This window comes from Pan paniscus, chromosome 11 (assembly GCF_029289425.2).
Source record: "Pan paniscus chromosome 11, NHGRI_mPanPan1-v2.0_pri, whole genome shotgun sequence".
Classification (NCBI taxonomy): domain Eukaryota; kingdom Metazoa; phylum Chordata; class Mammalia; order Primates; family Hominidae; genus Pan; species Pan paniscus.
In genome coordinates, this window is record NC_073260.2 from 101,847,415 (window position 1) to 101,991,593 (window position 144,179).

The window sequence follows — 144,179 nt, forward strand, 5'->3', positions numbered from 1 at the left end:
GTAAAGATAAACAAATGAATACAATGCTTACTCTTTTTTATATCCCCACCTTCACAGTTAGACTGAATGCTTTATAATTACTGTGGTAGACTCTCTGATGTCCTGCCAGCAACGCCTTCAATGAAAACTTATTGCCCATCCCATAAGAGTGCTTGGTAAACAGATTTCTGCATTTGCCTCTTCCAGAATTGCCTCACCTGCAGACTGCCACAGCCACATTATTTAAGTTTACACTTCTTCCTAGGGTGGCCCACAAGTAATGGCATCAATCATCAATGAAAATCGGGTCATCTCAGTGTAACTTAGACAATTCCGAGAGAACTGTCTAGCTTTAGAGCATCCCATGGCATTGCCCTAGTTTTTCACTGGGATTGTATCACAGATCAACTTCTCCCTCTGTCCAATCCTATCTACTTACCCTATCTTTTACAAGTCAGGATCCTGTTTGGCAAAGGACCAAATAAGCTAGAGACATCAGGGATGACGTCCATGCATATTTAGAGTCTCCAGATTCTCCTTGATCTTGCAAGTTTGCAGAAGTGGATGAAACATCTCTATGAAAAGGTAGTATTCCCCTCTTGCTTGAAGATGATTCAGACATTACTCAAGACAACACATGCTCCTACTACCCTTTTTGGCAAGAAAATCTATAATTAGAGTTATGACATAACATAAACCATCTAGAGATATGATGGGATGGTGCATTGCAAGTACCATGGCATAAAAACCTGGGAGACTTTATGACATTAGTGGTATGAGTGATGAGGAAAGATGCCATTTCCAGACTATGGCAAGTATCAATGAGAAAATCACAACACAGATTGCTGGTAGTCTGGAGCAAGAGCATTCCATCAGAATCATGCCTTTTAAACAACAACTGTTGGCATACTACTGGGCCTGCCATAGATGAAGTAGCTGACCACGGAGCACCAAGTGATAACTGAGCCACACCTGTCTGTCATGAGCTGGGTTCTGTCAAACTCACTAAGCTCTAAGATCAGAAGATTCTTGCAACAATTTATTGAGAGTTCTAAGTGTTACATCTAGAACTAAGCTCAAGCAGATCAGAGGGTCCATGCAAGCTGTATAAGCAAATTACCAAACCACCCATGTCATCCACCGCACCTCTCCCCCAGCTCACACCCATTACCAAAAAGAGGATCGTTACACTCAGTAAATAGTGGAAGACAAGGCACATGATTCGTTCATAAAAGGGTCAGTTAAGCATATGGGTAAAATGTGAAATTAGATAGCAGCTGCATTATAGCCCCACTCAATGAGGGCATTGAAAGAATAGTGAGAGAAAATCCTTCCAATGTACAGATTCTTGGTTTGTGGTGGGGGTAGGGGGCAGAATGTAGTCATATATTTTGTGTAAAAAAATAAAATTAACTCAAGTTCAGAGCATATGTGAATTCAAGGACAGTAGCAAATGGCTTGGCTAAGTGATTAGGAGCCTGAAGAAAGATAGGAGAAGATACTGCATAAGAACTTCTGTAGTAGATGCATGTAGAATGGGTACCTGGAAGAGAGCATGAAGTATGACAAAGTTTTTTTGTTGCACACTAATACTCACTAGAGAGCACCCACCATGGAAGAAGCACTGAACAATGAAGAAGACAAAAACTCGCCCGGTTGATATTAGTCTCTGTCATCAGCTACTCCAGCTGGCATTATGATTACATGAAATGGCCAAGGAAGGAAGGATGGAAGCTTTACATGAGTCCAATCTCTTGGAATCTAAGTAACTTAATTGATCTTGCTATTTGTGTTAGCTGATTTTGCTACTGCAAACACAAATATCCAACTGTCATCAATAAAGGCCAATGCTGAGTTGCCAATAGAGCAGCCTGCTTCAAGAAGACCATCTTTGTCTTTTCTTATTGTCTTTTTTGCTTGCAGGACATGAACCAGTACCATTGTCTGAAGACTTAGGGAATCCTAGGTACTGGATTCCACATGAAAAAATGACAAACCAGGAAACCTAGTTTATAGCAAAGGAGGTGCTAAGGCAAACCTCTGACCATGAGATGAACTAACCATTCAACATACAACACCACTCATTAACTGGAAGACTAGAAATCCCGCTTGGAGGCAATACTTTATGAGGATGCAACACAATCCATGCTGTGGTATGCTCATTGAATCAGTAACATGTATAACTGTGCCTCCCCTTCACAGTAGAAAGAATACATGGGTCTAGGAACCAAGAACAAAAAGAACAAGTAGGCTCACTTAAATCACTTCAAGTAACCCACTTGGGAATTTATTTTTCCTATTCCTTCTATTCTAGGCTTTGTAAATTTAGAGGTCTTGGTTCCCAAAGGCAGGGCACTTCTGCCAGAGGACACAGCAAAGGTCACATTGAATTGTAAGCTGTGACTGCCAACTGGGAACTTTATATCAGCAGGCAAGAAGAGCAGGGATCATCTTGGCAGGGGCAATAGACCATGATGCTTAGGAAGAGGTGGGGTTGCTGCTACACAGTGAAGATTGAAAGAATGTATGTGACACTCAGGTGGTCTACTTGGGTACCTCTGGTATTCTTTTGCCTAGTTGTGAAAATAGACAAGAGCAACAACTTTAGCCTGAGAAAGGTGTGGTGGCTAGGGACTTAGAGCCCTTAGACTCCAGTAGAAATGGTAGTAGAGAGTGAATGGAATATAGACTGGATAGTGAAAGAAATCATGAGCATCACTTGTACCCCTACACCCAGGGCAGCTGTGGTGATAGTACCTATTGCTTCCCACAAACTTGCTTATAAATTTTCTCCATGAATAGATGTCTAAAACAGTCTCTGGGAAGCTTCCAGAAATTTTATGAAGAAAAGGATCTAAGCAGGCAAGAGATGGACTGTGGGGGATCACCACATTTGACCACATGTTGGTCAAATATCCCTTCAATGAAGAAATTGTTCCCCCAGAAGCTGGGAGTGTTGACAATAGTCGGTCTTTAGCTGTCAGCCCTTTAAGGGACTATCTCAGCTGCAAAGAGCCTCCTCGCCCAAGGAAATGCCTCTTCCCTGGGTGGACTGCATCCAAAATTAATAAATGAGAAATTATAAATATCAGATCATTAGTCCAATTTAGAACAATTCTGAGGGTTATCCTAGCTCCAGAACTTCTCATGGTAACAACTATGGCTGTCAATGAGTCTACATCACAACTTGACGTTTCTCTACGGATGACTACTTCTTTCTTCCTTTCACACGTATTGATTACAAGAGTACTATTTAATAAACATCCTATATGCTAAACTCTGTTTTAGAGTTTGGTTCCTGGGGTACTCAAATTGTGCACCTGCCAAGCAAAGCAATGATTTGTGTAAGTATTCCAGTTAATGAAAATATATCTGATTCATTTAGGGAGTAAATGATTAGGATTTAGGTTAGATTCATTTAGGGAGTAAATCGTTAGGCTTTAGGTTAGAATCCCAATGTATTTCTTGAATTTGTTACAAGGTATGTAAGTAGCCAACAAATCACTGACAAATTATTCAATCTTCTAAAAGATTCCTCTTCATAACCAATATTCTCTTTAAAGTAATAATTGGTTTACATGCTTTTTGCTAAGTTTAAAATATGCTCAAAGTGGATCAAAAGTCAATTTTGATGGCTATATTTTGTGTTATTTTTTAAAGAACTTTTTACTGTACTCCACCTCAAAAAAGGCAAGGCATAAGAAGTTTTAATGATGCTAGAGGATCAAATATCATTTCCAGCTATTATAATTTTGTACCATTTAAATAATATTTTAAAAGACTATTCAGTTGGGTTTAAAAACAAAAAAAACCTTCCGTTTATAAAACCCCAAGAACTTAATAAATATGTTACTATTTTAGGTGTAGTCAAAGCCAGGTAGTTCAAGGTACAGATACTGGACTTTGTTTCAGCCTTTGAAAACCAATAACCTAGAATAATTTCCGAAATTGTATTGTTAGATAAATCTGAAACAATCAATGATTTTATCATTTTATTCCTTTTCAAAGTGTTTATTGAAATAAAACGTATAAAGAAAATAAGACATAAAATTGTGGTTAATCAATTTTCACAAAGTAAATGCAATTTTAAAATCATAACGGGCACCTCAGAAGCCCTTCTCATGCACTTTCCAAGTTGCTACTTACCTCGCCAAAGACAATTACTATTGTGACATGTCACCACGGAATTTTGCGTATTTAAAATATTATATAAAAACAGCCTTATGGTATGTGCTTTTTTGTACCTGGCTTACTTTACTGAACATTATGCTTGTGAGAGTCACCCATATTGTTGAACTTATGTATCATTTTCATTACTTTATAATATTTCATATGAATATTTCACATATTTTCCTAACTCATCATTCTGATTTTAACTTTTTTTCCAGTTTTTAGCTGTTATCAATCTTTTGTTGTAAAATGCACTCATTTTTCCTGGGTATGTATCTAAGAGTAAAGTCAGTAGCTCATAAGACAGAAAGTTTGAACTTTATTAGGTACTGAATATTGTTGTTGAATGCTTTTTACAAAATAACTGTCCATATTTACATTTATACCAGAGTTCTAGTAGCTCCACATCTTTACCACTACTTAGCCTTTTGAGGTCTTTACATTTAGCTGTCATTTCTGTGAAATGATAGTCCCTCCAACTAAACCCACAAAGTGCTTATCATATGTACCATGCAGACAATACTTATCCCATACTGACCTGTTCTTTAAATGTGTGTCAATTATGTAAGGGGAGGACCTATCACATAATAATTAACATTGACTAAGTATTTATTATTTGCATGTATTTCCCTAAGTAATGTAAAACGATAGGTAATAAAAGCAACAAAGAACAAGAACACTAACATTTATTGAGGACTTATGTGTGCCAGATACTTTTCTAAACATAAGGCATGTTTTAATTCATTTAATTTTTAGAGTAATCTACTTTATAGAAAACAAAATAGAGGCACAGAGAGGTTACATCACTTACCCAAGTTCACAGAACAAGTAAATGGCAGAGTCAAGGTTTGAACCCCAAAATCTGGGTCGTCAGCCTGAGCTTCTATTATCTTCATTTGACATTCTACGTGAAAACATTCTACACTGTACATGTTTCATTGCACATTCTAAATTAATGTTTAGATATTTCAGGTAATTTTCCCACATGGCCAGCACATAGTAAAGCTAGGGTATGACTCAAAGCAGTCTGACTACAACTTCTGACCGCCTGTTGCTCTACCACTTCCAATAGCTGTGGTGATCGTATACCATTTATTACACATTCCAAGGCACAATAAGGCAGCAGTATGTTTTTTATTGGATTGGTGAGTAATTTTTTAAATGTACATGCATAACATAGCAGAAAATACTATATAGTAGGATAGGAATAAGGAAAAAAAAATAGAAGGGGAGGGAAGAAAACAATCTTTTATACTGAGCCCACTATAATTTAGTTAAATAGTTTTCAAAGCTCCAATTGTCTCCAGAATTGGTTCCTTCCCGTGGGTTCTTGGTCTCACTGACTTCAAGAATGAAGCCGCTGACCCTCGTGGTGAGTGTTACAGTTCTTAAAGACGATGTGTCTGGAGTTTTTTCCTTCAGATATTCAGATGTGTCGCGAGTTTCTTCCTTCTGGTGGGTTCACGGTCTTGCTGACTTCAGGAGTGAAGTTGCAGACTTTCGCAAGTGAGTGTCACAGCTCTTAAAGGTGGTGTGTCCAGAGCTGTTTGTTCCTCCCGGTGGGTTCCTGGTCTTGCTGACTTCAGGAATGAAGCCGCAGACCCTCGTGTTGAGTGTTACAGCTCATAAAGGTAGTGCGGACCCAAAGAGTGAGCAGCAGCAAGATTTATCATGAAGAGCAAAAGAACAAAGCTTCCACAGAGTGGAAGGGTACCCGAGGGGATTGCTGCTGCTGGCTTGGGTGGCCAGCTTTTATTCCCTTATTTGGCCCCACCCATGTCCTGCTGATTGGTCCATTTTACAGAGCGCTGATTGGTCCATTTTACAGAGTGCTGATTGGTGCGTTTATTTTAGCTAGACACAGAGCCCTGATTGGTGCGTTTTTACAGAGTGGTGATTGGTGCATTTACAATCCTTTAGCTAGACACAGAGTGCTGATTCGTGCATTTTTACAGAGTACTGAATGGTGCCTTTACAATCCTTTAGCTAGACACAGAGTGCTGATTGGTGCATTTTTTACAGAGTGCTGATTGGTGCATTTATAATCCTCTAGCCAGACAGAAAAGTTCTCCAAGTCCCCACTTGACCCAGGAAGTCCAGCTGGCTTCACCTCTCACAATCATTTGGTGGTTACTGTCTAGAGGTCTCACTTGAAGATGTGGAAGTTCCACTAAAACTTAGGGGGAAAAGTCATTGATATATTAATAGTTTAGGGGTGCAGGGTACAAGGAATCATATTAGCACATATTCCATGTAGATGGCATATTCTTAAGGATGACATGCTAGGACTTTCACGTATGCTACTTCAAAAAGTTAGCATAATTCCCTGAAAGATAGGTTTAATTATTTCAGATAAGGAAAATAAATAAAGTCATTAAAGCTTTGGTCTCTTCTTACATACAACATAATGATTGAATAAGAAAGTAGTAGCAAACCAATTGGAAAATGCCTAATTACACTTTTAAACGGGACAAGTGAGTATGTGACTATCCTAGAAGTTCCAGAGGGTTATACTATCTAATAATAATCTCTCTCATCATCTATTTTTGTAGCTATTCCCCTTTCTGACCCTAACACATAGTCTTGGTCTCAGGAAACTGAGTCCAATATCAGGTAGATGCATTTCAGCCTCCAGGAAAGCATAGAGAAGATCAAAATGAAAGTATTTGCTGCCTTTTCCCCCTTGCAAAGGAAATACCTTTTTTTTTTTCTTGTGAGATGCTCGCTCTGCCACCCAGGTTGGAGTACAGTGGCGCAATCTCGGCTCAGTGCAACCTCCACCTCCCAAGTTCAAGGGATTATCCTGACTCAGCCTCCCAAGTAGCTGGGATTACAGGTATGTGCCACCACACCTGGGTAATTTTTGTACTTTTAGTAATGATGGGGTTTCGCCATATTGGACAGGCTGGTCTTGAACTCCTGGACTCAAGCAATCCACCCGACTTGACTTCCCACAGTGCTGAGAATACAGGTGTGAGCCACTGCGCCTGGCCACAAAGAACAAAAGAACATTTTCTAGGAGATAAATCCTGTCATCTGGCGGGAGCTGTTCTGACAAAGAACCCCTGGTGTACAGTTTTATAATAAAATAGTAGTGTTTTCCAGGTTACTAGATATCCAGAGTCAGACACTTTATAAACTTGCAAACATTTTCTGTATGTGCTCCATAGGACTTCAGACCTTAGAAGTATTACTTAGCGCCTATATAAAACACCTTCTACTTTTGGTTCAATAAATGGTCACGTATTTCAGGGTAATCATCTCCTTGCTGCCAGATACACAAATCTTAGGGAAGTAGATTTTGCCAAAATGGAACACTTTTTTTCCCACCACTATCCTTTAGTATTCAGTAATCCTGAGCACCAGGGTTATAACTGAGCAATTAACTCCTGACAGTGGTATAAATTTAGGCTTGTTAAAACAAGTATTATTAATATTCCCTCAGGTTATCACCCTGGCCTAATTTACTGAACCATAAAGTACAATAAGACACAGACCTGTAATTTTGTGGTTCACATAAAATGCCCAAGGAAAGAGACAGAGTGGGAAAAAAAAAACGAAAAAGAGAAAGAGAAAGAAACCCACAAACACAGTGTAAGAGCCCAATAAAATGAATTGTATTAATCATACATTAAATAGCTGAGACTATGCATTTTATTTTACAACCAATAACTGCAACAATAGTTAATGATTGTGATAACTCATTATAGGCCAAGATGACATATTTATAATAGACTGGTCATTAAAATTCCAGAAGCCGCAACTCTTGCCTATCTCTGGCTTTTATTTTTTTTTATTTTTTATTTTTTTTTAAGAAAAATGACCTTCTCTAGGCTTCTCTGATAGAAAAAAATCCAAAAATGTTTAATTACGTCATTGCAATTTAGTGTCCTTATCTCTCTTGGAGGTAGTGTTATGGATGAAAAACTGTGGTTCTCTTACATGAATCTTTTGAGATACCAGATAAATCTGACAAGTCCAGCAGAGTAACAGGAATGTGTTAGGAAAAACATCAACTTTAGTGTGAGAGAGACTTGAATTCAAAACTAAGTTTTGCCACTGACAAACTGTGAGACTGTAGCTAGTCTCTTCTGTGGACTTCACTTTCCTCATCTGTAAAATAACGACAGAAATGCCTACATCATAGGGCTCATATCTTTAACTTAGAGCATGACATATAGTTAGTCATTCATGGTAATACATTTAAATGATAAAATAATTATATTAGGTAATTACATGACGTATACTAGATATATTACACTTTAAATATATTAAGTACCTGGCATGTAGCATGATCTGAATAAATGGTGGCTTCTATCTTTGTTATGTGTCGATTAGTTTACTGTGTTGGATGGTCAGCAATATTTTTGTGAAGCAAGGGATAAAAAGCAAACCTTTTTTAAAAAGTGAGATCACATATAGACGCGCGCGCGCGCACACACACACACACACACACACACACAGAACAGATCAGAATACATCGTTTTGGATGTATACTGCTATAAGCTAACTATTTAACTCATGGTTTTACCCCATTTACTTTTCTTCCTGTTTTTTTTCCCCACTGCAAGATCAGACTGTTGCACTTAATGAGGCAAGGAAGCATAGCAGTATATCTGAGCAATTAAAGCCCCTTCATTCAGACAATAATAAAATCCGCAATTGTCTCCTTTTGCCTGGAAAAACAACTTTATAGTTTATTGAATAAGTAAGATTTTGATCTAATTCTAACTCTTCTCCTTAAACATCTCTGCACTTTCCTGTCCTCACCTAACTCTCCAAAAGGATTCTTTAAATGGAAAGAATCACAAATCAATATTATCAGAATATATCCAGGTTGAGTACTTTCTTCAGGCAAAGTGTTATTGTAACAACCCCAACAAAACAGACTTCTCTCACTGATGCTCAGCTTTCCGCTCTTCATCAAAGTTTGCTTTTTTTCTCCTCTCCTAAGTATGAAATAAACATGGTAGCATCCAAGGATAGCCATGTTTTTTCTCTATCCTACATGCTGTATTATTTCCTGGCAGTCAAGTCATCTCCCTTACCAGAGTCTTATACTAGCAAATCCTCACCTTTACTAAACATATTCTGCTTGGCAAATGTGACCATAAGAGTTTGAAGAACATGAATAGGGCTTTTTAAAAATTTTTGAACTTTACCATTGACTTGCCCTGGGCAAATATCTTTTGGAGACACATGTACAGTTCTACATTCTCTGACTTAAAGAGGATCTGAAAAACTGCAAAGGAGGCTCTGAAGAGTGCCATAAATTGATAAAAAGTTTAGAGATAAAGCTAATGAAGCTTTAATTCTGCTTCCAATTAAATAGGCTGAAAGAGTGATTTTGCAGTCTGAGTAAGGAATGTTTCAGAAAATGGTGACAAATTTCTTGTGCTCTCTAAGCACATTATAAAAGGAAGCAGGTTTAAATCGCAGAATAAAGGATTTTGTAAAAGTTGTTAAGTGATGGCATGGATTTCTATAAGGATGGTATCTGAAGTTACTTTTAAGTGGACTAGGTTCTTATCTGTCTGGGGGATTTGAGTAGATGTGTGTAGCCTATTACCTTCTCATGTCACTTTTTAGTCCCCTGAATCCATTATTAACCAGTGCAGAGAAGAATAAGAACAAGAAAAAGATGGAGAGAAAGAAAATGGGAAGAAAAAAAAGAAAAGATGGAGAATCAGGAAAAAGAGGAGAAACAGAACCTAGGTTTCTCTACGTTAAAAAAAAAAAAGTGCCTGCTGCTTCCTGTGACCAGATGAAAGAGATAGCACACCACATGCAGACACTGAAATCTCTCTCTGATCTACTTGCGAAAGTCATACTGTCATCAGTGAACAAGGCATCTTAGACATCCTGACTCACTCCATTTATAGTAAATGCTTCAGGTTTCTGAAAGAGCAAGCAACCTGACTCACTGTGATATAAAACCCTATACACTAACAAGAAAATAAAACTCACCATCACTCCTCAGGTGATAAGAGCTTATGGCACTGAAAATTATATGAACATTAAAAAGAAACATACAAACAGCATATTTACACACTCATTTATTAATATCAATTCTGGACAGAGGATATGCTTTTAGAAAGCAGAAGTGCCTGAAATTACCAATCAAATAGTAACATCATTGAAACCTCTCTCCCCTGCTAAAGATAAACAATTCAATACCAGCTTCATAATGACCACATATTTTCAGCCACAGCAGGTTGCTGCCTAGTCCCCGAAGGAAAATGACATATGAATGCTGTTTAATATTTTGTTTGAACAGTTTTTTCTTTCAGAGAACTATTTGCAATACGATAATGAGAAGAGCATAGCTGCAGAGCATAGCATTTTGTAAGGATGACTACCTTTCTAGGGCACATCATCTGATACACACTTTGTTTATCCAGAGTGAATTTAGTGGTTAAAATGATTAATTGAACCCATCTTGTGTTACTCATACTACCTCTTGCAAAGGAGGTGATTGCTATTTTTTCTTAGTGACTCATACGAAGATGCTAGCAGTTCACTGGCAATAACAAAATGACATTTCTAAATTTAGCAGTTCATAAATCTTAAAAGATGCCAGCCACATCCAGCCCCCTTCCCCCATGCTCCTCTCCCAATCCCTTCTCAAATGTGTAAAAGACTTAAATGTGCATGGAGACAAAACAGAGACTTCCTCAGGGCACATGTGTCTCTTCCTCCCTCAGTACCTACCAACACCACTGTGCACTCAGATAGGAGCAATGTGTATATTTCCCAAATGATAGCTTTTATTATGCCATTACGATGCTAAATGTGTCTGGTAAAAATACATGCAGAATATGTGAATGTTTCCAAAGGAGCCCAATTCGATGAATTATTTTCAAGGGGCACTGTGGAAACTAGCAAATTTCTTCCTGTCCTCCTATGTTATCTATTCCGTGACAAGAAGTATGCAATAAATCACCAGCCTTAGGAAAGAAAAAAATTGCCTCTATCATTTTCTGTGGTTTACATAAGGCACTTACCAAATGTATCATGCCCTCCGTATTTCTTTTTGCCATTGTTCTGAGACTTCAGGGCTACAATTGACCTCCAGAAATTGCACTGACATGTGACTCACACAGGTAGCCTGCAATAAAGGATACAAGAGAATTAGACTTGATGAACTAAAAATCCACATGGCTAAAAAGACATTACTGAGCAAAGTGACACGCAAGTATTGTTTTGTAAAATAGTTGCCTAATTTTAATCCCTCCCTCTCACAACTTCCTCACTATGGAGATCTTCTCATCAGTGAATGAAGGAACAAATAGAATTGCTTTCCAACTACTTAAAATGACTTTCTAAAAATGGTAACTGGGTAATAACTTTTTTGCCTCTATTCCATTTTTCTTCACATCTCCCATTAAAAATACACCCTGCTTCAGGTCAACAACAATGACAAAACTGTCATTTAAGAGTAAATGTATTCAGCAAATATGAGATTATTATATCAAAAGCCCAAAATTAATAAAGAAACTCTTTACAAAATACTAGCTTCTCAGTGGCAAAGCTGAATAGTAGAAATATGCAAATTATGGGAAGCAGGAAGTTTTATTTAAAGTAGGGGATGAATGTTTTTTGACTGTAGAGAAGTATAGACATTTCCAAAAACCCTTCCCCACTCATATTTTCTTTCTTTCTCTATATCTAGTATTATGTTTCTACTATTTTTTTCAACTTATTTACTTGTGACCCCTCCCAGAAATGCTTTTTATTGATGCAACTTTTGGAATAAACCCTGCAGGAGTAGCCATTTATGCCTAGTGTTCCATTATTGGAACATTAAGCATGTGGGAATTATTTATATCCTACTGCTCAAGGCCATCGCCAAGGTCTGATTGCAAAAATTCAAAGAATTGCAACCTCAGGCATATATGGGTTAACTTTCAGAGTTAATAATTATATTCATTTCACTGATAGACAATTTTGACAAGATTTTGTGAGCAAATAAATAAATAATTCTCTAAAGAGATCCAGCATTGTGATAGAAAAAAAAAATATGTTTGATACAAGTGACTAGGCTAAGCAAAACTTTCATCTCTCTTTAATATACCATACACCTGCGTTGATAGAATTTGTCCTAAACATAAGGGCTTCTCAATTAGTCTCTCTGTTTTGCCCGCTTTGCTTGCTATTTATGTTACACAAATAGAATGCTGTATATTTGGAAGCAATTGAGCTAAACAACTAATTCCTGACTTAGAGTATCTGTGATAACACATTTCAAAGACCCAGGGTATGACACATTATGCCTAGTAACTGACTCAGTTAAGTATCTCTCTGGAAAGCATGTAAACTTCACTGAATCTATTGAACACATTTGCCTATGCATTAGTAAGACATCTGGAAAACTAGACAAGCAATAAAATAAAGGCATCTGAGTACAGTGTACCCACTGATTTAAGAAAATAAAGTAATCAGCTTTCCAACTGGGTTCAAGATAATGGTCACTCTTTGATTGGGAAGCGATAAGGTCAGATTCTATTTCTACAAAGAATCAGGTGGTTTCCAGGCTCCCCTCTGAAGACCTAGTAAGGATAAATAGTGCTTCCAAATATGTTTGAAGATAGGATACAGAGAAGAACACGTCCAAAACACATCTTTGAGATGATAATTTTGCTGAAGTTTGCTATTGACTTTATGACAATAATTAAAATTGGCACTACTTCTTTCTACTCCCAGTTCCTTTGTCTTAAAACATGGTGGGGGGGAAAGAAATATCACTCAGAATTTTTCAGTGTTGGTCTTGCATCTCAAGATGTACACAGCTATGCTTTTCTAAAAAACGGATTTTAGCTACTATGAATCATTTATAATATACTTGGTATATTATACCAAGTATAATATATGATGGCTTGGGTTCCTTTACAATTGGTTCACCCACTCCTGGTCTCAAAGTGATTTGCAAAATGATGGGTTGGATGCTAGGAGTGCAAGGGATTGTTAAATTCTGGGTTTTTGTTTGTTTGTTTGTTTGTTTCTGTTTATGGTGGTTACTGCTGTAAAATAGTAATTTGACTTTTCGTTAACCAGTAACAAAAATCCTTCCTACTTCCCTTTCATTCTCCCTAAGGGAAAAAAGTTACTCGCTGGATGCTGAAGATATCCAGAATTGTTAGCAGAACAGCTATATGGTCTTTTTGTCAATATAGGACTTTAAAGTTAGGTTAAATTTTTATTTAAGAGATCTCTGTGTGAAGATGGTAGTCCATCAGCTATGTGTGCGTGAACTGTGGGGAGGAAGCACTGACTGACTCAGGTCTCAGGTGTTGATGAACAGCCAATGTCACAGGAAACAATGATATGACAAACTGGCCTACATTGATTAAGTTGGGCTATTTTCACAGCTAACTTTAGTAAATTCAGGGCAGCAGAAAAACTAAGCTGTCAGTCCAATTCTACCTCTCTGTCCCCAGATATCACACTTGCTCCAGAATTCTAAGAAAAGCAGATGCTCACTCTGCCCCTGATACAAAGTCACTATTTACTGGCATCAGTGCAATTTAGCTAGGCTACTTCAATCCCTTTGGACTCAAAGCTTTCAAAATAACGAGGGAAATAGACAGACATGGCTTGTCATGAACAAACTCCTCAATAAATCGACAGGCAAAATGCTTTCCACCTAAACAGATGTTGCAAAGCAAATGTGTGAAACCAATGTAATTTTGTTTTCCCTTTTTTACTGCCTATCGTGGATCCTCCTCTGTCACAGAAATTCTACACCTGCACAGTGCAAAAAATGAGGCCTTTGATCTACTATAGTTATAATGTGCATCACAGAATTTTATTCCTCTTGAATAAGTTACAGCCATTTCTTCTTTAAAAATGTGAAATCTGAGATAATTAAAAAGCAGCTCAAGGAGCTATCCAAACCCTAATCTCTTTCCTGTATAAGAAATGGGACCAACCAACCTCTCATTAAATTAACCATAAAGAAGAAAAAAAAGATGAAAGCTCACAATACTGAAAAATACGACTTTAGTCAACCTTATGCCAGTATCTGGGCAGCTGGAATGGGAATTTAGTTCATAGCATATTTCTGCTTTGCATTGTGAAAGAGATTACTTGGTAGACTTAGGAAAGCAGGGAAATAATACTGCCTTTTATTAATAAATCAAGCTGGAAGAGATTTTATAAATAATTTAGAGCAACATCTCACCCTTCTGATAAGCAAGGTGGGACAGAGGGCAGTTAGTGATCTGCCAATGGCAAACATTTACTTAGAGACAGAGCTAAGACTGGCGAGCAAAGCTTGAAAGAGCAAGGGCTCCGGAGTCAGAGGAACTCTCTTTGAATGCCACCTCTTACTTAAGAAAAGTTACTAAACTCAAGCATAAATTATCCAACTGTAAAACAGAATTATTAACACCTAGAGTTGAAACTTAAAGAGTTACAGGATAAGATGGAATAATGCAGAGCTCCATGGAAGATATTAATAAAGCAAACAAACCTGCCTTCTTCAAATTACAATCTGAAAAAAATGCATCAGAAGTGAACAATAGTGAAGTTATTTCTGTACTCAGAGAGACCCTGTGATAATTATCAATAACATCTAAAGAATGAGAACACTTCCTTGGTTTTAGGTTGGTCAGTCCAAAGACACGGAAAAATAAGAGACCTAGGCAATTTTCAGCAATGACCATTCATGCATTGCCCAGGGTAAGAGGCGCTTTGTCAGGCTGACCTGAAGATTTGATTCTCTGGACAAATAAGCAAGTGTAAAAATGGACAGGGTTGCTTGAAGCATTGAGCATTTAAGTCTTAACAACTATTTCTTTTCTAGTGTGTACCAAACAAAGCTTTGCTGATGTGACTTCCCATAGTAGTTTGAGTACTGAGAAAAATATCTCAGTAAATTAAATTATTTCTATATGATTTTCATAAGAACTTTATTAGTGTGAGATAGCATCTCTGAATCTGATCCAATTGGGAAACCTGATGAAACTTTATAAGCCTGCATGAATGAAAGGCAAGCCCTGACTATGAAGACATAAGAATCAAGGTCAACTTATGTGTCTCCATAGCCAGCTAGCTTTTCCCAGATTACTCCATTCTGCATTTTCACAGACCATATAGCTTTTCTATTTGTAACTTCTCTAATAACCACTTCACAAAACTTTTCAAATGACTTAGCGTATATTATATTTAAAGCATATAGGGCAAAATCTTAGCATATAATGTCTCAATAAATGTTCTTTTCTTTCTCATTTTGAATCCAATGCATTTTCTTCCCCAAGGAAGTAAAGCAGAGCCTAGCTGTGGGGAAGAGGAAGAGTTCCCTAGAGGAGGTGATAATTTAAATTTCATAATAAAGAGCAAGAAATATGTTTGGAGCAGAAGAAGGAAGAGGATAAGGGAGTAATAAGAGATAATATGAACAAAGAGCAGACAGCGAGAAAGAGTACAGGGCACTAAGGGAAATTAAAATTATCCAGGGTATTCTGGAAGTTGGGAATTTATCTAGAGAGAATAGTCAGCCATTACAGTGTTTTGAAGTAGGACAGTTAATACAGTGAGTTTTTATTTTAGAATGAATCCTCTGGCTGTAGCCTGGATGCTTAAATAGAGCGAAGTAGGAGAGAAGCTTGAGACAAAGGGTCTAATTAGTAATTTGTTATATAACCAAAATAGGAGATTATGAATTAAGGATATGCCAATAGGTATAGAGAAATATGGACTGATTTAAGAAATGTTTAGTTGGTAAAATTTCTAGCATTTGGTTGGTTTTTGTTTGAAACTGTAGACAAGATGACCTCCAGGATTGTGGTTCTTGCAATTGTTGGGATACTTTTGCCCTTCTCTGATGTTGGGAGCAGAACAGAAAGAGTAGAAGTAGAAAAAGAGTATAGATAATAGGCCAGCATGAAGTGTTTTGTGTTTGAGAGTCCTGTAGATCAATAGGTATTTGGATTGATAAGGAGAAATTTCTAAGCTAAAGATAAAGGTTTTTTAGTTATTGGGAAATAGTAGCATGGCAAACAAGAAAGATATTTAGTACCTGAGTCAATGAGCCCATATAGAATGATCAAACCTCTTCTTCATCTTTTTGAATTTTTCTAAAACTGCATATTTAAAAAATGACATCTCTAAGATCATAGAAAATGGTGTAAAAATGTGAGCTTTCCTCACCCCTCTTTTTTGACGTGTCATAGGCAAAATACGTAACATCATCAGTATAATAATCTAGTTCTTACAGGTAAGAAAGTCTGCTTAAATCCATGCGAGACAAGAAATAATTTAAGATTACAAATGGCACGTGTATTCGGCAGAATAATTCCCACCCCCCAAATATGTCCATTTTCTAATCCCTGGAATCTGTGAATATATTACAAGACAAAAGGGACTTTGCAGCTGTAATTAAGGTTAAGGACCTTGAAATGGGGATATTTTCCTAAACAATCCAGGTTGGCCCAGTATAATGGCGTGACTTCTTAAAAGTTGAGAACATTTCTTGCCTGTATTCAGAGAAAGAGATGTGACGGCAACTAAAGCAGGGTCAGTGGGATGGGACGTTAAATCTCAATCCACTGTTGCTGGCTTTGAAAATGGGAGAAGGGAGCCATGAACCAAGGAATGTGAATCCTCTTTGGAAGGTGGAAAAGAATAAGGACATTGAGTTTTTCCTAGTGCCTCCAAAAAGGAAGACAGCCTAGATGACATGTTGATTTTAGCCCAATGAGACAGATTTCAAATTTCTGAACTAAAGAAATGTAAGATAAAAATGTGTGTTGTTTAAGCCACTAAATTTTATAATAATAATTTTATACTACCAATAGAAAATCAATATAGTATGGTATAGAGGTGATGTTATATAGTAAAGAGTGTGTTAGATTGTAGGTTACAAAATCTACTTTGGTACATTTCTCCCTTCATTTATCTGACAAACTCATATTTACCAAACAAAATGTAATTCAGGCACCAACCACTCTGTAAAGTAGTCCCTGACCCTTGCAAAAAGTACAATTAGTTACATCTCTATACTTTTGTTGTTTGAATATATTTCACATTGTACATATTTGAGACTCTACCTGCCTGTTTGCATATTTGAGATTAATCCTGCAAGTGTAGGTACTTAAAAAATTGTTTGCAATATCCTAATGAGTTAGAAAATTATCTGTTTTATAGCATATGCTTGATAAATGCTTTAGAATTGAACTACTTATAAATTGCGTGAACTTGAGCAAGTCACTTAATCTCTTCAAACCTCCACTTTCTCACCTGTAAATAACAAAATTGATATTCATAGCTGCTCAGGAGATCAAATGAGATAATATACCTGAAGGGATTAGTGAAAAAGAAAGCACTATACACAATTCATTATTTAAAGTATCTGTAAAACCCTTAGCACTGATAAATTTGGATCAGGTATTTATATCACTACTAATAAATACCTCAGAAGGATTCTTCCTACCCTGTGTAACAGTACCAAAGAATTAAAAAATTATCTAATAGTGGGACTTTTAAAAACACAATATAAGAAAATGTTGAGAACCAATAATAATTTTCAGCGGTATATTATTTTCATGCATAAAAATCTGGACCCAGTGGAAAAAAATAATAATTCTAAAGGGCTCTGCTGTACACAGTTAATTTTCTGGAGACAACTTGAGGAGGAAAATGTCCCCAATGGCATGGAAAGAAGCTGTAAAAAGCTGTAATAAGAGTAAATGATCTGGTGCAGATAATTGCAAAGATCAGTGAAGAACAGGAAACACTTTGCTAACTATTAATTTAGACACTATTGTCAACGTTGGTTCACATAACGTTAAGTTCCATCTATTATTCAGGAAATTAGCTATTCTTTTTTAAAGTCCTCTTTTCACCATTTCATATCAATGGATGACAGAACAGAGAATTTTCAAGTGCATTATTGAGAAAAACTTTGAATGCTTTGACCATTGTACTTTTTTAGTAAAGATTATATTCTATGTATTATCCTCAAGTGCCATGGTCATCCAATCACCTAGGGTAGATTCATTTTTGTTCTTGCTTTCTATCACATATACAAAGCCACTTATCTCAAAATAACTAATCTTTCATATTCTCTTACTTTTTACTTTTTGTGAGGCATATTTCCATTGGCAGTAATGTTTTCATGTTATTGTTATCTCCTGACTATAAAAATGAAATTATGTGCCAGTGGAGCAAAGTTTTCACTCTGCACATAAAAGTTAATGGTTTTTAAAACTCCATGAACTTCAATCAGATAGTTTTGTAGCTAACATTAAGTTGGCTTTTGGATGGTTGACTTAGAAAGTCGGCTACCCAATGTGATATGCCAATTCAAGTATAAAACTAAAGTGATAATTATTATTCATCAGTAACTGCAAATGAAGAAATTATAATCATAGCAAAAAGTTTACTCTTTTTCCATCTAAATATAGAAAATAAAAACTAGAAAGTATTTTTGTTTCACAGTGGCTATTTGTTTTATAAAATATATTATTGTTTGAAAATGTTACAGGGATGAATATAAAACATGAAAAAGGGGTATTTTAAAATTTTCAGAGATACTAAAATAATGTATAGTTAAAATTTCTAAAGAGTATAATTTGGGAATTTTGTGGCTTCTGTCTATTCAGAAGCTTTTACTTTATACTGTTTTCTTTCAATGACCTTAATGATGAATATTTTCATTCTCATTAAATGAGTTTATGAAAACTGCATAGTCAGTTTCCATACCTCTTAATGTAATAATAGAAGTAGGCCATTAGAACTTTATTCCTCATAGAACTTGGAACTAACCTTTTCTTCATAACCCAAATGGCAAAATCATAGGTAGCTGTGCAAATAATGACTTGTACTAAGACAGTAAAGGATAGATATACACTCAACATTAACCTACAGGAAATCTGACTAGATGAATACAACTTTAACAAAATTGACTTAGGCAAAATGGTGAGTTCATGATTCTGATAGCGAATTAAATGATTGAAAAGTGCAGAGAAATTACAGCAGAGACTAAAAGGAAAGTAAGGATATTATATGGTGAATACAGGTTTGGTGTTTGTTTAATTTCAGCTTCTTTAATGTATAACATGAATACAAAAATACCTGTAACTTACATGTGAGTTCCCTTCTCCTCTTCTTCTTCCTCCTCCTCCTGCTCCTTCTTCTCCTTCTCCTTCTCCTCCTTCTTCTTCTTCTCCTCCTCCTCTACCACCATCTTTTTCTCCTCCTCCTCCTCCTTTTCCTTCTCTCCTCCTCCTCCTGCTTCTTCTCCTTCTCTTTCTTCTTCTTGCTTATTCTTCATAACATGCTGGTACCTAATAGAAGAAGAACATCATAAAATGGCTTGACTCCTCAGTCAAATTTCATTTTTAGTATTTTTTTTTCCATATGGGGTTGAACAAGATAGGCTTTGATATTATTAAATTCATTGGCAGTTATTCTTTAAAGTCTTTTAAAAATAAGGCAAAAGTGCTACAAGGAAATGACATTAAAATTATTTTTTCCTTTTAAATCACTTTTGTGCTGCTATGGATGCTCTAGGAATCACAATTTAATACTACTAGTAGTAATATTATTAAACAAAACATGAACATTTTCTAATTCTTATTTTGTATATTTAGATGTTTATAGTTAGATATTTGACCTATTATTAAAATACCCTTGATTTATAAACAAAAATTTAACATGATCAAACATAAAAAGAACTAAGTTTCTGTTGAAATTTGCTACTAGGATAGATGAGGACAGGACCTAGAAATAAATTACCAACAATGAAGAAAAGGGGAAGATAGGAAGGAGTCTCCACAAAAAGGAATGGATGAGCCAAACTGAAGAGTACTGTGTGAAAACTGAACTAGAGTCTCATAAAATATCCTAAAAGCAGATGAGTTGTTGAGAGTTGAGGGAGAGAAATGCAGGGGAGGACTAGAAGGTACACAGAAGATAAACCATTTTTTCATTGATTAATAAAAAATGTACTAATCAATAGTTTTACGGTTAGATGAAATAAAAATGAGTTAGAGATTCTGGTGGGCGCCAACAGCAATTGTTATATGGAGCCAAATACTTGATGCAGTGTAAACTAACTAGCCTAATTCCAAGACAGGAATGGGCCTTGATGTGTTCCCTGTTAGTAAAGGGTTCATTTTCCTGTTCTGTTTCATCTGAGCATGTTATTGTTCTGCATTTGTCACCTGGACCCTCCCAGTATAGATTAACAATAACTGAAAAGGATCTTTTCTTTCATACTTTACGGTCACATTAGAAATACTTCATTGACAGTGTTTGAAACTATATTTTGAAAGGAATGATAAGCAGCTTACCAGACAATATGCAGTAAGCTAAGGTCTTTGAAGCAAAAATTCATCACTAGCTATATAACATCCTAGAGAAAACTCTGGACATTTTTCCACAGGAGGCTGCAGGTAGATTTGGGGCACACTAAGGGTAAGGGTCTAACTTTAAGGACAAATTTCAGTTTTGTAGCCAAGTATGTGTAGACACATACATATAACCCATATGTGTAGACACACATATATATAATCAGAAGCTGAAAATATTTAATACAGTTAAATTCAGGTGTTAATTTTAATCCCTTGCCAATATAGGATAACAAAATCATCTGTCATTGCTCCATTTAAATCATTTTTCATCATCATAGTTTTGCACTATTCATGAACGTGCTTCAATGATCCGTATGGTTCCAATTTGTATTCTGATCACCACTTCCTTATTATCACAGTTTTTATACATAATTTTTGGTCTCTGTCATCATTTTGCCCATGTTTAGATTTTCACTTCATTGATCGCAGATCTGAAATATTAGCTACTGTTATTCCTAGTTTTCTACTACCCAGACCTAGGCCACACCAGTGTTCGAGAAAGTGTGTATTCTTCAAAATTATTCTCTGCAAATGCCAGCTAGTATTTCCCAGAAATGACTGTATCCTTACCTTTGGAAATCACACTCTGTTGTCTTTGAAATAATAGGGAGGAATTTGTAAATCATACTGGTCTTTGGCAAATAAAAACCAACTATCTGATTGAGTGCAATTCAAAACATTAAAAAAAAAGTTTCTCTACAGTGCAGCCATCATTAATTCCCTGTTATTTACTGTTTTGTAGTATAAAGCCTTTCCATATCTGTAGTAAAGAAGGTAGTTTTACATAACAATGATGACTATGGGCACTGGAATTAGCAAGCCCTGGATTTGAACCTTGGCTTTGCCACTTACTAGCTGTGTGGTCCCAGGTAGGTTGACAGGTTTTGTAATCTCATTAAACTCATCCTGTTAATTGAAATAATAACTTACGAACAATCACATGTAAAGCTCTTACCACAGGATTCACTATCAACTAAGTCCTGATGGCATTTGTTGTTTTCTATTGGCAGATAACCTCCATCCATTATGTAAATATCACATAAACATAGAAAGTTATTAGCAACTTATAAAATTAGTGAAGTAGTAACATTATATAACCATTGGTCTATAACCAAACTCAAATTTGAAGTAAAGTAATATCCCTGTTGGTATGCATTTACATAAAATCTGAATTGTACCCCAATGAAGAAGGCATAATAAGAGAATATCAACTGTGATAAGCCAGAGGTATCTAGAGGAATACTAATCACTATCTATGTAGTACGTTTCCTAGAGAAAACTTCAGCCTCTCTTCACAGAAACAGCAGGTACTTTTTAGCCATGTCAGTGTGTATCTATTTCTACAGCTTACAGATGTCAGTTGTATTATGATCTACATAAACTGTGAACTACTGATTTTAGACATTCTTTGGGAATTTTTAGGAACAGGAGAGTACTTAGCACACTGATCCAGACATCTCTCCTGAGAAAAGTGACAGGATCCACCATAAAATAGGGGCTGACATGCTTCTATAAGCAGTACCTTTCAAGTTGGCTTTTCCTGGTCAGTGCTATGCAGTTATACAGATTTAAGGTTAGCATGGATTTTCTTTCATTATTAGAATAGTTCACTCATATCATACAGCAAAGGCTTTTATTCTGCAAAACAGAGTCATACATCCTGAGAGATCTCAAGATATACAGACAGAGATAAATGTTAGTATTTTCATAAATAAAATTGTTCTTTTGCAATCATGAATACATCCATTCCTTTTGATTTTTTTCTGAATTTCAAAATCAAAGATTAAGTCATTATTTAAAAACTCTCAAAACTCTGTGAATTATAGCTGTTAAGATGATGGGGTAAAAAATTACAAAGCTTTAAAAGTGACAGTTTATTTTGATTTTATCATGATGTTAAGAAAGTAATTTTAAATGATAGTATACTTTGTCACTTTCCACGCAGGCGAATGAGGAAATATATACATACACAAGCGCGCGCGCACACACACACACACACGAAGTATATATATCCATAGTATACACATGGCAATATGTATGTGTTTTTGTGTGTTTGGGTGTATGTTTGAAGTGTTAAAAACACGAAAGGGTGGGTAAGGCGATGAAATTATTTACCTACTTTTTCTTTCACTGTAACCTTAAGCCAATGTCTGGGATTAAGATAAAATTTCAGGTGCAATTAAGTAAGTTCACAATAGTATTGTTTTGTTTTTGCAATACCTAGAACCTCTTAGGATATAAAAAAATTAAAAATCTTTGGTTACAAACCTTGGTTTCAGAAATATTGCAATGTTATTATCTGGTTTTATTAATTTGTTCTCTGGTTTACAAACTTTTAACGAATAGTTATTAGGTTCTCAAATTTGTGCTAGGACTAGAGATAGAGAAACGTAAGATAAAAGACCTCTATCAGGTTGGTTTCAGTCTTCTGAGGTAAACAGAAGTAAGGAAGGGTCACCACAGATTATGGTAAGTGCCCAAATAAAAGTATGTGGATACTGATGAGAGACAGAGAAATGGTTACTTCCCCATACTGGGCATTATGGAAAGCTTGAAGCTGACTTGAAGAATGAGTAGAAGTAAGTGACAAAGAGAAATATAGAAGGGCCCTTCAAGCAGAGAAAAAAGCAAGTGGGAAGTTGCAAAAAGTACCTGGCATTTAGGAAATAACCAAGAATTCAATATAGTAGAAAGAGGGAACATATGGGAAAGTCCTGAGAAATAAGACTGTGGAAATAGGAGAAATTTTTTCAAATGTTTCACAAACTTCTCTTCCTAGAACAAGAACACAGTTCTCCAGCACCGAGAAGCATTTTATGTGAGGCAGCATAGCTCAATAATTTATGAGTATGGGCTTCAGAATCAAATAACCTTGATTGCAATCTTGGTTCTGTCACCTACTAGCTAAATTTTCTCGAGTAAATGCTTTTAACTCATTGTGTCTCACAAAATCATCTATAAAGTGAAGACTAACATAGCACCTACCTCCTGGTTTGTTGAAGATTAAAAAGACCTAATACATACAAAGCATTTAAAAGAGTGTCTGACATAATAAACTGTTTTCCTACTTTTATAAAGAGAACAAAGGAGACAGAGTTCACAGGAGGCAGGCCTGTTTCATCCAACTATGTTATGAGAAACAATTTTGTAGAGTCAAAATAGAAAGTGGGGCTTCTTGACATATTGATAAGGGAATGAAAAAGAACTCTGCTCAGAGGGAGGAGAACAACTAGAGCACCATTCATTGTTTACATGTTAGTGAAAATGAGCATGTAATGTCCATTCTTTGGAAAAGGAAATTATATGGAGAAAAGGTAGGGGAAATTAATAAACCTAAGCCACAAAATGGAAGAGGACATAGGAAGGACAAAATAGAAATCATGGTTAAGCCCTTCTTATTTTCCCCAAAAATCTGTTCAAGTTTTTAACCTGTGCATGCAGTCTTTATCTAGTACTTTTATCAGACATAGGGTAGTAAAACCTCTTAAAAGCCTTCTTCAAACCCCAGAAGAATAGTTTTCCGAGGGGATTAATAGTTCTAACTGTGTATTGGTTTTGTTCTGAGATTGGGCAAGACAATAAAAGCACTTCATGGTAAAGGTGTAAATCTCTTTTCCAAACCATAAGGATTGAGAATCTTTGCTGCCACTATTAATTAGAGACTCTAAGATAGAAATATTCATATATTTTAACACACATATTTAACACAGATCATCTAACACTGCAAGTCAACTATGTCAGTAACTTCCCAGAGTTAGTGCAGATCCCACAGATCAAGGGCATAGTCCCCAACAAGACTGCTCTCATTTTAGATGCCAGAGGAAGAGGTCTAGGAGGGTCTTGAAGGCCCTCTCTCCATGGAATCAGGACCATGTCACCCTCCCGGCACATTGATGTGTCCCCAACCAAGAAGCTCATCTGAGCCCCAGTGTCCAGAGTTTTTATTGGAGTCTTGCTATGCAGTGCCATTGATTGGATCATTGGCCACAGGATTTAACTCAATCTCCAACCCATCTCTCTTGCCCAGAGGGTGAACTGATATCATCTGGTTCAAAGCACCAACCTTCTAATTACATGGTTGGTTTTTCTGGCATAGTCTGCCTTCATCCTGAGCTACCTTGTTAACATAAGCTATCTAAAAGTCCACCATAAGTGACCTTATAAGCATAAACCCAGAGACTATCATGAACAACACAAATACTCCTCTCCCGTAAGAAATGTCTGGGGTTTAGAAGTTCTATCCCAGGAATCTGGGACAAAGACCAGAAAATTTTCTATTATTATACAATACACATACACACATGTGCACATATGTAAATACATGTATACACATGTGCACATATACATATTTATTTAAGTGTCAAGTAGCTAAATAATAGATATGTTACATATACTGTTGGAGATACTGAAAGAATAATAAACAACCTCTAAACTTATGAAACTTAGAGTTTGATTAATGAGCTGGAGGTGGATAGGATGGTACCAGAATATTTAGTACTGTCAGAATCCAGGAGGAAAAGACAGCAAAATGGAAAAGATCAAGAGAAATCCATCATGTGCCCACAAATAAAAACATTTTCCCTAACACCAATCTCATCATTTTCACTCTTTCTCTGGCACACTTAGGCACAAAAGAGAATGAGATCAGAATTCCATTTACCCAGTAGGTTTGCTGTCTTTAACTTAGCTTCTTTTTATACGATCAGTAAAATTATAACCCTTTGAAACAAAAAAATTTGGTTCGCTTGGAAGCTTTTATTAAGATATAATTAATAGTTAGGAGAAATTTTACTAGGCATTTGGAATGAATTGAACTATTGCCTAATTATTATACTAAGAAATTCTTTTATAGAAAGAGACTTGGGCATCCAAATCATTTAGGAAACTAAAAAATACCATTTTAAATGAATTGTTGTGGTATTTATGTATTGAAGCTCTCCAAAAAATGTATAAACTGAAAACTATAAGCCTAAAGTGAATATTTAAAACCCATTAGCACATTGTTCCTTGCTAATTGTACAATTTTGCATACAGTGAAAATGTAAAATACCTTAAGGTTTTCATGACATAAGCCATTTTGAATTTGAAATTTTGTTGTATTTCATTGCACTCTTAATTTACTGGTTAGTACTATGTTAATACAGTCATTTAACTTTCAACTTTCTTTTTTCTAAATTTCTTTTATTTTTAACTCCCCAAGAATCTTTAAAACAAACGATAGCGCATAGGCAAGGCACTCCAGCTCTACTTGTCTAAACCTAGATGAAAAAAGACATTAAGTAAAGAAAATAATCATTAAAGCATCTTTTACAGTTGGCTGAGGGATTGTTATGATTGGAATGGGAGGGACATTAACTTGCACATTACTCAAAGCAAAGTATAATAATATATTTTACAAGTTAAAGAGGCTTTGCATTGTAAAAGATAATTTTCAACAATATAGAGAAAAGAGCTGAGAAATTTCATAATATCTTTCTATCTGAGTATGCTCAATTTAAACACATTTGATCTCTAGTAGGTCTTAGGAGTTGGGTACAAATGTTCACTGTGAATGCAGAACCAAAATGAATATGCCTCCACCATAACAGCACACTTCTGTTTATATGATCTACTTGGGTCCTTAGAGCAGAAATCTTTTTCTAATAGAGAAGTCTATTTAATATCACGACAAAGAGCTCAGTACAGCCTCATGCTGTCGTGACAATCACATTATAACTTTTTTTTTTTGGTGGGGGTAGGGTGGCAAACAAAAATTAAATTAGTATTAACATGACTTAACATTGCTAAGCTTCTCTTTGGATCCCATGTTTCTGGTTCTCCAATGCCACTAATGGAAAAAGAGTATGGCCACAATAACTAGTCTTTGGCATATAATCCTTACCAAGATAAGTGGAAAGATTCAAAACCTCACTAATCTATTTTTTTCTGTTCTAAGAATATCCACAGTTTCCCAAATGTGATTATGCATCCCCCTCACATTTTCCCTTTTCACTAATGTCACCTAAATATTCGGCTCTATCCTATTCAGGAAACCAAAGTTCAGAGACATAAACAAAAGAGAAAAAACCCACAAAACTTCCTCAAGTCATAGGTCTAGTAATAAGGTAAGCTGGGAATTTAACTCACATTTTCTGACACTAAAACTATTGTTCATTCTCCTGCACTAAGCTTCTACCCTAATTTATACACAATGGACTTTACCTAAGGTTAATATAATTTTGCAATCACTAGACAATTGGGATCATCTTCCTCTATCTCTGAAGGTTGGTTCTATTCGGATTATGTTGTGGTTGAGAGGTTTTATTACAGCTACCATGTATTTACCCTAGGCTGAAATAATGCAAGCAATTTTAATGGAGTGCCAATTATATGCAAATCTCTGTCCCAGTACTGGTGGAGAAGAAGACAAACATTTATGAATAAAATCATCATCAAAGGATCTCTTTGTTCAGATTTTTAGAGAATAATATAATATTGCAGATGCAATCTTACCTTCAGATATTGCATTGAAATATTGCCAGTGGCATGGCATCTATCCAATAACTGGCTTAACTTCCCCTAAATACAAGGTATGCTTTAGTTAAACAAATATTTATTGTGTGCCAACCATGGACTCGGCATTTGGGGCACAATAATGAACAAGGCATGCAATGAAGGTATTGTCCTCATCAAGTTTACAATGTAGAGGAAGATGGGATACAAGAAGAGCGTATACAAGAGAACAGAAAAGTGAGCAAAAGAATGATAGGAGATGTAAGGAAAATTTTAAAGAATGAAGGGATAGAGATTGAATTGGGAGGTTATTTTGAATTATATGGTAATTCAATTAGATGAAATTTTTTTTCTAATTGAATTAGATGGAGAATCTTTTCCTAATGAGGTAACACTTGGACTGAGACCTGATGAATACGGAAGGAGAGTACTAGAAAATCCCAGGCAGAGTTTTATTAGTAGCCAGAGGAATTGGGCAATTAGAGAAAGAAATAAAAGGCATCAAACTTGGAAGGGGCAAACTTAAATTGTCCCTGTTTGTGAATGACAGAAAATATATATAGAATCATATAGAGTGTGCATAGAAAACCCTAAATACTTCACTAAAATACCATTAGAACTAATAAACAACTTTAGTAAAGCTTCAGAATACAAAATTAACATACAAAATGCATAGTATTTCTATATACTACCACAGAACTATCAGAAAAAGGAATCAAGAAAATAATACCATATACAATAGCTACAAAAAAAGGAATAAATTTAATCAAAGAGTGGGGAGACTTATATTCTGACTACTATAAAATGCTGATGAAAGAATTGAAGAAGACACAAATAAATGAAAAATATTCTATGTTCATGGATTGGAAGAATTAATATTGTTAAAATATCCATATTACTCAAAGCAATTTACAGACACAGTGCAATCCCTATCAAATTACAAATGACATTCTCCACAGAATAAGAAAAAACAATTCTAAAATTTGTATGAAACACAAAAAAGACCCCTAATAGTCAAAGCAATCTTGAACAAAATAAATATACCTGGGAGCATCACATTGCCTGACTTCAAAATACGCTACAAAGCTATAGTAGCCTAAAAACAGGGTACTGGCATAAAAACAGACACATAGACCACTGGAACAGAATGCAAAGCCCAGAAATAAACCCACACATATACAGTCAACTGGTTTTTGACAACGATTCCAAGATACACAATGGGAACAGAATAGTCTGTTCTACAAATGGTGTTGGGAAAACCAGATATCCACATGCAGAAGAATGAAATTGGACCTTTGTCTCACAACATATACAAAAAATGAAGTCAAAATGGGTTTAAGACTTAAATGTAAGACCCAAAACTATAAAATTATTAGAAGAAAACATAGGACAAAACCTCCATGACATTGATCTGGGCAATAATTCTTAAATAGAACTCCAAAAGCACAAACAACAACAGGAAAAATAGATAAATGGAATTACAATGAACAAATGCTTTTGCACAGCCAAGAAAAAAAATCAACAGTGAAGAGACAATCCACACAGCATGAGAAAACATTTCCAAACTATCAATCTGATAATGTATTAATATATAAAATATATAAGAAATTTAAACAACTCAGTAGCAAGAAAACAAGACAATTTAAAAATGGATGAATAGGCATTTGTCAAAAAGAGACATATAAATGGCCAACATGTATATGAATAATTGTTCAACATCACTAAGTATCTGGGAATGGCAAATTAAAACCACAATGAAGCCGGGCATGGTGGCTCATGTCTGTAATCCCAGCACTTTGGGAGGCTGAGGCAGGCAGATCACGAGGTCAGGAGTTTTGAGACCAGCCTGGCCAAGATGGTGGAACCCCATCTCTACTAAAAATACAAAAATTAGCTGGGTGCGGTGGCATGCACCTGTAATCCCAGCTACTCAGGAAGCTGAGGTAGGAGAATTGCTTGAACCTGGGAGGCCGAAGTTGAAATAAGCCAAGATTGTACCACTGCACTCCAGCCTGGGTGACAGAGCAAGACTCCATCTCAAAAAAAAATAAATAAATAAAAATAAAAATAAAAATAAATAAAACCACAATTAGCTATCACCTCACACCTATTAAAATAGCTATTAACAATAAGACAAAAGAAAACAAGTGTTGGGAGGATGTGAAGAAAAGGGCTACTTTGCACACTGTAAGTGGGAATATAAATTCATACAGCCATAAGGCAAACAATATAAAGGTTCATCAAAAATTAAAAAAGCAGAACTACCATATGATCCAGCAGTCAGCATTACTGGGTATACATCCAAAAGAAAGGAAATCAGTATGTCCAGAAGAGAACATAGCCCTGACAGTGCCTTGATTTTAGCTCTGGGAGACCCATGCCAAATTTCTGAACTATAGACGATGAAATAATAAATGCATGCTGTTTTAAGATAATGAATTTACGGTACTTTGTTATGGCAATAATAGGAAATCAATGCAACACCTCTGAGAATTTTTTTATACATAATCTCTAGTGTAGCATCTGTATCTGCAACTTCTCTGGTCTAATGCATGAATATTCCATGTGGGTAAGATTGGCTTAATCACTTTAGCATCTTTCAACCTAAATATGTGGTATATTTGTTTGTTTGTTTGAGCCTTTTGCTTTTTAGTCTGTAGTTAATATTTTAGCTTGTGAATCTAATTTTCATACTTTTGATATCATACTTTGGTGTTTACATATTAATTCCCACTGTGAGCTTTGAAATGGCCAAGTCTATGTTTCATTCAGCTAGTGCATGGCATATGAAAGAAACTTCAAATATATGTGGAAACTGTCAGGCCTCTAAGCCCAAGCTAAGCCATCATAAACCCTGTGACCTGCACATACACATCCAGATGGCCGGTTCCTGCCTTAACTGATGACATTCCACCACAAAAGAAGTGAAAATGGCCTGTTCCTGCCTTAACTGATGACACTATCTTGTGAAATTCTTTCTCCTGGCTCTTCCTGGCTCAAAAGCTCCCCTACTGAGTACCTTGCGACCCCCACTCCTCCAACCAGAGAACAACCCCCCTTTTTCCTTTACCTACCCAAATCCTATAAAACGGCCCCACTCCTATCTCCCTTTGCTGACTCCCTTTTCAGACTAAGCCCGCCTGCACCCAGGTGAAATAAACAGCCTTGTTGCTCAAACAAAGCCTGTTTGGTGGTCTCTTCACATGGACGCGCATGAAATTTGGTGCTGTGACTCAGATGGGGGGACCTCCCTTGGGAGATCAATCCCCTGTCCTCCTGCTCTTTGCTCCATGAGAAAGATCCACCTACATCCTCAGGTCCTCAGACTGACCAGCCCAAGAAACATCTCACCAATTTCAAATCTGGTAAGTAGCCTCTTTTTACTCTTTTCTCCAACCTCCCTCAGGATCCCTCAACCTTTTTCTCCTTTCAACCTTGGCACCACACTTCAGTCTCTCCCTTCTTTTAATTTCAATTCCTTTCATTTTCTGGTAGAGGCAAAGGAGACACGTTTTATCCATGGACCCAAAACTCCGGCGCCTGTCACAGACTAGGGAAGGCAGCCTTCCCTTGGTGTTTAATCACTGCAGGGACACCTCTCTGATTATTCACCCAGGTTTCAGAGGTGTCAGACCACACAGGGACACCTGCCTTGGTCCTTCACCCTTAGCGGCAAGTCCCGCTTTTCTGGGGGAGAGGCAGGAACCCCGACCTCTTATCTCTGCACCCTGATCCCTTATTTCCACGCCCTGACCTCTTATCTCTGTGCCCCGATCCCTTATTTCCACACCCCGACCTCTCATCTCTGTGCCCTGATCCCTTATTTCCATACCCTGACCTCTTATCTCCACACCCCAACCCCTTCTCTGCTTTTCTGGAGGGCAAGAACTCCCCACCCCTTCTCCGTGTCTCTACTCTTTTTTCTCTGGCCTTGCCTCCTTCACTACGGGCAACCTTCCACCTTCCATACCTCCTTCTTCTCCCTTAGCCTGTGTTCTTAAGAACTTAAAACCTCTTCAACTCTCACCTGACCTAAACTCTAAGCATCTTATTTTCTTCTGCAATGCCGCTTGACCCCAATACCAACTCGACAGTAGTTCCAAATAGCCAGAAAACGGCACTCTCAATTATTCCATCCTACAAGATCTAAATAATTCTTGTCGTGAAATGGGCAAATGGTCTGAGATGCCTGACATCCAGGTGTTCTTTTACACATCAGTCCCTCCCTAGTCTCTGTTCCCAATGCAGCTCATCCCAAATCTTCCTTCTTTCCCTCCCACCTGTCCCCTCAGTCCCAACCCCAAGCATCACTGAGTCTTTCTAATCTTCCTTTTCTACAGACCCATCTAACCTCTCCCCTCCTCGCCAGGCTGAGCTAGGTCCCAATTCTTCCTCAGCCTCCGCTCCTCCACCCTATAATCCTTTTATCACCTCCCCTCCTCACACCTGGTCTGGCTTACAGTTTCATTCCATGACTAGCCCTCCCCCATCTGTCCAGCAATATCCTCTTAAAAAGGTGGCTGGAGCTAAAGGCCTAGTCAAGATTAATACTCCTTTTTCTTTATCCCAAATCAGATAGCTTTTAGGCTCTTTTTCATCAAATATAAAAACCTAGCCCAGTTCATGGCTCGTTTGGCAGCAACACTGAGATGCTTTACAGCCCTAGACTCTAAAAGGTCAAAAAACCGTCTTATTCTCAATACATATTTTATTACCCAATCTGCTCCCGACATTAAATAAAACTCCAAAAATTAAATTCCGGCCCTCAAATCCCACAATAGAACTTAATTAACCTCACCTTCAAGGTGTACAATTCCTTGCCTCCACTGTGAGACAAACCCCAGCCACATCTCCAGCACACAAGAACTTCCAAACGCCTAAATCACAGTGGCCAAGTGTTCCTCCAGGCCCGCCTCCCCCAGGAGCTTGCTACAAGTACCAGAAATCTGGCCACCAGGCCAAGGAATGCCTGCAGCCTGGGATTCCTCCTAAGCTGTGTCCCATCTGTGCAGGACCCCACTGAAATTCAGACTGTTCAATTTACCTGGCAGCCACTCCCAGAGCCCCTGAACTCTGGCCCAAGGCTCTCTGACTACTTCCCAGATCTTCTCGGCTTAGCAGCTGAAGACTGATGCTGCCTGATTGCCTCGGAAGCCCCTAGACGACCATCACGGATGCCGAGCTTCGGGTAACTCTCACAGTGGAGGGTAAGTCCGTCCCCTTCTTAATCAATACGGAGGCTACCCACTCCACATTACCTTCTTTTCAAGGGCCTGTTTCCCTTGCCTCCATAACTGTTGTGGGTATTGACGGCCAGGCTTCTAAACCTCTTAAAACTCCCCAACTCTGGTGCCGACTTAGAAAACACTCTTTTTTAATTATCCCCACCTGCCCAGTTCCCTTATTAGGCCGAGACACTTTAACTAAATTATCTGCTTCCCTGACTACTCCTGGGCTACAGCCACACCTCATTGCCACCTTTTCCCCCAGTTCAAAGCCTCCTTCACATCCTCCCCTTGTATCTCCCCACCTTAACCCACAAGTATAAGACACCTCTACTCCCTCCTTAGTGACTCATCATGCACCCCTTACCATCCCATTAAAACCTAATCACTCTTCCCCTGCTCAATGCCAGTATCCCATCCCACAGCACACTTTAAAAGGATTAGAGCCTGTTATCACTCACCTGTTACAGCATGGCCTTTTAAAGCCTATAAACTCCCTTACAATTTCCCCATTTTACCTGTCCTAAAACCAGACAAGACTTACAGGTTATTTCAGGATCTGCGCCTTATCAACCAAATTGTTTTGCCTATCCACCCTGTGGTGCCAAACCCATATACTCTCCTATCCTCAATACCTCCCTCTACAACCCATTATTCTGTTCTGGATCTCAAACATGTTTTCTTTACTATTCCTTTGCACCCTTCATCCCAGCCTCTCTTCTCTTTCACTTGGAGTGACCCCGACACCCACTAGGCTCAGCAAATTACCTGAGCTGTACTGCCGCAAGGCTTCACAGACTTTACTTCAGTCAAGCCCAAGTTTCATCCTCATCTGTTACCTATCTCAGCATAATTCTCATAAAAACACACGTGCTCTCCCTGCTGATCGTGTCCAGCTAATCTCCCAAACCTCAATCCCTTACAAAACAATAAGTCTTTTCCTTCCTAGGCATGGTTTGTGTGGTCAGAATTCTTACACAAGAGCTGGGACCGCACCCTGTAGCCTTTCTGTCCAAACAACTTGACCTTACTGTTTTAGGCTGGCCATCATGTCTCCATGCAGCAGCTCCTGCCGCCCTAGTACTTTTAGAGGCCCTTAAAATCACAAAGTATGCTCAACTCACTCTCTACAGCTCTCATAATTTCCAAAATCTATTTTCTTCCTCACACCTGACGCATATACTTTCTGCTCCCCGGCTCCTTCAGCTGTACTCACTCTTTGTTGAGTCTCCCACAATTACAATTGTTCCTGGCCCGGACTTCAATCCAGCCTCCCACATTATTCCAGATACCACACCTGACCCTCATGACTGCATCTCTCTGATCCACCTGACGTTCACCCCATTTCCTTCTTCCCTGTTTCTCACCCTGATCACACTTGTTTATTGATGGCAGTTCCACCAGGCCTAATCACCACACACCAGCAAAGGCAGGCTATGCTATAGTACAAGCCACTAGCCCGCCTCTTAGAACCTCTCATTTCCTTTCCATCGTGGAAATATATCCTCAAGGAAATAACTTCTAAGTGTTCCATCTGCTATTCTACCACTCCTCAGGGATTATTCAGGCCCCCTCCCTTCCCTACACATCAAGCTCAGGGATTTGTCCCCACCAAGGACTGGCAAATTTGCTATTCTACTACTTCTCAGAGATTATTCAGGCCCCTCCCTTCCCTACACATCAAGCTCAGGGATTTGCCCCCGCCCAGGACTGGCAAATTAGCTTTACTCAACATGCCCTGAGTTAGGAAACTAAAATACCTCTTGGTCTAGGTAGACACTTTCACTGGATAGGTAGAGGACTTTCCCACAGTGTCTAAGAAGGCCACCATGGTCATTTCTTCCCTTCTGTCAGACATAATTCCTCGGTTTGGCCTTCCCACCTCTATACAGTCCGATAGCAGACTGGCCTTTATTAGTCAAATCAGCCAAGCATTTTTTCAGGCTCTTAGTATTCAGTGAAACCTTTATATCCCTTACAGTCCTCAGTCTTCAGGAAAGAACAGAATAATGGTCTTTTAAAAACACACCTCACCAAGCTTAGCCACCAATTTAAAAAGGACTGGACAATACTTTTACCACTTTCCCTTCTCAGAATTCAGGCCTGTCCTCAGAATGCTAAAAGGTACAGCCCATTTGAGGTCCTGTATAGATGCTCCTTTTTATTAGGCCCCAGTCTCATTCCAGACACTAGACCAACTTGGACTGTGCCCCAAAAAACTTGCCATCTCTACTATCTTCTGTCTAGTCATACTCCTATTCACCGTTCTCAACTACTCATACCTGCCCTGCTCGTTTACACTGCCAGTTTACACTGTTTCTCCAAGCCATCACAGCTGATATCTCCTGGTGCTATCCCCAAATCGCCGCTCTTAACTCTTCAAGTAAATAAATAATCGTTGCTGGCAAGGCTATGCTGAACCTTCTTAGGCACTCTTTACTTAAATATCCTAGGTCCTCCCAATTCTTAGTCCTTTAATACCTGTTTTTCTCCTTCTCTTATCCCATTTAGTTTTTCAATTCATACAAAACTGTATCCAGGCCATCACCAATAATTCTAAATGACAAATGTTTCTTCTAATAACCCCATAATGCCACCCCTTACCACAAAATCTTCCTTCAGTTTAATCTCTCCCACTCTAGGTTCCCACGCCGCCCCTAATCCCACTGGAAGCAGCCCTGAGAAACATCGCCCATTAACTCTCCATACCACCCCCAAAATTTTCACCATCCCAACACTTTACCACTATTTCATTTTATTTTTCTTATTAATATAAGAAGACAGGAATGTCAGGCCTCTGAGCCCAAGCTAAGCCATCATATCCCCTGTGACCTGCACATACACATCCAGATGGCCAGTTCCTGCCTTAACTGATGACATTCCACCACAAAAGAAGTGAAAATGGCCTGTTCCTGCCTTAACTGATGACATTATCTTGTGAAATTCCTTCTCCTGGCTCATCCTGGCTCAAAAGCTCCCCTACTGAGAACCTTGTGACCCCCACTCCTCCAACCAGAGAACAACCCCCCTTTTTCCTTTACCTATCCAAATCCTATAAAACGGCCCCACCCCATCTCCCTTCCCTGACTCTATTTTCGGACTCAGCCCACCTGCACCCAGGTGAAATAAACAGCCTGTTGCTCACACAAAGCCTGTTTGGTGGTCTCTTCACATGGAAGTGCATGAAAGAAATGGAAGGGAAGGGAAGGAAAGGGAAGTGGAGGGGAGGGGAGGAGAGGGGGGAAGGGAGGAAGGGAGGAATGGAGGAAGGGAAGGAGAGAAGGAGGGAGGGAAGGAAAGAAGGAAGGGAGGAAGGAAAGAAGGGAGGGAGGGAGTGATGGAGGGAGGGAAGACAGGCTATGAAGCTAAGACATGAGAAACATCATGATAGTAAATATATAACAAAGTTCAAGTTTACAGCTTCACACAAAGAACAATGCCTGCCTAGTCAAAAGTAGGCTTTTAAAAAATATTTGCTGAAAAATGGTCCACATTTGTTTAAGTAGGTTTTGTTGTTGTTGTTGTTGTTGTTGTTAAATGAAAGCATATCAAGTTTTCTTGAGTCTATTTGACCAGCACATTTAGGAGTACTGTACATTTTATCATTGAGCCTTTAACTTTTTACAAGTAAATAATGGATTTTGGTCAAAGATTCTAAAGGAACATGTACAGTCAGGAAATAAGATAACATTATGAAACTTGCAAACATTTTAGCTCTTGTAAACACAGATTGCACTTTGCTCCTATTTCAAAACAGACTTGCAATTTTATGTTGAAAGTTGGAAAAATCACCAAGGGATTGACAATTTTACCATGAAAATTCCATTATAGTATGAATCATATGATCCTCCAAAATTGCACAAGAAATTGTTTCCTTATCCCTTTAGAAGTTTTAGTATCATTGGCAATGACTGTGCCAAACCATTTTTAAATGCAGTGCCTGAACTCCTGCCTCTTAACTCTGTGACAGATACTGATAAAATACTTCAGGTAATTTAGTTCATAGGAGATTATTGTACCAAATTTTTCTGCTGCTTGAATTTTTCCTGTTAGACTCACCTCTCCTTAGGTGAGTTGTTGTTGTTGTTTTATTGAGCATGCAAAACTGGTATGCTCCTTTAAAGGGCTGACATTTTTTACCAATTATCTTACAACCAAGTCTGTACTCATCTGGCTTTTGCTAAAACAGAGCTGTTTATCTACAAGCTGCAACTATATTTTCCTTTCCTAGTGATTAAAACTTTGACAGCCATATGCTCATTCTTGTGTAAGTCATATCCTTTTGGGTTTTAGCCTTAGTCTTCACTGCTATTGGCAAACAAAAGGAAATGCTTCTAGTATGTAGGGCTCCCCTCTAGTGAAACCTATAAACACAAATGGGACAGTCACTTCTAAAGGTGGATTTAGTTTTAAATTACCTTTCCAAAGCAGGTAAATCTCCAGGCTCCCTCTCTGATTGATCTGCCAAGCCAGCCACTTTGTTAGCATTAGCATGGCTTGAATTTGAGAACTACAGATGGTGAAGGCATATAAACTTCGTGGTGGGAAAATCAGGTTTCAATGAAGATTCCTAACCAGCATACACTTTTAAATGAATTCTTCATTTGCTTTTTGATAATAGGTACTACATGCAACTTAAATGATTTACTGTAGGAAATCTAGTCCTAGTTATAGTTGCCAATCCTGGCCTGTTCAGCAGTTATGAACACTAAGACAGAAAAACTATTTCTTTCTAAGTGGGTCAGAGATCTAAATACTACTAATGAGTTGAACATAGGGTATTTTCTATTAATAATTTATTTTATCACTGCAGTTCCTTTAGTCATTTTACATATCCGTTCTAGTTTCCATTTTACCACTATATTTATTAATATAATACAAGAATAATTATGTCCATTTTCTTTTGTTTATACGTCATGTTTTCCTGATCTCACTGTCTCTCATTCAAGCAGAAATGTGCTATTGATCCTGCAATCTTTAAATACTGGTCTTTCACACAAAATGAAAAAGAAATTTCTCCTTTTTTCTTCATTTTACTGTATCACTTTATTCTCTAAACTGGCCCCTCTTAGCATCTATGACCTTTAAAATTAGCACAAGATTTGTTTTCATTTATTACAATGGAACTATGAAAATCAATGTAGTCTGGTTAGTTGAGATTATTTATATTTCCTCATAAAACCATTATCCTTTAATGCGCATATCTGTTTTCTCAAAGTTTAAAGCCGGTCACACTGGGATCTGGATATTTGCCATTATGGACATACTAGAGCATCACCAGATATTTGAGAAAGTCAGTGATCTTATTGGATGAAGAAAACATTCTTTATTTAGTTGTTATTACTTTTAACAAAATTAAATCCCTATTAAAGAGAGAAATTCATTGTAAGAAAAATTTATTTTTTCACCCAGTTGATGTTCACTATTAGCTACAAATCATGCTTCCCACAGTGGATTGCATTTGGGAGAGAGGGAGGCAGAGAGGTCTGTATGTATGCTGCACAATTGTTCAAAGAACTAAACACTTAAAAATTATTGTACCCCAGATGCACAATCCCACAAACTCATGGGATAAATAAATACCTAAACCATTTAGTAAGCCTACACAACAGCCATGTATTTCTTAAAATTAAATAAAGCACCTTTTAAGTTTCCAGAGTAAAACACACCCATTTTTGGAACTCCAAAATTTATATATAATAGTGTATCATTTAATCATCACAAACCCTAAGAGTTGGGTACTATCATATTCCCGTTTTATTTATGGGTAAACTAAAGTCCAAAGAACGAAAAATTAGCCCTAAGTACAAAAGCCATAACTGGTAGCGTCATTGAGCCTGAATTGTTATCACATTGTTTATCATGTTGGTTAAGAGAGCAAACCAAAGATATTTTGTCAGTCTAAATTTCCCTTTTAACTTGGATTGTTATATTATCCATAGTGCCTTATACCTCCCCACTTAATCACTCTCTTCTCCATCCCCTTTCTTTAAACTCCAAGTTTGTAGATGACAAACTAGACGAATAACCTTTTCTCAATGCTGCTTCTTCCTAAGGTATTGATGATAAATCCCAATCGCAGCAGTTGCCTGGTGGAGGACTGCAAAGAGAAATAATAGTCCTGAGCTCTCTTTCCTGAAATTAAGCCCGTTTTCTTTTTCTAAATTAACTTGGACATACAGAGAGGAAGGCATGGCCTTGGGCATTCCATAGTACACATTACCAGACACAGTAACTATACCATCATGGTGAAATGAGAAACTAGGGAAGATAACTAGATGTATAAAGATTGCAAGGACTGTTAAAGAAAGACAAACTCAATAAACTGTCTGAACACTGGAATGGATGGATCAATAATGTAAAATAACTGTAATACTTTAGAAGATAAGGAAATTTATTAGTAACATAACAAGAAATCTGAAAAGTAAACTGGTGGAAATGATAAACATAATAACTGATCAAAGAAGATGATACACTTAAGAATAAATATGTGAATTAGAAGATGACATTAAAAATTCCAGAAGGCGGAAGAAAAATATAAAAAGAGGGAAGCTATAAAATCAAAGCTAAAATATATGAAAAACAGAAGTAGAAATGATATTCTGATGTCAGAAGTTTTGCTATAAAAAGACTCACATTGAAAACATTCTTGCTAGAAAAGCTCAAGTAAGATAAAAGAATGATGTCATCAGGATTATTAGTATCCCAAACATAACAATAATCATGAACAGTGAAATCAAGGAATGTGGAATAGGTGGCCATGCTATGTGCCTCCCTAACACCTCATACAAAGCTCTGTCAAGTGACTTACCATTCTGTTTTGCTATAATCTGCTCATGTACATGTTTCCTCTGGTAGTCAGTAATACCGCTTAGAAAAACAAGTGTGAAATTATTTTACTTTTGTATTCTAAATTTTTTATAATCTATCACAAGTCCTGGCATACAACGGCCATTCTCTATATTCAGGCAAAATGGAACTGAGCTGATTTTTACCTACCTCTTTCAATTCTATCATTCATTTACTTGATCTTTTGTGGTCTTCTGGTTTTCAGACCTCAGAACTTAGCTGACTTCAGATAGCTGTTTTACAAACTAGCTAGCTAGCTGTTTAACTGTCCTGCAATTGGTCCAGTGCTGCCCCATTCTCTGACCAGTCTGCCTGGTCTTCTGACCCGTTATATTGCCTGGTGGAGACAAATAGAAACACGGGATAGACAATTCTATTCTCCATCCTGTTCTTAAGTGCCTATGCTGGCACTGATATTTAGAAAAGTGTTAAGTTTTAGGTGGGATAGAGAGAAGAATGAAAGGAATAATAGAATGAGAAACACTACCATACACACTGTACAAAGTATTGAGGGAAACGTGCTGTCAGACAGCCTTAGAAATAAAGCAGTCCCTTCCTTATGTAGTCTTGTCACCAAAATAGAATACACGTGCACACCTGAAGAAACCTTTTTGAGAGACAAATTAGATGAAAGTACAGCCTATTCTCTGATTTTCTTGCCTTGCCTATTTAAATGTTTAGTAGTTTCCCTTGCTGTTGATTAGGAGATAGATGTAGAATTATCTCTGCAGTTAACTTTGTGTTTGAAGTTCTCACATTACTACCATCTTTCTGAGCCAATTAAGCATACTTTTATCATGCCTCCTGATGAGTTTATGCAGTATGTGCTAAATGGTTTAATTAAAATCTGTCCTGTTTCCCTAATGCCCATTTGGAGGAATACCTTTCTCAAAATAGCAATTAAATATATAATAATCGATATAATCCATTACTTGGGAAGAAAAAAGAATCACTGAGTGTCTCTGAAAGATAAACAAGTAGGCTTTCAATGATCTCATTTAAAATCTTACTTTACAAATATATAATGGCATTTCCTTCTTTATTTCTAACTGTATTAGTCAAACTTATCACATGGTCTTGGAAATTTTGATATCTCATAATGGAAATTATCTTGTGACTATTATTAGAGTGACAAGGAAATACATAGTTACAAATACAGTGATGTTGCCAATAGGAAGGATCTATGGTATGGTAGGGAGAGTGTAGGCTTTACAGCTGAGTCCTCACTAAGTCTACTATTACTTAGGCACTCTGCCAACCTCTTTATAAATGGTCTTGCAAATTGTTATGAAGTTAAATATTATTCCCATTTTATCAATGATGGCAGTGAGTCCTTGAGAGGTTTCGTAATTTCCCCCAAATCACTCTGCTAGTAGTGGGACAGAATTTGAACCCAGGCTTGCCTGACTCAAAATCTGTATGTTCCATAAATGTTCCCTTCCTTCCTTTGTGGCAGAAACTAATACAGAATGCAATACCTAATATGAATTCACAAACCAAGTTGATCTATTACATGTCACATATTCCAATATTGGTCTAAACTTTACCTTACTTCTTTTTTCTAAAATCTGAATTTAAATCTCTGCTCTTCCACTAACTATTGATATGACTTTATGCTAGTAATACCCCTACTTTGGACCTCAGGTATGGTGGGATTTTCCTAACTTTACAGTGTAAGATGCCTTCTTTAGGAGACAATACAGCAGTCAGAACATGCCTATGGTTGCTTATAGAAATCAACACTATGTCTGAGGCCTAGAGCCTATATAGAACAGGAAGTTGAAGTCAGTAAGCTAGACAATGGGCCCTAACCTAAGGGATAAAAGACATGAGCTATTATGATTGAGGTAAATTGCTGAGATATTCAATCCTTACATTGTTGTGCACTTAGCCAAATTCTTAGCTTTCATTCCTTAAACAGGCCCTGACACAAGGTGGTTTCACATACTTTACAGAGTTCAATACATCCCAGCTTCAGTTGGCCCTCTCTAATCATGCCTAATGTAGACTGGCAGAACAGCACTCATGAATCCTAAATAGCTAAACATTTCTGCTAGATCCATTATGTAGGGAACAGAAGACTTAATTCTCCAGTCCGGACTCTCATGCATTTTCTGCCAACAATAAATTCACTCTAAATGAAAAGAAAACATTAAATTTTAAACCTATGAATATCTTTAAATGGTGAAGATACACACCAGAATTGAGTTGTCTTTGTACTTACTAAGTCTATTCAGTGATTGAAAATCATTTCAAAATGGTGTTCTAAATTCAATGACTCATTTACAATTGTTCTGGGAATCTCTACTTTTGGCTATTTCTTCTGTGGCTAATAAAGCAATTTTTGAATATAGTAGACTAAAATTCTCTCCACATAGAAAGAAGATGCTTAGATTTGCTGGTTCAAATTATGCTGGACTTCTAGAAATGCATTTTTAACAGGCTTGGTTTACAAAGGGAATTGCTGTTAATCCCAGAGCACATTTGTTTTCCCAAAATAGCATCATTTAAATCAAGAATCAGGAGCATAATGAAAAACAGAGAGAAGTGGGATAGAAGATGCTGCTTAGGAATATGTCTTGAACAACATATGTTTGCTTATATAGGATATGTCTGATGTGGATTTAGAATCACTAAGGCAGAGATTGAATTTACAAAAGCCAGGGCATAAGGAAGGAAACATAACCAGGAATCTACTTGAAAAGGTTATTGGAACAAGTTCACTACATGTAACAGAAAAATGGAAAGGAAGACAGTATTTGAAGTGGTAGATAGGATTCAACCAGGCTCACATAGAATTCTCTCAGAAAACTAAATGAAAGGAACCTCTCAATGATAAAAACAGCTCCCTTCACTCAACTCTGCTTCTATGGGCATATCAAGGCAATAGAATCTCTCACACCAAACTCCCACTTGCTTTTCATCTTTGTTTTAGTTCTCTGACATTTTTCAACAGTAGCCCATGTGCTCCAGCCCTGTACTATGGTCTGCTTCAGGGTAACACAGCCATGTTGGAGCATGAGTAGTAATTAGAATTGTTCAATTGTTCACTCTTTTTTTTTTTTTGAGATGGTGTCTCGCTCTGTCGCCAGGCTGGAGTGCAGTGGCGTGATCTCAGCTCACTGCAACCTCCGCCTCCTGGGTTCAAACGATTATCTTGCCTTAGCCTCCAGAGTAGCTGGGACTATAGGCACCCACCACCACGCATGGCTAATTTTTTTTTTTTTTTTTTTTTTTTTTTTTTTTTTTTTTTTTTTTTTTAGTAGAGATGGAGTTTCACCATGCTGGCCAGGATGGTCTTGATCACTTGACCTTGTGATCCGTCCACCTCAGCCTCCCAAAGTGCTGGGGTTACAGAGGTGAGCCACCACGCCCAGCCTGTTCACTCTTTTTTAAAGCACTAACTAACAAGTCTCTTTAAAAGTTACTGAAAACGCTTTCTTTATTCCCAACCACCAGTCTTTCTGAACAACTGTATTGCTGGGTGCAATTAGAAATCAGATAATCATCCTGAAAAAGGATTGCACTTGTTCCATATTTTAACATTTCTCCCCCATTCTAAATTGTTAATTATGAATTTCAAGCATTAAAAGAAAAAGCCTTGCAGCCTGTACAGAAACTCTTAAAGAGATTGTTTTCAGAAAAGTGCCAAAAGTACCTCATCTTCTCCCATAAAAGCCAGAGAAGATGATGACAGTCCAGCTGCTTGGTAAGGATTGCTCACCCTTTATGGGCTCCCAGAAGCTTCTATGCAACATAAAGAAATTCATATTTTTATTGCCTCATATTCTCTCAGCATGAAGAAGAATTTACATTTCTTAATTGGATTTCTTTCTCTCAGCACAAGAAATTGCAACAATCTCACTAGACTCCATTGCTTAACAGCCCCAAGAAGCAGTTGTATAACTTATTTATAAGGCAGGGTGTAGGGCAAAGTTTTTCAAGGACTACTTACATCAAGATTCCTTAAAATGCATTGTAAAAATCCAGAGTCTTAGCCTATGCTCCAGAGCTACTGAAGTAGACTCTCTAAATGTGAGACTCTGAAATCTGTGTTTAGAAAAGCTCTATATGATCTTTATTTAGTCATAAATTTGATAATTACCAATTTAACAGAAATGACAGATTTTGGAACACATCTGGGAAAGTCTTTATTTAACTGTTTCCCCTACGTCCACGCCCCACTGGGGCTGATCGGTATGAAATGGTAACGTACACCTGTGCTATTTAAGTTGTAAGGGTACTACTATTTGAAAGGACGCAGAATTTATGTAGTTAAAAGAATCCTCAACTTTTTAATCCATGAAGGAAACTCGGAGAGTCTTCTAAGCTTATTTTTCTATGTTACAGACGGAGTATTTTCGCTACAACTTTGAATTCTGGAGGCACACTCTTATGCCTTAAAATATACTCTAAAATGAAACCTGCCCCATTTCAAAGTGCCTGTGAAGATGGGCATTGTTGTTCAGGGTCTATAATCATGTATCTGTGTCATGGTTCTGGGATGTAGTAATAGAGCCAGAGCTTAGTTGTTGATTTGGAAGTTCAGGTTAGCACTTTTGTTTATGAAAGCACAACTATGGGAGATTGCGAAAAGCATGGTGGGCCAATCTTACTGTAATTCTTGCTCTATAAGCTGTTTAGATTCTTGTATTTGTATGAAATAATTGTATAGTTATTAAAAGTATTAAATTGCTAAGCTGGAAACTCCTAGCTCCTCCCCGTTGATAACTACCTCATCTACTACAGAGAACTGAGCTGATTGAGAAGCAAAAAAAAAAAAGAAAAGAAAAGAAAAAAGAAAATGAGAAAATGTGTGTGTCTCTCAGTTAATTCTAATCCTAAGTGTAGAGTATATAGTCTCCATTTGCCGTATGAAAAAACAGAGAGGTTTTAGAAAGGAAATACTTTTTCCATAGTTATATGTGACCAAGATAAAATTTGAGCTAAATTCTAAACTGACTAGCTCTAAAAGCTGTGCTTTCTCCAAAGGAACAGAAGAAAAACAAATGCCAGAAAAGAAGGGAAAGACGCAGAGGAGCAGATATAAGAGAGGGAACAAACAACCAAATAAGTTTCCATGGTAGGCTTTATTGAAATTAGGAAATTTCTAAGAGAAATTATTGTGGTGACCCCCAAACCACAGAATAGGGGCTACAGTACATGAGGCAATGTAGTTTGTCTGTAAAATGTGTTGGGATCATGCCTGTAAGAATCTGCTATTTCCTAAGAAAGAGTACAGCTCTGGTATTTCATTCTGGCATTAACCCCACAGAGCTACAGTGACTTATCAGCATGCCTTTATCCATTAATATAACAGAGGGAACAAAAATATCCGCTAGCCATTCATTTCTGCAAACAGAGCTCAAGTGTTTTGCAACAAAGTTATTTTCCTATGCTTATGCCAACTAGAGACGTTTTGACTCCTATCACAACATTGCCACTAAATCTTTTCAGTTAACCATTTCTTCTTTCTCTTGGATAAAAATAAGTTACAGTGCCTAAAAAGTAGAATTATCCTTTGAAATGTAAGTCTCCAAATAGTTTGAATCTTTATACATAGAAATTTTCATTATGAAATGTAAAGGATTCTGAAATTAGCCATCAGAGCCTATGATTGTTTTCCCCATTTTCAAGTTCAGAAATTCATGTGACTGTTCCATATTTTACTAAAATTTTAGCTGCTTAAATCTTTTTTCTTTAGGTTTTGAGAGGCAGGTGCAATGGAGCGGGCGTGCAGGAGGTTGTATAATAATTGCAACCAAAAGAAAAAAGATGCGTGAGTTAGACTCATTGGTAGCTGAAATACATTAACAGCCAGAAAGTTTCCTTCTCAAGCTTTAAATAAATATTTTATGAAATGTCAATACAATTTTTCTAAAGATTAGATCTTGCTTCCTAAGAACCTTCTTGGTGTCTATGAGTGGAGTATTTATATTGACAACTCTCAAACTATAATGAAATGTATGTCACCAGTAGTAGCCAACTTAGAATTGGGCACTCCAAAAATAACCTGATTTAGTGAAATACCAGTTATGGTCAGGCCCACGGGCAGGGTGAGTATGAAAGCCACTGCTTTGGGACAAAATGATTATATAATGGGCTGTTTCGGAGCTACCTTAAAAGGAAACATATCCTTCTATTGCAATGGGATATTTCTGAGTTCTCTGCACCCCTAAAGCTCTTTTTGTTGCATTATTAGCTATGTGAGGAAATCATAAAGGGGATAAATAAGGGAGTTGGTGGGGGACAGGAATCTATTACCTCATACTCCAAAAACACTATGGCTCACTTACATTGGTTATATATGAAATTTGAACAACATAACATCTTTTAAAAAGTAGTTCCACTAGGTGGAGGGAGATGGGTGAACAAATAGGATCAATGTGGAAAACTTTTTGTCTACAGCACTATTGAATTAACACTTTCCCAACATTCTAGACACCTCACATCAAATAGTGGAGTTTCTATCCATTTGACTCATATATTACTAAGTAGCAATAGCTTTCTTAAAATGTCCATTTGTTCGAGTCAATCTTTTCCTTAGAAATCTAAAAGAATTTTCATATAACTCTCTTAAAATTAGTATTATTTTTTCTCTGTCATATACACACACACTCAATATTTTACTATACCCAGCACTTTGGGAGGCCGAGGCAGGCGGATCACGAGGTCAGGAGATCCAGACCATCCTGGCTAACACGGTGAGACCCCGTCTCTACTAACAACAATACAAAAAATTAGCCAGGTATGGTGGCGGGCGCCTGTAGTCCCAGCTACTCGGGAAGCTGAGGCAGGAGAATGGCGTGAACCTGGGAGGCTGAGCTTGTAGTGAGCCAAGATAGGGCCACTGCACTCCAGCATGGGCGACAGAGCAAGACTCTGTCATAAATAAATAAATAAATAAATAAATTTTACTATAAAAGAAGACATTCCTGTATGTGTATGCTAACATCAACTGATACTATTATTTGCACCTTGTCCACTTGAAATACTTTCCTATTATCACCAAACTCACTTTCAGGTTCCTTTGTAAAGTACTGAAGAGAAAATTTAGAAAAGGGTATGAGAAAGCAATTCACATAAGAAAATAAACAGGTAATATAACTGAAGTAGTATCTATATTTGTGAGTCACAAAAATGAACTAGAAATCACAGTGAGATATCATTATTCACCTACCAATTTACACAAATGAGAAGATAGAAATAAAAGCATCGGCCGGGCGCGGTTGCTCACACCTGTAATCCCAGCACTTTGGGAGGCCTAGGCGGGTGGATCACAAGGTCAGGAGATCAAGATCATCCTGGCTAACACAGTGAAGCCCCGTCTCTACTAAAAATACAAAAATTAGCCGGGCGTGGTGGCGGTTGCCTGTAGTCCCAGCTACTAGGGAGGCTGAGGCAGGAGAATGGCGCTAACCCGGGAGGCGGAGCTTGCAGGGAGCCAAGATGGCACCACTGCACTCCAGCCTGGGCTACAGAGTGAGACTCCGTCTCAAAAAAAAGAAAAGAAAAGAAAAGAAAAGAAGTAAAAGCATCAATTTCACCACAAAAAATTAATTTGGAGGATAAAGTATAATATGAGAACCCACTGCATGATAATAATCCAGGAATTATACAGACTTCCCCCTGTTAAAAGCAATGCTAAGCTAGATCATGTGTACCAATTTGCAAAGGTAAAATCTTGCTCTCTGAGGGCAGCTGTCTTCTAAGACAAAAAGGGTGGAACTATTCGGAGCATGTCTAATTGATTTTTTCCAAATTTATTAATCAGAGTGAATCACTCCATCTTCTCTGGTAGATAGTGAATAGAAGAGCAGAGAGAGGCAAGGAGTATAGCACATGGAAGACCACATTCACCTGGAAAGAAATATCAGGACTGAGGACAAGAATTCCCCTCCACACCTTCTCCCCACCCCCTCACCCTGCCAAATTCCAGTACAAAATAGTTTCACTAGCTGGTCTATCATAGCTTTGGAAAATCCAATAGTAGAGATTCATTTATTTGAATAGAGTTTCTTTTTTAATAACAAATGACCCCAGGAGGCAAAATACCAATAAATCCTATAACCTTTAGTATGTTTTCAGAAACGAAAGTAGCCTTGAGAAAAGGAGAGATCAGACTGGAAAAAGGAAAAGGGACTCAGAAACTTAGTTATCTCAGCTATAAAAATTAGGGTAGTTGAACTCCTTGAAATACAGGGCTCCATCCAATACTATGTACCAATTGTGGGGTAACTAGACATAAATACAGAGTTAAAACTGTAGTCTCAGTTGTTGTCGGTAATAACAGCAGAGATTGCAACCTAAAGGGTATGTGCAGCATGATCAGATGCACACAATGTATTTTCCACTTCTCTAGTGTGTCTCAGTTTGTTAAGGTTAAATACAGAATTTTTTTTTCTATTTTGCTTTATCTGTCAGTATAAGATAATTAAAAAGAAGTGAACTTCCTTCATCCATTTATCTTGGATGGCATGCACACTTTATTCTGTTATCACCAAAAACATAAAACCTGGAGAAAATGCAAATTAAAATTGTTATAAATGTACATACCACATAGTTTTATAGACATCTATGTTCCACTCTTAAGCCAGGGTCAAAGTAGAATTCTCTTTGGTCTCTCTTCCCTTAGAGGAACAGAAAATAAAAGACCGAGAAAACAGACTGTGATGGAGGATTCATTATAAGCCGAAACCTGAATTACCATAATTACACAGAGTTCATAAGTGCAAATCGTACCCATCTCTTGGCAGATTAAAAAGCCGAGTGATGAGTAATATTGCTGAGCTAAACATGCCTGTTTCATAAGCCACTCAAATCAACACTCCTGTTATCCCTTGACACACAGGCAAAAATTCTATCTGTAAGCCTAATAAAATCTCATTTGTTTTACCTGAAGGTCCTATGAACCACCTGGTGCCTCTCTTTGCACTTCTTTTTCTCTATTAACTTATGCTTTGTAGAAATTAAGGCTTTAATCTGATAATTCTTTCCACTAGCTTTTAATTATTAGGTCAATGTATGAATTTGAAGCAAGCAGTCCAATATGAAACTATTAAGAAAAAAGTTGAAAATACTGAATGATATTAGAAATTCTAGACAGTAAAATTTAGACAATAATTAGTCTTCTGATTTTTCCTAATGACAGTTTGTAGGAAATATAGGTTGAGCATCTCTAATCCAAAAGTTCAAAATTGGAAATGCTCCAAAATCTAAACTTTTTGATTGCTGACATGATGCCACAAGTGGAAAATTCCACACTTGATGTCATATGACAAGTCTCAGTCAAAACACAAACAGAACTTTGTTTCAGGTACAAAGTTACGTAAAATATTATATAAAATTATCTTCAGTTTTGTGTATACTGTGAATATTAAACATAAATGAATTTTGTGTTTAGACTTGTGTCCCATCCTTAAGATGTCTCATTATGCATATGCAAATAAATATTCCCAAATCTGAAAAAAAAAAAAAATCTGAAATCTGAAACACTTTTGGTTCCAAGCATTTTGCATATGCGATAGTCGATCTATACTGTACAATGCTAGGTTATATTCACAAAAGAGTTGTTCACAACAGTCTCAACTTTTGATTAGAAAGTTGTTATTGGGGTAGCTAAATCTATAAACTTTTTAGCACATCAATATGGTAACTACTACACATAAATATAAAATTTATTTTTAGCTTTAAGTTTAATGACTTCTCTTTAAAAAAAAGCTAATAGTCAAATACAATGTATGTTTTCAAATTTAAAATATTTTTGCTTAAGAGTAAGATTTAAGCTTAGTGATGAGAAAAAACCTGAGACATTTCTTGAGATATAAATATTGTAGCCTTTAATTATTAAGTGTTTTCAGAAGCAAAAATTAGCAGCCAACTATTTGCTAATAAAGACTTAAGTAACTTGTACTTTAAATACCTTATTGGTAAACTTACATCCTTTTTCTTGAAGAAATCAACCATACTAAGAAAAAAATTCACAGAAAGTTTTGTAAGTCAAGTAAAGGTTTGGTCTTAACACAGGCTCAATTATGATGCCTCCATTGAAATTTGTTCAAGTGTGGCAGAATATGACAAAAATATTCCCAGTTTCTGTCGATGTATGAGCAGAGAAAGAAAAATGTCTATTGTTTGTCAAGTCGCTAAAATTTCATGCTCCCTATTTTGTTCTTTTTATTTTTTCATTCTATGTTGCTCTCTCTCATCTGAGATTAGTGCCCTTATAAAAAGAGATATGAGAGGGCTTGCTTCTTTTGGCTTTCCTCCATGTGGGAATATAAGGGAAAAGCAGCCATCTGCAAACCAGGAAGCCAGCCTTCACCAGACACTAGATCTACTGACACCTTCATCTTGGACTTCCCAGCCTCCAGAACTGTGGGGTCACATAAGCTACCCAATGTATGGTGTATCTGTTTTAGCTGCTCAATCTAACACACATGGAGGAAAGCGGACAGGACACAAGCCCTCTCATATCTCTTTTTATAAGGGCATGAATCTCATTCCTACGGTTCCACCCTCATGTCCTAATTACCTCCCAAAGGCTCCACCTATAAATACCATCATTTTAATGATTAAACTTCAACATATTAACTTGATTTGGGGGTAAGGGTATGCAGATATTCAATCCGTAGCATCCTGCGACCTCCTCTTCTCTAACCCTCCACCAACCCTTGACAATCATGAGGAAACTGACACAAACTATATAACTATATGCTTATATTTTTTCTATCCCCATCTATTGCTGGATCATTTTCTATTACATCTTTGCCTTATTACATTCCAGAATATGAGTTTATCCACAGAGAGCTCATTGCTTCCTGAGAATGTTCAATTATGATTTAGACAACACTAATTACATTTCTTTTTAAAAATATTTTTTTCTGGTGTTGAACCAAAATCTTCATCCCTTAATTTTCCTCCATGGGTTCTAGTTCTGCCACCTGTTTTCTACATAGTAACTCTTTCAAAATATTAAACTTCAGATTTCACATGCTTCTGAGTTATTTGACTTTTCTCCATAACAAGTATCAACAGTTGTTTATGCCATTTCTCATATAAAGCACTCCTTGTAACTGAGGAACACTGTGGCTTCTACCCAAGGAGGAGAAACTATGCATATTTGAGGTGGTGAAGAAACTGAAACTGAGTGTGAGAAATCCAGTTGATATAATAATCCTGAAAAAACATTAATGTTAAAAGCATGCGTTCAAAGAAGATATTCTTAGGCAATTTTCTTTGAAGTCCATGTAGATTTCCTGCTTTTTTGAAAGTATTTAAAAGCAGAGAATGTAATGAAAACACCTGGTTTCAAATGCCAGCTCCACAACAGCATAGGTTTGTGATGTTAGGCCAACTTCTCTACTTCTCTGAGTATCATTATCTAAAAGTAGGGGAAAAGAGTCATTAATTTGAAGTTAAATGAGATAATATTAATACATTTAAAGTGCTTTAGTCAGTGGTGAGCTCATAATAATTCACTACATATTAGTTATGTTTTTATATTCACTGGAAAACAATCAATAGTTTTCTGTAAAGTTGATGGATTGCAAAATGGGGAGGAGGGAATCTACAGATTTTATCCTTTTAAATGGGAAAGATATTTAATACTGAGAATGGTAATAAATGTGTTCCCAAATTTTAAAATTAGAATTTTTTGCTAATACCTGAAGATAATTACCATTTATTAGTATCTTTTGGAAAGCCTGGAAAAGGAGCAGTTTGACAAATGAATTTAAATGACTTATTTGGAATTCTAATTTCTGATTATTATAAAGATGGTTTTGAGGTAGTAGCTGCCAAAGATGGGACCACAAGTTAGTAGTGGTAAAACTAATACTATTTTCCTGAAACAAAATTGTAAAATACATTATCAGAGAATAAAGCAGTAAAACCTGATGGTTGAAATGTGAAAATCTAAACTTCTGATTACTGAAATAGCCAGTAGCATCCAAGTTTAAATTACCACTAAGTATATTTTAAAGTGCATTTATATTTATTTATATATTTATATAATATGTAAAGTATTATATTTAAGGTATATTTACATATAATATATAAAATTTATTTATATTTACATGTAAAAACAAATTTGTGAGTTTATAGATATAAATAAAAAGTAAAAATAATGGAATAATTGAGTATTAGAATATTTCATATTTACTTTATGCATATAGCAAGTTATAAACACCCTGTGTTTTTAATTTATCCACTTCTATTAGATTTTTAGAGAGTTCATGTGTCTGTGAAGAATTTTACTCCCAATGCACTGGTTTAATAATTGCATGGATAAATCCTAAATGAACTGATAACCACATATTTGTTGTGCAATTACTATATACTATGTGCTGTCCAATGGACATTATATAAATCATCTCATTTAACCATCTCAACCACCATGAGATATAATTAAAATTGCCTGTTTTAGCAAATGAGGATCAAAAGAGAAACCACAACTCTCTGAGAATGAATAATTTACCCAAGACTTGGAGCCGAAAGGGTCAAATTTGAATTCAGGTCTGTCTGAGTCTGAAACCTATGCCTTATCATAGGTTTGGTATGGGTATTTTAATGAGAAGGAAGTAAAACCATGAATATTTGCATGACCTAGAAAATTATTATCTGGTTCAGGTCCCACTTTTTCATGATGTAACAATGTATGACTTTCAATTTTGTTGGGAACATTTTGAAACTCTTGTGATATTTCAAAGTTTTACCATATAAAATATTGACAAGAATGCATTCTATAGGTGCTTTCCAAAGAGTTCAAAGCATCTTGCTAGAGCCTCCTTATCTGTGTTTATATGCATTTTGTGTGTTCTAAGAAAAAATGCTTTCTCTACAATGCAAAATACATAAGATCCATAAAATGACTTTATTAAGGAGAAAGGGAGACAATATCGTGCCTGATACCGTCCTGGTTCCCCTGCTTCACTACAAACTTTATTTTATTTTTACCAGATGGTGCTGTATTTTCTTTTTCTTTATAAAAGAGGCTACTTGAAAAATTATATTTCAGACCGTGCACTCTACTCTGTTAAATGGATAGTCAGTTATGTCAAAAACAGACAAAAAGTTAATTTGGGTTTCCTAGGCTGTAGAGAATTTTAGGAGTCTCTCTCACAAATAGGGTCTCTTTTTTCATGTTATACTCTACTTCTGTTTGAAACTCTGATTACAGTAATATTAGATATCATTTTAAAATCTTGTTTTAAAAGTCTAAAATTGCTAAAACTGAAATCATGTACTGTTCAACGTATCATGTGATCCCACGAGGGTGGCTATTTGGAAGGTAAGTGTTTTAATTTACATGGCATATTTTCAGGCTACATAATCACCCTAATATGATAGTCTGATTAGAAATATTTGGAGTGTATGCTTTCTGGTTACCAGATGATCATTAGAAACTACATGACTATTTTTTCTTAATATGTTGACTTTAGAGAAGCCATTTCTTTTACATCTGAAAAACATCTTTCCTTCTATTTTAACTTAATTCATCTAAGGTTTACCCATACAATTATTATATACATGCAATAATTTCATGGATAAATCCTAGATAAACTAGTAATGAAACATTTTCTGTAGACTTGTAGGGTGCCAGTTAACTTAGAATATGTGTTACATAAATCATTCCATTTAATCTTTTTGACAACTTTAAGGTATAACTAATATTGCCCCATTTCACAAATGAGGAATGAATGAGAAACAACGATTGAGACTATGTGGATTATAATTTTCTCAGTCTAATAATAAATTATCAATAACATTGTATTTAAAACTAAAAACACATAATAGTTTATTTAAAAAAGAGAGAGCGAGATGGTTTAAAATAGTACATAATGTAGATTCCATGAATTGAATTAATTAATTCAACCTATGCTTTTTGAGCAAGCACTCCAAGTCCTTTTGTGGCATACCAGTCACCCTGAAGCTGAGATTATAATTTGTTTACACTTAACATTTATAGGACCTAGCATCCTTATCTCAGTTTCCTTGTCTGATCTATAGCTTCTCATTTGGGAAGTTCTCTGTTGCTGTTTACCTCCTTAGAGTGTTTACTCCTGTTTTTGCATTTCACACCTCCAGATTCTCCTGTAAATCCCCTAAGATGTGTCTGGTTTCCTGTCTCAATCAAACAGCCAAGTAGTCAGCACCAAAAAGTCCTTGGTGCAGAAACTGTGAACAAGAAAAGGAAACTGAGTTATAGATCAAACTATTTGTGATCTGATCCATCCATCCTGCCATGAATGGAAACTTGTGCCATTTTCATTTGCTCAGGATTGCTGTGTAAAATTCAGACACTTCTAAAGGAAGTAGAAAAAAATAAACTAAAACTCTGCCATGTTCCACCTCAACTCAACTGCTGATTAATGTAGTTATCCCTGTGAATTGCATGCACACTGATTATGTTTCCTATATAGCAGGGGGTGGAAGATCTACTAGATTAGAAGATGGCCATGTGCATTGGGACAAGCATGTAAATAACTGTCTGATCACTGGTCCATAATGTGAACATGGTGTTCCCTTTTCTCATCTTAAATTCCTTGAAATTATGCATTACACTCCTGCCTTCTGCTTCATCCCAGTGTGAAATAACCTAACTGGAAAAGAGAATCTAGTAATAATCAAGTGCTTGGAGGTCAGCGGCTTAGCGGTGAAGATGATGTGAAATCAGTTGATAGTGTCTGAGTTCCTGAGCTGTGAAGTTAATTTTTTAATACCATTTCTAGTTAAATGGGAGCAGAGTTCTTCCTTTACAGGCTCTGTTAGATCTGAAAACAACAGTGAAGCTTTCTATCCAACCAAATAAATATTTAAAAGGCACTTACTATGTGTGATTTGGTTTGAATACCAAAAATAGCTAATATTTATTTCAGATAGTATCTTCCAGGTACCATATTAGAAACTTTACATGCATTATCACAGATAAGGAAACTAAGCTTTACAGAGGTTGAGTAACATGTCCAAGTAACATAGCTGGCAAGTGGCAGAACCAAAATTTGAACATAGAACTGTTTCTTTTCAAGACATGCTCCTTAACTGCTACTCTAATACTGTTTTCCCGAAAACTAACTACCTCTAACGTTGTGCTATCTGCCTACAAGCTCATTTTCAATGAAAGAGATGGATAGGTACAGAAATAGAAGCAAGCAATCCATTAATGAAGACAGCAAATTATAGATGCAAACAAACTTTAAGACAAAATAAAGTAAAATCCAAAAGAGATGAAGGAAAGGATAATTGCAAATGATAAAGTTATATTCATTCTGCATTACAAGGAGCCAGAAAAAGTTGTTCCACATACTCATAGTTTCCTTTGTCTTTTTAAGCTATTATTTTCCTCATCTTGCAAGAACTCCTATCTGTTATAGACATGCCAATTATCTCTCCGTATTTGGTTTTCTTCACCAGAAAAAGATACTTGGAGGTTTTAGTTTGACACACGACTATCTGGAATAGAGGCTCAATTTCAATGTGAATCAATTCTGGCTTATAGAATGTAAAAAGAAATATGTGCACAATTTATACAAAGTTATCTTAGTGGGAGGATTATTGTGTGTGCCTTCTCTTTTCTCTTTCCTAATAGGTAGAAAGTGAAGCTAGACCAGTATCTTGGGCCATGAAGTGAAAGTGGTGGCTACATAAGGAAGAGCAATAAAATCTATGAAGTCTGACAGAATGGGTTGCCCCACTTTCCCTAAAATGCTTACCTCAAAATTTTTAATTGACAGTGAAATAAACTCAATATTGTTGATTTTTATAATAACAATAATCAAAATCTTATAATTTAGGCTTTCTGATTCTCACCCTGCATCAAATTCTAATCAATTTACCCTCCTTTTGGGGGGCTTATGAAATCAGTATTGATTATTGTTCTCAATGCCATCATCTGTTAACTTCTTTATTAGTTCTTCATATTTATTAAAGACATGGATGGAATCTGGTCCTCGTAATTTCTCTCCACCCTAACTCCCATCATCATGATGAATAACTTCAATGTTCCTAGAATTGATCTTATTGGTTTAAGTTTTCTAAATACTGTATATATGCCATGTCTTCTACCAAAAAAAATGTGTCATCTATTTTTTCTTAAACAGTAAGTCATGGAGCTTTATATGATGATGAATATCAGATGATTTTGTAAAATTAATGATATTAGGGAAACTAAATTATACTGAATACTGTGATAATGTACCCAGTAACATGGAGGAGCTGGTTGGCTTATGACCCCCACTTTTTATAGGTAATTTCTGACACCCTACCTTTTCCCTTTTACCCTTTAACCTTTATTTTTAATGTCTTTGTTTGTTCATTTGTTTGTTAGTTAACGTACTTTCTTGTTTCATCCTAAAGGGAGTTTTCTATAGCAAATTCTAAAATATATTAGTGCCTCATAGACTAGGAGAAAGTCAGTACTTCACTGATACAAAGGTCCCTGTAGCAACTCATAGGCTTTTTTTTTCTATTTGTACATATGAATACAAAACTTACAGGCTTACTGATCAAATTTCTAACTCTGCTTTATTCATGGGACAATGCAATATAAGTGCTCAGTAGACAATCTATGTGCTCACAATGGTGTCTAACTGATATTTCTTAGGCATAAGGGCTTGGATCCCAGGGGTCACTTACCAAGTGGATCCACATAAATATAAAAACATTCACATTACCTAGGTTATTATTAGTGTTCCATTTTGAAATAAGAAATCTGTGTTAATTTATTTGAGAACCTGCCATCCATTAAACATTTATTCAGCCACATTCCCTAAAGAATATTTTTTTTTAGTAACCAGGAAATATAAATGGCATTTGTATCAAATGTAATCATAGAATCTCTGTCAGTTGGGCATCAGGATTTAAACTTTAAAAAATGTAGTTGACTGATGTTGGGAGTGACACATTTCTCAGGTCCTTTTATTCTTTCACATTCTTCTGTCTAGTGGATTTACTTCGGTCTATTCATTTTTTGCTGTAGCAATGCAATTTTCAAGGTCTTGAATTTCATTTTTATGCACAGTGATTGCTATTCTTAGTCCCAAAGTATACTTCAGTGAGATATTTGATTTTGGTGATCCTTTTGTTGTTGAATCCAATTTGTGTGATTATATTTTATTGTTTGGTTTTTAAAAATTTTTATGGTAGAAAAAATTATAGCAGCACATATTGAACATTAAATAAGAGAGCAAAAGAATGTCATTTACGGTATAGCCATTGCCTTGCTCTACTTTTTTTTGTAAACAGAGTCCTGCTCTGTTGTGCAGACTGGAGTACAGTGGCAGAATTTTGGCTCACTGCAACCTCTGCCTCGTGGGTTCAAGCGATTCTCCTGCCTCAGCCTCCCAAGTAGCTAGGATTATGGATGCACACCACCATGCTCAACTAATTTTTGTATTTTTAGTAGAGATGTGGTTTCACCATGTTGGCCAGGCTGGTCTCAAACTCCTGGCCTCAACTGATCTGCCCACTTTGGCCTCCCAAAGTGATAGGAATAAAGGAGTGAGCCACCGCGCCAACCCTGTACTTTGAAAGCTTGTATTTAAGTGATGAGAATCTAGCTTTGTTTTTCTTAGTCTGAGGTGCCATTGAAAATTCCTTTGGTGTGCCCACCAAGCTCACAATGACCCCCTTTTCTGAGAGTTGTGTCTTTGTATGTGATTGTGCTTACTGTTTTTTGAGTCGGGGGAGCAAACCTGAACCAAATTGAGCCAAAGCTATTCTTTCTTAGAAATTTAGAATTGCAATTGAGGAAAAAAATATGGCAGTCTTGGCTCTTGGCTGGACTCATAAATGGGAGAGAAACTTGACAAATTGGGATGGTTGTATACACACAAAAAATAAATAGAGAAAGAAAATTTGAAGAAATAAGCTAACGTGCAGTGAGAAACAGAGACAAAGGGTAGAAGCAGCAAAGCCTCCAGGATTCCTGTTGGTTTGCTTGTCTTTGAATTCTGTAAGATTCCCAGGACCCCTTCTCTCTCTCTCTCTATCTTTCTCTCTCTCTGTCTGACTCTTTTGGGGGATACAGGTGGAGGGTAGGTGGGAAGGAGACTTAAGTCAGTACAAAGTGTTTTTCTTCTATTTTTAAGACATGCGAAATAGAAAGCCAAATTATTCCTAGCACTCAAGCCCCAATCAAATGATGATATCAGAAAAGTAATAACTCTATGAAGAAAAACATTCAGCTGTTCCCAAATCCCTGGCCACTCCAGCCCAGTCCATGGAGCCTGCTATAATATTTAGAAAGAGATTAAGAGTGCCTTGTTGAAGGATTGTGTGAAAAGAAGAATTATCAGAAAAATGGTCTCACTTAAATATTCACAATAGATTCCATTAGTCACACTATTTCACCATGACAGAAACAAAAAGCCCACATTTCTAAGATGAATATATATAGACTCAAACACACACACATGCACACACACACACACACACAGGGAATCCACTATGTATATGTATACATGTAGTCTGCACACTGTGCATATTTATGTATGTGTATAACATAGTCATCTTATAATAGGTATATGTGTACATATTCTTAGAATATATGTATTAATGCAATTCTATAACGATATTTATAACAAACATGACCATAGGGTCTAGTTTACCCAGGACCATATCTATTTATACAACTCTGTGACATAATTTCAAATAGTACCCCATTAACTCACGAAAGTATTTATATTGGATGATAAATGTTATAATCACTCATGTTCACATTTTTTTAAGTTTTAAAAAACGTAATATAGCTAGGAGTAAATTGTTACACTGCACATTAAAAACAAAAATAAAGCAATTAGTAATTTAAATTTGTAATACTTCTATGAAGTATCAATTTTATGACCCAAAAGTTTTAAGAACTGGAGTCTCTCATACCTTATATTTTCCAAGGTACATCACAGTCTGTCCATGAGGTCTCATAAGGACTTGTAAAATATAATAAGTTAATATATAAGGATATTCATCTTATAGATACACAAGTTATAGGTTACTAGGTATAAGTCCTGTGGCATTAGACTAAGACTGATCCAGCAAGAGATGATGTACTAGGTGACCATATTATAGAAAAAATGGCTGTGGTTTTACAAAATGTGTGGGTTTAAATGATTCAAATTTCAAAAAGAAATTTTTTCATAGAATTTCAAAGTTAAACAAAGATTGTGCACTTAGAGTTGCCAAGTTTTGATTTTATCGATAAAGGATTTTACAAAAATAAACCACTTCCTTTATTAGCTTATTATAGCAGGATAGGTATTTTCAACTCCAAACAGTAGAAAGATATTTATTTCAGCAACAGTACCTTGATGTACAAAGAATAATAATAATAGAAGTTTTTTTCTTCAAATTTTAAATCTAGAAAAATAACAATATGACAATTTGATATAACATGATATGATACATAATTTGTCTTTACATAAACTTGCCTGAATACATTCAGCAGCAATATAAAGTAGCACTTAAATACCAGATTTGCTCAGGTACTTTATTACATCATCAAATATTGAGGGTTTGTTTTGTTTTGTTTTGTTTTGTTTTGAGATGGAATCTCACTTTGTCACCCAGGCTGGAGTGCAGTCACGCGATCTTGGCTCACTGCAACCTCTCCCTCCTGATTTCAAGCGATTCTCCTGCCTCAGCCTCCTGAGTAGCTGGGACTATAGGCGTGTGCTACCATACCTGGCTAATTTTTGTATTTTTAGTATAGACAGCATTTCACCATGTTGGTCAGGGTGGTCTTGAATTCTTGACCTCAAGTGGTCCGCCCACCTCGGTCTCCCAAAGTGCTGGGATTACAGGCATGAGCCATCACGCCTGGACATCAAATATTGAGTTTTGAAGTGGTAGGTGTATTGACGAAGCATTAAGCAAAAGTCCCCTCTATTTACATTAATTTAGGAAAATATGGTGAATTGAGGGAAGAATGGAACCTTTAGCCTTCAGCATTCTAATTATTTCTCTTATCTCCTGATAGATTTAGGGATGGGGTTGCTTAGAGTATTTGATTGCTTTAGTAAATATAGTGCTCTTCACAAATACGGCGGTATTAACAAGAAGTATGTGGTTCACCATGCATTATTTTTTTTACTGCCACAACAGTTGGCAATGTTCCAAATGGTGGAATCTCCATTAACCAGGGTCTCCATATCAGGAGACATGAAAGAGTGCTCCCAGTTGAAGTAAAATGGTATTTATTGTAAACAAGAAATAAATTTATATTATTGTAAGCCATTTATGGTTGTTTATTACCAAATAATATCTATACTGTATGATAAGTTTGCCCATGTGGAGATAGATATATCTGAAATGAAAGCAGTCAAATGGTCACAGGGATCAACTTATTAAATACACTCTGTAATGGCAGAAACAAATAGTAAGAAATAATCAGATTTTTTTGGTAAAATAGATGATGCTGGATAATATGTGACAACTGAGTTCCAAAAACACAATAGCAAAAGAACAAATTCTTGCTGATTATAAAACCATGTATTCTAAAGAGTATAACAAGTATTTGCTTCCTCTCTAGTGATTAGATTTCTCAGTAGCTGAAAATCACTGAACTTGAAGACGGAGTGGTTGGAGAATAATTTACTTTTAGATTGTAAGCAACCACTAACTAGAAAACTAGGATTGGCAAGTATTCAATATGTTTTCATATTGGCTTTGTTGAGGCATATTTAGCATAGGATAAAATTAATCAATTTTAACTGTACAATGTAATGTATTTTGACAAATGATGTCAAAAGAAGTGATGCATATCACCCAAATTAATCAGTATTTTCTATTTAAATGTATTAATTAAAATTAAAATGTAAAATAGGTTTCATCGACCACATGAGCCACATTTTAAATGTTCAATAACTACAGATGGCTAGTTGCTACTGCATTTGGACAGTGAAAGTTTGTAAAACAATACCATCATCACAGAAAGTTATTTTCGATAGTGCTAATATACAACATTTTCATCACCTACAAATATTCTTTCCTGCCCCTTTGCAGCTAAGCCTCCTCCAAAGTGGTCTTAAACAAGAATTGATCTGTTTTCTATCATTATTATTTCATCATTTCCAGAACTTCACAAAATTTACATCATATAGTGTATAATGTATTGTGCCTGCCTTTTATTATTTAACATAATACTTTTTAGATTCATTTATGTTGTTGCATTTATCAACAAATTGTTCCTTTTTATTGCTGAGTTGTGTCCTAGTGTATGGATATATCATAATTTGTTTACCCACTCATCAGTTAATAGGCATTTGAATTGTTTCAAATCTGTATTATTCTAAATAAAGCTGTTAGATTATTGATGTTATTATATATAGTATTCTTATTTAATTTTAATTTTTAAGTACCACACTGTGTGGATTTATTTTTGTTTCTCTTGAGTAAAGACTTAGGAGTATAAGTGATAGATCATATGGTAAATATATGTTTAAAATCACACACAAAAAATGACAACCTATTTTCCAAAGAGGCAGATGATTTTACATTTTTCTTATTTATTTATTTTATTTTAAGTTCTAGGATACATGTGCAGAATGTGCAGGTTTGTTACATAGGTATACATGCGCCATGGTGGTTTGCTGTACCCATCAATCCATCATCTAGGTTTTAAGCCCAGCATGCGTTAGGTATTTCTCCTAATGCTGTCCTTCCCCTTGCCCTCCACCTCCCAACAGGCCCCAGTGTGTACTGTCCCCTCCATGTGTCCATATGTTCTCATTGTTCAACTCCCATTTATGAGTGAGAACATGTGGCATTTGGTTGTCTGTTCCTGTGTTTGCTGAGAATGATGGCTTCCAGCTTCATAGATGTCCTCACAAAGGACATGATCTCATTCTTTTTTATGGCTGCATGGTATTCCATTGTGCATATGTGCCACATTTTCTCTATACAGTCTATCACTCATGAGCATTTGGCTTGGTTCCAAGTCTTTGCTATTGTAAATAATGCTGCAATAAACATACAGGTACATATGTCCTTATAGAAGAATGATTTATAATCCTTTGGTTGTATACCCAGGAATGGGATTGCTGGGTCAAATGGTATTTCTGGTTCTACATCATCCTTAAGGAATCACCATATACTGTCTTCCACAATGGTTGAACTAATTTACATGCCCACCAACAGTGTAAAAGCATTCCTATTTCTCCACAGCCTCACCAGCATCTACTGTTTCCTGACTTTTTAATAATCACCATTCTGACTGGTGGAGATGGTATCTCATTGTGCGTTTGATTTGCGTTTCTTTAATGATCAGTGATGATGAGCTTTTTTTCATATGTTTGTTGGCCACATAAATGTCTTCTTTTGAGAAGTGTCTGTTCATATACTTTGCCCACTTTTTGATGGGGTTGTTTGCCTTTTTCTTGTAAATTAGTTTAAGTTCCTTGTAGATTATGGATATTAACCTTTGTCAGATGGGTAGATTACAAAAGCTTTCTCCCATTCTGCAGGTTGCCTGTTCACTCTGAAGATAGTTTTTTTGCTGTGCAGAAGCTCTTTAGTTTAATTAGATCCTATTTGTCAATTTTGGCTTTTGGTGTAATTGTTTTTGGTGTTTTAGTCATGAAGTCTGCCCTTGCGTATGTCCTGAATTTGTGTATTGTCTAGGTTTTCTTCTAGAGTTGTTATGGTTTTAGGTCTGATGTTTGAGTCTTTAATCCATCTTGAGTTAATTTTTGTATAAGGTGTAAGGAAAGGATCCAGTTTCAGTTTTCTGCATGTGGCTAGCCAGTTTTGCCAGTACCATTTACTAAATAGGGAATCCTTTCCCCATTGCTTGTTTTGGTCAGGTATGTCAAAGATCAGATGGTTGTAGCTGTGTGGTGTTATTTCTGAGGCCTCTATTCTGTTCCATTGGTCCATATATCTGTTTTGGTTCCAGTATCATGCTGTTTTGTTTACTATAGCCTTGTAGTCAGGTAGCATGATGCCTCCAGCTTTGTTCTTTTTGCTTAGGATTGTCTTGGCTATATGGGCTCTCTTTTGGTCCCATATCAAATTTAAAGTAGTTTTTTCTAATTTTGTGAAGAAAGTCAATAGTAGCTTGATGGGAATAACATTGAATCTATAAATTACTTTGGGCAGTATGGCCATTTTCACAATATTGATTCTTCCTATCCATAAGCATGGGATGTTTTTCCATTTATTTGTGTCTTCCCTTATTTCTTTGAGCAGAGGTTTGTAGCTCTCCTTGAAGAGGTCCTTGACATTCCTTGTAAATTGTATCCCTAGGTTTTTATTGTCTTTGTAGCAATTGTGAATGGGAGTTTATTCATGATTTGGCACTCAGCTTGTCTATTGTTGGTGTATAGGAATGCTTGTGTTTTTTGCACACTGATTTTGTATCCTGAGACTGCTGAAATTGCTTATCAACTTATGGAGTTTTGGGGCTGAGGTGATGGCATTTTCTAAATATGGAATCATGTCATTTACAAACAGAGACAATTTGAATATCTCAAAAAAATAAGAACTATTTATGACGAACCCATAGCCAATATCATACTGAATGGGCAAAAGCTGGAAGCATTCCCTTTGAAAACCAGCACCAGACAAGGATGCCCTCTCTCACCACTCCTATTTAACATAATATTGGCATTTCTGGCCATGGCAATCAGGCAAGAGAAAGAAATAAAGGGTATTCAAATAGGAAGAGAGGAAGTCAAATTTTACATTTCTAATGGCAGTTGCTCTACATCCTTGCCAACACTAGGTAATGCAAGCCTTCAGTCTCTTTACCCCAGGAAAGCCTCTTTGGGGTTTTAATTTATATTTTCTTAATAAACAGGTTACTGAGCATATTTTTACAAGTCTATTTTTAGTATATTTTCTTTGGTAAAGTGTCTTGAAATGTTTCCCCCTTTTATAAATATTATTATTATGTTGTTGCTATTATTCTTATTATTGTTGGTGTAATAAATGTTCATACATCCTGGATAAAAGTTCAATATCACATAATTGTTTACAAATATTTTCTCCCTGTAGCTAGTTTTTTGTGTGCTCAAGAGTGCTTTTTATACTCAAAGATCTTAATTTTGACAAATTTGATTTATTAATATATTATTTTATGGGATGTTATGTCCTAATCAAATCCAAGTTCAGTGAAATGTTCTTCCATTTTTCTACTTTAAAATAAGTTTTATAGTTTTACTTCTTACATTTGGTTGTACGATCTATCTTTAGTAAATATTTACATATAGTTTAAAGCAAAGGACAAGGTTTAAAGTTTTTTGTTTGTTTCCTTTTGTTCTTTTCTTTTCAAAACGGATATCCAACTGTTCTAGCAACATTTGTTGAAAAGATTATCCTTTCCCCCATTGAACTGCCTTGACACTTTTGTGAAAGAAATAACCACATTAACCAAAATTAATTCCTAGATTGTTCTGTTGATCAATACAACTCCTTATGCAAATATAACAGTTATGATTGGTGAGGCTTTAAACCAAATCTGAAAATCAGGTAGTGTAAGTTCTTCATATTTGTTATTTTTCAAAATTATTTTAAGTTACTTTGTTTTTCATATACATTTTAGAATCTTTTAATATCCACAAAATGCTAGCATTTTAGTTGGTATTACACTGTATAGATTAGTATAGAGAGATGTATGAGAATAACAATATTGAGTCTTCTGAACTATGAACATGTATATCTTACCTTTTTTAGGTCTTTTAAAATTTCATCAAAGTTTCATAGTTTATGTTTAGAGAGTTATACATATTTTGTCAATTTTATCCCTAAATATTTTATATGCTTTATGGTATTATAAATGGTATTGTCTATTTAAATTTAATTTTCTATTGTTTGTGGCTAGTACATAGAAATACAGTTAGTACACTTTTAGTACACAAACATACTAAATTCATTTATCATTTTTAATTGTTTTTGGAGAATCCTTAGCATTCTCTATATAGAATACCATGTCATTTTTAATAGAAAGTTTTAAATATACCTTTTATTACTTTTTCTTTTATTATTCTGACTACAATCACCAGTAAAATACTGAATGAAACTGGTGAAAGCAGAAGACATCCTTGTCCTGCTTTTAATATTGGAAAAAAGCATTAATTTTCTTACCATTTATTTTTTAAATTCAGTTCAGAAATTGATCAGAATTTACCTCCTGTTTCACTGCAACTAGAAAATGACAAAATATGTGACCCAGTTATTTTCAGATATGGCAAAACAAGCAGCACACAGCAATGAACCTGAAAGACGGCAATGTGAGCATCAGCATTTCCCTGGCTTATTTCCAGGAAGGATCTTCAAGGAAACATCACAGGAGAGCTTTCAAAATACAAATAGATCTTAAGAGTTTTGCTGACTTGTGAAAACAATGAAAAATTTGAGAAAGCCAGGTTGGATGGAATTTATGGGAAAGAATATGAAAGTGATATAGAAGTAAAGAGAGAAGGAAGAGCAAACTACGGCAGAGGCGAACCTGTGAGTCACTGCTGAACACTGAACTGAGCCAACATATTAGAAAACTACATAGTACGAGAAAAAGAACCAACAAAAAATAGGCAAAATTGTCCCTGGACTTCACACAGGCCTGAAAATACATTGGGATCACACTAACCAAAGTGGACAGACCTCCTAATACAGGAGACATTGAGTAAACTCCTCACAGTATAATCGCATTAAAAGTGAGCCCAAATTAGCCTTAGAATAAAGAGTCTTATTGGCTTGTTTCAACAATTTTAAGATCGATGCTTATTACCTGACTCCAGGTAATGAACTACAACCCCCAAAAAACTCAATGGTATTTAAAGAAAGACCCCAAATCCATCACCCAATAATGTAAATTTCATAATGTCTAGTATGTCATGAAATAACTAGGCATGTGAAGAAGTGGGAAAATATGACAAAACCGGGAGGAGAGATCACACAAACAGTCCTAGAAATGTCATAAATGGCAAAATTAACACACAAAATAATGAATACAGCTATTATAAATAAACAGTATATTCAAAAAATAGAGCAAAATGTTAACATGCGGAGGAAAAGAATGGAAGGTTGAAGGGTCTATAGTAGACATTCTAGAGCTGGTAATATAACTGATAAGAAACTACCCTAGTTATGATTTATGGGAGATCAGAGACATAATAAGAAAAACAATACTAAATTTGAAGACCTAGGCAAAGAAATAATCCAAAATTAAATACAGAGAGGATAAATAAAAATAATGGAAGAAAAATGAGCTGAGTATCAATTACGTGTGGGGAAATGTTAAACATGCTAATAGAAAAACAATTGGAGGCACAGAGAAGGGTAAATAGAAAGGACAGAAGAAAGTATTCAAAGAAATAATTGACAAAACTTGCCAAATTTAATAAAAATTAGAAGGTCACAGATCCAAGAAACTCAATGAATCACAGGCAGAATAAACACAAAAATAATCATATTTTTAGGTTATATTCCCACTTTTGTAATATTATTGTCAACCACTTCTACATATGTTATAAATTTGATAGTATAATACTTTGTTTTCATTTCAGAGAATGAATTATCTATTAAAAATTTGAAAAAAATAAAAATATTTACCCACACAGTTATTCTGACATTTTTCATTGCTTAATATGAATTTGTGTTCATTTTTAACTATCATTTTTCTTCAATAAATACCCCTCAATAATTTCTTTGATATTTGTTATAGTGTAACTTTACTAGCGAAAAGTTCTTACAACTTTTATATATTTGAAAAAGTCATTAATTTGTCTTTATTTTTTAAGGAATTTTCTTGGTTGACAAATTTGGGTTTTATTTTGGCATTTTAAAGATGGCCTTCTCATTGCTTAATACCTTGCACTGACTTCAGGAAAAGTCAAGGTAATTCTTTCAGTGTTCCCCTGTATGCAATGTGTTTATCTGGCAATGTTTTTAAGATTTTGTATTTATATTTTCTTTTTAACAATTTTGACTATGCTATGTCTGATGTTGGTTTTTTTTTTTTAAATCTTTATCCTGCTTAGTATTCCTTGAGTTTCTTGGCTTGGCTTAATAGTTATCACCAAATGTGAATTTTTTCCAGCCACTATTTCACTAAATTTTTTAATCCAATCTTGCCTATATTTCTTGGACTTCAGATGCACATATGGTAGACGTTTTGGTTTGTTGTTGTTGTTGTTGTTATTTTCTCTCCATATCATTGAGGCTTTGTTCACTTTCATCAGAATTTTTATGTCTGGATATCACTTTCTGTTCCTCTTTCTTCATGTTCATTGATCATGTTTTCTGCAGTGTCCAATTTGCTACTAAACTCATCTGTGAATATTTCAATTCGGATATACTTTTCAATTTTAGAACCTTATTTTTTTTACAGTTATAATCTTAGATTACCCACACATCCACTTAAACAGTTTTTCCTTTAAAATTTTACAAATATTTAAAAAACTGTTTTAAAATTTATTTCTGCTAATATTAACAATTCTCATATCTGATTTTATTTATTTCCTTTTCTTGGATTAGATTACATAATCTTGGGTTACATTTTACACAGGTCTAATAATTTACATTGTATTCTGGACATTGTAAGTAATACATTGATGAGAATGCAGACTTTTTCTGTCTTCTTTCCAAAGTATTAAGTTTTGTTTTTGAGAGCAGTTAATTTAACAGCAGATCACATTATTTTTTAAACTTTGATAAAGTTTAATATGACCCACACTCTTGCACTAGAGTAGTCCTAGTCATAATGCATGGCTTTTATGGGAGTCTCAATTGAATGCCCAGCTCTCACCATGCTACTTGGTCTGACCTCCTACATTTTCAAGTACTTTGGGATGTCTGGAATTGCTGTTCAGCTCATTTACTGGCGGTTCTCTGCTCACTTTATAAAAACTTTACCTGTATATGTAATCTTGGGGTTCATCCAAAGAATTCATGTTACTGCTATGATAAGTTTTGGAGCGTTTTCTCTGTGCATTTCTCACCTCTCTATAACTCTGCCCACACCAAATTGAGCTTTTCCAGAAGCCCCAAACTTACATCTTTAACTTCTCAGTTTAATACAACCACTATGATGTACTTGGGCTCTACTTTCTTACACTGTGGTTCAGAAAGGGCATCTCGGGTAAAATCCTAAGAAATCATAAAGGTTACTGTTTTCTTAGGAATCATAGTTCTTCATTACCTGTGGTAAAATTCCTAAAACTATAGCTTCATAAGCTTTGTCCAGTTTTTTGTTTTTTGTTTTTTTGAGATGGTGACTCACTTTCTGTTCCTCTTTCTTCAGGTTCATTGATCATTGATCAAAGTCTCACTTTGTCACCCAAGCTGGAGTTCAATGCAGTGATCTCGGCTCACTGCAACCTCCAGCTCCCAGGCTTGGACGATTCTCCTGCCTCAGCCTCCCAACTAGCTGGGATTACAGGTATGCACCACCACACCCGGCTAATTTTTTGTATTTTTAGTGGAGATAGGGTTTCACCATGTTGTCCAGGCTGGTCTTGCACTCCTGACCTCAGATGATCTGCCTGCCTCAGCCTCCCAAAGAGTGCTGGGATTACAGGCGTGAGCCACCGCTCAGCCTGTCCAGTTTTATATAGCTGCTTATGGCAGGATGGCTAGAGATGTTACCCTTTATTTCAGCATGGTCAGAGCAAAAATCCATCTTAAAACAATTTTAAATCATAGGATAGATGGCTTATTTTTTTCTCACCATTGAATTGAACTGCAGCTTAATCTCTGCAAAAAGAGTGATTGTTCCCTTTTGCAAGTAAAGAAGATTTAAGAGAAATTACTTCAAAGAGGATTTATAAGGACCCCAGTCTTACATTGTACTTCATCTTCCATCTCTCTGCAACTGCTAGTGCTAATGTTAACTTGTGTTAGCAAATTTGGCTTTTTCAGATTTGCAAGCTCTAAATCAACAGCCTCTCTTGGTCAAAGTGGATTTCAGGCTGCCGAGTGAAAAGACTGCTCTTAGAAATGCTACATTTCCTTCTCTTTTCACTTCCAGATCAATCTTATAAAAAGGCAAGCTTATTTCATGTAATGTTAAGGGTCTAGAAGAAGGATAAGCTTCAATCATGCTTGATTGGGGTTCTGGCTCTGTGATTTTCTGGGTTTCATTCTTCTGTGTGCCAGCTTTATTGCCTTGTTAATTGCGTCATTTCTGAGCTTTATATGTATGCACAACGCCATATAGAAGAAAGGTTACTTGTGTCACAGAATGTTTATAAAAAGTCTTGAGGGACACATAATTGGCTTAATCTAGATCATATGCTTCTCCATGGAATCTAGATAGATCCCCATAGAAGATAGAGGGTTATGTAAAAGGAAAGAACAGCTGAACTCTTGGGAGACCATCATTCTGTTTATTACATTCATATTCTGATTTTATTTGTTTAATGTTGTATCACAGGCACTTTTCCAGTCTTTAAAATTTTGGGTTAAGATAATACTGACACAATAAAATATACTAAATAAATTTCATGTTTGAAAACTAACTTATTTTCTTAAAGCCTCAAAGAGTAAAAATATCTTCAGAAAGATCTGAAGAGTCCCTGCTGATAGATTATTTGAGAGGGCTTATGGTTTTTTCTTTATTATTATTCTAACCATGTCACTATAAAAATGGTTAAAAGAAGATTATTCTAACTACCTTCTGTCATTTACAGAAAAAAATAATTTTGTCACAGTATGGTTAAATGTTCAGTCCAAATTTACGGAGAGACTAAATCAGTACAATGCTATTACATCAAAATTTCATTCATCAGACTACAGAGACTTTAAAACATTTATCTATATTATAGAAAATATGGATAAAATCATAATTTAGATCAGTTTACTTACATTTCAAATAAAGAGTTTTAGCATTTTTCAAATTATTGAAGACAGGATACTATAAATCAGTCGAAAAGTACATAGTGGAAATGTATTTGTAAAGGTTAATTTACAGTACATTTTAATGAGAAACAATCCTTTGTCCTATCGTTCTGTTAATCATTACTTTATAAATTATGTTCCACCAGATATGCATTATTCATTCTTCAGAATTTTTTTGTTTTATTTAATTAGTACTCAGTTCTTCCTCCCTCCCTATTCTCTTCTTTCTTCTTTCCTTTTATTGTTCCTTTCTCTCCCCTCACCCCTAATTATCTCACTGCCTCAAAAACATGATAGGTAAAATGAAAAGGCTTGAGTAGCAACAATTCTATTGTCATAAAACCCCACCACTGTATCAAGTAATAGATTATTACTATAATTGTTACCCAACTATATCCAGCGTAACTTTATGCCAGAACACTGCACGACATGCTACAGTACTATATCTTAATTATATAAGTATATCTTACATAAATTTTATTACCTATAAAACTCATACCTATTGCTAATAGTCAAGGGAGAAATAAATCAGATAATTTATATATAGTAGTACATTGCCTGGACAAAGTAAATACTCAATAAATATTAACTCTCTTCATTAAATGTTACAAGAAAAGTACAAATAACTGTTAATTAAATTATATCTGAAACAATAAATAAAATATAGGATAAAATTCTTAACCAAAAACTCGCCTACTGCAAAGCTATGCTATTCTAAATTTCTGTGTGTCCAGTTTAGCTTGTGGATGGCACTACAGAGAGTCCCCAACTAATGATAGTTCAACTTACAATTTTTTGACTTTATGATAGTGGGAAAACAATACACAGTCAATAGAATCCTTACTTCAAGTACCCATACAACCATTTTGTTTTTCATTTTTAGTATAGCATTAAATAAATTACTTAAGAGATTCAGTATTTCATTATGAAATAGGCTTTTTGTTAGATGATTTTGCCCAGCCATAGGCTAATGTAAGTGTTCTGAACATATTTAAGGTTGGTTAAGTGTGATGTTCAGTGCATTAGGTATATTAAATGCATTTTTAACTTAAAATATTTTTAATTTATCATGGGCTTATTGGGATGAAATTCCATCATGAGTCAAAAAATATCTGAATTCTGCACAGAAAGTCAGAGTTTTCCATTACTCCTCCCAGGAATCTAGGCTATCCCTGTTTAGGGATTTCAGGGGAAAAATCCAATGAGTTCTATGATTGGAGCCATAAGAAATTCAACAGAGGAATCTAAATTGTATTCAAGAAAGAGATTTGGTGATTAGAAGAGGCTGAGAATTGATATTCTTAGGCTATAATTAGCATTTTAAAAGAATGAAATTCTACTCATCTTTTTGAGTTGCTTGATTTATCCTATTACTTTATTCAGATGATAAGAACAGCTGAAAATTGCACAAGATGAAATGTTTTGCATGAGGCCAAAGACTTTGTAACCTTAAATAAGATTAAAGAGCTTTTCTCTTGAGAATCAACTTAGACAGACCCTGAAGTGTTTTCCTGGTCCTCTAACCTCAGACAGAGCTCTATAGCTCAGCCTCCCACTGGGCTACTGGTTACCACCCCTCACTGTGGAGCAGAATTAATTAGTGTCTCTGAAGCTCTTCCAAACTACTGTCCAAAGGACATACATAACAGTGGCCCCTCAAGCATAATCATCCTGTCAACCTTTTACCACCCCATGGCCCATTTACACGGCTGGCATTTTAACACTTATAGTTCCTGCAGTAAATTTAGCACAGCCACATGCAAAGTGTTTGTTACTGATCTACAGAGAGAGCATATTTAATATTTTCTTTTGTAGATTAGCAGACCCAAATTTACTCCATCCTTCCTGTTATTCAGACTAGCCTGTGTTTTGGCAATACAACCTTAATAGAACTGTTTTTCTAAGCATTTGAGACATAAACAGCATCAGAACAATTTCCAGGCAAAGCACCAAATGAGGGCCTGTCAGAATAAAGAAGCACAAGCTGTAAAAGGATTGAAGATGACTACACACACACCATTCATCATGTTTCTGTCTGAGGCACAGAGTGGGGAGAGTTTGTTGCCTCTGCTGCTCCTGGGAGTGTAGAGCCTATCAATCTAGCCATTTCAGCAATGCCCGCTATGCTTTTCACTCTTTACTCATGTTGGAGATCTGAAGTCTTTCTGCAGATGATCCCTGCCCTTCCATCTGCTTTGGCATCTGTGCTAGGAGCAGGAGCAAAGCTTCACAGCTGTGGTTTCCCTCACCCAAGCCTCCAGGACCAACTCTGCAGATGCTCTAAACACAATATAATTGGGATATTCTTTCAACCGCTGTTCATGTGTTCCTTTTGAGTTATGAAGAGAAGAAAATAAAACACATCAGAAGTAATCCTAAAAAGTTCTCCTTTTTATCAAAAGAGCCACAGCAAATTATCGAGCAAACAATATACCAAGATTTCCGCTAAGGATGATTCAAAGCACTGATGGTCTCCTGTGGGACATGTAGGAAGAAACACTCTGTGGCACTGTAGATAAGAAAATAAATATGAATCAAAGCAATAGATTTAAAATTCTTTTTATTTTATAACTTGTTTGTGTGTATGTCTTACTCTATATTATGCTACCATAACAGAATAACACACACTGAGTAACTTATGAAAAACCGAAATTTATTTCTCATAGTTCTGGACCCTGGAAAGTCCAAGGTCAAAGAGCTAGCATCTGGTCAGGGCCTTGCTTCTTCTACACATGGTGGAAGACAAAAGGACAAGAGTAAGCAAACCCACTCTCACGTCTCTTTTTATAGCAGGGTTAATTTATAAGGGCTCTGCCCTCATGACCTAAATACCTCCCAAAAGGTCCTAACTCCCAAAATGTTGAGTTAGGAATTAAGTTTCTGACACATAACTTTTGGGAAACATATTCAAATAATATAATGATGCTCCTGGTTCCCCAAATTCATGTTCTTCTCATGCACAAAATACATTCATTCCGTCCCATAGTCCCAAAAGTCATAACTCGTTCCTATATCAACTCAAAAGTCTGAAGTCCAGAGTCTCATCAGAATCAGATGTGAGAGAAACTCAAGTGAAATTTATCCTAAGCCAAATTTCCCTGCAACTGTGAGCCTGTTAAAAAGGCTATCTACTTCCAAAATACAATGGTGGAGCAGGCATAGGACAGACATTCCTGTTCCCAAAGTGAGAAACGGGCAAGGAAAAAGGGATAACTGGTCCCTAGTAAGTTTAAATCCCAATAAGAAAAATACTAAATTTTAAGGCTCAGAATAATCTTTCTTAAATTCATGTCCCATATTCTGGGCATACCGGGGTGGGGATTTGGCATTCAAGAACTCAGGCAGCCCTGCCCTTGTGACTTTATTTGGTGTAGCCCATGTAGCGGCTCTCCCAGGCTGGTGTTAAACACTGGTAGCACTACAGTTCTGGGGTCTTCGGGGTGATACCCTTAGTGAGGATTCTCTGTAATGGCCTCACCACATGTGATAAATCTCTGCTACTTGTGCCTTAGGTATGGCCTGAGCCATACCTAAGTCCCATTGAGCCACACCTGGAGCCACTAAGTAGTACCGAACTAAAATGCAGGGAGAAGACAGGAGGCACCCTTGAGCACTGAACACCAGCTCTCCAGGACACCCTAGGCCTATCTTTTGACGTATTTCCTTCCCTAGGCCTGGGCACTTTATGCCTGTGATGACAGGAGAGGCACCTGTAATCGCTAACGTGCTTATAGGATCATTCTCCTAATTAATTAAAAGCCTCTGGTTTTGTTCCATCCATACTAATCTCTTTGTCAATCAGTTGCTTAGCCATGTGCTTAGTTTCCACTCTTGAAAATGCTCTTTCATTCTCTACCACATAGCCAGGCTAATAATTCTTCACGTCTCTAAATTCTGCTTTCTTTTAATTATAAAGTCTATTTTTAAATCATTTCTTCCTCTCTCAATTTTACTGCATGCAGTTAAAAGACGCCATGCAGCATCTTCAATATGGTCCTTAGAAATTTCCCCACTGAATATTTTAGTTCATTGCTCTCAAATCCTGCCTCCCATAAAGCCCCCGGGCATGGACACAATTCAGTCAAGCTCTTTGCCACAGTGTAATAAGGATGGTCTTTAATCCAGTTTCCAATACCTGTTTCTTTTTTCTCTCTGAGACCTCATCAGAGTGGCCTTTACTATCCAAATTTCTACCAACATTCTGATCACAAATATTTAAGTAATCTCTAAGATTACTTTTACTCACTTCACCTTACTGATTTTCTGTCTTTGTCCCTTTTGTGCTCCCAAAACAGAATATCTGAGACTGGGTAATTTATAATGAACAGACATTTTTTGGTTCCTGGTTCTGGTGATTGGAATTTCAAGATCCAGGGGCCAAAATCTCACAAGGCCCTTCTGGCTGTGTCACCCTGTGGCAAAAGGGTAAGAAAGGTCAAAGAGGAGCAAGAGCTCGAACTTAAGGCCTCAAACTCTTGGCCAGGAGCAGTGGCTCACACCTGTAATCCCAGAACTTTGGGAGGCCGAGGTGGGCAGATCACTAGGTCAAGAGTTTGAGACCAGCCTGACCAACATGGCGAAACCCCGTCTCTACTAAAAATACAAAAATTAGCCGGGCATGGTGGCACGCACCTGTAATCCCAGCTACTCAGGAGGCTGGGGCAGGAGAATCGCTTGAATCTGGGAGGTGGAGGTTGCAGTGAGCTGAGTTCACGCCACTGCACTCCAGCCTGGGCAACAGGGCGAGACTCCATCTCAAAAAAAAAAAAAAAAAGCCTCAAGCTCTTTAATGATTAGCATCAATATATTCATGAGGGTGGATTCATCATGATAAAAAAAAACACCACCCATTAGGCCCTACCTCTCAATACTGCTGCATTGAGAGATGGGGGCTAATAGGAGGTGTTTGGGTCATGAGGACTCCACCCTCATGAATGTGGGTGGAGCTTCCAACACATGCTTTTTGGGGAACACATTTAAATCATGGCTGACTCAAAACTAATTTCACAGGTAAAATCAAAAGTATCAACTTGGCCATGCACAAACATGTACTGGTTTTATTTCTCTTAATACATAATATTACTTTTTTGCTGAGATCCTACAAACCTTTATAATACATGCATTCTTAAGCTTGCAGTTAGTAATAACTTCACTATTTCTTGTAGTCATTTTTGAGTTTCTATCAGGAAGAAATTGCAAACATCTGCAGTGAATGACTTTTGAGATCACTAAGGAAGGGAAAGATCTAATCCTTCTTACTGTTTTTTTCTTGGATTTACTAGTATTGATAAGGAAAGGGAGAGTAAAGTGTGATATTTGACACACATTCTTGGTAGGGAGAGTGTACTCTATTTGCTTTTCTGTTAGCTTGCAATGATAGTCCAACTTATAGTCTTGTCTATGGAATCAGTATGGGCAGGTAAAAAACCAATAGGTCTAAATACATCAGACACAGTCCCATGGGGCACAAGGATTTCAGGCATCAATGTGAGAAGATACAGTGCCACTTCCATCTGGGAGCCCTTTTCTGCATTCTTCTAATGAAAAATACAGTGCCACTTTCATCTGGTAGCTTCCCACTCCAACTCCTAGCCCTATGTCTGCATTCTTCCAATGAAAATGTCTATTTGCTCTTCACTAAGGTGGACTTTGATAAGACTATGAAGCCCCATCTACTATCCAAAGCCCCATTTGGAGATATATAAGGATTGGTGATATCCTTTTTCTTGTCAAAGAGAAATGACAGGGAATGAGGGAGAAAAAGGGAGAGAGAGAAAAAGTTTTCGTCTTCTATTCCCATATGCTATGCCCCTACATCATCCCTCTGGCATTTTTCCTCCTTGGTGTTGTATATTTGAAATGGATCTGCATCTCCTCTCAGTCAAAAAACTCCAGTCAAGGAATGGCATACAGGGCTCCTCATCTTGGATATAACTCCAAATTTTAATAAAAGATAAACCCAGATCCATCATTTTTCCTGAAGACCCGGGGAAAGTACAAGGGAAAAGCATTATTGCTGCACAATATTGTCCTGTCCCAGCTCTTCTTCTTTGAAAATTAGATTCTTTTTCCCTTTATTTAACCCATCTTAAGAGAAAAGATAGAGGAAAATGCAGGAGTTCTACTGGACTACCCCTGCTCTGCAAACTCTATGTTGGGATCTCTAGCATTTCTATCTTTAAATCCCCAAACACCTAAATATCAGCACCTCCATAGCACATCCTTCCCATTAAGTGATATCTGGAAAATATTTTTAAAACCTGGCTTAATCTTTCCCTCAAGAACAAATTCACCAAGTTGCCAAAGTTAAGACTTATTAAAATGAACACGAAATACCTTACACACCACAGCATAATAGATTTTTGTGCTGCTGTTCATATTACTCTTGTCTTATTTCAATCACAGTCTAGTACGTTACCATAATTACCTAAGTAGCTGAAATAATATATATGACTAAACAAAGATCCCACTTCCAATATTATTGAAATATACATAATTACAAATATCTTTGAAACTGTTAAAATGCTACATCTGACAAGGAATTACAGTTTCATTTGTTTCAGAGCAAACGTGTGTGAAATTAAGAAAACACTCAATAATGGAGATCAAGCTTAAAATGTTGTCGCAATCCTGCATATTAAACACAGAAAAGACATGGGGAGCTGAAAATACACTATTTTACCCTTGCTTTTATTCTCATATATTTTTCCTGTTAATAAGCATTTATTATATGCAAATTCAAATGCACCATAAAAGAATTCTATAAATGATTAATTTATTAAACCATTGTTTAATAAGAATTTTAATAAGACTTTTTCATTAAAGCTTTTTAATTGAAACAAGGGAAATGGAAGAGAAACTGAAGAATATTTACAAAAATACCTCAAATAATAAAATTTGAAAGGCATGCTTCATTACTAGGACATTTATCTTTAGAGGAACAGCTAAAATATTAGACAGACCTTCAAGCATGGTAGGAGAGGGAGGAGGAATCACTCCTTCCAGCACTAGCAGGCTTCTAGCTTTCTCATGCTTCTCTTGAAATAATTCTCCATGCATAAAAGAAACAGAATGGAACTGCTATAAGTAATAGTGCTGTTTGACCATCATGAATGTGGCCTCCTTTCAAGCATGGCTCAGGTCTTACCCATGCCTGAGAAGATTTTCTTAGCTGGGAATTATCTGGTTGCATGGAAGAGAAATAAAGTTATACCAACAAAGTTAAATGGCGGGGAGAGAAGGAATTATTGGAAAATTGCAGGAAAATCTCAATGAACCCCAGAAAAAGAGAGCAAACTAGGAATTTAAAATTAGCTGGAACTAAAGTAGCAACTCTCAGGAGCTAAAGGGTCTTATTTTTCTGCTTTTCTCTAAATGTTTCTACTTTATTGTCTTTCTTTCTATATAACAGCTTTTTCTGATCTACTTTCTTAGAGGAACCACTGGCTATGTCAACCACAGCTTGCTTAAGTGTTCTAAAAAGAATGACCAGAGTAACTGCACCTCAGATCCAAATTCCTGGGAAAAGAATCTAATTGGGCACTTTCAAGCCAAAGGTAAACTCCTGCTGGATTAGCTGTGGTCAGGGAGTCTAAGTCATTTAGTACTAATGTTGTCCTTCCTAGGACTAACAGGGAAATTTGAGCTGGGCTGAATATTTGATCTAGTTTCTACCACAGGCTGTAGCTAAAAGAGCACCACGGATTTCATATTAGCCAGGGCCCCCACAACCCAGCTCCTAGAGAGCTAGAACCTTGCCTCGCTCTATCTGTATAGAGATTCATCTGTACATCTAACTTTGTTCCCAGACTATTGACTGGTTGACATTTTACCAATTATAATGACCAAGAAAATTGTTTTCAGAAAAGACTTTATCCAATAAATTCTTAATTTTGACATCTTTTAGCATGGGGTTAGAGTGCCACCTATATCAGTAAGCATTTCGTTAACAGGCCTTAATTTTGGCTGCCAGATTTACTTTACCCATAGTTCCAAATCCCTCAACTACCTCTATGCACACCAAGACAAAAACAAAATGCTAAATAATCAGAAATCAAGGAGTATCGCCATTTTTTGAATTCTAATTCTGATACAGATTTTCTTAAGAATTTGTACATCTCCCCCTCTTCTTCTTCCCTCTTCCCTTTCATTCTCTTCTCTTCTCTCCCCTCCCCTCCGTTGCAGTCCAAAGGCCATTCAGTGGATCCAAGGAAGGTAGGCACTCACATACTAGGGAGGTCACAGTAGCCTAGCCTGGGATGCTGGAACCCAAGAGGGATGACTATGACATCTGTGGTACAGAGCTCTGAAGAGAAAAGTGAGTGGGTATCCTTACAGAAGGGCACCCTAAGGTGGGTTTTCAGAGCCCAAGCAAGTGGTGAGCATTCCCACTCAAAGGGCAATAGTGCAAGCAGCCTGATGTTCAGAGCATGAATGAGCTAAGGAGAGTGTTCACTCAAGTGGAGAGGTAATGTAAGGCTTTGGCGCGGAGTGCCAGTGCTTAAGCAAGGTGAGGGAGCATTTAGGTGTAAGGTGACGTGGATGAAGCAGTGGCAATGGCAGTTACAATAATTACTTGAATATGTAACCAAAATGAAAACTGGATCAAGTAAACAACAATATTAAGGATAATGGGAATCAAGTTTCTCATTGTCAAAAAAGGGAGAAAATGAGAATTAATCCCGTGGTGTTGGATTTAAATTGCAGATACTGGAGTCAACTCATGGTTTAAAACATGCAGAGATAGAACTATGTAAAGATATATAGAGAAAAATAAATATGTTTATAGTTAGATATGTAAATATCTACATGTAAAGATGAAGTATTTCCCAGGCCTATCTACTGAGAGGGTCAATCAGCAACACCTACAAAACCATAAGCATACCTGCTTCCCAGATCTTGATTGCTATTCTCCACAATAAGAAAGCATGGATTCCTGGAAAAATAGCTGATACCACAGTGGGAGCAGACAAATATTAGATTGTGAGGAGAAATACTTGAAGAGTGATGAGGGCAGGGCAAAAGGACACACAACTGAGACGGAAGACACTCCTACAAAACAAATCTGGAACAATTTGAGTATAAACATTAATAGTTACAGATTATAACCATTGAATAAACTTGTATCCTATGAGACCATAGTGATATAAAAATGTAAATGGTATAAATTAATTCAACCATTGTGAAAAGAAGTGTGGCAGTTCCTCAAAGAGCTAAAAACAGAACTACCAGTCAACCCAGCAATCCTGTTACTGGGCATATACCCAAGGGAATACAAATCATTCTGTCATAAAAACACATGCACACATATGTTCACTGCAGCACTATTCACAAAAGCAAAGACATGGAATTAACCTAAATGCCCATCAGTGGTAGACTGATTAAAGAAAATGTGGTGTATATATATAGGTGTGTATATATATAGGTATGTGTATACCGTGGAATACTATGCAGCCCTAAAAAAGAATGAGATCATGTCCTTTGCAGGAACATGGATGAAACTGGAAGCCATTATCCTGAGCAAACTAATGCAAGAACAGAAAAGCAAGTACCGCATGTTCTCACTTATAAGTGGGAGCTCAATGATGAGAACACGTGGATGCATAGAGGGGAACAACAGACACTGGAACCTACCTGAGGGTGGAGGGTGGGATGAGGGAGAGGATAAGGGAAAATAATTACTGAGTACAAGACTCAATACCTGGGTGACAAAATAATCTGTACAACAAACCCCCATGACATGAGTTTATAACATACCTACACATGTACCCCTGAGGTTTAAATGAAAGTTAAAAAAATAATAATTACAAAGCGCAAACAAGTAAATTTACAGTGGAAAAATCTGTCATATCCCACCTTAATCTGGTAATCAAAATGAATATTATTCATAATGAGATACATCAAAAATATATTCCACTTGATGGCATGAGAAGAATATGGCATTACTTATTTGATATTCTTGTCAAAAACATAATTTAAATATAGTTTATTAGGATACATCAAAAATCCAAATTGTGGCATATTCTATAATACAGATGGCCTGTAATCTTCAAAATCAGCAGGGTCATAAAAATTAAGGAAAGTTTGAGAAAGTACTCCAGATTTAAAGGAAGTAAAGTGTAATAAAAACTAAACTTGTGTCTTTTTGTTATAAAGGATATTATTAAGAGAAGAGGTAAAACTTAAATGGGAAGTCAAATGATAGTAATAAATAAATGTTAATTAACATCTGAATTTTAATACTTGTATTTTTGTAATGTAGAAAGATTCTATTGATAAAAACAGAAGATCTTTAAGTTCCAGCACTGCATGAGTCTAGGAGGCAGGAAATTAGAGGCAGACAACAGAAATGAAAGGCACATAGAGTGATGAAGTCTTAGTGTTAGCTTTAAATAACTAAATACATAAACTGAGAATTCTCCGCAATTAATGGAAGAAAGCATTTGTTAAGCACTTTTAATACAAGTCACTGCAATATATGTTCTCTTACTAGAAAAAGAGAAGAAGAAGGACAAGAAGAAGGAGAAGGAAGAAGAAATAATTATAATTTTCCTCATTTCCAATGCAAAAAAACAGGTAATAGAATGGTTACATGTCCAAGATTACATCATTTAAAAACATTAAGACCAGTGGTATTCTAGTAAATGCTTAAGAGCTGGCTCCTTTGAAGGAAAAAAACAAACAACAGCAACAACAACAATAACCAAAAACAGAAACAAAACCCTGCTTCGTAGCATTTGCCAGTTTCTGTGTTGTAAGTAACCCCATGAAGGCCAGTTTCAAGCCACCAACAAATATGATGTCTCTGAACACAGGAAAAGATGCATACACTCTCCTCATCCAAGCCAGGTCAAACCAGCTTCAGGACAGCACTGGTTAAAGCCAGGCTTTGCAAACAGATTTAAGTCCACAGCCCATTATGGTATAATGTCTGAATTTAAACCTTGATATAAAGGGGGGAAAATCATTTCAATGTGGAGCACGGAGGTATCGAAAAAAAATTGGAAGATTGCCTCCTCCCAAAACAACACAAAACCAGAATTTAATGAGATTCATAATACTTGGTTACAGATTTCACCAATTACTAGTCAAAGAAATTAAAAAAAATACAAAATCACACTATATATTATTCTTTACACACAAATAAACATTTAATATTTGATTACATATGTATATGTGAGATGTGTTTGTGTATAGGTTTGGGTCATAATCCTAAAACACAGTCTCGAATGCCATAATCCCAAATGTTGAAATTCTAAAAGATCAAAATCCCTAAAGTCTAAAATCCCCAAAATCACAATCTTGAAAGATAAAAGTCCCAAAAATATGATTCTGGAAAAATTAATTTTAAAACATTTTTAAAAGACATTTATGTAAAGCCTGACAGAGAAGGTCAAATATCACATGTTCTCACTCATATGTGGAAGATTAAAAAGTTGATCACTTGCTGGTAGAGTGTAGAATGATGGTTACCAAGGGCTAGAAAAAGTGGGGGTGGAAGTTGAAGAGAGGTTGGTTAATGGGTACAACATATAGGTAGAAGGAAAAAGTTTCAGTGTTCGACAGCATGATAAAGTGACTATAGTTAACAATAATTTATTCTATATTTCAAAAGAGTTAAAAGATAAGGTTTGAAATGTTCTCAGAGAAATGATAAATATTTGAAGCAATGGATACCCTATATATCCTGATTTGATCACTACACATTGTATACGTGTATCCAACTATCACATGCACCCCAAAAATATGTACAAGTTTATGTACTGATTAAACAATCAGAAAACAATGAAATAAAATGGATCATATATGTAAAGAAACACATTTAATTACATTTCTAAAAGGAATTTATTTGGGAAACAGATAAAAACATGACAGAATATGTCATAGGCCACTTTACACAGTAAAATAGGTGATAATATTATTTTTGGCAAGCATAAGCACTCAGGTATACTAACAACAGTCACATGATTATAACAGTTGTGAGGAGACAAACTATACTCATAGAGAAACAGGCCAAAAAGTAATATGTGTAAATGCATATCACTGCGGTTGGTAATTGTATGCACTCAGCTTTATATTTTTGGTCATCTGAAATACTGTGAAAGACAATCCAATTTTTTTGACAGGATCAATCAAAAACCACAGTGGGTCACCACCACATATGAAGTCACCCAAGGAGCTGAGATCTCCAGAAGTTTTATATTTCACAAATGAAGATGTTCAAAAAGGACATCTCTTAATTTACTGAGGAAGTTTCTACATTTTTATGTACACACAGAATGCTTAGCCACAAAGTTGATATCATGAAAATGAACTTTTGTGCAACCAAATTTGCAAAAAATGCATAAAACAAGTAAGAACTCTAAAAGTCTTTACATAATTCATACCTGCAGGATTGGAACTAATATGAAGATGTAATACATAGCAAATTGGTGCGATATGTGAAGGGGCAGAAGTTTGCATAATTGAACAGTTTGGCAGGGGAGGGGTAGTTTTTGGATTTTTCACCTACATTTTCACTTCTATGATCTTTGAAACACTCACTACATTTGTAATTGAAGAGTGGTTGTGGTCTCCAAATTTTGCAAGTATATGCTGTCCAACTGTAAGTCTGGTTTTTGCTTGGCCATTGCAATTAAGCAATTTCCTGCTTTTGCAGCACCAATAATAATTAGCTTTTAAACATTTATCTAAGTAGCCTCATAAACTTAACATCACAGACTTTTTTTTTTTTGAGGGAACAGTTTCCACTGTAGGAATAGATGCCCTATTGTAGGGAATACAGAAAAAGAAATTATATTTGGCTTCCTCAATATCAGATCTGTATAAGTCAGCGTTCTTCAGAGAAATGGAAACAATAGGATACGTATAATGATATATGAAGCAATTTATTAGGGGAATTGGCTCATGTGATTATGGAGGCTAAGAAGTCCCATGACAGGCCGCCTGCAAGCTGGAGAATGTGGGATGGGTCTGGTAGTGCAGCTCAGTCCCCCAAACCCCTAAGAGCCAGGGAAGTGAAAGGTATAACTCTTAGTCTAAGACTAAATACCTCTGGAACCAGAGGGCCACTAGTGTTAAGTTCTGGAGTCCAAAGGCCGGTGAACCTAGAGTTCTGATATCCAAGGCAGCAGAAGTCAAGTCTCTGTCAGTTCTCAGAGAGATCAGCTCATCTTCTTTATTTGTTTTCTCCAGGCACCTGGCTAATTGGATGGTGCCTGCCAACATTGAGGGCAGACATTCCCCACCTAGACTACTCAGACACACACACTAATCTCTGGAAACATTCTCATAGATATATCCAAAATAATGCTTTACCAGGTTTCTACGTATTCCTTAATCCAGTCAAATTGACATCTAAAATTAAGGCCACAAGTTCACCCTTTGTCAACCTGGCACCCATATGCATCTCATTAAAACATATTTAATTTCCAAATATGAGACAGTAGCAAGGAAATAGTTCTGACTGGCATAGTACTACTAATATGATGCAACTATCTTGCATCCAACTAAAAATGCACTAATCCCTTCTCCAGTGTTTGGCTTTCAGGATTTCAACACTTCGAATTTTAATCTTTGGAAATTGTTATTTTCAGGATTTTAGACTTAAACTTGATCTTTTAAGATTTCAGACATTTAGACTTGATCTTTCAAGATTTCAGCATTTAGGTTTATGTTCTTCAAGCCTGTGTCTCAAGATTATGGTTGGCACCTGATTAGTTGTTGTATTTTTTGAGATTGGTTGACTGACAATATGTAAGTAGATAGGTAGATATTGACAGAAAGAGATAAAACTGAGATTGATGCATTGTAATGTGATATATTGTACATTATAGATTATATTATATTACATATTGCATATATAATACCAATATATGAGATTGTTTGACATACCTTCCAACCAGTGTTTGAATTATGTGTCACCTTGGCTGGGACCATTCTGTTTGTTTTTGTAAGGGTATCTTTGAATGAGATTTACATTTAAATTGGTATAGCCAAATTGATAATCACTCTTGGAGGCTACTTCTAGTTAAATTTTTCTTTCAGAGTCAAGAAACAACTAAAGCAACAACTCTTTGACCTCCAAAACATTTGTTTTTGGCAATCATTTAACTGTTGCTGATATCTTTCACTCAGATTCACTGTATGTTGTCATCAAACTATCTTCCAAATTAGAAATATCAATTAGTTTATCTTTTTTTTCAGACTCACTGCACTTGTAAAGTGAAAAAAAAATAGCACAAAAAATAATTTATCAGACTCTGGGGTGAAAATCAGACTCGTATTTGTGGTGAAAGGGGCACTCATAAGTTTAAGCAAGTCAAGCCTTCAGATAGTCCAAGCTGCTGTCAAAACCTTGTCCCTCTTAATTTTTCCCAAGACTATACCACATGATCACAACACTATAAATGCATCTCAATCATCTCTGGACCCCTGCTAATGTTATCCTTAGTGTGTTACCTTTTTAGTGCTGGTTTCAGATTTAAAATCTTGGTTCTTCTCTATTTGCTTCCTCTGCTTTCCCTAAACATGGCAATTATGAGTTTGTCTTCTCAATTAGTGACATCTAGAGCAGATTATGATACCATTTAGTCAATAGATAAGGAAATGTAGGCTCAGGTAGAATAATCACTCTGCCTGAAGATAGGCCCAATGATAGATAACTAGTTTGTAGAGCTGGCTTTACACTTCTCAGTTCAGAGTAGAGTACTGGGGTCAGCAGATTCTTACAACTGAATTTCTTCCCTTGGAAAACATTTATCTTTAGCAACCCTCAGACATGTTTTATATTATATTAATATGGCAACTAACTTACAATTACTGAGCATTTTTAATAAATGTCTTTATTTTCATAGAACATTAAACAGGCTATGCTGTTATAAAGAGAACCAATGAAAAAAACAGCTCCGATTTTGTAGCACATATCACATAATTGTGGATACATATAAAATAGATGGAGATTGATGAAAGGAGAATATATTGTTCTGGATCTGAACAAAATTGTCAAAGTGTGGCTGGCTTTCTTTCTTTCTTTCTTTCTTTCTTTCTTTCTTTCTTTCTCTCTCTCTCTCTTTCTTTCTTTCTTTGAGATGGAGTCTCACTCTTGTCATCCAGGCTGGAGTGCAATGGCATGATCTCAGGTCACTGCAGCCTCCACCTCCTGGGTTCAAGCAATTCTCCTGCTTCAGCTTCCCAAGTAGCTGGGATTACAGTCACCCCCCAACCACACCCGGCTGATTTTTTTTTTTTTTTTTTTAGTAGAGATGGGGTTTCATTATGTTGGCCAGGCTGGTCTTGGACTCCTTACCTCAGGTCATCCACCCACCTTGGCCTCCCAAAGTGTTGGGATTATAGGCATGAGCCACCGTGTCCGGCCCTTACTTTCATTTTTAGTACATTCTTTACACCTCATGTCCCTAAGAAGGAGGGGAACTAAGAATAGATACTTAAAAAAAAAAAAGTTGTATAAAGCAAAAGAGACAAATAATACAATAGAAACACAAGATGGGAAAAGAGAGTCCCTTTCAAATTATTCTCTGGAGTAGCAACCCAACCCCCCACCCTGCCCCAACAACAGCAAGGAAGAGTTGAAAGGGCTGCTCTTAATCTATTCCTCTGGTGCCTTATTTCTTGATTGAATTTAACAACACCAATATTATCAAATAATATAAAACTTGTTTCCATGCTGTATGTTTTTATGCATGAGTTCACCTAATCACTATAACAACGAAGTGAGGTATTATTATTCTTAACTTATAGAATAGACAATAAAAATCAGGAGATTAAATAATATTTTTAAGTGTTAAGTGAGAAAGTGAGATTAAGCACTTTAAACTGAGATCTTATGAAATCAAACCAGTGTCTTTCTACCATGGCTGTTTCCTCTACTTTGGAATCTGGTGAAACCAACCAATATGTGGGGCAGGGGAGAGAGAAGCAGTTATGCTGATGTAAGAATTTATATTGATCTCAATGCTTCAGCCTCAAGACAACATCTCACTCAAGGAACACAGTTTAGAAATAAAAGAAATTCCAAACAATTTAAGATCTTTAGTTGCATTTTTCAAAGTACAATGAAGGGAGCTTGCAACCCACAGTGATGCTTCTTTAAATTGTCTTTTTTGTTTCCAATTTTTTTTTCATACTAATATTGCTCCTATGCATCAGAACTCCCAAAGTATCTGCAAAGCCTACCTCCAAGCCCTCACCTACACTCGCCTTTTCCTTTTTTCTCTTGATTTTTGTTTCTTGTTCTACATTTCCAAGTTCTGAAAATCTTTGCATAAATTACCTTACTTACTCCTAACAATGTGGGAAGATAAATATTGTCCTTAGAGAGGTTGATGTGCCTAAGGCCTTACATCTAGAAATATCTAAACAGATGTATCTAATTTCAAAACCATATTCTTTCCAGTATGCCCCAGTACCACTTTTATACATCAAAAAATCCTAGAAGCTATTATAGAAAACCTGAATTTTTAATTTTCAGATATTTCCTCTCTGAATAGTTAATGGCTTCATTTCAAACATATATGGATTGTTGTCCTCTAGCCGAAACAGAACTACAAAGTCTCCCATTAGAATAACCAAAAGATGCTGGTTGTGTTCACACTGATGCTTTATATGAACTAAGCTTGAAACAATCCCTAGAGTGGACAGAAATCTCTCCACTCTATATGTAAGAGTGTCCATGTGGCTTCCGAAGTTTAATGTTAAGGTCATTAGTAGATAGCATGCTGAAGCTCCTTCAGTCTTGCTTATATAGAAATAGCTTACGAACCTGCTGGGGGTGGGAAGAAAGGAGTAGCATTTATTTTCCTACCACTAATTAACCCTTAGAAACCCTTTCTAACTTATTTTCTAAAAGGGCATTTTACTAAAAAGACAATAATTTCCCAATTTAGATATCTAATGACTGAACCCCAGTTGTGCTTATCAGCATCGTAGTCCTGGTCTAAGTTAAAGATAATGGTTTAGGGAATTTAGATGATTCTTAAAGCCCTTAAGATTGCAAATAATGGAGCCTAAGTGATGCTGCATTATTGGCAATCATCCTGGAACTAATAACAGTAGTTATTGGGCCTATAATCTCCTAGGAATTCACAGTCAACGTCTTTTTTCTCGATTTGCAGGACATCACCATTACCATTAAAAGGCAGTTAAGATGATAATGTGCCACTGTAAATTCATACAGTGGGCAGCAAAGGGTTATAAATGAAAGAGCTGAATCTCCAGTTCTGACTCAGCCTATAGTCTTGAAAGTTCTTTCTTTGGGGCTGCTGCTTGGAAAAATGTTTAAAGTGACAGGAGAGTAGGCAACCAAGATAAATGGTTTTTTTTGTTGGTTTGTTTTTTGGAGATGACTCCTATCCTAATGGCACTGTAGAAATTTAGTATTTTCCCACCCAAATGACAGAGTTTCCTGTGGGACCACTTCTGCAAAAATTTATAATAATAACCAAGAATTTCAGAACAAAGGAATGCAATTACAGCACACAAAGAGAGTAGACAAACAGGCCGGGTGCACTGGCTCTCGCCTGCAATCCCAGCACTTTGAGAGGCAGAGGCGGATGGTTCACCTGAGGTCAGGAGCTTGAGACCAGCCTGACCAACATGGAGAAACCCTGTCTCTACTAAAAATACAAAATTAGCCGGGCGTGGTGGCACATGCCTGTAATCCCAGCTACTCGGGAGGCTGAGGCCGGAGAATCGCTTGAACTCGGGAGGCAGAGGTTGCGGTGAGCCAAGATCACACCATTGCACTCCAGCCTGGACAACAAGATCGAACTGCTGTCTCAAAAAAAAAGAAAAAAAGAGAGAGAGAGAGTAGAAAAACAGTAGACTTAAAGAAGCAAGAGCTATAAAAACCATCCACGAGAAGGCAAGGCAAGGGATGTGCAAAGTGCAGAGTAGAAAAAAAAAATGACAGAAATATGATTGACATTAATAAAAATTTGTTGAATCCCTACTGTGCTGCAGGCACTATGCTATGCATGGGTGATGATACAGAGAAAACAACTGATGTGGTCTCTTTCCTTGTGGAGCTTATATTTGTCTGAGAAAAACACGTGTGGTACATATTCTAAACATGTGATAAATATTTGAACGTTATAATAAAATGAAAAGTATGAGAACATACAGCATAGGATTCTAAGCAATGAAAAATGAAACAGTAAACAGCAGTACAACAAAACATGCAGAAGTTAAATGAACCAATAAGGATTGATGGCAAGAGCAATAACGCCTTAGAAATCACCAAAATAACTGGAAATTCAATAACCTGAAGAAAGGTAGTTAAATCACCGCCATAGTAATAATAATGATTACTGCCAATTACTTAGCTCCTGCTTTATGCCCTGCTATGAGCTTTTATAAGACACTTTATTTTAATCTCTATGACAACCTGATTGAGTGGGTATTAGCATCCCATATTTACAGATACATAAAGTGAAATTTAGATAACTCTCCCAAAGTGACATAGCTAGTAACCAGAAGTTGAATTTAAATCAGGCAAACTGTATAGTCCATTCTCTTGACCAATATACTAAATTTCAATCCCCAATACCAAACAGAGAATAACACTGAGATTCAATAGCTAGATCAATGATCTTAATCAAAAAGAATATAAGGGACTAGAGTGAAGACTAGCAAATAAAGGACATACACTGATATTTGGGCCTATAAGAACATGAGTTCTTTATTACCAATATGCTATGAAGGTAGGATTAATGTTCAAATTTAGCTGCCTTATGTAGGTTACAAAGAAATAATGGTAAATAAATATAACTCATTCACTTAGCATATCTATAAATCTAAAGTATACTATTCGTTTCTCAAAATTTTGTTATTTGAATGATCTTTATTCGTTTAAATGACATCCACTCCAAAACACATTTGAGACACCTTAAACATGGAGGTAGTATAGTAAGACCATTTATTATTAGAAATAAGAAGAAACAAAAGTGGTATGGAATTTTCAAAAATTCTGATTGAAGAGGGATAGAAGAAAATGAGAGAATAAGATTTCGTTCTGAGCTTTGGAGAAACAAAGGCAAAGAGAGATAAGATCTGATATGTAGGTCACATTTTCTACTTGAAAAGCAATGCATTTATTCAGAAGAAGTAAGGTTTTTCTTCAACCTAAGCATTAAGAGGAATTTGACACTGTGATCTTCATACAAGGCAAATTGAGCAACATAAGGAATCCATTAATAATATTCTCAATAATTATCTTCTTATAGTATTTTCAAATAATTTCTTTTTGAAGACTTAGGGAAAACAACTTGCAAAGTGTCTGCCTAACCTATAAGCCACAGGGTCTGGCTGACTCATGCCTGATACATAATTCAAGTTATGATAATAAGATTCAAAAAAAGAGAATTTGACCTGCTAGTCTGACTAGTTGGGGATAGTGGGTTACACTATGGCAGAGCTTGAAATAAAAGTTTATTTCTTCAGTTGTTCCCAGGGTTACTACCATCCTGAGGTGTGGTTTTCCAGTGTTTCCTTGAATTTAATGAGATAATCAGGAGGCTTCTAAAAAACATTTTTTTGTTTTTTGGTAGCTAGCTTGAGTTAGTTTCTTTAATTTGCAATCCATATTCTTAATTAATACAATTCTAGATTTAAGAATCATAATAAGGAATCATTTATAGAATACCTGAATCAATATTGCTCTGCCTTATCGATTAGTTTTAACTTACACTAACTCTGAGGCAGTCATGACCAGCCCTACTTACCTTACAGAAGAAAATGCAGAAGTTTTAGGAACAAAGAGAAATTTGTCTAAAGAGAAATTTGCATCACAGGTAATAAACTAACAAGGTTTTATATGCTATTTCTGCCTTCTCCCTGCAATTTCTTACAAAAAGCAAATAGCATTACCATTAGTGGAAAAGTTATACACAAACTATACATACATATATTATACATATATACATATAAGTTATACACAAATGTCAAACATATATGTATAATAAAATAGTATATAATTATTGAACACTAACTTTGTAGCAAGTTTTATGTTACATATTTTGCAAAAAGTTTGTCTTTTCTTAAAAGCAAACCCTTGGGGTTGGTGTGTTTTGGTATTTGACAGCCCTCTGTCTCTTATATTCTGTATCTTTTAAGATTTAAGAAGCAAATAATCATCAAAATATCAAATTTTCAAAGGAGGGCAGGGGAAGATCTTAGCATCCAGACTGGGCCCAACAACAATATGGCCTTTTTCTTATTTTCTCTGGACACATGTTACCCATCAGGTCACAATAATTGATCAACTGCAGTTTCCCCCTTGTTTTCCACCCCATCTCTTCACTGCAGGAATATAGACTGGAGTTTCTTTTGACTTGCTTGGTAAAGAGATGAAAATCTGCATGTAAGGAGCAGGTCAAATCAAATGAAGGAAAAAAAAAAAAAGCAGAAGAAGCTAATTTTGAAAATTAAATCTTCTTTCTCCAATCAAAAGAGAGAGAAAACTTACCCACTCTTGCTTCTCCATTAACGGAGTAAGATGTGAAAAAAGAAAGCAGACTATTGCCCTGATACCATTCTCCCCTAAACAGTAGAGCCCCTTCCCCTCTGTGGTATTCTTATTACCTATCAGCAGTATTATCTCTATTTGAGAAAAATGCATGTGAAATCGTGAATATTTTGCCTAAGTAGATTTGAATTCAAACGTACATAATTTTGAGTTCAAAACCCATAATAGAATATTTTAGAGTTATGCCATTCTCAGGACATTTTGGAGTAATAAGTAGGATCAAAACTTGGGAATGATGAGTTTAGACAGAAAGAACAAAAGCAAAACAAGAACATATGTGCATTTAATTAAAATTGGGATAGGCAGCACAGTGGGTGAATGTGCTATCTTGGCAGGCAGGGGAGTCAGGCATATCGTCTTCTTGTGATATGACCTGCCTGGGCAAAACACTGGAACCCACAGGGACTCCATTCCCTCATATTTAGGGTGACTTGAAAACATTATGAAAGAGTTAAGCAAATTAAAATTTTCTATTTTGCTTTCTTTGCATTGTTGTCCCTTTTTTAAACATCTTTGAAGAGCATGGTGGAGAATTTGCCCAAGCTAAATTATAGTCCCAAAATCAAGAGATCTCCTTTGTTCTCACCAACTCTTTATGTAATCTGGGACAAAGCACTGTCAGTCACTGCCTTCTTGAATTCTTCAATTTCTTGCTTAAACTTACAGACTCAGCCCTACGTGTCCTTTAACCCAGTTATGACGTAGGCAGTTACCGCTTACGTATCCTTAAAAACACCAGGCAGAGAGGACTACGGTCTTTTCACGCTAAGCTTGGTTCCTATTGTGGCTAAGATTACTTGGCTCAAAGGCCTTGCTGACAGTGGAATCCTACTGAACTTAGCTCAAGTTCTAAATCTCTGCTTAGTTCCTGACTCTAGCTCACAAGCACACCACAAATAGTACCCATTTCCCTAGTTCTCTAAGACCATGCTCTTGTGGTTATTCTGGTTAAAAGGACCATCAGTTTGGATTACAAGAGACTGCAACTGCTTAAAATCTGAAATGACTTTCTGTGCCTGTCTTATTTCACTTAGTATAATGACCTCCAGTTCTATCCATATTGTTGCAAATAAAAGAATGTCATTCTTTATGGGCTTGTACACTTCTACTGGCAGGAATCAGGCTGAGAACACTGCTCAGTCACCAAACAAAGGTTTATTCTCCATCACTCTTGTGAATATGGCCAAGGAGAATAACAGAGAAAAAGGAAACCCCCAGAGCACAGAGCTGAGAGTCATAAAGAATATTGAACTTGGGACTGATTAAAAAACAAAGTAAGCAGCATCCTTCATCCCCAAGATAAGAGATCTTAAAATTTTTAATCAGTTGGGCTTTATATTCAGCAGAAAAGTAAAATCTCTGTGTGCCTCCCAATCTTTCCCTTTCTCAATTAAAGTACTTATTATCATTCCTCAATTGTATATTAGGTAAATTGTACATTAGGTTTGTGTTAGTCGTCAGTTCAATGTCTACATTTTCTATCCACAAACTTCTGTCTCTTGAAGATCATTTGTGTGATTTCCCCTCTACTTTCCTTAGTAGTGTGTAGGGGTAGGGAGAGAAGGATGATGAGTTTTCACAAACAACTTGTGAATGGAAACAATGCATATCACTATAGGGCAAAAATTTAATTACCGGTGCAAGACTATCTTTTTTCTTTCTGGCCTGGAGACCAGCAATTTTCAAGTACGTCACTACTCTACCAGTCTAGATCACTGAGTTGTTACAATTACAGAGTTTCCCACTCACCCATAGTAGGAAGCCAAGGTGAACAAAAAGTTAGCCCATGTTATTTAAGCCACTAAAATTAGAGGCTGTTTGTTACCACAACATTAATATGACTATTCTGACTGTTATATGAAGGAACATTTCCGTATCAGTATTTGTTGTAGCAAGCAATGTGTTCTGTAATTATGACAAAATTACATTGTTTTATTCATATTTTCTTCTTTTTCTTTTTTTTTTTTTTTTTCTTGAGATGTAGTGTCACTCTTTCACCAGGCTGGAGTTCAGTGGCATCATCTCGGCTCACTGCAACCTCCGCCTCCTGGGTTTAAGCAATTCTCCTGCCTCAGCCTCCCGAGTAGCTGGGACTACAGGCGCACACCACCATGACCGGCTAATTTTTTTTGGTTTTTGTATTTTAGTAGAGATGGGGTTACACCATTTTGCCCAGGCCTCTCTTAAACTCCTGAGCTCACACATTCCACCCACCTCGGCCCCTCAAAGTGCTAGAATTACAGGCATGAGCCACCATGCCCGGCCTTTATTTATATTTTCTTACTGCTTATAGGTAGCATGATTGGCTAAGTCAAGGTTAATAGGAGGCTTAATTTCTTAAGAGATACCTTTATTTTCACTTTTACTAAAATTTGTACTTTTTTTTTTTTTTTTGGAGACAGAGTTTCGCTCTTGTTGCCCAGGCTGGCAAGCAATGGCAGGATCTTGGCTCACTGCAACCTCCGCCTCCCAGGTTCAAGCGATTTTCCTGCCTCAGCCTCCTGAGTAGCTGGGAATTACAAATGCCCGCCACCACATCTGGCAAATTTTGTATTTTTAGTAGAGACAGGGTTTCTCCATATTGGTCAGGCTGGTCTCAAACTCCCGACCTCAGGTGATCTGCTTGCCTCAGCCTCCCAAAGTGCTGGGATTACAGGTGTGAGCCACCGCACCGGCTTAAAATTTGTACTTTTTTATTGACCATTCCTTTCTTAAAAAACAAAATAGAATGATCAAGTGATAAAATGACTCAGCACCACTGATAAATGTTAACCAGACAGGTAACTGTTTGCTTTATTATTAAAAACACTCTCTTTCTAGTAAGTCAACAATGTTAGAGTAGTTCCATTTGGAACAGTCATAGGCTTAGAGTGATATGTAATCTGGTTTTCTTCTACAATATTACACATCAAGATTTAAAACATAATGAAAAAGTCTAGTGAAAACAAAGAAAGATCAACATAGCCACAGACTGCAGATATTCTTTTGACTTAGGATCATGAATTTATTTCAATAAATATCATCACTGAGAAATAAGTAGATGAAACTACAAAGAACTGAAACCCTTTGGGGCAGCCAAAATTATTTGAGTCTCTTAAGAACAATGTTGCCTAACACTATTTCTTTTATGCTAGTGGAAAGTGACAGCTTCTTCTCATTCCCTAGGGCCCATTTCAAATTCTGTGTTTGTAGATCTAACTCCTAAAGCCTAAATCATCCTTGATTCAGAAGTCAAGAGTGTGGGTGAAAACGATCAGTTTTTCTGCTCAATCCAGTTTCAGTCAAAAATGTAGATAAAGAATTTATCAGGATTGATTTTGTTATTCCCAGATCATAATATTCACTTTTCATTGAGCCAGTGAGGTGGTTTATATGCAGGTTTAGGTAAAAACAAAGCCCTTTTAATTATTTGGATTTCTTAGTTGACCATTATCAAGTGCCAGAATAAAAAGGATTAACTTAATTCAGTCAGCTAAATATTTTTGGATATAGGCTAAAATCACCTAGTGACATAAGACTGTCTATTAAGATATTCCAAACAAAGAAATTAAACTTTATCTTTTCTTCTAAATGCTTGGTTTCATGCACCCTATAGCTTCTCTTCTATAACTGAGGAATTGTTTTTGTATCTTTCACTAGAACTCTCCTATCATTTTTTTCTTATAAGAAAATGGGTTTTCTAGATGATACTAAAAACTGTCGTTTACAATCCTCTAACATCTAGTTTCCTTAGTAGTGTGTAGGGGAAGGGAGAGAAGGATGATGAGTTTTGACCTGTGAATGGAAACAATGCATATCCCTATAGGGCAAAACTTTAATTACCAGTGCTCCTAAAGATATGTTAATCCATTCAAACACTAGCTACTTGGAAGGCTGAGACAGGAGAATTGCTTGAACCCGGGAGGCAGAGGTTGCAGTGAGTGGAGACTGCGCCACTGCACTCCAGCCTGGGCATCGGAGTGAGACTCCATCTCAAAAAAAAAAAAAAAAAAAAAAAAAAAAAAGAAGATAATAATAAGGAGTTAAGCCTTCAAGTGAAACAGATCTTGGGAAAGTTAATGAATTTTTCAAAGGCTCCTTCTTAGGTCTGTTAAATGGGTATAATAATATCTATTACAAATAATGGCCATGTAACTTTGAATAAAATTATACGTATAAAACCATATAGATGCATATAATATCATTTAGTTGTGTGCCTAGTGATAAGTAGTGGTGGAACAATTGACAACTACTATCAGCTCATGACAGGAATTATAAAAATAATACAGGAGTGTTAGGGGGGATAGATTTGTATCAGAGTCTAATAGGTTTTTAGTTGATAATAAGTTGAGAGCAAAGATAATGGTTTATAAAATGTTGGTTGCTTTAGAGCAACTACTATGTCTTGTACAAAGTAGGTATTTGATAAATGCTTCCTGAGTGACTGAACCTTCACAAATATAAATGAAATGCAATGCCCATTTTGCTTTTTTTGTTTGCTTGTTTGTTTTACAAGTTGTTGTGTGATGTCGGTATTTACACCTTGAATCTACCAATTTCCTTAAGGTTTGATGTGGGTGCAGCTATGAGAGAAGGGATTGATTGTTTCCTTTGGAATGCTGTTTTTATGTGGTGGCTGTGTACTAGTCAGCATAAAATATTTTTCCATAGTAGAAGGTAGTCAGCTACAACCTACACTTTGGGGCTTCTAAATTTATTCTCAATTGGCAAAAGACATATTTTCATTTTTCAACAAGACTTAAAATGCTCAAACAGTCGCAAACAACTCTTGGAAAGAACATTTTAATGAGTCAAATGTAAATATATGTAAATAAATTATACCCACACAAATTAACTTTCCATAAAAGCACTTATAATTAAGAGAAAATGTGTCTGACAGTAGAAATTTGGGTTTTGCTTAGCTTTAGCTAGCCAAGAAAAACAAATTATGTCCAAGATTATCCTGAATCTATTATGTCAAAATGTGGAAATATCACTAATTTCCTTGGGTTTCCACTGGCAGCGTAGCTCCCAAAATTTAAGACAAATTCTACCTGCAGCGGTAATCCATTAGTATCCAATCCACGTTTTATATATTTTTCCCAAAATTAGTGCAGCAGCTAATGACAGAATAGAACTAGAAATACCATTTGACCCAGCCATCCCATTACTGGGTATATACCCAAAGGACTATAAATCATGCTGCTATAAAGACACATGCACACATATGTTTATTGCGGCATTATTCACAATAGCAAAGACTTGGAACCAACCCAAATGTCCAACAATGATAGACTGGATTAAGAAAATGTGGCACATATACACCATGGAATACTATGCAGCCATAAAAAAGGATGAGTTCATGTCCTTTGTAGGGACATGGATGAAATTGGAAATCATCATTCTCAGTAAACTATCGCAAGAACAAAAAACCAAACACCGCATATTCTCACTCATAGGTGGGAATTGAACAATGAGATCACATGGACACAGGAAGGGGAATATCACACTCTGGGGACTGTGGTGGGGTGGGGGGAGGGGGGAGGGATAGCATTGGGAGATAGATCTAATGCTAGATGACGAGTTAGTGGGTGCAGTGCACCAGCATGGCACATGTATACATATGTAACTAACCTGCACAATGTGCACATGTACCCTAAAACTTAAAGTATAATTAAAAAAATAAAAATAAAATAAAATAAAATAAAATAAAATAAAATAAAGAAAAAATAGGGAGGTCTTTAAAAATGATGTCATTGAACTGTGGGAAATAAAGAGTTGCAAGTTAAAAAAAAAAAAAAAAAAAGGCTTATTTAAGAAAGGTAAACCTAAGAGGCAGAATCAGAAAATGTAGGTATAAGCCTAATCCTCTCTCCTCCAGATTACTACTATCTATATATCCCTTACATGTGTAAGTACTCCAGACCTAGGTAAATCCATCCTTAATGTCTGTTCATCCATCCAACATCTGTCTGTTCTGAATTTCTATCTTAACATGGACATCAACTTTTTTAAAAAATATGAACCTTTAACACAGTCATCTTTCCTGTAGATTTCTTCTCAACACCCGTTTTGCCTTCTCCTTCCTCACAAAGCGACTTCCTAAGAACTCCTTCCTATTTCTTTTGTTAAAACTCAGATTACATCAAGAAATTTCCTATAAATAGCAGTTTCTCACAGTAGTTAACGTTTTTTACACACTCATTAACAAAGTGACTAAGGAGAAACAAACCTAAGGCTACTTTTTAATACCGAATTCCGAGTCCCAGCAGCATCAAGAAGTCCATAACAGTTTCAAAGAAGAAAGGATGACATTGAGGAGACAATCCCTCTATTTGCTGGATAACCCTGTGGCTTTCCCTCTCCCCTATGTACTCTAGAAGCACTCTAGCTCTGTAAAATCTAACCTAGGCAACTGTTGTGTGAGTTCTCAAAGCTCAAAGCTGGCTTTTTTTTTCGGAGCAGAAAGCTCCTTTTATTACAGTATAGGCCAGATTCTCTTCGGTCCTCCCCTAGATTCTCCATAGGAGCATAACTCAGGATGTAATAGGGTCTGTCTTCTGTGGCACTTTCCACTTGGTATCTATTTGTGCTCCAGCTAAACACATTTCTCCATAGGATAATGGAAGCGTGGGGGTCATGCTGAGTTTTGCTTTTGTATTCCTTGATAAATCATGCTTCACATTTTGGTGGTGTCTGTCCCTATTCTCTAGCTTTACAATTTTTTTTTTCCCGTACAGATCACCTAGAGCAATAACACTTCTAATGGAAGATCTCTGTCTACAGCATCTTCAGCGGATTTTAAAAATACCTTCAATGACCCTCCCTTGCTTACGTATTCATTGTCACTCATTACAAACAAATTAAGCCCTGTTCTAGGATACAGCAATTAATAATACAGACACTATCCGATAGCATTAAAAATACTCTAATCTGAAAGTACTGTACATTTTTTAGTGTCATTTCCCACTAGTGAAAAGAGACTAACATATATAAGCATCTGTTATAAACCAGGCACCATGCATTTTAATTATCATAGTTCTTACAATCTTCCCAGTAATACTGTGTAGCAAACATACATAAAGATATCAAGTTTTTACCCTAATATTATTATCCTTCTTACAGATTGATTCTCAATATCTGTTGCTTTGTTTTCTGAAATCCTTATTGCCTTAAGGAGAAAAAAAAAAGACCCTGAGATTTTAAAGGTGTGCCTGCTTCCATTCCCTGCATGCTTTCTGGCTCAGAACAAGTGTTTAGTAAACATTTTAAAATAAGTAGATGAATAAATAAATGAAGTAAAATAAAAACGGTACCATTGTTTTGCTATTTGGAAACTGCCTTTGATCTGAGACCTTTGAAAAATTCTGCATTGTTTCCTATACAGAAAGGAATGATAGTAAACATATGGTCTTCAACAATTTCTGAGAAATACATTTAATGATCATTTTTCTCTAGCTTTTCAGTGATCTCAGAAGTTGTTCTCAAATTAACCTGTGTTTCCGTCTTCTGTCTTTAATAAATAGATTGCCAACTACCACAAAATATTAGCTTTAAAGTGGATAAAATGCTACTTGACTCATAGGTTGGCTGAACTGCAGAAGTGTGAAGGCAATGTAAGGCCACTGATGAATTTTATTTACTGACTTAAGGAAAAAAAATCCATCACTTAATTTATAAAGCCTGACCTAGATGAAATCCCCAAGAGCCAGACTCTTACTTGAGAATGCACATCAGTGTCTTCAAATTCGATTAGTGTGATTTTCTAAGACATAACCACAGCTCCCAGCAAAGTGTCCAGCCACTGGAAATACAATCAATCATGCTGGGCATCATAAGCTTAATGCAAACCCCCTAGTGGATCATAGAGAGACATGAGGAAAACAACCAAAAAAAGATAAGTAAGGCCTTGCTAAGCAAGCATAATTCACACTCAGAATTCAAAATTTATCTTCTCCCACTCAGTGGAAGAAGATTTCATGCTGACAATAAATAGTGGAGATTTGACACCTGAGCAAATCTCCTTTGGAGACATTCTTTGACAAGGTAAGAGGCTAAACAAAAGAAAAAATATCTAAGAGATATCTTCTCATCTTGGCATTTAAATAATACAGTTGTAAAGCATCTTCAAGAGCATTCTCTTATATGTAAGCAAATTAAGCAAGTGAGTGATTTATTTGAAGTTAGAAAACTCAGTGTGAGAAGGACTGGAACCCAAACTGAAGCCTTCGGACTCACAGTTAAGAGCTTTGGCCACCCTACCATGAAAGATCCTAAAATATACAAAACACCCTACTAGTTTGGGGTGAGGACAATGAGAAAGAGGAATAAATTTCCTGCTTGTTGATAAGTTTATTCCTAAAATGATGCTCTCTTACATGTAGAAAGATACTTACAGATAATCTACCCCACACCTCTGATAATTTGTAGATGAAGAGACTAAGTTCACATGGATAAAAATATTTCTTTAAGGTTACACAGTTAGCCACAAAGTCTGGTCTAAAATTAAATTGGTTTAACCCTTAGCTCATTTTTCCCATGCTTCACCATGGTAAGTCATATGGTAGGACCAGGGGAAGGGTGCAAGGGTGGTCTTGGCTCAGGGAAGGTCTGAGACATGGATGTATCTGCTGAGTGATGTTAAGCAGCACTGCTCAAGCCACATTTACAACATGACTTACAGGAAGGCTGAGGAATCTGCTGGATAAATAATGCAGTCACATCCATAGCTGGACCGCGATATCACAGCAAAGTCTGACGGAAGGGATGGACACCCAAAGAAACTAAATTGCCAGGGGAGATTGAAGAATTCCTCCTCCATCCAACCCCCAATCATTTTCCCTGTGTGAGGGAACTATCAGGTGCAATGAGCCAAACTGAGCAACAGGGATTAGAGGTTGAGGGAGAAGCAGGTCAGGGGTGAGCAGTGGCTCACACTCACTTGGCAGAATGTGTGTCATGCCCTAGGGATTCCCCAAATCGCTTAAAAGAACACAACACTCTGAAACGGGGACTGAACTCCTATTATCACACAAACAGGGGCTAATAACAAATAAGATTCAAGTAATATGGTTAATGTAACCTTGCTGTCACCCACACACTAGAAATCCTTGAGCAGCTGTAGTTCTTTTAAAATGTGTGTGTGTCTGTGTATATATACACATACATATATATACACACACTCATATATATGTATATAGGTGTATGTACATATATGTGTGTGTGTATATATATACACATATGTGTGTGTATATATATACACATATGTGTGTGTGTATATATATACACATATGTGTGTGTGTGTATATATATATATATATAAATGTGGACATGCTTAATAAAGAGTAGTCAATAGCCCTGGAGACTCAGTGTCATGGAACAATAGAGAGTGGGCAGCATTGGGAGCTGAGCTGATCAGGAGTGGCTAGAATTACCAGAATGACCATCTTAGAGAAAAAGTGGTAAAATTGAAGAGCAAGGCTGAAGAATGAACTCCATAAGCAATAGCATCTCTTTTGAATTCTTGTTCATATCAGTGACACCTGATTTTTAACTCAGACTAGAAAAATATCCTGTATCTACTGAGTTTCCATATATAGAATTTCTTCTTAAAGAATACTATGGCATACAATTTTAAAATGAATTTAAATATCAGGACACTTTCTGAGATAATTAGAGAATACCTGGGGATAAACACTAGGCCTGACAATTACATGAGATATATGAGTTAAATACTACTTTGTGAGTTATTTATTTCCAGTAAGTCTGTAAAACAGTATCTCTAAGTTTATAGCTAACTCTCTATACAGTGGTAGATAATAGTTTTTCAACTGGAGAAAATATGAGAGATCATCCCTTTGTTTTTAATCTGGAATGGACACCAGAGACAACATGAAACCATAGAAACATCTATATACCACCTTGTTCTTGATTTATACTCCAATGATGACCTCAAGTTGAGTGCCTTTTATAGAATCCAGTCTCCTCCCAACACGCCAGCCACAGCAAATAATTAACCAGACACAGCTTAAATACTTTCAGTGTACACCAGTTCCATTTTGGCACAGCTCTAATTATTTGAGAATTTTTCCATATGCGAATTCATGTTCCATTTCCCTGTATTTTCTAGCCACTTATTTTGACATAAGAGAACAGAAAAATTATATGGCCTGCACTGTAACTTGGCTGGCTTTTTAAACTTACATATGAGGAAACTACAATTTGCACAAGTAATTTGACTCATGGCAGAACTGAAATTAAAACTCAAGCTTTCAAGCCTTAGACCAGTGCTCTACCCACTATGGTAGGCTGAATCCAAAAGTTCCTCTCACTATTGAAATGCTATGAGCTTTTTCTGTACCCCAAGGCTGTGGTTGTCTATCCTATCCAACTCAATACCCTTTTATATAAGATACATCTTATCTCTACTCTGTTAAAATGAAATTCATGGATAATGCAACCTACCTACACACATAACTGCAAAGAGCAATATAACAAAGTAATATATTTTAAAATATGTTGTTTTTCAATATCAATGTTTGGGCAAAACTGCACCAGATTGGAAGGATGCCTGCACATATGTGCAGAATCAGTGTAAATAAATGGCTACAGGTGCAGGCTGACTCAGGTGTGTTGTCATATCATGAGCAGCATTGTGGAGAGTGATGTGCATTTGGAAAATGATGAATAGCCCCAGGTAAAAATGAAATAAAGTGTATTTTCAATACAATTTTCACAATAGTAGCATTCCTGGAAAATTCAGTTATGTTTGAACTGTGTGAAATTATTTTGCATTTATAAAATAAAATGGAGTTTGTTTCTTAGTTCAAAAATTATAAACAGATATTTCATGTACATTGATGTCCTGTGAAACATTCAGAGTTGTGAAGAAAAGGAACACAATTTGTTGTTTATGACTCAAGCATTAAAGCCATCGGGCATTCCTAGTGTCACCCACTGCCAGTAATGCCACCTCCAATTATCAGAACAATGAATATCACCCTAATAGATATCCAGATATCTCAAGGGAGGGGAACCACCCTTATAGAAAACCAGAGCCCAGGCAATAAGTATAAGAATCACATGAGATCTCCTGATATTGATTTCTACAGAAACATATCAATACTCAAATAGAACTTAAATATGAACAAATCTCTCTTTTTATATAGGAAGAAAATTTAATGTGGACCTCTGCAGCCAAAGACAACAAAGCAGGGAGGTAGAACTCAAGCCTCCTGACTCCTAAACAAATCTTCAGAAGCCTCAATCCTCATCCTCAGTAGTGATGCACTGAAATCAGTTTGGAGGTATGTGGCAAGTGTTTTTTGCTTGTTTGTTTTTGTCAAATAAATTTAAACTATTGCAGTTTGACATAGATGTCTGACTTTTATAAATAAGTAAATTACTGTATAATACTTATTTATAAGGTGGGAATTTAACATTACTAATGTAACTATAGCCTTATTTGCCTTCTATGCTAGCAAAACTATTATTAACGGTGCCCAATTTATCTCTCAAAATGTTCCAATTTTCATAATAAATTACTATCATGGTTACCTTATTCCCATATCTTATGTTTGGTCTAACACTTATTGAATGGTTTTGACTGATAGACTAATACTTCTGATTACAAATCATTCTGATAAATGTGCATTGTCTTCCTCTTAATCTGCTTTATTCCCTCAATTTTCCCCCTTAAAATTTGCTCATGTTCTTCAAACTATAAGTTGCATTAAAATGATTGATAATCCTAATATGTTAGAGAATGTTTTTCTTTGAGCTAATGTATATTACACATTAGAATAAATACAGTAGAATTTATTTTAGAAAATATAAGGACAACGGGCCTGGATTACTCATTCTGTCTCTGGTTCAGTCTGTTTCTTCATGATTAGCTAAAATGAAGGGTCGATGGTCATACTCTCATTGCAAGGGGAAAAAGTGTGCTGAGATGCCGAGGGTGGTGGTAAGGGTACTCTGTCGTTGCAGTGTAACAAAGATAAACACCCATGGGAAGTAGAAAAGGAAGAATTAGAATCAGCCATCATGGTGCATTACAAATGATCATTTATTATGGAGATGAAGATAAATTGTCCTCAGTAAAATTAAATGGTGAGAATATTATATTACTGTTTCCAAGTTCAGCTTTCAAATCATGTCAGTTTTCTAAGTCCTAGGTTTACTAAATTGGAGGAGGCAAAAACTATTTCTAACACACCATGCCACTTGTCTCTTTATTTGATAAAAATATTTGCTAAAAATAACTTTAGGAGGCTAAATACATGTGGAATACATATATTAGTATTCAATTGCTGCTATAACAAATTGCCAAAAGTTTTAACCAATACAAATTCATTATCTTACTATTCTAGATATCTGAAGTCAGATACAGGTCTCACTGGATTGAGATCAAAGTATTGGCAAGGCTGCATTTTTTTTTTTTCTGCAGACTCTAGAGGACATTCAATTTTCTTGCTTTTTCTAGATTTTAAATATTACACACTTTCCTTGGTTCATGGTCCCTTTCCTCTCTCTTTAAAGCTCATGATAGTGGCTTGAATTCTCCTCTCACATTGTATTTCTCTGAATTCAGAGGTAGTCACATTTCACTCTAACCAGAGCTAGGATATATTCTCTGCTTTTGAGGGTTCATGTGATTAGAGTGGGCCCACCCAGCTAACCCAGCATAATATCCTTATCTCAAGTTACTAAACCTTAGTTACATCTACAAAGTACCTTTTCCCTTATAGGGTAATATATTCATAGGTTCTGGGGATTAGGATGTGGACATCTTTGTGCAGCCATTATTCTGCCCATCATAGTATTAAACTGAAAAACAAGTCAAATAAACTAGATACAAGTGCTGTCTTCAATGACACAAAAAAACAGCAATTATGTCATATAAATGACTACTCCTTCACTGAAGATGCTTATATCCTATATCTGTTCATATTCAGTTTTTATTACCTCTTCCTGATATCTTAAGTGTTCCCTGTATCCTCCACAGCCTTTATACCTTCAGAGCTGGTTAAATTCTTTTGCATAGGCATTCATAGTTTAAGTTGCTTCAAAATTCTGGTAGAAACTGTCCATTTGGAAATATGGGGCAGGATATATTTTCATGTTTCATATTCATGGGCATTAATTTTAGGAATGCAATTACAATGGATGTTCCTCAGAATTGTTGAGAGCATGGAGAATTGGAAAAACATGTAGTATAGAATAAAATTCTTATCAGTTTGAGTCATAGCTCTACTACTTAACAACTTTGCAATGCTACTTAAGTTCCTTTAATCTTAGTTTCCTCATTTGTGTAAAATATGTACTAGATGGTTGTTAAAAAGATTAAATAAAAAGGAAGTATTTAAAAGTGATACATAAATCCATGGGAAATATTCTTTTAAAATACTGTTACGTGTTTTACTGCCAGAGTATGTGTATTCTGTCAAACTGTGAAACACTTAAGTTTGACTTTAGAGTAAAGTGCTACAGGGTTTAAATGGCATACTGATTGTGTTCAACATGTCATAAGATATACTATTGATTTAAAATCAGGAATGTATTTCTTCTTAAATATCAAATTTATTTAAAGTATACATATTCGTGACTTAAAAAAATAAGAAACTTAATGGGTCTTCACAATTTTTCACATCCATTCCTTTCCACTAGTGCCAATAGCTACTTCACTACAGGCTTTGTATTACTTTCACCTGGAATACTGAAATAGTTTTTCTAAACTGTATCCACCTCAAATTCATTTTTAAAAAACAGTGTTGTTGCCATGACTTCATTGTGTTTAGCCCCAGGATCACTGTGTCCCGGCTGTTGGCCGATAGACATATTTTCCTGAGTGTAAAATAACTTTCTCAATGTAAATAGTTAAATTAAACTGAAGTATAAAATGAAAACTGAAGTAAACACTTTTCTCAACAAAAAAGAGATTTCATAACATTTTCTCATTTGATAATATGTTTTACAGAACCATAGAATGTTGGAAATGTAAAGAACCTTAGAAATTATCCAATGCAAATTTATTCTGAATATGTAAAAAATAAGGCCAAGGAAGATTAAGCAATTTACTTGACTGAAGTCACACACTAGAGTAATTGATGGCAGAGTTGGAATTAACACCAAGGCAGACTTAGCCTTAGTAAGGGTTCCTAAGCTCTACGTACTTTTTGGTTTGGAGAAAATCAATGTACCTGTACTTATAACTAGCTGTGTTGGGTCATAGTTCAACTTTAAATATTTACTACAAGGCTCTAAAATTAAGTTGGCAACCTGAAAAAAAGAAAGGTAGCATTGTATGTGTGTGTGTATTCAGTGTTACCATTATTTTTGCATTAAATGAAATATCAGAGCCACACTAAAATATCCACATCTGTCTCCAATTGAATGGTGACTCATTCTAGATCATTTTTCAATTCCCCTCAGTAGAGAACACTGAAATTGAAGTTTATTGAAATTGTGATGGTTGGTCATTTCTAATCTGTGTGTGGAAGACCAAAACAATGCTAAACTAATATGTTAGCACAAACAATTAGAAAGAAATTAATTCTAATAAATGGCTATTGATTCTGATGGAAGCAAGCATTGGGACATCCAATTCAATTTATTCCTGTTTTGTTTTTATTATTATGCCATTCCACTTCTCTATCTAATGATGATTCAAGTTTCCATCTTGGTTTTTACTGATGTATGAATATAATGCATAGATGTAAGAAAAACATGATCAAACCCAATAACTAATGGGTAAAAACACATGCAATGAGAGTGAGGAATTTCATTCAGTTGCTAGATGATTTTGCATTAAGCATTTGATGAATCTGAGAGTCTTAAAGTGTTATTACATTATTTATTCAGAGGTAAATTTGTGACAGTTGTTACGATCCCAAAATTTATTTTATCCTGAAGAAACAGAAGATAGTTTATCAGAAAAGACAAAGGAAGAAAAAGACAAAGTAATATAAGCTTGATTCCAGTAAGAATCAGGATTGAAAAAACACAAGAAATAGGTTTGAATAAATAACTATTTGGAAAGTGGAAGACTGTTTAAAACCATGCGGCCTTAAATCAGTTCAGTAGACATGAATAAAAGTTAAATAAAACACAGAAAAAGAAAGTCCAAATTTAAAAGTCTAAAAAAAGTAAGAAATAAACTCATAGGAATAATATTAAAGTACCAGGAACGGAAACATAATTATTATTCAAAACAGAATTCACTTTGTCTACAATTAATAACTGATAGATTACATTCTAATTTTGCTAATATTAAAGAGAAAAAAAATCTCTTTGTTGTGCTTGGTCTCAGCCTTCCAGCATGATTGTGAATACTCTCTTGTGCCTAAGATTAAAAAATAATGGCCAAAACTAATGAAGTCGTAGATTGTTTATTGTGTGTTATTTCTTTTTTAACATATATATCAACTCTCTTGGTACATAATGAACCAAATATCTTTAAGACTTTTGCTAATTTGAATTAAAACAATTTGCTATTTCTTACTCTACCTTCTCATACAACATTCTCCAGTATTATAAATCATTTATTCAGCAGCCCAAATTCTGTATTAATTTCTAAATTTTAAGTCTACTTTTATCATCTCTCTATAATTTATTAATGTTAATAGAATAAGACTGTCTCCAAAATTGCATTAGAAATGTCCTTTATTTGACCAACTTTTATATAGATTTCCCCAGACAATGAATAAAGATGGAATTATTCAATAAGAGAAAACCTGATTTCACAAGTTCTTGCCCACACAAAAACTCCAGTTTTCCCTACAGTGTTCCTTCCCACCAAAAACGAGAGCTCAAACTGGTATACAAGCTACACCTATTGCATAATGACTGTCAAGTTCTTCAGTGTTCTTTAACCCTTCCATCAATCCTTTTAACCTTAGTTACCGACAAATGCCAGATTTAACATATTTATAAAGAGACTAATATCTCCCAATAATGGTTTTCATTTCTTTATATAATTACTTAATGTATTTTTAATTATTGTAAGTACTCTTCACCATTTCACTGACTTCAAATGCAACTAAAACCAAGGAGACCATTCATAGAACACTTACGTTATGATTCTGAAAAGTAAATGGTACCAAGTAGATTCGGAAAGAAAACCAGAATTCAAAGGACCACTAAACTAGAAGAGAAGGATTTGTTTTGTTTTGTTTTCCTCTATTATCTCCCAACCTGAACTCAAAGGCAACACAAAAGCTGGAAATACCCACCAGGTGAAAACAAAAAGTTCCAAGAGAAGCCCTGTATTTATTGTCCTAAGATGTGAAAAAAAAAAATTGAAGAGTCAAAAAAAGTGGAAGAAACCTGGATTTTTTGTTTGCTTATTTCTTTCTCTCCCTGCCCTGAGTTAGTGGTGGCAGTAATAATAGTGGTTTCTGGGTAGACACAAAAAAACTACAAAGACAGGAAATCCATCTCAGACCAGTTGAACTATAGTCCCAAGAGCATGTAAAAAAAAAATTCCCCATTTTTTTTCCCTATATTTTTTCCTCATAGCCCTAGGTAAAGACTCAAACTCAAGAATTATGTGACAAAGTAGGTAAACCAAGGCCCTGACTTTTCAGCCAGAAGTCCAGGAAAAGGAGTATCTGATAATCAGAAGATTTTAGTGATTTTGGGCAGAATAGAACCTCAAGAAATTGACACTTTTAATTTATATATCGATTCCTGGGCCCAGCCTTGAGCTGTGAAAGGGTGGATCTGAACCTGAGTAGCACACCAAAGGTTTCTGGAAACTTAACTGTAAGATAAAGCACTTCCAAAATCCAAGACTAGCCACCAAATACTACATATTTGGGATAGATCCAAATACCACTGAAAAGATTTTGGAAAACTAAAGCGACATTGTACCCACAGTTTACCAAAGAAGGGTAAGAATGTGCAACCTGAACTTAACCAGGTCAACCGCATGCTAAAATAAAAACAAAACAAAACAAATATGTATTCTCCATATAATTTAAATAAGACCTAGATTCACATGACAAAATTCAAAGTGTAGAGAATACAGTAGAAAATTATTCAATATACAAAGAATCAAAAAATTTCAATGTCTCTCAAAGGAATAGAAAATCAGCACATACCAACACTGAGAAGACACAGATGTTGGTAGTATAGACAATAATTGCAAAGCAGCTATTATAAAGATGTTCCAGTACAAAGGATAATCACTGTGGAAATGAATGGAAAGATAGAAATCCCATCATAGAAATAAAATAATACAGTATAGAACCAAAAAACATTTAGAACTGAAACATCAGATAACCAAAAGTAAATATCACTCAGCTCAACAGAAGACTGGAGATGACAACAAAAACGTCAGTGAGCTTGAAGACAGATCAATAAAAATTAACCACTATGAACAAAAAAAGGAAAAAAAAGATTTCGAATTTGTGGGAAAATATTAATAGGTCTAACAGTCATGAACTGGGTGCAAGGAAATTTAAAAAATAATGTGTTAAGACTTCTCAAATTTGGCTAAAGTCATAAACTTATAGATTCAATAAACTCAATAAACATCAAATAAGATAAACTCAAAGAAATTCAACCAGGAACATTAGAATCAAATGATGAAAAATAAGGATGAGGAAAAAAAATCCCAAATGTGTATATACCTAAAAACAGAGCTCCAAAATACATGAAGCAAAAACGGAAAGATTCAAAGGAAGAGGGGGAAATTCTTTAATTAGAGGTATCATCATTTGCCTCTCAGAAATCAATACAACAAATAAAAAGGATATAGAGGAATTGAAAAACACCAGTGACCAACTCTGTCTAATGGACATTTAAGCAATACTCTAGCCAGTAATAGCAGAATACAAATTATTTTCAAAAGCACAAGAAACATTCACTCAACAGCCAGGTGTGGTGGCTCATGTCTGTAATCTCAGCACTTTGGGAGACTGAGGCAGGTGAATCCCCTGAGGTCAGGAGTTTGAGACCAGCCTGGCCAACATGGTGAAAGTCCATCTCTCCTAAAAGTGTAAATATTATCCAGCTGTGGTGGTATGCACCTGTAGTCCCAGCTACTTGTGAGGCTGAGGCAGGAGAATCTCTTGAACCTGGGAAGTGGAGGTTGCGGTGAGCCAAGATGGCGCCACTCTACTCCAGCCTGGGCAACAAAGCGAGACTCCATCTCAAAAAAAAGAAAAAGAAAAAAAAATTCACTACACAGACAAAATATCCTGGGTCATAATGTCTCAACATATTTTTTTAAATTAAAATATTTAAAAATATATTTCTTGAGCATAATAAAATTCAACTAGAAATCAGTAATAAAACTGGGAATACCAAAATTCTTGGAAATTTACATACTTCTAAATCATGCATAAGTTAAAGAGGACACTACAAGGAAAAGTAGAAAATATTTTAACTGAATAAAATTGAAAATAAAACATATCAAAATTTTAGGGGTGCAACTTAAATCAGTGCTCATAGAAAAACTTAGAGCAGTAAATGTTTATATTAGAAAAGAAGGAAGATCCAGATTAAATTACATAAGAAATGATTTTGAGAATTTTTTTTAAAAGGAGTAAAAATCAAGTAGAAGGAAAGAAATGATAAAGAGCAGAACATGATGAAATTTAAAATAGCAAAGTAATCGGAAGAATCAATGAAATCAAAAGATTTTTAAGGAAAATATCAATAACATTAATAATCCTCTAGCCATAAGGAGAAAAAAATAGAGAGAAGGTTCAAATTACTAATATCAGAAATAAAAGAGGTATTAGCACTACAAAGCCCACAGACATGGAAAATATAACAAGATGTTATTGTAATCAATCTCATATAATATAATTTTAACATCTTAGAAGAAATGAACCAATTCTTTGAATGCTACAAACTACCAAGGCTCATCAAAGAGGAAATAGATAATCTGAATTGTCTTACATCTACCAAAGATATCGAAATCCTAGTTAAATGCATCCAAAGGGAAAAAAATACCCCAAACCCAGATGCTTTTACTGGGAAATTCTATAAAATTTTAAAGAAGAAATATACTAATTATATATCCTTGCTTCCAGAAAATAAACAAGAAAGGAATATTTCCCAACTTATTTTATGAGACCATTTTATGAGACATACTCTGATATATAAACCAGTCAAAGAGAATAATTTTTTAAAAAATAAAAGAAAAGAACATTACAGACCAATATTGCTCATGAACAGGCAGGCAAAATTCCTCAATAAAATCTTAGCATAAAAAATAATAAGCCTCAATCAAATGGGAATTATCTAAAATGCAAATCTGGTTCAATAGTTGAAAACCAGCAATATAATCCATATATTAACAGAATAAGGAATAAAACACACATGATCATATCAACTGACAAAAGAAAAAGAATTTCACAATATTCAACATCTATTCGTGATTTTAAAAACAAAAAGCAATTCTCAGCAAATTAAGGATTCAGAAAAACTTTCTAAATTCGAGGAAGGGAATCTGTAAAGACACGACAGCTACCATCACACTTAGTGATGAAAGACTGAATGTTTTCACATGAGGATGGGACAAAGAGACAGATGTTCATTTATACCATGTCTATTTAATACCATAAAAATCCTAACTAGTGCAGTAAAGCAAAATACTAATAATAATAACAAGTGTAAATTTTAAAATAAAATTTTTACAAATTGAAAAAATAAGCATAAATGTATATTCTCAGATGTTATAATCATCTACCTAGAAAATTGCAAAGAATTTATAAGAAAATTTCCTGAAACTAATAAAACAGTTTAACAGTCAAAAGACACAAGATCAACATAAAAAATTTATGTTATTATTAGAAATGAACAATTTGGAAACAAATAAATATTATAAAATATGTGCATGCTTGATATGCTAAAAACTTTATGATAACACAAATCTAAGAACACCTAAATAGATAAAAGGGCATATCATTCTCTTGGGTTGAAAGATATTAGGTTGTTGCAAAAGTAATTGTGGTTTTGTCATTGAAAGTAATGGCAAAAATTGTGATTACTTTTGCACCAACCTAATACAATAAGTAGAATAAAGAGTCTATTAACAGGCCCCAACAAATAAGTCAAATTGATTTCTGACAAATGGGCAAAATCAATTAAATGGGATATTGGTTGTATTTTCAACAAATATTGGGGAAAGTGAGCATTCTTGTACCAAAAAAAAAAGAAGAAAAAAAGCCGCAATAATCTTTCATCTAAACCTCACATCTTATATAAAGATTAACTGGAAATGGATCATAGAGTTATTTATGAAATGTAAAGCTATAAAACATATAGAGGAAAACAAAAGACTAAACTCTTCTGATGAAATGTAAACTGATCAAATCAACTCCAAAATTTTTGTATTGCAAAAGACACTGACAAGAGAATGAAAATGACATCTCTAGAATATATAATGAACCCCCAAAGCTCAATTGAAAAAAAAAACACTTTTTTAAAATGAGGAGAAAGATTTGAACAATCACTTCATCAAAGAAACTATATGGTTAACAAATAAGCACGTGAATACGTGCTCAACATCACTATCCATTAAAAAAGAAGAGCTGACAATACCAAATGCTGGAAAAGGTATGGAGCAATGGGAAATATTATAGATTGCTAAAAAGAATGCAAAAAGCTAAAACTCTACCACAAAAGAGTTTGTCTTTTTCTTATAAAGTTTGTCTTTTTCTTATAAAGTCACTTACCCAATGACACAGGAATCACATTTCTAACAGAGAAAAACAAAACAAAACTTATATTCACACAAAAACGTGTTCATAAATGATCTTGGCAGCAGTATTCCTAATTATTAATATCAAAAACTAAAAACAACCTAAATGTTCTTCAAAAGGTGAGTGAATAAACAAACTAAGGTACATCTGTATAATGGAATAATATTCAGCAATAAAAAGAATGAACTATTCATAAATGCAACATTATGGACAAATCTTAAAGGCATTATGCTAAATTAACACAGTCTCAAAAGGTTATATAATTTATGATTCCAAGTATATAATGTTTTAGATGGGGCAAAACTACAGGAATGAAGAACAGATCCACAGTTCCAAGAGTTAAGGGTAACAGTAGGTTTGACTACAAAGAATCTGATGGAACTCTTCTACAGACTAATTGTAGTGACGGGTACATGAATCAATACATGTATGAAACTCAGAAATGTATACCAAAAAAAAGCTGTTTCCTGTATGTAAATTTTAAAAACCAATAGCAACAATCATAAAAATGAAACAAAATGAGTCCATATGTTAATTTTTTAAGGAAAACTCTTTACATGAAGTACTTTTGTTTCTTGAGTGAAATATGGAATTTTTAATAAGCATTTATCCTTTTATCCTTTTTTTCATTTTTTAAATTAGTATTACCTCTATATACTGAATCCCTGTTGCCTACTGACTTTTAAAGGGACAGTTTTATCCGTACCTAGTCTATTTTCCAGGAACAAGGTGAAGAAAAAAAAGGTTAAATCTAGGGTTTTCGGCAGTTTCAAATCCAGAATTTTGTCCCTGAACACTTTCCCAAAAATGTAAGGAGCCCTCTTTTAGGATTTGGGTTGGGACAATGAAACCATCCCAACTGCCCTGAGACAGTTAAAAGGGAATCTTCTCACCACCAAATCTTTTTGTGTCTTTAGATCTGTGCTCTTATTTTCCTTTCATTTTGTAACTACGGAATAAATGACATTTCTCTGGTAAAATAACAATCCTTACATTTTTATTCTTTTTCCCATTTCCTCTTGGCTACCTAGGGAATAATGATAGAAGTTGGAGTTCAGAGTCTACTTGACATAGTGTAGTCAGAAAAGGTCTCTCGGAGGAAATTAAATTTGCTCTGTGACCTGAAAGTTGAGAAAAAGCCCTTCCTTTACCTGGAAGCAATATGGATGGAGCCGTTTGAGCACAGTATGTATCTGTGGCAGATTCTAAGGTTAGTAGCAGTATACCTGGCAGAAATGCACTGGGCTAGACCATGTAGTTAGAGGCCATGGTAAAAAGTTTAGATTTTATTCCAAGTTAAAGAAGAAGCAGGGAAAGAGGGATAAACAATAGAGTGGCATAATGTGATCAACATTTTAGAAGTACCTCACTCTAGTGTGAAGAGAATTGATTAGAGACAGGTAGAAACAAGAGAGTAAGACAATTATCTTTTAAAAAGGTAAGGACATTTAGGAGGCTACTACAGAAATTGAGTGTGAAACAAGGTGCTTAAAATCAGGTGGAGTTAGTAAAAAGAGGGAAATGCAAGAAATGAGATACATATTTGAAGAGAGAAAGGGAATATTTTAAAATAAAATATACTGATTCATACTCAGACATAAGCTTGTTCCAAAATGAACCCAGCATCATTCCAGAGAGACCATCTCTCTGATTAATCATTTCTGTTAAAAACACATTCTCTCTGTAACCCAGGCGCAAAACCTCCATCATCTTTGCCTGCATATTTGTTGTTACCCTCCAGATCCAAGTTCTGCCTAGCCCTGTACCAACATCCACTGCCTGGTACCAGTCCTACTGACACTGTCAAAATTTATCCACATTAGCTCTAACTTCAGTCACAACAAACCCTTTCAAATTGGCATCTCTGCTTCCACACTGTCCTGGCTTCTATCCATCCTGCAAAACTCTGACAAATAAATATTTATAAATGAGTATATGGATTACTTTAGTCCCAACTTCAAAAGAAATTATGGCTTTTGAATATTTGGTGACCTAGATAATAATAATGGCTAAAACATATAACACTTGGCACAATTTAAGTCACACTAGATTTATTAACTTGTTTAATGTTTCAAACAAGAAATAGAGTGTAATATCTGGTCAAATTACATAGCTAAAAAGTGGCAGAAAAGGCATTCAAACTCCACTAATTTAAACCAGAGCTGGTATTCTGAACCATAATATATAAGACCCAACACAGGAAGTCTAGCTCGTCTTTTCCAGGTTCACTTGTCATTTGTTTCCTATGTGAAACCTATCCTCCTAGTTTTCTCTTTGCACTCTAAACCAGCTTTGCTTTCTTGCCTATTCAGCACTGTTCTTTAATCTTTAGATTTAGGGGAAACAAATACATTTTTCACCCATCAAAGCCTTTATCTGGAGAAGAGCCAGGATGGTCAACTAAACACAGCCAGGAATAGCTGATCTCACCAAGATACCAGACCATCAAGAAGACTGGCACATTCCAAGCAGATCTTTGGAAGGAAGGCATTGAGAGTGAATGGAAAGAAAAAAACAGATGCTGGGCTGAAGAAGGAGGAAGCTGGAAACCCTGCACAGGGTTGCTAAGCACCAGGACTCGTTCCTGGCCCTGAATGCCTCCTAGGGAAGGAGCGAATTCAATAGGAATTGAGTGGCCCACTGTCACCACAGACTTCAAGAATCCTAGCTGCTGAAGACCCCATGACAACCATGGACATTTGAGCTGTCAGAGAGAGCTGCTTGGAGAGTTGGAAGGGACAATACTCCAGCCTGTGCGAACCCCAGAGGGTTTAGCATGAAACAGCTGAAGGGGAATACGGCCAGGGATGGCCAACCCCTAAGGCTCACAACACTCCTCTAGGTAGCTTTGGCCTTTGTTGGCAGTTGTACCCAGGTAGAACAAAGCTATCTTGCCTGTGAGGTGGTACCAGTCTGATCTGAGCATCCCCCCTGTCTGCTGATTTCTCCCAAGGTTCCTGTCTGGCCACATCCACTTGCAGCACAGCTCCAGATACACAACCAAGGCACCACCCAACAGCCAACACCATAACTCCTTTGCTGGAAGACCCTTACTAACCATCAGAGCTTCTGCAGATGGTCCCTCACTGGCGTGGACCTGCCCTCAGCCTTTCCCCACCATTTTATGAGTGCACACACTCACTCGCAGCCCCCCCATTGTTTTACTCATGCACACATGTGTGCAACTCACCACACTGCTACCACCAGCACACGTGTGCACATGGAGCTCACTGGCATATGCACATGTGCAGACCCTGCCACCACATGTGCAGACCCTGCCACCACTGGCATGCATACATAAGCATAAACAACACTGCCACCACATTGACAAAGTGCATTTGCTGGCATGCCCAATTAGAGTGTTGTTGCTGGCACAGCTCCCTCCCACATCAGAGTGTTGTTTCCAGGATCTGGGAATACCTCAACTTCTTCAGTTCACCAGGTGCTCAACATTGAGGGGTCAGAGAACAAAGCTGTGGGTCTGGTTAGAGCATGCCACTCAAGAGTGCTGAGCTGAGCCTTGCCCCCCTGAAATCATCCAGAAATGAAGCAAGCCAACTGTACTCAAACTTATCCCATAGTCAAACCCTCAAGGACATCAAATAATATATAAGCAAAAAGCTCCATCCAAAGAATAGCAACTTCTAAGATTAAAAGGACATCAGCCCACACAGACGAGAAGAACCAGTGCAAGAATGCTGGCAACTCAAAAAGCCAGAGTGTTTTCTTACCTTCACATGACTCCACCAGCTCCCCAGCAATGGTTTTTAAAAAGGCAGAAGTGCTGGAATGACAGACAAAGAATTAAGAACATGGAAGGCAACAAATTTATCGAGATTCAGGAGCAATTTGAAACCCAATTCAAGGAATCTAAGGAATCCAGTAAAATAATAGAAGAGCTGAAAGACAAAATAGCCATTTTAAGAAAGAACCAAACTGATCTGATAGAGCTGAAAAACTCACTACTAGAACTTTTTCATACAATCAGAAGTATTAACAGTAGAATAGACCAAGCTGAGGAAAGATCTCACAGCTTGAAGACTGGTTCCTTGAATCAACTCAGTCAGATAAAAATAAAGGAAAAAAAGAATTAAAAAGACTGAACAAAACCTCTGAGAAATATAGGATTATGTAAATGGAACAAATCTGTAACTCATTGGTGTCTCTGAAAAAGAGGAAGAGAAAGCAAGCCAGTTGGAAGTCATATTTAAGTATACTGTCCATGAAAATTTCCCCAACCTTGCTAGATAAGTCAACAATCAAACAGGAAATGTACAAAACCCCTGTAAGATACTATACAGGATGATGATCCCCAAGACACATAATCATCAGATTCTCCAAAATCAACACAAAAAAAAATATTAAAAGCAGCCAAAGGAAAGGGGCAGATCACACACAAAGGGAATTGAATAAAGCTACAGCAGAACTTTCAGCAGGAATCTTAGAAGCCAGAAGAGACTGGGGACCTATATTCAGCATCTTAAAAGAAAATAAACTTCAACCAAGAATTTTATATCCAGCCAAACTAAGCTTCATAAGCAAAGAAGAAATAAAATTCTGTTTAAACAAGCAAATGCTAACAAAATTTATTATCACCATACCTGCCTTACAAGAGGTCCTTAAGACTATTACTGGCCACTACAAAAACACCCTTAACTACATAGACCATTGACATTATGAAGCAACTACATAGTCAAGTCTACATAACAACTAGTTAACAACATGATGACAGATCAAAACTGCACATATAAATATTAACCTTGAACATAAATAGGCTAAATTCCCTACTTAAAAAAACAGAATGGCAAGTTGGATAAAGAAGCAAGACTCAACTGTATGCTGTCTTCAAGATAACCATCTCACATGCAAGGATTCCAAGTAAAGGTATGGAAAAAATCTATCAAGCAAACAGAAAACAAGTAAGAACAGGGGTTGCAATTCCTATTTCAAAAAAACAAACAAACAAACAAACAAAAAATGCTTTAAACAAACAATAGTCCAAAAAAGAAAACCCCAAAACCAAAGAAGGGCCTTACATAATGATAAAGAGTTCAATTTAACAAGAAAATTTAAGTATGCTAAATATATATGCACCTAACACCAAAACACCTAAATTTATGAAACTAGTTCTGAGAGACCTATGAAGAGATTTTTTTTTTAATTTTTTTATTTTTTGAGACAGTCTTGCTCAGTCGCCCAAGCTGGAGTGCGGTGGCATGATCTCGGCTCACTGCAAGCTCCACCTTCTGGGTTCATGCCATTCTCCTGCCTCAGGCTCTCGAGTAGCTGGGACTACAGGCGCCCGCCACCATGCCCAGCTAATTTTTTTGTATTTTTTAGTAGAGACAGGGTTTCACCATGTTAGCCAGAATGGTCTCGATCTCCTGACCTCATGATCCACCTGCCTTGGCCTCCCTAAGTGCTGTGATTACAGGCGTGAGGCACCATGCCAGGCCGAAGAGATTTAAATAAACATATAATAGTAGTGGGAGACTTCAACACCCTACTGACAGTGTTAGACAGATCGCCTAGGCAGAAAACTAACAAAGACATTTGCGACCTAAACTCAACACTTGTCCAAATAGACCTAACAGAAATCTACAGAGCACTCTGCTGAACAACAATAGAATATGCCCTCTTCTCATCTGTACATGGCATATACTCTAAAATTGATCCCATGCTCAGCCATAAAGTAATTCTCAACAAATTCAAAAATCCTGATATCAACCACACTCTGGGACTACTGGGCAATCAAAATAGAAATCAATACAAAAAAGATCTCTCCAAACCATACAGTTACATGGAAATTCAATAATCTGTTCCTGAATGACTTTTGGGTAAATAATAAAATTAAGGCAGAAATGAAGAAATTCTTTGAAATTCATGAAAAGAAAGATAAAACATACCAGAATATCTGGGACACAGCTAAAGCAATTTTAAGAGAAAAGCTGAAAATGATAAATGCCCACATCAAAAAGTTAAAAAGATTTCCAATTTATGATCTAACATCAAACCTAGAGGAGCTAGGAAAACAAGAGCAAACAAACCACAAAGCTAGCAGAAGAAAAGATATTACCAATATCAACGCTAAACTGAATGAAAATGAGATATGAAAACCATACAAAACATCAGAAAACATTGGTTTTTTTGAAAGAATAAACAAAATTGATAGACCACAAGCTAGACTAGTAAAGAAAAAAGAGAGAAGATCCAAATAAACACAGTTAGAATGACAAAGGGGATATTACCACTGACCCCACAGAAATATAAAGAAAAAACCATCAGAGATTATTATCATTTATTTTAATTTTAAGTTCCAGGGTACATGTGCAGAATGTACAGGTTTGTTATGTAGGTAAATATGTGCCATGGTAGTTTGCTGCACCTATCAACCCATCACCTAGGTATTAAGCCCAGCATGCATTAGTTATTTTTCCTAATGTCCTCCCTTACCCCACACCATCCCCCAACAGGCTCCAGTGTGTGTTGTTCCCCTCCTTGTGTCCATGTGTTCTCATTGATCAGCTCCCACTTATAAATGAGAACATGTGGTGCTTGGTTTCTGTTCCTGTGTTAGTTTGCTGAGGATAATGGCTTCCAGCTCCATCCATGTCTCTGCAAAGGACATGATCTAATTCCGTTTTATGACTACATAGTATTCCATGATGAAAATGTGCTACATTTTCTTTATCCAGTTTATCATTGATGGGCATTTATGTTTAATTCCATGTCTTTGCTATTGTGAAGAGTGCTGCAATGAACATACATGTGTCTGTATCTTTGTAATAGAATGATTTATATACCTTTGGGTATATACCCAGTTATGGGATTGTTGGGTCAAATGGTATTCTGGTTCTAGATCTTTGAGCAATTGCCACAGTATATTCCACAATGGTTGAAATGATTTATATTCCCACCAACAGTGTAAAAGCAATCCTATTTCTGTGCAACCTTACCAGGATCTGTTGTTTTTTGACTTTTTAATCGCCATTCTGACTGGTATGAGATGGTGTCTCATTTTGGTTTTGATTCGCATTTCTCTAATAATCAGTGATGTTTCCGTTTTTCTTTTTCTTTTTCTTTTTTTTTTTTTTTTTTGTTAAGATGGATGGAGTCTTGCTCTGTCACCCAGGTTGGAGTGCAATGGCGCGATCTTGGCTCACTGCAACATCTGCCTCCCGGGTTGAAGCAATTCTCTTGCCTCAGCCTCCTGCGTAGCTGGGACTATATGCGTGTGCCACCACACCTGTCTAATTTTTGTATTTTTTCATAGATATGGGGTTTCACCTTTTTGGCCAGGTTGGTCTCAAACTCCTGACCTCGTGATCCACACGCCTCAGCCTCCCAAAGTGCTGGGATTGCAGGCATGAATCCCTGCACCCGGCCTCAGCTTTTTTTCATAAGTTTGTTGGCTGCATGAATGTCTTCTTTTGAGAAGTGTCTGTTCATGTCGTTTGCCCCTTTTTTAATGGGGTGGTTTGTTGTATTTTCTTGTAAATTTGTTTAATAAGTTCCTTCTAGATTCTGGATATTAGACCTTTGTCAGATAGACAGATTGCAAAGATTTTCTCCCACTCTGTAGATTGCCTGTTTGCTCTGACTATAGTTTATTTTGTTGTACAGAAGCTCTTGAGTTTAATTAGGTCCCATTTGTCGATTTTTTCTTTTGTTGCAATTGCTTTTGGTGATTTCATCATGAAATATTTGCCTATGCCTAGGTCCTAAAAGATATTGCCTAGATTTTCTTCTAGAGTTTTTATAGTTTCATGTTTTACATCTAAGTCTTTAATCCATCTTGAGTTACTTTTTGCATAAGGTGTAAGGAAGGGGTCCTGTTTCAACCTTCTGCATATGGCTAGCCAGTTATCCCAGCACCATTTATTAAATAGGGAATCCTTTCCCCATTGCTTGTTTTTGTCAGGTCTGTCAAAGATCAGATAGTTGTAGATGTGTGGTCGTATTTCTGAGTTCTCTATTCTGTTTCATTGGTCTGTGTGTGTGTTTTTGTAGAAGTACCATACTTTTTGTTTGTTTGTTTGTTTGTTTGTTTTTACTGTAGCCTTGTAGTCTAGTTTGATGCCTCCAGCTTTGTTCTTTCTGCTTAGGATTGTCTTGGCTATATGAGCTCTATTTTGGTTCCATATGAATTTTTAAATAGTTTCTTCTGATTCTGTGAAGAACGTCAATGGTAATCTAATGGGAATGGCATTGAATCTATACATTACTTTGAGCAATATGGCCATTTTCACTGTATTGATCCTTCCTATCCATGAGCATGGAATGTTTTCCATCTGCTTGTATCATCTCTGACTTCCTTGAGCATTGGTTTGTAGTTCTCCCTGAAGAAGTCCTTCACTTACCTTGTTAGCTATATTCCTAGGTATTTCATTCTCTTTGTAGCATTGCAAGTGGGAGTTCTCCCATGACTTGGATCTCTGTTTGCTTGTTGTTGGTGTATAGAAATGTTGTGACCTTTGCACATTAATTTTGTATCCTGAGATTTTACTGAAGTTGTTTATCAGCTTAAGAAGCTTTTAGGCTGAGGTGATGGGGTTTTCTAGATATAGAATCAGATCATCTGCAAACAATTTGACTTCTTCTCTTCCTATCTGAATGCGCTTTATTTCCTTCTCTTGCCTGGTTGCCCTGGCCAGCAATTCCAATACTACATTGAATAGGAGTTGTAAGAGACAGCATCCTTGTCTTGTGCCAGTTTTCAAGGGGGAATGCTTCTAGGTTTTGCCCAATCAGTATTATATTGGCTATGGGTTTGTCAGAAATGGCTCTTATTATTTTGAGGTATGTTCCTTCAATAGCCAGTTTATTACGAGTTTTTAACATAAAGGGATGTTGAATTTTATCTAAGTACTTTTCTGCATCTATTGAGATAATTATGTAGTTTTTGTTTTTAGATCTGTTTATGTGATGAATTACATTTATTGATTTGCATATGTTGAACCAGCCTTGCATCTGGGGGTTGAAGCCAACTTTTTCATTATGGATGAGCTTTTTGACGTGCTGCTGGATTTGGTTTGCCCATATTTTATTAAGAATTTTGCATTGATGTTCATCAGGGTTATTGGCCTGAAGTTTCCCTTTTTTTGTTGTATCTCTACCAGGGTTTTGGTATCAGGATGATGCTAGGCTCATAGAATGAGTTAAAGAGGAGTCCCTCCTCTTCAATAATTTGAAGGAGTTTCAGAAGAAAGTGTATCAGCTGCTCTTTCTACTTCTGGGAGTAATCAACTGTAAATCTATCTGGTCCTGGGCTTTTTTTTTGGTTGGTAGACTATTTATTACTGCCTCAAATTTCAAACTTGTTATTGGTCTACTCGGGGATTCAAATTATTTCTGGTTCAGTCTTGGGAAGGGCATATGTGTCTAGGAAATTATCCATTTCTTCTTGATTTTCTAGTTTATTTGCATAGAGCTATTTATAGTATTCTCTGATGGTTGTTTGTATTTTTGTGTGGTCAGTGGTGATATCCCCTTTATCATTTTTTATTGTCTCTTTTATTCTTTTTTTCTTCTTTATTAGTCTAGATAGTGGTCTATTTTATTTTCTTTTTCAAAAAACCAGCACCTGGATTCAATAATTTTTTGAAGGGTTTTTTTGTGTCTCTATCTCCTTCAGTTCCACTCTGAGATTGGTTATTTCTTGTCTTCTGCTAGCTTTGCAGTTTGTTTGCTCTTGGTTCTCTAGATATTTTAGTTGTTATATTAAAGTGTCAATTTGAGATCTTTCTAGCTTTTTGATGGGGGCATTTAGTATTACAAATTTGCCTCTTAACACTGCTTTAGCTGCATCCCTGAGATTCGAGAACATTGTGTCTTTGTTCCCATTGGTTTCAAATAACTCCTTGATTTCTGCCTCAATTTCATTATTTATCCAGGAGTCAATGAGGAGCAGGTTGTTCAATTTCCATGTAGTTGTGTGGTTTTTGAGTGATTTTCTTAATCACATGTTTTAATTTGATTGTGTTGTGGTCTGAAAGACTGTTTGTTATTATTTCAGTTATTTTGAATTTACTGAGGAGTGATTTGCTTCCAATTATGTAATAAATTTTAGATTAAGTGCCATATGGCACCAAGAAGAATGTATATTCTGCTGTTTGGTGTTGAGAGTTCTGTAGATATCGACCAGGTCCACTTGATCCAGAGCTGAATTCAATTCCTGAATATCTTTGTTAATTTTCTGTCCTGATGATCTGTCTAATATTGATGGTGGGTTGTTAAAGTCTCTCACTATTATTGTGTGGGAGTCTAAGTCTCTTTGTATGTCACTAAGAACTTGTTATATGAATCTGGGTGCTCCTGCATTGGGTGCATATATATTTAGGATAGTCAGCACTTCTTCTTTCCACATAAATCCATCAGATCTTGTGAGACTTATTCACCATCTTGAGAATAGCACAAGAAAGACCTGTCCCCATGATTCAATTACCTCCCATTGAATTCCTCCCACAACACATGGGAATTCAAGATGAGGTTTGGATGGGAACACAGCCAAACCATAATATTCCACACTTGGCCCCTCCCAAATCTCATGTCCTTACATTTCAAAACCAATCATGTGTTCCCAACAATCCCCCAATGCCTTAACTCATTTCAGCATTAACTCAAAGGTCCACAGTCCAACATCTCATCTGAGACAAGGCAAGTCCCTTCTGCCTATGAGCCTGTAAAATCAAAAGCAAGTTAGTTACTTCCCAGATACTATAGGGGCACAGGCACTTGGTAAATACAGCCATTCAAATGGGAGAAATTGGCCAAAACAAAGGGGCTACAGGCTCCATGCAAGTCCAAAATCCAGCACGCAGTTAAATCGTAAAGCTCCACAATGATCTCCTTTGACTCCATGTCTCACATCCAGGTCACACTGATACAAGAGGTAGGTTCCCATGGTCTTAGGCAGCTCAGCCCCTGTGGTTTTGTAAGGTACAGCCTCCCTCCCAGGTGTTTTCATGGGCTGGGATTGAGTGTCTGTGGCTTTTCCTGGTGCATGGTGCAAGTTGTTGGTGGATCTATCATTCTGGGGTCTAGAGGATGGTGGCCCTCTTCTCACAGGTCCACTAGGTGGTGCCCCAGTAGGGACTCTGTGTGGGGGCTCCCACCCCACATTTCCCTTCTGCACTGCCCTAGCAGAGGTTCTCCAGGAGGACTCCACCGCTATAGCAAGCTTCTACCTGGGTATCCAGGCATTTCTATACATCTTCTGAAATCTAGGCAGAGGTTTCCAAACCCCAGTTTTTGACTTCTGTGCACTCACAGGCTCAACATCATGTGGAAGCTGCCAAGGCTTAGGGTTTGGACCCTCTGAAGCCATGGCCTGAGCTCCATATTGGCCCCTTTCAGCCACAGCTGCAGCAGCTGGGACACAGGGCACATAGTCCCTAGGCTGCACACAGCACAGGGACTCAAGACCCAGCCTACAAAACCACAAAACCACTTTTTCCTCCTAGGCCTGCAGGCCTGTGATGGGAGGGGCTGTCATGAAGACCTCTGACATGCCCTAGAGACAATTTCCCCATTGTCTTGGGGAGTAACATTCAGCTCCTCCTTACTTATGCAAGTTTCTGCAGCTGGCTTGAATTCCTCCTCAGAAAATGGGATTTTTTTTTTTCTATTTCATTGTCAGGCTGCAAATTTTCTGAATTTTTATGCTCCATTTCCTTAGAAAACTGAATGTCTTTAATAACACCCAAGTTAACTCTTGAATGCTTTGCTGCTTAGAAGTTTCTTCTGCCAGGCACCCTAAATCATCTCTCTCAAGTACAAAGTTCCGCAATTCTCCAGGGCAGGGGCAAAATGCTGCCAGTCTCTCTGCTAAAACATAACAAGAGTCACCTTTGCTCCAGCTTCTAACAAGTTCCTCATCTCCATCTCAGACCACCTCAGCCTGAATTTCATTGTCCATATCATTGTCAGCATTTCGGTCAAAGCTATTCAACAAGTCTCTAGGGAGTTCCAAACTTTCCCACGTTTTCCTATCTTCTTCTAAGTACTCCAAACTGTTCCAATCTCTGCCTGTTACCCAGTTCCAAAGTCTCTTCCACATTTTAGGGTATCTTTTCAGCATTAACCCCCTCCCAGTACCAACTTACTGTATTAGCCTGTTTTCATGCTGCTGATAAAGACATATCCGAGACTGGGAAATTTACAAAATAAGGAGGTTTAACGGACTTATAGTTCCACGTGGCTGGGGAGGCCTCACAATCATGGCAGAAGGTGAATGGCAGATCTCACATGGTGGCAGAAAAGAGAGAGAGATTGTGCAGGGAATCTCCACCTTAAAAACCATCAGATCTGGTGAGACTTATTCACTATCATGAGAAAAGCACAGGAAAGACCTGCCCCCATCATTCAATTATCTCCCACCAGGTCCCTCCCACAATATGGAGGAATTCAAGATGAGATTTGGGTGGGGACTCAGCCAAACAATATTAGCAAGCAATATGATTCTATACCTAGAAAAACCTGCAGTCTCTACACAAAGGCTCCTAGATCTGATAAACATCTTCATGTTTCTGGAGACAACAGAAGTTTCTGGATCAAGAAACAATATCAAGTTTCTGGATACAAAATTAATGTACAAAAATCAGAACCATTTCTATACACTAGTAGCATCCAAGATTAGAGCCAAATCAACAACACACTCCCATTCATAATAGTCAGAAAAAGAATTGAATACTTAAGAAGATAGCTAACCAGAGAAGTGAAGGAGCTCTACAGTGAGAATTACAAAACACTGCTGAAAGAAATCAGAGATGACACGAACAAATGGAAAAACATTCCATGCCCTTGGATAGGAAAAATCAATATCGTTAAGATTCCCATTCTGTCCAAGTCAATTTACAGATTCAATGCTATTCCTATCAAACTACCAACAACCTTTTTCACAGAATTAGAAAAAAAAATGTATTCCAAAATTCATATGGAACCAAAAAAGATCCCAAACAGCCAAAGCAATTATAAGCAAAATGCACAAAGCTAAAGGCAGCACACTATTCAGCTTCAAACTACTGGGTACGGTAACCAAAACAGCATTGTACTGGCATAAAAAACAGACATCTAGACTAATAGTACAGAATAGAGAGTGCAGAAACAATGATGCACACCTACAACCATCTGATCTTCAACAAAATTGACAATAAGAAACAATGGGAAAAGGACTCTCTATTTAATAAATGATATAGGAATAACTGGCTATCCATATACAGAGAATTGAAGTTGGGCCCCTTCCTTTTACCATATACAAAAATCAACTCTTTGTAGGTCACTCAGGACTTGCTTTATGAATCTGGGTGCTCCTGTATTGGGTGCATGTATATTGAGGACAGTTAGCTCTTCTTGTTGAATTGATCCCTTTACCATTATGTAGTGGCCTTCTTTGTCTCTTTTGATCTTTGTTGGTTTAAAGACTGTTTTATCAGAGACTAGGATTGCAACCCCTGCCTTTTTTTGTTTTCCATTTGCTTGGTAGATCTTCCTCCATCCTTTCATTTTGAGTGTATGTGTGTCTCTGCACGTGAGATGGTTTTCCTGAATACAGCACACTGATGGGTCTTGACTCTTTATCCAGTTTGCCAGTCTGTGTCTTTTAATTGGAGCATTTATTCCATTTACTTTTAAAATTAATATTGTTATGTGTGAATTTGATCCTGTCATTATGATGTTAGCTGGTTATTTTGCTCGTTAGTTGATGCAGTTTCTTCCTAGCCTCGATGGTCTTTACAATTTGGCATGATTTTGCAGTGGCTGGTACCGGTTGTTCCTTTCCATGTTTAGTGCTTCCTTCAGGAGCTCTTTTAGGGCAGGCCTGGTGGTGACAAAATCTCTCAGCATTTGTTTGTCTGCAAAGTACTTTATTTCTCCTTCACTTATGAAGCTTAGTTTGGCTGGATATGAAATTCTGGATTGAAAATTCTTTTATTTAAGAATGCTGAATATTGGCCCCCACTCTCTTCTGGCTTGTAGAGTTTCTGCCAAGAGATCTGCTGTTAGTCTGATGGGCTTCCCTTTGTGGGTAACCAGACCTTTCTCTCTGGCTGCCCTTAATATTTTTTCCTTCATTTCAACTTTGGTGAATCTGACAATTATATGTCTTGGAGTTGCTCTTCTTGAGGAGTATCTTTGTGGTGTTCTCTGTATTTCCTGAATCTGAATGTTTGCCTGACTTGCTAGATTGGGGAAGGTCTCCTGGACAATATCTTGCAGAGTGTTTTCCAACTTGGTTCCATTCTCCCCGTCACTTTCAGGTACACCAATCAGACATAGATTTGGTCTTTTCACATAGTCCCTTATTTCTTGGAGGCTTTGTTCATTTCTTTTTATTCTTTTTTCTTTAAACTTCCCTTCTCGCTTCATTTCATTCATTTCATATTCCATCACTGATACCCTTTCTTCCAGTTGATCGCATCGGCTCCTGAGGCTTCTGCATTCTTCATGTAGTTCTCGAGCATTGGCTTTCAGCTCCATCAGCTCCTTTAAGCACTTCTCTGTATTGGTTATTCTAGTTACACATTCGTCTAAATTTTTTTCAAAGTTTTTAACTTCTTTGTCTTTGGTTTGAATTTCCTCCTGTAGCTCGGAGTAGTTTGATCATCTGAAGCCTTCTTCTCTCAACTCGTCAAACTCACACAATAATAATGGGAGACTTTAACACCCCACTGTCAACATTAGACAGATCAATGAGACAGAAAGTTAACAAGGATATCCAGGAATTGAACTCAGCTCTGCACCAAGCAGACCTAATAGACATATACAGAACTCTCCACCCCAAATCAACAGAATATACTTTTTTTTTCAGCACCACACCACACCTATTCCAAAATTGACCACATACTTGGAAGTGAAGCTCTCCTCAGCAAATGTTTACAGAAATTATGACAAATTGTCTCTCAGACCACAGTTTAATCAAATGAACTCAGGATTAAGAAACTCACTCAAAACCACTCAACTACATGGAAACTGAACAACCTACTCCTGAATGACTACTGGGTACATAACAAAATGAAGGCAGAAATAAAGATGTTCTTTGAAACCAACGAGAACAAAGAAATAACATACCAGAATCTCTGGGACACATTCAAAGCAGTGTGTAGAGGGAAATTTATAGCACTAAATGCCCACAAGAGAAAGCAGGAATGATCCAAAATTGACACCCTAACATCACAATTAAAAGAACTAGAAAAGCAAGAGCAAACACATTCAAAAGCTAGCAGAAGGCAAGAAATAACTAAAATCAGAGCAGAACTGAAGGAAATAGAGAAACAAAAAACCCTTCAAAAAATTAATGAATCCAGGAGCTGGTTTTTTGAAAGGATCAACAAAATTGATAGAATGCTAGCAAGACTAATAAAGAAGAAAAGAGAGAAGAATCAAATAGATGCAATAAAAAATGATAAAGGGGATATCACCACTGATCCCACAGAAATACAAACTGCCATCAGAGAATACTACAAACACCTCTATGCAAATAAACTAGAAAATCTAGAAGAAATGGATAAATTCCTGGACACATACACCCTCCCAAGACTAAACCAGGAAGAAGTTCAATCTCTGAATAGACCAATAACAAGCTCTGAAATTGTGGCAATAATCAATAGCTTACCAACCAAAAAGAGTCCAGGACCAGAAGGATTCACAGCTGAATTCTAACAGAGGTACAAGGAGGAACTGGTACCATTCCTTCTGAAAATATTCCAATCAATAGAAAAAGAGGGAATCCTCCCTAACTCATTTTATGAGGCCAGCATTATCCTGATACCAAAGCTGGGCAGAGACACGACCAAAAAAGAGAATTTTAGACCAATATCCTTGATGAACATTGATGCAAAAATCCTCAATAAAATACTGGCAAACCAAATCCAGCAGCACATCAAAAAGCTTATCCACCATGATCAAGTGGGCTTCATCCCTGGGATGCAAGGCTGGTTCAATATACGCAAATCAATAAATGTAATCCAGCATATAAACAGAACCAAAGACAAAAACCACATGATTATCTCAATAGATGCAGAAAAGTCCTTTGACAAAATTCAACAACCTTCATGCTAAAACCTCTCAATAAATTAGGTATTGATGGGAGGTATCTCAAAATAATAAGAGCTATCTATGACAAACCCACAGCCAATATCATACTGAATGGCCAAAAACTGGAAGCATTCCCTTTGAAAACTGGCACAAGACAGGGATGCCCTCTCTCACCACTCCCATTCAACATAGTGTTGGAAGTTCTGGCCAGGGCAATCAGGCAGGAGAAAGAAATAAAGGGTATTCAATTAGGAAAAGAGGAAGTCAAATTGTCCCTGTTTGCAGATGACATGATTGTATATCTAGAAAACCCCATGGTCTCAGCCCAAAATCTCCTTAAGCTGATAAGCAACTTCAGCAAAGTCTCAGGATACAAAATCAATGTACAAAAATCACAAGCATCCTTATACACCAATAACAGACAAACAGACAGCCAAATCATGAGTGAACTCCCATTCACAATTCCTTCAAAGAGAATCAAATACCTAGGAATCGAACTTACAAGGGACGTGAAGCACCTCTTCAAGGAGAACTACAAACCACTGCTCAATGAAATAAAAGAGGATACAAACAAATGGAAGAACATTCCATGCTCATGGGTAGAAAGAATCAACATCGTGAAAATGTCCATACTGCCCAAGGTAATTTATAGATTCAATGCCATCCCCATCAAGCTACCAATGACTTTCTTCACAGAATTGGAAAAAACTACTTTAAAGTTCATATGGAACCAAAAAAGTGCCCACATTGCCAAGTCAATCCTAAGCCAAAAGAACAAAGCTGGAGGCATCACGCTACCTGACTTCAAACTATACTACAAGGCTACAGTAACCAAAACAGCATGGTACTGGTACCAAAACAGAGATATAGATCAATGGAACGGAACAGAGCCCTCAGAAATAACGCCACGAATCTACAAATATCTGATCTTTGACAAACCTGAGAAAAACAAGCAATGGGGAAAGGATTCCCTATTTAATAAATGGTGCTGGGAAAACTGGCTAGCCATATGCAGAAAGCTGAAACTGGATCCCTTCCTTACACCTTATACAAAAATTAATTCTAGATGGATTGAAAACTTAAACATTAGACCTAAAACCATAAAAACCCTAGAAGAAAACCTAGGCATTACCATTCAGGACATAGACATGGGCAAGGACTTCATGTCTAGAACACCAAAAGCAATGGCAACAAAAGCCAAAATTGACAAATGGGATCTAATTAAACTAAAGAGCTTCTGCACAGCAAAAGAAACTACCATCAGAGTGAACAGGCAACCTACAAAATGGGAGAAAATTTTCTCAACCTACTCATCTGACAAAGGGCTAATATCCAGAATCTACAATGAACTCAAACAAATTTACAAGAAAAAAACAAACAACCCCATCCAAAAGTGGGCAAAGGACATGAACAGACACTTCTCAAAAGAAGACATTTATGCAGCCAAAAAACACATGAAAAAATGCATACCATCACTGGCCATCAGAGAAATGCAAATCAAAACCACAATGAGATACCATCTCACACCAGTTAGAATGGCAATCATTAAAAAGTCAGGAAACAATGGGTGCTGGAGAGGATGTGGAAAAATAGGAACATTTTTACACTGTTGGTGGGACTGTAAACTAGTTCAACCATTGTGGAAGTCAGTGTGGCGATTCCTCAGGGATCTAAAACCAGCAATACCATTTGATCCAGCCATCCCATTACTGGGTATATACCCAAGGGATTATAAATCATGCTGCTATAAAGACACATGCACACGTATGTTTACTGCGGCACTATTCACAATAGCAAAGACTTGGAACCATCCCAAATGTCCAACAATGATAGACTGGATTAAGAAAATGTGGCACATATACACCATGGAATACTATGCAGCCATAAAAAATGATCAGTTCATGTCCTTTGTAGGGACATGGATGAAATTGGAAATCATCATTCTCAGTAAACTATCGCAAGAACAAAAAACCAAACACCGCATATTCTCACTCATAGGTGGGAATTGAACAATGAGAACACATGGACACAAGAAGGGGAACATCACACTCTGGGGACTGTTGTGGGGTGGGGGTGGGGGGAGGGATAGCATTAGGAGATATACCTAATGCTAAATGACGAGTTAATGGATGCAGCACACCAACATGGCACATGGATACATATGTAACTAACCTGTACATTGTGCACATGTACCCTAAAATTTAAAGTATAATAATAATAAAATAAAATAATCAACTCAAGATGGATTAAAGACTTAAATGTAAAACCAAAAATTATAAAAACCCTGGAAGAAAACGACATGACAAAGACTCCAACAGCAATTTCAGCAAAAACAACAATTGATATGTGGGATCTAATTAAACTAAAGAGCTTTCGCACAGCAAAAGAAAATAGCAGCAGCGTAAACAGGCAACCCACAGAATGGGAGAAAATATTTGCAAACTATGCATCAAACAAAGGTCTAATATTCAGCTTCTATAAGGAACTTAAACAAATTTACAAAAAAACTTATTAAAAATGGGCAAAAGAATGCAGACACTTCTTAAAAGAAGACATACACACAGCCAACAAGCATATTAAAAATGCTCACTATCACTAATCATTAGAAATACAAATATGCACATCAAATCATAATGAGATACTATCTCACACCAGTCAGCATGGCTATTACTAGAAAGTCAAAAAATAACAGATTCTTGTGAGGTTGCAGAGAAAAATAGAACACGTATAACCACTGACGAGGATGTAAACTAAGGTAGCCACTGTGGAAAGCAGTTTGAAGATTTCTCCAAGAACTTAAAACAAAAGTAACATTTGACCTAGCGATCCCATTATTGGGTATATACCCAAAGAAATATAAATTATTTTATCATGTACATACATGCATGCATATGTTCACTGCAGCACCATTCAAAATATCAAAGACAAGGAATCAACCTAAATGTCCATCAGTGGTAGACTGGATAACGAAAATGTGATACATACACGCCATAGAATTCTAAGCAGCCGTAAAGAAGAATGAAATCATGTCCTTTGCCACTAGAGGCTATTATCCTGAGCAAACTAATGCAGGAATGGAAAAACTAAGAACTGCATGTTTTGTCTTGTAAATGGAAGTTAAACATTGAGTAAACATGAACACAAAGAAGGGAATAATAGACTTTGGAGCTTACTTGAGGGTGGAAGGTGGAAGAGGATGAAGATCGAAAATCTACCTATCAGATACTATGTTATTACCTGGTTGACAAAATAATCTGTACATCATACACTCATGCATGCAATTTACCCATCTAGCAAACCTACAAATGTACACCTGAATCTAAAATACAAACTAGAAAAAAGAAGAACGAGGAGCCCCAGAGACACAGGTTTTATTTCCGATGATGATTTAAAAAGCTTTACCCATCCTTTATTCACTCAAAATACATTTATGTATCAGTCTTGATTTAGGGATACATTAGTGAAAAAAATAAATAAAGCCAACCCTGTGAAGCTTATGTTCTGGTAGCATAGAGGCATATAATAAAGGAATGAAAAAAGAAATGGAATAATGATGGGTTAATTTTGGAATAAACAAATATCTGAATATGAATGAGTGAATTTAAATTTTAAATATTCCATTTTTAGTTTCAAAATATATTTCAAGTCTGTCTTTTTCTAATTCCCATTGATTCCTTTCATATAGTATGATAAACATAGTAAGTGTCATGGAAAAACAAAAATATACGGAATTAAGAGGATCAAAAAACACAATGGGAGTAGCAGGTTTGGGGAGATTGGCTGCAAGAGAGTTTTCAAGGTAGGTGTCATTGAGAAGGGGTGATTTGATCAAAGACTTAAAGCAGGTATGGATGCCATCTATACAGAAAACAAGAACGAGCACACCAGAAAAAGGGAGCAGTCAGTGTTAAGCTCCTGAGTTGAGAATGCTTGAAGCATTCAATGACTCTCAAAAAGGCCAGAAAGCTAGAACAAAATGAGCCAGATGATGAGAAAAACGAAAGATGAATTCAAGCAGTACTTGGAAACTGACTTGTGCTGGGTCTCACTGGACTTGGTAAAAACTTTCTCTTTTATTCTGTGTATAATGAATGGGAAGCTACTTCATGCAGAGTGTGAGTAGACTTGGGATATGAAATATAGGAAATGAAATAGGAAACCCTTGGGATATGAAATAGGAAACTCTGCATATATATACACATAAAATTTTAATTTATATATAAATATATAACATACAGAATATATAATATCTATAAATTAAAATTACATATATATAAATTAAAATTATATATATATAAAATATACCACTTTTACTATCCTAGTTTGAGCCTCCATTATATGTCACTTGGATAATTTTTTAGCTTTCTAACTGGTCTACTTACTTCCATCTTTGCCCCTATTTATATTATATATAATATATCTTGTATATTATTTATATTATGTATATGCTATATATATTACAGAGAGAGACAGACACAGAGAGAGAGATTGTAGGGGGTAAAAAAACCTCATAACCTGAGATTCCTTCTTAACACATTTTTAACTGTACAGGGCAGTATTGTTAACTGGATGCATGTTGTTGTACAGCAGGTCTCTATAACTTTTTCACTAAAATTACTTAAATGACTGAAAATGCCCATTGAACAGCCCCATTTCTTTCCTTCCTCAGACTCTGGCAACCACAATTCTACTTTCTGTTACTATGAGTCTGATTACCTAGATACCTCATATAAATGGAATCCTGCAATATTTGTCCTTCTGTGGCTGGCTTATTTCACTTAGAATAACATCCTCATAGTTCACCAATATTGTAGCATATGACAGCATTTCCTTCGTTATTTTAAGGCTGAATAATATTTTATTATATATACACATATATAGTTATATATATTATATAGTTTTATATATATAAATATATGTGCATATATATATGCCACATTTCCTTTATCCACACATCAATAAACATTTAGATTGTTTTCACTTCTTGACTATTGTAAATAATGCTGTAATAGGCCGGGCGCGGTGGCTCACGCCCGTAATCCCAGCACTTTGGGAGGCCAAGGCGGGCGGATCACGAGGTCAGGAGATCGAGACCATTCTGGCTAACACGGTGAAACCCCATCTCTACTAAAAATACAAAAAATTACCCGGGCATGGTGGCGGGCGCCTGTAGTCCCAGCTACTCGAGAGGCTGAGGCAGAAGAATGGCGTGAACCCGGGAGGCGGAGCTTGCAGTGAGCCGAGATCGCGCCACTGCACTCCAGCCTGGGCGACAGAGCAAGACTCTGTCTCAAAAAAATAAATAAAGAAAGAAATAAATAAAATAATAATAATGCTGTAATAAATATGGGAGTGCAAATATCTCTTCTAAATCCTGTTTTCAATTCTTTTGTATTAAATACTCAGAAGTGAGATTACTGGATCACATATGGTAGTTTTATTTATTTTTTTTGAGGAACTTCCATACTGTTTTTCATAGCAGCTGCATCATTTTACATTCCCACCAACACTGCAAAAAGGGTTCCTATTTTTTTACATCCTTGTCAACACTTGTTATTTTGTCTGTTTTGTTTTGTTTATAATGACCATCCTAATAGGAGTGAGATGCTATCTCACTGTAGTTTTGATTTGATTTCCCTGATGATTAGTGATGCTGAGTATTTTTTCATATATTTGTTGGCATTTGTATGTCATCTTTGGAGAAATGTCTACTCAACTTCTTTGCCTGGTTTTTAGCGGGATTATTTGGGAATTTTTGGTCAAGTTTTAGAAATTTTGTATATACTATTGATATTAACTCCTCACCAGATACATGCATTGCAAATATTTTCTGCCATTTCATAAGTTGCCTTTTGGTGTCATATCCAAGACATCATTGGCAAGACCAATGTTATGAAGTTTTCCCCTGTTTTATTGTCTAAGAGTTTTATATTCCAGTTCTTACATTGTCTTTAATATATTTTGAGTTTACTTTTGTATATCATGTATGATACAGGTCCAATTTCATTCTCTTCCCTGTGGATATCCAGTTTTCCCAATATCATTTGTAGAAAACACTATTCTGTCCTCATTGTGTAGTCTTGGCATTGTGGTTGATCACCAATTAACTGTATATGTGTGGGTTTATTTTTGGGTTCTCTATTATGTTCCATTGGTTTATATGTCTGCCTTTTTGCCAGTATCATATGGTTTTGATTACTAAACATTTGTAACGTGTTTTGAAGGCAAGAAGTTTGAGAACTCCAGCTTTGTTCTTATTTCTTATTACTGTTTTTACATGGGATTTTTTGTAGTTCCATGTGAATTTTAGGATTTTTTTTCCTATCTCTGAAAAAAATGACTTGGGAATTTTTATAGGAATTGTATTGAATCTGCTGTTTGTTTGGGGTACCATATACATTTTAACAATATTAAATCTTCCAATGCAAGATCATGGTATGTCTTTCTATTTATTTGTGTTTCTTTAAATTATTTCAGCAACAGTTTGTAGTTTTCAGCATACAAGTTTTTTGCCCTTTTAGTTAACTTTATTTCCAAGTATTTTGTTAGACTATTTGTATACTATTGTATATGCTATTACTTTGTTCTCAGATTGTTTGCTGTTAGTATATGAAAATACAACTGATTTTTACATGTTAATTTTATATCTTGCTACTTTACTGGATTCATGTATTAGTTCTAACAGTTTTTGTGGAATCTTTAGAGTGTTCTACATATAAGATCATATCATCTATAAATGTAGATAATTTTCACATAAATAATCACATATGGTAGTTTTATTTTTATTTTTTTGAGGAACTTCCATACTGTTTTTCGTAGCAGCTGAATCATTTTACATTCCCAAAAACAGTGCAAGAAAGTTTCCTATTTCTTCACATCCCTATCAGCACTTGTTATTTTCTGTCTGTCTGTTTGCTTTTGTTTATAATGGCCATCCTAGTAGGATCTTTTCTGCTCCTTTCTTATTTGGATACTTTTTGCTTATTTTTCTTGCCTAGTTTATCTGGCCAAGTCTTCTAGTACAGGTTGATCATTTCTAATCCAAAAATTCGAACTCTGGAATGTTACAAAAAAAAAAAACATTTTGGGCACCAATATGGTGCCACAAATGGAAAATTCCACACCTAATTTCACATACACAAACTTTGCTTTATGAACAAAATTATTACAAATATATAAAATTATCTTTAGGTATGTGTATAAGGTATCTATAAAACAGAAGTAAAGTTATTGTTCAGGACTTGGGTCCCATCCTCACGATATCTCATTATGAAGATGCAAAAATATTACAAAATCTAAAATCCAAAACACTTCTGTAATAAAGTATTTCAGATAAGGGATATCCAACCCATATTATTTTGAATAGAAAGGGTAACAGCTACCTTGTACTGTCCTTTATCTTAAAGGAAAAGCTTTCAGTTTTTCGTCATCGAGTATGATGTTTACTGTGGGCTTTTCATATACAACCTTTGTTATGTTAAGGTAATTTCCTTCTATTACTAGTTTTGTTAGTGTTTTATCATGAAAGGGTGTTGAATTTTGCCAAATGCTTTTTCCTATCTTCTTTCCAGTTTTTCCAACCGATAATGTCTTTCTCAAGGACCTTAGAGCCATCTCTTTGAAATGTAATCATGAAGGAAGAAAGCACCCCAATCTCCCAGTCTGTCTGGAAGAGCAAGAGCCTAATTTTGATAAGTGCTAAGCAGCAAACACAAATGACCTAATCACATTGACCAAACCTCTCCACTAAAGTTCATCCTCCACTACTTCTCCAATAGCATACCCAGCTCTTGGAAATCCCCCTGCCCTTTGTTTCAGCTCAATCAGAGATTGATTCAGTTCAATTTCTCTCCCTTATTGCAAAAGCCTTGATACCTATTGAGTGATCTTCTTGCTTCTTTGTTTAAGTGGCCTGCTGTAAGTTTTCTTTGACACCAGTGAGCTAGAAAGAAAGTAAAGAGGATGTGATAGAAGCCAAGTAAATAATAAGTACCAAGGGAAAGTAATTGATTGTATTAGTCCATCCTTGTGTTACTATAAAGTAATACCTGAGGCTGGGTAATTCATTTTAAAAAAAGGGTTTAATTCACTCAAAGTTCTGCAACGGGTACAGAAGGCATAACGGAAGCATCTGCTTCTGGTAGGGGCCTCAACAAGCTCACAATCATGGCAGAATGCGAAGGTGGAGGATGTGCATCACATGATGAGAGCAGGAGAAAGAGAGAGCAAGGGAGAAGTGCCAAGCTCCTTTAAACAACCAGCTCTCACAAGAACTAAGAGTGAGAACTCACTTATTACCCTAGAGACAGCACCAAGCCATTCATGAGAAGTTCACCCTCATAGCCAAACACCTCCCATTATGCCCCACCTCCAACAATGGGAATCACATTTCAACATGAGATTTGGAAGAGACAAACATTCAAACTGTATCACTGACCAAATGCATTTGATTAATAAGATGAGTACAAATAAAAGACTAATACATTTAGCAATAAGAAGGTCATTGCTAACTTTGAGAACTATTGACTTTACAATGGTTGAAATAAAAGCCTAATGAGTGTAAATTTGAAAGAGAATGGAAATAGGTAATGCTTTCCAGGAGAAAGTACTGCAAATGGAGGCAGAAAAATGACTAGTAGCTGGAAGAGGAACTTGTTTAAGAAATAATATGAAAATAAGTTTCTTCAAATAGTTATTTGAAGTGGAAAACATAGTTGTTTACACTTTAAGTTTGAGATGCTGAATGCCTTTAGACATTTGAAGAAATATTTGTATGTAAACATTATGTTAAGTGTTTAAGGAAAACTACTAAGACAATAAGAAAAAAATCCACTTCCATATGAACAAAATAAAAGAATTAAATTGAAAAAATTATCTATCTAACTGAATGCAGGAGTAAAGTAAAAAGAAACAATAAGCAAAAATAAGGATAGCGAAAAGAATACACAAATAAGAAAATATATTATAAATGAGATATTTGAACAATAATGAGTTCTTTCAAATTGAATTTATTTAAAATTAGTTTCTTATTTAATTGCATTGTAATCTGAAACCAGGATTCTCAATGCTACTGAGTTAGAAACAAATAGTATAAATGTTAGTAATAAAAGTTTGAAAATAAAATGATGCATGTCAAAATAATTCATGACTAAAACATTGAATCATGTTCATGAATTGCTAAAAATGGAAAGCTAAAAACATTTATAACTAATGATAATAAAAGTAATACCTATCAAAACAAAAAATGGTATAGGCATACAATTTTATTGTATTTCACTGTATTGTGCTTTGCAATATTGCCTTTTTTACAAAATGAAGGTTTGTGGCAACACTGCCTTGAGTAATTCTTTTTTCTAACAGCATGTGCTCAGTTTGTGTCTTTGTATCACATGTTGGTTATTCTCCCAATATTTCAAACTCTTTTATTATTATTATGATTGTTATAATGATCTGTGACCAATGAGCTTTGATCTTTGATGTTACTATTGGGACTTCACAAATGCACCTACATAAGACAGTGAACTTAATTGATTAATGTTTCATGTGTTCTAAGAACTCTATTCACTGGCTGTTCCCCTATCTCCCTCTCCTCAGGCCTCCCTACTCCCTAAGACACAATAATATTAAAATTAGGCCAGTTAATAACCCTACAAAGACCTCCAAGTGTTCAAGAGAAAGGAAAGATCGCACATCTTTAACTTTAAATTAAAAGGTAGACAATCATGACTTATTGTGGAAGACATCTCAAAAGCTGAGATAGGCCAAAAGGGAGACCTTTTGTGCCAAACGGCCAAATTGTGAGTACTAAAGAAAAGTTCTTGAAAGAGACCAGAAGTTCTTGAAAGAGGCCATGCACTCTAGTGAATGCATGAACGGTAAAAAAGTGAAACAGGCTTACTGATGATATATAAAGTTGATGGGTCTGGATAGAAGATCAAGCCAACTACATTTCCTTAAACCCAAACCTAATCCAGAGTAGGGCCCTAACTCTCTTCAATTTTGTAAAGGCTAAAAGAAGTGAAGAAGCTACAGAATAAGTTTGAGACTAACAGAGGTTGCTTCATGAGATTTAAGGAAAGAAGTCATCTCCATAACAAAAAAGTGCAAGGTGAAGCAACAAGTGCTGATGTAGAAGCTGCAGCAAATTGTTTAGATCTAGCTAAGACAATGGATGAAGGTGGCTACACAAAACAACAAATTTTCAATGTTGACGTAACAGCTTTCCATTGGAAGAAGATGTTATCTAAGGCTTTCTAGCAAGAGAGGAGAAGTCAATGTCTGGCTTCAAAGCTTCAAAGAACAGGCTGACTCTCTTGTTAGGGACTAATGCAACTGGTGACTTTAAGTTGGAGCCAATGTTAATTTACCATTCTGAAAACCCTAGAGCCCTTAAGCATTATGCTGTATTTACTCTGCCTGTGCTCTATAAATGGAACAATAAAGCCTGGATGACAACATGTCTGCTTATAGCATGGTTTACTGAATATTTTACTCAGTTTTCTTTATTGTTGAGGCCTACTCCTCAGGAAAAAAAAAAAAAAAAGATTTCCATCAAAACATTACTGCTCATTAATGGTAATGGTCACCTAAGATCTCTGATGGAGATGTACAAGGAGATAAATGTTGTTATGTTTATCAACACAGCATCCATTCAGAAGCCCGTGGATCAAGGAGAAATTTATATTTTTTAAGAATTATTATTTAAGAAATTTTTTGTAAGGCTATAGCTGCCATAGGTTGTTATTTCCAAGATGGATCTGGGCACCGTAAATTAAAAACCTTCCAGAAAGTATTCACCATCTTGATGTCATTAAGAACATTCATGATTCACGGGAAGAGGTCAAAATATCAACATTAACAGGAGAGTTGAAGAAGCTGATTTCAACCCTCATGGATGTCTTTGAGGGGTTCAAGATTTCAATGGAGAAAGTAACTGCAGATGTGGTGAAAACAGTAAGAGAACTAGAAGTGGAGACTGAAGATGTGACTGAATTGCTGCAATCTCATGACAAACTTGAACAGATGAGGAGTTGCTTCTTATGAATAAGCAAAAAAAAAAGTGCTTTCTTGAGATGAAATTTACTGCTTGTAAAGATGCTTTGAACATTGTTAAGATTACAACAACAGATTTAGAATATTACATAAACTCAGTAGATAAGGCAGTGACAGCATTTCAGTGGATTGTCTTTACTTTTGAAAGAAGTTCTACTTTGGGTAAGATGCTATCCAACAGCATCACATACTGCAGAGAAATCTTTCCTGAAAGAAGAAGTCAATCAATGGGGCAAATTTCATTGTTATTTTAAGAAATTCCCACAGCCACCCCAACCTTCAGCAAGCATCACCCTGATCAGTCAGCAGCCATGAACATGGAGGCAACCCTCCACCAGCAAAAGTTTATGACAGGCTGAAGCCTTAGACGATTGTTAGCATTTTTAGCAATAAAACATTTTAATTAAGATAGGTACATTATTTTTTCACATTTGATAGACTACATAAGTATAAACAAAACTTTTATATGTACTAGGAAACCAAAAATTTGTGTGACTTGCTTTATTTTGATATTTACCTCATCATTATAGTTTGAAACCAAACCCACAATATCTAGATGTATACCTGTAATTATATTAACATTTATAATCTTAAATAAATTTCTTCAATAGCAACATGATTTTTAAAATACATCGGTTATATATTCAACTCACACAACCAGGAAAAGAATCATAGAGTTAAATAAGAATAAGAAAAGAAAAATATAATAAAAAACAAAGAAATGATAGAAATTGTTAAAGTTTTAATGAAACCTGTCTTAGTTGGCTTGGGCTGCTATAACAAAATACCACAAATTGGGTAGCTTATAAATAGCAGAAATGTATTTCTCACAGTTCTGAAGGGTGGAAATTCAACATTAGTTTGGCAGCATGGTTGGGCTCTTGTGAGGGCCTTCTTCTAAGTTGCAGACTGCCAGTGTCTCATTGTATCATCACATGGTGGAGAGTAGGGCAGAGAATGAAAGCACTGTCATGTGACTCTTATAGGCATTAATTTTATTCATGAGGACTCCACCTTTATGACCTCATCTACTCCTAATTATGTCTTGAAGGCCCCACCTCCTAATACCATTGCACTAGAGATTAGATCTCAACATACGAATTTTAGTGAGACACAAACATTCAGTCCATAAAATTATTCTTTGAAATGATTAATAAGATAGACAAATCTCATGCAATTTGCATCAAGTTTGTAAAAAAAAGAAGAAACTAACAAATAATACTAAAGTATTGAGACAAAAATTTTCTGTAGCAGGACTGCTTTCTTCTTTATCATTTGATGCCCACCTATGTTGGGCCACCTTTCACTTTCAGACTTGGAGAAAAACAGCCCACCTACGGTTGGGTGCCTGGATTTCTGGGAGATTATTGAGAAGCTGGCTGATACGACTGAGAAGTGTGGTGTTGATAGCTCTCCCTCCTTTCTTTTCTATGGATTCCCCCAGGGTAGGGTTCTTTTTTATGAACTTTCTGGAGAAGTATTGAGAGTTTAGACACCATCTAAGACATATGCTATCTATAAGGTGATAGCCTGAGCTATATATCATGTTGGTGAGGCTGGTCTCGATCTCCTGACCTCAGGTGATCTGCCTGCCTTGGCCTTTCAAAGTGCTGGGATTACAGGCATGAGCCAACCTGCCCAGCCAAGCATAGTTCTTAATGGAGGACTGTTAAAGTACATTGTAAAAAAAGCATCTGGAGTCAGAGATATGTTGCAGCCATCTTTGAAAAATAGAATCTGGGGACTGTGGTGGGGAGGGGGAGGGGGGAGGGATAGCATTGGGAGATATACCTAATGTTAGATGACGAGTTAGTGGGTGCAGCACACCAGCATGGCACATGTATACATATGTAACTAACCAGCACAATGTGCACATGTACCCTAAAACTTAAAGTATAAAAAAAAAAAAGCATAAATGAAAAATACAATTCAAAATTAAAAAAAAAAAAAGAAAAGAAAAATAGAATCTGTCCCACAGACACTATCAATGTTCTTGAGGGTGTGACAAATCAGTTACTCTCAAAAACTGCCAGTGATAATGCAGTTTGGTTCAGTGGCTCAGGAGGACAGTTTGGAACAACCAAAAGGCATATACCATGTAATATAGTATTTCCCCTACTATTTTCCCTATATACTTACATAAATTCTAATAAATACATTTATTAAAAATTGTGGTATTTTATAAGGAAATAGTCTAAATTTTCCTCAATAGAGAAAGTATGATATTTAATATATATAGGCATATATATGAATATATATATTTTTTTCATTCACAGTTCGTAGCTCATAACTCTCATAACCATTGTTACAGTATTTTGTTATAATGTTGGGGCAACTTGGGCCTTAGAAGCGACCTCAGGAAACAAAATCTCTCTCTCTGACCCTCTCCTGTCCTTCTTTTACCTGCCCATGTCAGGACTTTAATCTGATTGTGGGTCATAAGACCCTCATTCCAGAGAGGGTCCTGCCCCATACTCTGGAGGAAGATATGTTGCACAAAGACTAAGAAGGACCTAACAGACAGGACTTGCTGGGTTTAGATCATACCCTTTCCATCCAATTACATTTTGATGCAATTGTCCATGTTTCAGTGAACCAATTAAGTCTCCATAAAAACCCAAAGGACAGAGTTCGGCGATTCCAGAAAACTGACCGTGTGATTCCTCCAGATTCCTGGAGGATAGCATACCCAGGGAGGGCATGGAAGCTCCCTGCACCTTCCGCCATACCTTACCTTAAGCATCTCTTTATCTGTAGTCTTTGTACTATCCTTTCTAATAAACTGGCAAAAATAAGTTTTTCCCTGAGTTCTGTGAGCTGCTCCAGCAAATTAATCAAACCCAAAGAGAAAGTCACGGAAACCACAAACTGAAGTTGGTCAATCAGAAGTTTCAGGGGCCCAGACTTGCAACTGGTATCTGGGGTAATGGGTCCGTCTTGGGGACTGAGCCTTAAACCTGTGGGATCTGACACTATCTCTAGGTAAAGTATCTGAATTGAATTGGAGGGCACCCAACTGGTGTCTGCTGCTTGGTATGTGAGGAAAAATCCCCACATATTTGGCCATAGAATTCTCCTTCTGTGATGATGATTGTTGTGTTGTGTGAGAGCAGAGGAAAACACAGTTTGAGAGAGTTTTGCCCTTCAGAGAAAGAAGGAAAATAAGGCTTATATGTATGATTGAATATCATAAATTATTTTTTAAATAAACAGAAACTACACATACACACACAACGAATTGATCTCAAAACCAGTGTTGAGTAAGAAACTTTTGGACAAGCTCATTTGTATGACAACTGTTTGGCATATTATCTGCAGATGTATATATTAACCTAAGTTTGGAGAAAAAATTTTGACCTGGATTTCCGCCTTTAGATATATATCAGGGCAGATATCCCAAAAGACTCTCACTCTAAAATAATTTGAAATATTGGCTAAAATATTGGAAAAAAATTAACTTGGAGCTTAGCTCTTACGCAAAGGGGTAAAACAAAGATAAAATTAATAATACCAGAATATTAACAATATTAATATCAGGATATTAACCTGATACTGAAACTGCAGCTCCAGTAAAGGTATTTGTTCATCTTGGTAACAACAGTCTTAAGAGAAAGTAAAAAGACAGTACGTAATAGAGAACAAACACATAATTCATTTTGAAGTCTCAAAAAGCAAAATCTACATAGACAGAGAACAAGAGTGCAGGGAGATACTGACTACAAAGCACACACAAATATAAATTTTAGGAAGGTAATAGAACCGTTCTATAGTTTGACGGTAGTAGCTACAAGGTACCTAGCATTTGGAAAAACGCATAGAACTGTACACCAAAAGAGTAAATTTTACTAGGTGTAATTTTTTAAATAAATAAACATCAAAAAATTACTTGAGAAATTCTCAGTGTTTCTAAATTAAACAACACACTTGACAATAACCATTGGGTTAACAAAGAAATCATAAGTGAAATTTAGAAATATTTTCAATTGAATGATAAAATGTGAGATATCAAAATCTGTGAGATGCAGCTAAAGCAGTATTTAGAATATTTATTTATTTATTTATTTATTTGTCTATTTCTTTATTTATTGAGACAGGGTCTCCCTCTGTTTCCCAGGCTGCAGTGCATTGGCATGATCATGGATCACTGCAGCATCTAACTCCTGAAGTGAAAATATCCTCCCACCTCAGCCTCCTGCATAGCTGGAACCACATCTGGCTTACTTATGACTTTAAATGTGTGTATTAGAAGAAAAAAATATCTAAACTAAATTATCTAAGTGTCCATCGTAAGAAGCTAGAAAATGAAGAGCAAATTAAACATTAATAAGTAGAAGTGGGGAAAGAGTAAAGATCAGAACTGAGACTAATGAAATAAAAAATGGAAAACCAATAAAAAAAATGACACAAAAAGCTGGTTCTTTCCTCACTAGATTAGTCAAAATTACAAAAAACACACATTTTACCAAATGGAAAATATACCTCAATCATGTTGTTTAAAAAAAAAAATTTAGCAAGCAGAACTTGGCAATATATAACTTGTAAATTCCACTGACTTTCCCCAGAATTGCAATGCTGGAAGGTGAAACAATCTTTATTCCCACAGAGACCAAAAATGTGTTTCATAAAATTCAAAACTATTCCTGATTTAAAAAATATTTTAAGCATGGGAATAAATAAATATTTCCTTAACTTTATCAAAAAAAAATCTGCCGAAACAAAAACCCTCCTCAATAGTGAATAAAATTCTAAGTATATTTACATTAACATTCACCTGGCAAAATGTATTCATCTTTCAAAATTCATCCTAGATATAACCTCTCCAAATATTTTTGGCACATCTTTTAACACTCTCCAATAATTTGCTATTTTCTCTATAATAATATCATCTTCTACTTAATTTCTACTTAAATTTGTTCATTTAAATGTCTTTCTTCTAAATTTGAATACAAATTCCTTAAAAACCAGAAATTTGTTTTATTCTTAATAATTTTGATTTCAAATGTTTATATAATTTTTTAGCACACAGTGTTTAACATATGGTTCAGATTTTTAAAGTGTATATTATTTTCTTTACTTTTATATCCTGAAAGTTAATAATCATTCTTTTTATTGTAGATGTTTAATAACTTTAATAATTTGCTGAAAGTTAATTAAAAAGAAGAACTGAAACTCAATTTTAGATACCTACTCAACTCAAATGTTTTCACTTTAGTAACGCTGTATTAGTTGCCATTGCCACTATAACAAATATTAAACATTTCTTGGCTTCAAATTACACAAATTTATCATTTTACAGTTCTTCCCAGTGAGATCTATGTGGGATAGATCTGTCTAAAATCAAGGTGTTGGCAGAACTGCATTCTTTTCAGCAGGCTTCAGGGGAGAATCTGTTTTCTTGACTTTGTGGGTTCTGCAGGCTGCATACCTCGCTTGGCTTGTGGCTGTCTTCCACTTCAAAGCAAGCAACTGTTGGTCATGTCTTTCTCACATAACAGCACTCTGATTCTGACTCTTCTGTCTCCTGCCTTCACTTTTAAGAACCTTCGTGATTGCATTGGAACCACACATATAATTCAGGATAAACTCTCCATTTTAATGTCAGCTGATTAGTAACCTTAATCCTCTCCTTCCCACGCAACATAACATATACACAGGTTCTGGGGAGTAGAACATGGATCTTTTGAGGAAGATATTATTCTGCCTGCCACACAAATCCATTAACATGATCCACTTAAACGTTAATGAGTTAATGAGTAAAAATATTGAATATTGAGTCTTGAACCTGTAATACCTTTAAATACATAATACTTTTAGTATGTAACACTTTCAGAGTATAAATAAAAATAAATAAATATATATATATATATATATATAAAATTCTTGGGCAAAATGTATTTCCTAGATCACAATTTACATTTAAATCAAAGGATAAATGTTGTTCTACAAGACTCAAACCAAATTAAGTGGAAAGAAAAAGAAAAAATAAATAATGTTATTAGATTTAAAATAAGCAATTGTTGAGAATAGACTTTACAGCGTGTGGTGGCTTTCAATCTATTCTCCGGAAACTGTAGTATTTCCCAAGCTCTAAAGAGGCTTTCTGCTTTTAACACTGAATAAAAATGATCTTTTTTCCAATTTGCAAGGGGAAAATGAAAATTTTTTTTCCAATTTTAACTTCTTCCCCCTTAAAAGAAAAGAAAAAAAAAACCTTTTGGCACCTGCTGCCACATTTCCTCTGTTAAACACTAGCAGATAATAAAATCAATCACTGAATAATTGGAAAATAAGTTTTTTAAACAATAGTAAAATAAACCACTACCAGAGAGAGAAAGTGTTTCTCAATTTAACATCTTGTTTTTCTTATTTTTTACATGTTTGTAAAGATTATTTATGACATTTGGAAGAGATAATAAGATGAGGCCCTGTAACACTTAGTTTTGTGCCTTCATATCTCTTTACATAAATGATTGTTTAAAACTATATCATCAGAACTCCTCAATATACATACACTATGCTCATTGTGCTACCTCTCCTCTCTCCTTTCTATTTATATTCATACCATATCTATGTGTCAAATTTAATTCAATCTCACATGCTCCACAGCATCCCTAGATAACACCAGCAAATGTCACCTGATCTTGTTCACTGTGTACATATAATTATGTATAGACATGACTGTTATGTGGTGCTAACAATAAAATAAAATCAGTGTATTCTTTTCTATATACATTTCCCTATATACACTTTCATATATATGTATTTCCCTGTATACAAGTTTTTACCCTGAAAGCCAAATATAGCCACCTGTCTATGAATGGCTTATTAAAATCATTAAGAGGGATAAAAATAGACTAATTAATACTTAGCTTTCCTTACTCAAAATAAGATTTTGCAGAAAAAATGGGCCTGAAAACGTGGTAGTATTGAAGTGGACTTTGATACACTTCACAGT